The sequence below is a fragment of the Suncus etruscus genome, chromosome 7, assembly GCF_024139225.1.
Source record: "Suncus etruscus isolate mSunEtr1 chromosome 7, mSunEtr1.pri.cur, whole genome shotgun sequence".
Taxonomy (NCBI): Eukaryota; Metazoa; Chordata; class Mammalia; order Eulipotyphla; family Soricidae; genus Suncus; species Suncus etruscus.
Window position 1 is genome coordinate 110800688 of NC_064854.1, and position 123394 is coordinate 110924081.

The 123394-nt window shown below is 39.2% G+C and overlaps 2 protein-coding genes and 1 non-coding gene across 3 annotated transcripts; 2 read left to right on the top strand and 1 right to left on the bottom strand.

Moving 5' to 3' along the window:
- Positions 1–61197: 61197 nt before the first annotated feature.
- Positions 61198–95197, top strand: THOC7 (THO complex subunit 7). The gene is made up of 8 exons (XM_049777120.1): positions 61198–61331; positions 80070–80187; positions 81039–81166; positions 84430–84516; positions 88750–88807; positions 93807–93873; positions 93951–94020; positions 94897–95197. The coding sequence occupies exons 1-8, from the start codon at positions 61313–61315 to the stop codon at positions 94962–94964; spliced, it is 615 nt and encodes a 204-aa protein (XP_049633077.1). The 5' UTR covers positions 61198–61312; the 3' UTR covers positions 94965–95197.
- Positions 79036–79177, top strand: LOC126014879 (small nucleolar RNA U109). The gene has a single exon (XR_007497839.1). It is a non-coding gene; the product is annotated as a small nucleolar RNA U109 (small nucleolar RNA).
- A 1976-nt stretch (positions 95198–97173) lies between the features above and the next one.
- On the bottom strand, positions 97174–112934 carry C7H3orf49 (chromosome 7 C3orf49 homolog). Its single transcript, XM_049777673.1, has 5 exons — positions 112810–112934; positions 107041–107363; positions 101915–102039; positions 97802–97915; positions 97174–97371 (listed from the first exon to the last, which is right to left on the bottom strand). The coding sequence occupies exons 1-5, from the start codon at positions 112932–112934 to the stop codon at positions 97174–97176; spliced, it is 885 nt and encodes a 294-aa protein (XP_049633630.1).
- Positions 112935–123394: the final 10460 nt, after the last annotated feature.

Genomic DNA, 123394 nt, shown 5'->3' on the forward strand with positions numbered 1-123394 from the left:
CCAAAGACAATTGAAATAAAACTGCTGTGCCTGAGATATCAACTGTTGCTTTTTAACTTCTTTACTTGAGAAAACAAAAATGAACATCTTTACAAAGTATTATGTTCTGGGAGCAGCAGTATTAGGACAGTGATCATAGATAGGTAGTTTGTGGCTTGGAATCTAATTTACCAGATATTTCTTATAAAACAAAGGTAATAGAAAATTAAATTATCAAAATGATTAAAGTTTAGGTTAAGGGATATAGCTTGGTAGTAAAACATCCTGCCTTGCATGTGTGAGGTTCCTGGGTTTGATGCCTGGCACCACTGAAATAAAATATACAAGAAAACTACCAACCCCCTAAATTATGACATATTTGTGCCCTAATGATTGCATTCAAGAAAGTGAAAAAAGATAATCAATACAGAAGATTTTTGCAAATTATCTGATAAAACTTTTATCTTGAATGTATAATGAACTATAGCTAGAAAACTGACAAATAATTCCTTTTTTGTTTTGTTTTTGGGTCACACTCAGTGGCACTCGGGATACTCCTCGGTCTGCGCTCAGAAATTTCTCCTAGCAGGCTTGGGGCACCATATGGGATGCCAGGGATCAAACCCAGGTCTCTCCTGCGTTGGCTGTGTGCAAGGTAAATGCTCTACCACTGTGCTATCTCTCCAACCCCAAATAATTCCATTTTTGAAATGGGCAAAGGATATCAACAAATATGTCTCCCAAAAAGGATGACAAAAAGATCCTTAATTATTGCTTGTCACTGGGAAAGTTCAAATAAAAAATCATAATGATTTATCTATATGCCTAGGGCTGTAAGGACAGTACAGTGGGTGGAGCAACTGCTTTGTATGTTCTGGGGAACCAGCATCCTTGCACATGATCAACCCAGGTTTGATCCCCTGCATCCCATATGGTCCCCTGAGCCTGCCAGGAGTAATTTCTGAGTGCAGAGCCAGAAGCAACCCTTAAGCAGGTTTGGCCTGCCCCCCAAACAAAAACCAAACCAAACCAAAAACCAGGGGCTGAAATGAGCATAGCTGGTAGGGCATTTACCTTGTATGCAACTGAACCCCTGGGTTCAATACCAAGCATCTCAGATGGTCCTCTGAGCACTACCAAAAATGATCCCTGAGCTCAGAGCCAGGAGCAAACACTGAGCACCACCAGGTGTGGCCCCAAACCAAAACAAACAAAAAAAAATTCCAACCTAATTATATGACTATATGACTAAACTAGACATATGACTAGTTTAGTTATTAAGTAAAAAAAATACAAAAAAAAACAACAGAAAATGGTAAGTGTTGAAAAGAATGGAGAGAGGCCAGAGTGACAGCACAGTGGTAGGATATTTGCCTTGTACAAGGCTCACCCAGGTTTGATTCACAGCATCCCTTGAGTCTGCCAGGAGTAATTACTAAGCTTGGAGCCTGGAATAACTCCTGAGTGCTGCCAGGTGTGGCCCAGAAACAAACAAACAAACAAACAAAAAAGTAAGAAGAAAAGAAAAGAAAAGGAAGGAAGGAAGGAAGGAAGGAAGGAAGGAAGGAAGGAAGGAAGGAAGGAAGGAAGGAAGGAAGGAAGGGAGGGAGGGAGGGAGGGAGGGAGGGAGGGAGGGAGAGAGGGAGGAAGGAAGGAAGGAAGGAAGGAGGAAGGAAGGAGGAAGGAAGGAAGGAAGGAAGGAAGGAAGGAAGTAAGGAAGGAAGGAAGGAAGGAAGGACGGAAGGAAGGAAGGAAGACAAGGATGTAGAGAAACTGAATCCTTGTAAATTTCCAGAAAAAAAAAAGTGGTAGCCTCTGTGGAAGAGTTTGGTAGTCTCTTCAAAACGTCAAAGATACGGGGCCAGAGAGAGAGAGAGAGAGAGCACAGCAGTAGGGCATTTGCCTTTTATGCCAAAGGACGGTGGTTCAAATCCTGGCATCCCATATGACCCCTCAAGCCTGCTGGGGGTGATTTCTGAGTGTAGAGCCAGGAGTAGCCCCTGAACGCTGCCGGATATGACCCAAAAACAAAAAAACAAACAAACAAAACAAAAAAGAGACTAAGATAGGGGCTGGAGCAATAGCACAATGGTAGTGTGTTTGCCTTGCACACGGCTAACCTGGGACCAACTGGGTTCGATTCTCAGCCTCTGATATGGTCCCCTAAGGATGCCAGGTGTGATTTCTGAGCACAGAGCCAGGAGTAAACCCTGAGCATCTCCAGTGGCCCAGAAACCTAAAAAGAATAAAACATAATCCATTTAAGATAGAACTGTATCATGATCCAGAAATTTCACTTTGAAGTATATATTCAAGTATACTGAAGTTTTCAACTTTGTTGAAATGGCAGAACAGAGGTAGGCAGCAAGATTCCTGCTAAAGCATGACCAGAAATAATTTTGGTATCACATAGAATTGGTCACCTATTTAGTCTGCTTTGTCTCAGAAACACATATATTATCTATTTGAAGATAGTATTGCCACCCCGAAGAGAATTAGAGAAGTATAGACTGAAGAAGAGATTCCCAAGGAGCATAGTATACACCAGCTGCCATAAATGTGGGCAAACTTGTCCCAGCATGAAAAACAGACAAGGAAGAGGGAGAAGTAACTGAGTTACTGCTATTGTTTTCTAGACTACTGGAAGAAATCAAGCTAGTGTTGGGATACTTCCCTATCCTCCCTCATAAAAAAGAAAAAAAAAGAAAGAAAGAAAAGAAAAGAAAAGAAAAGAAAATGGCCAAGGGGGGCAGCTTAGGAATCAGATGTGAATGTCTTACATCCAAAAGGACCTGAATTCAATCCTTGGCACTACATGGTCACCCCAGCATTGCTGGGTCTATCTTTCCCTGGAGGCCTCCTGAACATGGGTATAGTCCTAGTGGTCATTTGAACATCACGGATATGGTTCTGCAAGTTCCTTTAGGCCTAACCTATGCTGCTCATCAGGCCACAGCATTAAACTGTCCAGCCAGTTGGTCACTCAACTACTGATGAGATAGCCCCTGAACCTCATGAGTTTCCCCCATCAAAACCACAAAAACAACAACAAAATACTAAAAAAATATTCAAAGAAAAAAAAAAAAAAAACAGTTCCAGTGTTTTACAATACTAACAGCAGAACATGCTGAGTTCCATATCCACCCAGCCACCTTCCCAGAAGAAAAGTGCAGCCATCAAGCAGCAACTGCTGGCAAGAATAGGTAACCTGATGCCCACAGAAGTTATAGGGCAACACAGAGCTCTCCCTCCAGGCTGTTCTCCAAGCCTCACAAACTATGATCAGTGGATTGGGGTTTTTAATCAGTGTCATCATAACCATTACCCCACTCTGTCCCAGTAAAGCCATAAAGCCAAATGAGAATTCCAACAGCGCCACCTGTAGGAAAAATGAAGCTAACCCAGATGCCAGTTAGTTTTTGTTTAGTTGCGTGGGGAAAATAAACCCATGAAGGCAAGTACTACTGAACCACATTCCTAGCCCACTGACCCAGATGTGTAAGCAGAAATCCGCTACAGGAAACTACTGCAAAATAAGGCAGAATTACTCAAAGAAAACAACATCTCCAGAGGAGATAATGACAGAGACACAGAATTAGGAGAGGTAATTGACAAAGGAAAAAGAGCCATCATAATGAAACCCAATCCTGTTAGAAAACCTCAATGAAAGACAGGGAAGCAAGTCAAAGATATCAAAAAGGAGCTAAATGAGCACAAGGAGATCTTTACTGATGACAGTTAAAGAAAATTCAGGAGCAGGGGGGAGGGGGGGCACTGGAACAATAGCATAGCCGTAGGGCGTTTTTGCCTTGCATGCTACAGATCCAGGACAGACCTGTTTCAGCATTCCATATGGTCCCTCTAGCCAGGAGTGATTTCAGAGTGCATAGCCAGGAGTAATCCGAGTGTCACAGGGTGTGGCCCAAAGGCCAAAGGAAAAAAAGAAAAAAATCATGAGCCATAGCACAGTGGGTAGGGTGTTAGCTTTGCACACCACTGACCCCAGGTTTGATCCCAGCATCCCATTACTCCCCAGAGTCTGCCGGGAGTAATCTCTTCCCACTGCTGGGTGTGGCCCAAAGCCCAAAACTGTTCCCCCCACCAAATAGTGAGCCTGGAATACAGAATAAAAAATGAAAAAAGAAATAGAATAGAGATGCTTTGTAGGAAGAGTACAATAGATGAAATTCATCCTAATATTGAAGGTATAATAAATAGAATTAGTCTCACAGAAGAAAGAATATTAGAAACTGAAAATAAAATCATAGAATAAGTCAAATGTAATAGGAAAAAGAAACAAGACAGGGGAAAGTTAAATAAATTATCTAAGAAATAAAAGATTCTATTAGAAAAATGACATTACTTATAGGAGTAATGAAAGGTAAAGAGAGAAAGAAAAGGAAGCAGAGACCATATTTAAAGAAAAAATAGCTGCTAAGAACTCTCAATTATGAGAAAAGAACCATAGATATCCAGGATATCCGTGAGACGTCCATGTTTTTAAAATTCAAAACAAGGAAATAAGCAACAGTGCAGTGGGTAGGGCATTTACTTTGCACACAGTTGACCCAGGTTTGATCTCCAGCACATATATTCTCTTAAACCTACCATGAGTGACCTCTAAGAACAAAGCCAGAAGTAAGCCCTGAAAATCGCTGGGTGTGGCTCAAAAACAAAGGGGAAAAAGAGAAGAGTTCAAAACAATCCATACCAAACCATAGTACAGTCAAATTATTAAAGGTCAGTGACAGTGGGGGGACAGATGATAATATAGTGGTATACATATATATATATATATATATACATATACATATATATAATATATATATATACTTTGTACATGGCTGACCCAGGTTCAATTCCTAGTACCAACCATACCCCAAGCACAACCAGGAGTGATCCCTAAGCAGAGAGCCCTCCACTGAACACTGTCATATATGACTCAAAAACAAAATAAAACAAAAGTTGATGACAGTGAAAAAAGGCTAATAAGGAAAATAAAAAAGTAACATATAAAGGCACCTTTATTAGGTTTTCCTCAGACTTCTTAGTAGTGGATTAATATTCACATTACTAAAAAATAAAGTCTCCAGCCACGAATGTATTTGCTTTGAAAAATTATTATTCAAATATGAGAAGGAAAAGATTTTATCAGATAGATAAGGCCTAATAGTTTAACACCACCAGAACTGTTGATAGAAACTTCTAAAAGAAAAAGAAAAAGGAAAAGATAATACAGTAATAATAATAATAATTACATAAAGTAATATAGTAACACAAAAAAAACCTAGAACCATGAGACAACAACAAAAAGATAAAAAGGGGGGAAAGGACAGAACCAAAATAGTCAAATGATGATGCACTGATACCATCACACAAAAAATTAGAAGGCCTTTTTTTAGTATGATACAATCTTTATGATAATTGCAAAAGAAAAATCTGGAGGCGAGGCATGCAGAAGAAAAATTAAAGAGATGAAGAACATCATCAGGGAAAACTACCAAGATTTAAAGACAGAAATAGGAGGAAAACAATGTAAGTATAAAAAAAAAAATAGGGTGGGGGACTGGAAAGAGTACATTGGATAAGGTGCCTGCCTTGCATGCAATATGCCCAGGTTTGATCCTCAGAATTCCCAGAGCACCACCAGGAGTAAAACCTGCAGCTGGGAATAACCCCTCAGGATTGCTGGGTGTGAAAGAATGGTGGGGTCAGAGAAATGATTCAAGGGTTTACAGTAGAAGCCATGGGTTTGATTCATTGTCCCCCAAGCATGGAGCCAAGGAGTAGCCCCTAAGCACCACTGAGTTAGGCCTCAAACAAAAAGCAAAAGCACAAAAACAGGGTCAGAATGATGACATAATGGGTAGAGTGTTTGGCTTACACATGGCCCACCCAGGTTCGATCCCTGGCATCCCATATGATCCCCTAAGCCTACCAGGAGTGATTTCTGAATGCAGAGCCAGGAGTAACCCCTGAATGCCACCAGGTGTGACCACCAAACCAAAAAACACACAAACAAAAAAAAAATCTCAAAACCAGAAATGAGTCCCTTATAATACTCTCCCTAAAGATGGTCTGAATTTACCAATCAAAAGAAACAAAGTGCTAGATGTATTTAAAACAAACTACAACAACAACAAAATAGAATCCAACTATATTTTTATTTTTTATTTATTTTTTTTCAAGAGCCTCACACCAACTCTGTCATGCATAGAAGATCAGAGTGAAAGGCTAGGGCCGGTGTGATAGCACAGCATTAGGGCATTTGCCTTACATGCTGGTGATCTGGGACAGATCTGGGTTTGATCCCTGGCATCCCATATGGTCCCCCGAGCCTGCCAGGAGCTTTCTCTGAGCACAGAGCCAGGATAACCCCTGCGCACAGCAAGGTGTGGCCCCAAAACAAAAGCAGAGTGAGAGGCTGCAGTAAGGTGTCCCCAAACAATGGAGAATAAAGCACAGGAAATGAACTTTTCATGTTTGATAATGAGTTTTCCACAAAAAAAAGTAACAAGAGACAAGGAGGGGCAGGACCAACCTGTTCAAAAAGAGTTTGAGCTTACCTCTTCCTACAATTACAGAAAATCTATGCCATAACTGGGATTGATTTACACAATATTGACCTTAAGCCCCATGAACAATGTTTTCACAGGAAGGGGAAAGGGAGAAACTCCCCAAGAGACTGGAGATAGATAACCCCAGCAATATAGTAACCCCAACACAGGCAAACTACTGTGATTGAGAAGAAAAGGGCAAAGTTGTGAAACTTTATCCTGGAGAAGAGAATGGTTCTTTTTTTTTTTTTTTTTTTTTGGTCACACTCAGTGACTCTCAGGGGTTACTCCTGGCTCTGCGCTCAGAAATTGCTCCTGGAGTTCGGGGGACCATATGGGATGCCAGGGATCGAACATGTCAGCAGCATGTAAGGCAAAAGCCCTACTGTTGTGCTATCACTATGGCCCGAGAAGAGGATGGTTCTGCTAAACACTCAGCACACCAATCCTATGATCCTATACTTACAGAACTGAAATGAGAAGCTAGAAACCACACAGTATAAACAGGGATATGAGTCCCTCTATATGAAATACCCCTATCTGTTGATAGAAAACATAGATCCCATGCAGTGGTCCTCAAACTATGGCCCGTGGGCCACATATTGTATTTGTATCTGTTTTGTTTCTTCATTGCAAAATAAGATATATGCAGTGTGCATAAGAATTCGTTCATAAGTTTTGTTTTTACTATAGTCAGACCCTCCAATGGTCTGAAGGACAGTGAACTGGCCCCCTGTTTAAAAAGTTTGAGGACCCCTGCTAGGATCTATTCACCATACCAGCAAAAATAGCTGAGAAAAAATAGCTACCAAATAGCTGAGTTCATAGTGGGGAGAGAGGCAATTATCAATCATACTTACTCTGACAAAACCAACTCCTCCAGTAAACAAGCCTTACCAAAATTACTGTGTGAGGGGATGCTTCAAAGCTGTAAGCTAAGAAGTACCACTGACTGTAACCTCTGTATGGACTCTGCCACCAGTTGGAATCAGGGTTCCAATGCCCTCTGAAACCCACCCATCATGGAGTCTCCATTCATCTTCCAAATTATCCAAGTTATTATCAAGGTAGCCAGTGGATGCTGGTCACTAATGGCCTTGAGTCCCTGCATGCTCCAACTTGTCCCACAGGCATGCTCCAACTAGATTCACAAATGTCTTTGGCCACTTGTTATCTAGAATTCATAGTCATTATTCAAGCCTACTTAAACTTGGAAGCTGCACGTAGAGCCAATTACTTTTAACTACAAATCTCCCACAGTTGTTACTCAAGTCCACTCAGACCCCCAGCACCTGCCCAAAAAAATCTGTAAATCTCATGTAACATCAGATATAATCAGGAAACAGAAACATACTTATAATGATTGATCAAGACAACACCCTATCTTTTTTTTGGTTATTGCTGTTTTGGGCCACATCTAAAACACAGAGGTTACTCCTGGCTCTGCACTCAGAAATTGCCCTTGGCAGGCTCAGGGGACCATATGGGATGCTGGGAATTGAATCTGGGTCCTTCTTGGGTTGTCTGCATGCAAGGCTAATACCCCGATGCTTTGCTCTAGCTCCAGCTCCTAACATCCTATCTTAATGACAGCTACACATATTTCTTTAAGAAGACTTCAATGTGGGGTCAAAGTGATAGCACAGGCTTGCACCAGGCAGACCCAGGACCAATCGGGGTTTGATTCTTGACATCCCAAATGAACCCCTAAGCCTGTCAGGAGCGATTTCTGAGCGTAGAGCCAGGAGCAATTCCTGAGTACATGCAGGTGTGACCACAAAACAAAACTAAACAAACAAAACAAAAGTCAAAACAAACAAACACGTCAGAGCAATAGTCCTAATGATGATCAATGGAAAGAGACTTCGCATTCTGAAATAATATCCATTTATGTGACTCCAACAGGGAGTAAACTCAATTTACCTGGGGGCCGCAGGAGGCAAAGTCGGGGTGATCCTTGAGTGCAAAGTCAGTAGTAAGCCTTGAACATTGGGGGATGTGACCCAAACAACTAAAACAAAACAAAACAAAAAAAGATTCCTCTAGGGCAGGACCACAAAATGTTGTAAGGAGGGCCACAAATGGCCCGAGGGCCATGAGTTTGAGACCCCTGCAAAAAAAGACAAAGTATGTATAAATTCTAACAAAAATCTACACAGAAACCATATAGCTAAAATTACAGAAACTGAATTTTAAAAAAGATAAATGAGTGTGTGTGTTGGGGGGGGGGTCAATGCTAGAAAAAATAAGATGAAAAGTGAATAACTGAGCTTGAAGAAAAAGTAATGGAAATCAAACCTCCAAAAAGACCAAAAAGGTATAGAGCTAAATGGGCTGTGGTAAACCCAGATTCAAGAGACAATAACACATGGCCCCAAGCACAGAACCAGGACACAAGAACTCAAGAGGTAGGAGGCAAACAAGGGGGTGGGATTTAGGCCACATTCAGTGATGCCCAGGAGATATTTCTGGTTTTATGCTTAGTATATGAGCCCCTGTGGTGTTCATAGGTGAGACGCTGGGGATCAAATTAGGATTGGCAACAGTGAAAGGCAGCATTGTAAGGTTAGAACCTTAACCCCTGTACTAGGTCTCTAGCTCCAAGGAGGGAATATTTTTTTATTTGGAGAAATATTAATTAGGGCAGTAGTTCAAAGAGCTAGAATGCATCCTTTGCATGCTAGAAGCTTAGGTTTGATCCCCCAACTGCTCGCATAGTTGGGAGTGAGCCCTGAGCAACGATGTAGGAATTAAAATACAAGTATTAGCTGAGAACTTTCCAAAGCTGAGAATGAAGTAAGAACCCAGATATAAGAAGCTGATAGTTCCAAACAAAATAAACCCAAACAGATGTACACCAAGCCACCTTATAATTACAGTGACAAACATCAAAGAAAAGATTTTTAAAAGCAAGAGAAAAGCAGACTCACTTGAGAAAAATAAAAAACAATGCTAGGAGTCTATATTTGTCAATGGAAACTATATTCTGATAGCAGTGCTATGATTTATACAAAGTGATGAAGAATAAAAGACATCAGGGGCCAGAGTTATAGTACAGCAGATAGGGTGCTTGCCTTGCATGACAGCAACCTGGGTTCAATTCCTGGCATCTCATATTGTCCCCTGAGCTTCCAGGAGTGATTTCTGAGCACAGAGCCAAGAGTAACACCTGAGCACCACCAGGTATGGCCCAAAAACAAAAGGAAAAAAGAAAAAAACACCTTCATAGAATATATTTTACCCATGGGGTTTCACTTGTATTTGAAGAAAAAAAATAAAACAATTTTCAGACAACAGTTAATAAAGTAATTGTCGGGTTGGAGAGATAGCATGGAGGTAATGTGTTTGCCTTTCACGCAGAAGGTCGGTGGTTCAAATCCTGGCATTCCATATGGTCCCCTGAGCCTGCCAGGAGCGATTTCTGAGCATAGAGCCAGGAGTAACCCCTAGCACTGCTGGGTATGACCCAAAAAAACAAAACAAAACAAAAAAAGAAAGTAATTGTCACAGTGCCAGAGCAATAGAAAAGTAGGTAGAGAATTTGCCTTGCATGTAGCTGACCCAAATTTGTTCCCCAGCATCCATCCCATTCGATCCCCCCAAGTTTGCCAAAAATAATTTCTGTACAGATTTAATGCAATTCCTCTAAAGATACCCATGACAGTCTTCAAAGAAGTGGATCAAATACACCTGAACTTCATTTGGAACAATAAATACCCATGAATAGCTAACACAGTCCCTGGGAAAAGAATATGAGAGGCATTACATTTGCAAATTTTAAATTGTATTACAAAGCAATAGTTATTAAAACAGTATAGTATTAGAATAAAGACAGATCCTCAGATCAGTGGAATAGACATGAGCATTCAGAGAATTTTCTCCAGACATACATTCAATTAATTTTTGATAAAGGAGCAAGAAATCCAAAATGGAAAGGCACTTTCAAGGAGGAAACAGCATTCTCCAAACAAGTGGAAGAAGAGATAAACAAATGGGAATATCTTAAGCTGAGAGGCTCCTGCATGTTAAAGGAAATAGTCCTTAGGATACAAAAGCCACCCACACTATTCACCCAATACCCATCAGATAAGGGGCTAATATCGAAAATATACAAGATACTGACAGAAACTTAACAAGAAAAAAAATATAACCCCATCAAAAGAAGGGGAGAAGAAATGAACAATTTCTCAAAAAAGAAATAAAAATGGCCAAAAGACACATGAAAAAATGTTCCACATCACTAATCATCAGGGAGATGCAGAACAAAACAACTATGAGGTACCATCTCATGCCGCAGAGATTGGCACACACCACAAAGAACAAGAACAATCAATGCTGGCAGGATGTGGAGAAAAAGGAAATCTTATTCACTGCTGGTGGGAATGCCATCTAGTCCAGACTTTATGGAAAACAATATGGAAATTCCTCAAAACACTGGAAATTGGGCCCGGAGAGATAGCACAGCGGCGTTTGCCTTGCAAGCAGCCAATCTAGGACCAAAGGTGGTTGGTTCGAATCCCGGTGTCCAATATGGTCCCCCATGCCTGCCAGGAGCTATTTCTGAGCAGACAGCCAGGAGTAACCCCTGAGCACCGCCGGATGTGGCCCACAAATAAAAAAACAAAAAACAAAAAACACTGGAAATTGAGCTTCCATATGATCCAGCTATGCCACTCCTAGGGATATACCCTAGGATATACCCTAGGAACACAAAAAATACAATTCAAAAATCCCTTTCTCACACCTAGTTCATTGCAGCACTATTTACAATAGCGAGACTCTGAAAGCAATCAAGATGCCTTTCAACAGATGAATGACTAAAGAAACTGGTACATATACACAATGGAATATTATGTAGCTATCAGAAGATATGAAGTAATGAAATTTTCCTTTACATGGATGTACATGGAATCTACTATGCTGAGTGAAATAAGTCAGAGGGAGAGAGAGACACAGAACAGTCTCATCTATGGGTTTTAAGAAAAATTAAACATATTATTGTAATAATGTCCAGAGACAATAGAGATGAGGGCCGGAAGGACTGGCTCACAATATGAAGCTCACCCAAGAGTGGTGAGTGCAGTTATGGGAATAATTACATTAACAACTAGTATGACAATATTAATGAGTGAGAGAAGTAGAATGCCTGCCTCAAATACAGGCAGGAGTGGGGGAGGAGGAGAAGCATTGGTGGTGGGAATGTTGCACTGGTGAAGGGGGTTCTATTTATGATTGAAACCCAACTACAATCATGCTGTAATCATTGTGTTTAAATAAAGATTTTATTTTAAAAAAAAGGGAGTGATTTTTGAGCACAGAGTCAAGAGTAACTTGAGTGCTGCCATGTGTGGCCCAAAACAAAACAAAACATTAACAGCAACAAAAAAGAAATTGTCATTAAACTGGCCCTGCAAAAAATATTCAATGGGCTTTTATAAAAGGAAGAGAAATTCCACTTAGAAAAAATAAGATACTGTATTTTCCAGCATATGAGATGACTCTGACTGGGCATATAAGATGACCCCCTACTTTTCCTGTTAAAATATAGGTTTGGGGCTATATTCACTGTATAAGACTACCTCTCTTTTAAGGCACAGCAAATGGAAATTAAAAAATGTAAGATGAATTCAAATGCTTATGTCATGCATATACTTAGCTAGAAAACTGTCACTTATAAACATAAGGCTATTTGTCATCAAACATGTAAACATAAAACAGCGATCTACATTGAGAGCAGGGAGAGGGCTCCGTCAAGAGCTGCAGTGCAGTGATTAATAGGACAGCTAGAGAAAGACAGAACGTCTCCTCTGTCACCCATAAAAGGTGAACAGAGAGGGATGCTGGAGATAAAGAGGGAGGGTGGATCACTCCTCCCTGAAGCTGGAGTAAGTTTCAGAATGCGTATACCAGAGTATAAGACAACCCCCAACTTTTAAGGAGATTTTCATAGGTAAAAAAAGTTGTCTTATATGCTGAAAAATATGATAATTAAACTTTTAAGGAGCTTTTCATAGGTAAAAAAAAGTTGTTTTATATGCTGAAAAATATGATACTTAAAAATTATTTAAATGAGGTAAAGTAATAATGAAACTGTATGTCCCAGTTTACTGATTTGATTTACTGATTCTAAAATTACAATTTTTTTTGTTTTTTTGTTTTTGGGTCCAATCCAGCCGCGCTCAGGGGTTACTCCTGGCTCTATGCTCAGAAATGGCTCCTGGAAGGCTTAAGGGGCCATATGGGATGCCAGGATTCAAACCACAGTCCTTCTGCATTCAAGACAAACACACTGCCTTCCTTCTATCCCTCTGGCCCTAAAATTACAATTATTAAATTACTATTGAATATCTTGTTATCTCACTCCTGTTAAGTTTAGAGAACTTTAAATTCCAGACTTTATATTTCCAATTGTAAAATTTATATTTGGTTCTTTTAAAATTGATCTCATTTTTCTGTTGATAAGTATTTTGTGACTTTTCAGGCTATTATTATTTTGTAGGTAGTTTACGTAGTTTTTGAGGTTTTTTTTTTTTTGTTTTGTTTTTTGTTTTTTTAGTATGGGGGAGTCCCACAATTGACTGTGCTCAGGAGTTACTCATAATAGTGCCCAGGGGACCTTAAGGGATGTCAGGAATCAAACTTGGGTTGGCTGCATGCAAGGCAAGTGCCCTATTTACTGTATTATCTCTTGGGTCCTTTCTTTTTGTTGTTTTGTTTTATTGGAGCACATCTGGAATTACTCAGGGGTTACTCCTGATAATCATTCCTGGTAATGTTCAGGGGACCAAATATGGTGCTGAGATTGAACTGGAGTTGATTACATTCAAAGAAAACACTTTAAACACTGTATTTTTCTCCCACTCCATAATCTGTCTTCAAATGATACTCAGATTAGCCCTTATTATCTATTATATAGGAAGTATAATGAAATGAGATGAAATCTTTCATTTCAATTCTGAGAGTGATAAATTATCATTTTTATTTTTGTTTTGTTCTTTAGATTTTACTAAATGTTCATAAATTTTATTGATCTTTCCCTTCCTTCCTTCTCCCTTCCTTCCTTCTTTCCTTCTTCCTTCCTTCCTTCTTCTTCATTCCTTCCTTCCTTCTTTCCTCCTTCCTACCTCCTTCCTCCCTTCCTTCCTTCCTTCCTTCCTTCCTTCCTTCCTTCCTTCCTTCCTTCCTTCCTTCCTTCCTTCCTTCCTTTCCTTTCCTTTCCTTTCCTTTCCTTTCCTTTCCTTTTCTTTTCTTTTCTTTTCTTTTCTTTTCTTTTCTTTTCTTTTCTTTTCTTTTCTTTTCTTTGGTTTTTGGGTCACACCTGCCAGTGTCAGGGGTAACTCCTGGCTCTACACTCAGGCACAGGGGACCATATGGGACACCGGAATTCGAACCAAGCATCTTAGGTCCTGGATCGGCTGTTTGCAAGGCAAACGCTGCTGAGCTATCTCTCCGGCCCCAATTATCTTGATTTTCTTTTAACATAATGTATTTGCTTACAACTATTATCTCCTTCCATGAAAATATACAATAACATGAATGTTTGTCCCTTTCTGTTACTAACTTATCTCCAGTGCCCCACAGCAAAGACAGTATGTGGACGGGCATTTGATAAAGAAATAGCATGTATATAGGGCACCAGTCAACTGGCACTCAAAAATTAGCTCCTTTTTCAAAATGGTAATAAATTTGATAGCTTATCAGTTCCATCTGGTCCACTTAATCCTACCTGGTTGGTCCCTGAAAACTTGAGTTCCTGACACTTCTTTCCTTCAATCATTAAATTTCAGGTATCATAGTGACCTTTACATTAGAATATCATTTAAAAGAGATTAAGTGCTAACTCTAATCCTGGGGAATCACCTATACATTTCTTTTCCTCATTAAAGACAATTTATATTTCTCCCTGTGTGTATATATATAGTTATGAAATAAAGAAATCTTTTCACATTTCTACAAAATATCTTTCCATCTCCCCACACACTTTCCAATGACAATCAATTGCTGAACCTTGTAGAAAAGTTCTAGAAGTTCTGCTTCTTTCTTCTCTAGCACTTTCTAGACATTTATTTATTTATTTTTTTTTTGGTTTTGGGTCACACCCGGTGGTGCTCAGGGGTTACTCCTGGCTGTCTGCTCAGAAATAGCTCCTGGCAGGCACGGGGGACCATATGGGACACTGGGATTCGAACCAACCACCTTTGGTCCTGGATCGGCTGCTTGCAAGGCAAGCGCCGCTGTGCTATCTCTCCGGGCCCACTTTCTAGACATTTTAAAATTAATGCCATCCTTTGTAATGATGTTGAAGATCACTGTAGGATATCTACAATCCTGGTCTTATCTCTATAGACCAGAAAACTTCAAGGGCCCATTTTGAAGATGGACACTTCACAGTTGCCCACTTCCTTCTTCTTAACCCAAAAACAGAACAGTCACATCCTTCCTGAAGCTCTTATTTCTGTTTGGAAATGGTCAAAATGGTATCTCTGTAGATAAATGTCTGTCAGCTACAACCACACAAAATCTGACTGAGGCATCACATTTGTTCCCTAAGTAAGCTAATTAATTTCAGAGACTGAAAAAATTTTAGTCTTTATTAATTATGTAAGGTCTTTCATTACTGCTGAGGGTAGAAGAAAGGATGCATTTTATTTTAACAAAATCTCTCCAGAAATTTTTCTTTCTTTTTTTACACATGTGAAATTCAGTCACACTCCTCCACAAATAGGAAATGGAAAAATGGAGAACATTTAGTAAAAAACTCAATGAATAGTGGTTACTGTTCTTGAAACTCTGAAGTCTGTTCTTGAACCTCTAACATCTGAACAACTTGTAAAAAAAAAAGGGTCATCTGGCAGACTGGGCAAAGGCACTAGGCCCAGAGAGTGTGTCTGAAGAACTCCTTGCTTCTTTTAAAATTTGTTTAAGATCTTTTCTGCTTTGAGCAGCAATGTCTGTGTAGCATATTGAGAAGACAGGAATCAGGGCCGGGCGGTGGCGCTAGAGGTAAGGTGCCTGCCTTGCCTGCGCTAGCCTTGGATGGACCGCGGTTCGATCCCCTGGTGTCCCATATGGTCCCCCTAGCCAGGAACGACTTCTGAGTGCATAGCCAGGAGTAACCCCTGAGCGTCACCGGGTGTGGCCCAAAAACCAAAAAAAAAAAAAAAAGAAAAGAAAAAGAAAAAAAAAAAGAGAAGACAGGAATCGAGGAAAGTGGAACTTAAAAAAGCATGAGCACATTATTTTATTTGAGACAACTCTCATGGAAAACTGATATAGACTGATGAGGGTGAATTTTTATCCCCCTTATCTTTCTGCAATTTTAATAATTTGGGGATGAACAATAGTGACTAGCAGTTTTCACTCGAATAGGCAATGTCTAAAACACAAAATTCTTAAACATATTCTTAAACTTATCTTATTCTTAAACTTATCTTACTTATTAGTAGGATCATATTCATGCTATGTTTAAAATTTGAAATTTTACTTAATACCTTAAAAACTAAAATGGAGCCAGGAATGTGGTTTCAGTGTGGATTACTGGATTACTTGTCTTGCATGTATGGGGCTCTGGGTTCAATTTAATTCAGGGCTTCCAGGTTTGTTTGTTTGTTTGTTTGTAGGGGAGAAGTTAGGGGAAACACACCTGACTGTGTTCAGGGCTTACTATTGGCTCTACACTCAGGGATCACTCCTAGAATAACCAGGAGATTGAATAGAATGCCAGGGACAGAACCCAGGTAAGCCACATGCAAGGCAAATACCCTACCAGCTATATTATTGCTTTGGCACCTAAGATTCTACTTTTGTTTGTTTTGATTTCTTGGCAATATCTGGTTATACTCAAGGGTTACTCCTCACTCTGCACTGCACTCAGGAATCACTCCTGGCCTTGCTCACAGAACCATATGTGCTGCTGGGGATCAAACCCAGGTCAGAACATGTTCAAGTCAAAGCCTGAATTTCCAGGCTTTTAAAATATTTTTTTCTTAATTAATAAATTTTTTAATTTAATAACTGTGAGATACACATTTACAAAGTTGTTCATGATTGAGTTTCAGTCGTATAATGTTCCAATACTCATTCCTTCAGTCCACATTTCCCACCACCAATGTCCCAGTTTCCCCAACTTCCAGCTTTAAATAAAGGTAAGTAACACATGGTCTTCCACGCACACCAGGAGAACCCCAAAGCACCATCAGGTATAATAAAAAACAAAGCAAATTTAAAACTATTCTCCACTGGTAAACTCAAAATATTATAAGTATAATAATCTGAAGTATTGAATTATTCCAGCTGTTTTAAATTGGAAAAACTATAGTTACCTTTACTTTGGAGGGCAGGCGAAAAATTCTTATTGATTTATCAATGGATCTTCATCTGCTATGATTGCAGAAACTTTTTAAATTTTGTTCAGATCTAAAAAAAAAAAGAAAAGAAAAAGAAAAAATGAGGGAAAGAATATAAGCAATGGCTAAAGCTAACAGAAAATACAATCTCAGGTGCCAAGTGCCCCAAATATTTTATAAGTTCTCTAAAATGTCAAAATATTAAAATTTGAGACCTTCTGTTTGATTGTTTCGTCTGGGACCAAACCCAGAGATGTTTAGGGATTACTCCTGGTTCTGCACTCATGAATTATCCTGGTGGTGCTCAGGGAACCACACAGAATGGTAGGGATTGAACTTGGACTGGCAAAATACAAAGCAAGTGCCCTATCCACTGTACTATTAGTTCTGCCCCAAATTTTGAGACATTTTTATACCAACTTTACAATAAATGCAATTCAGGTCTTTTAATCAGCTTAATTGATCATATTTATAATAAACTAGGTAAAAGAAATCTTGGGGCATGAAATCACTGTTAAAATTTGCCAGTAATGGGGCCGGGCGGTGGCGCTGGAGGTAAGGTGCCTGCCTTACCTGCGCTAGCCTAGGAGACAGACCGCGGTTCGACCCCCCGGCGTCCCATATGGTCCCCCAAGCCAGGAGCGACTTCTGAGCGCATAGCCAGGAGTAACCCCTGAGCGTCACCGGGTGTGGCCCAAAAACCAAAAAAAAAAAAAAAAAATTTGCCAGTAATAGGCTTTCACTTAATCTTTAAAATGGCCATTCAAATAAGCTGCTCCTATGAAATCTGTCATATAATTATAAATTTATAATTATATAATTATAATATATTATATTATATAATTAAAATTATAAATTTAAAAACACTAACAAATGAGATTATTTGGAGAATTGACATTGCCCTTTATTATGCATTATTTACAAAAGTGGTTCTTAATGCTACACACGGGAATCATAACTTTAAACCATTTCGCAAAAAGCACCTGGAAATTAAATATTTCCACTCTACCTAATTTTTGCATGTGTGTACACACAGAATTCAAATACCATGTGGCTACCACTCAAGATTATTTTGGAGAGGAACACTGAGTTGGAGTCAAGGGATTAGAAATTTAACAAACCAGTTATAAACTAAATTAGTTTTCATGTCTAACATGTAACAGAAAAGAAAGCACAGCAAATATGGGCAATGATACTGCTTATGGAACAGATGCTATCCAAGCAGAAAGCAAATTGACCTACTTTACATGAAAAATTCAACAATAATAAACCCTTTCTCTAAGTCTTAGTGACTATAACTCAGGGACAAATGATGGGAGTAATACCCTGTTCAACTTCCATTCATTTTGATATATTCTAAAATGGTATACAGATATGTCATGATATGGAATAAAAAGCAACTTAAAATCAGTAATGAATTCGGACATGTTTTTAATATTGATTCATAATTATCTTTATTGATTTTTAAATTATTCCTAGATCACATCCTTCCTTGTTTCCTTTCTAAAAGTTTCTGTTTAATTCACCCCCTAAAATGTTATTCAGAATGTACTCTTCCATAACCATTTCTACAATCTTTATACGCCAGATGTTTCCCTTACCAGATTTTTAATTCCTTCACAGTCTCCTATATTTTATTTCTTCCTTCTCTGATTTCCATTTTAGTGTTCCTTTTTTTTGTCTTGTTTTTAATAAAAGTTACTATCTTGTTTAACATATCAGTTATGAGCAAAAATTCATTTATTTGCATCCTATATGTTTTGGAGCTATGCAAAATTACTCAAAAAAAGTTACAAATAGCTAGGATAAAGATAGCTAATAAAAATGTTTTGTTAAGGGGCCGGAGTGTTGGCAAAGTGATTGGGTGTTTGCCTTGCACATGGCTGAACCAGGACGGACCTTGGTTCGATCCCCAGGTGTCCCATATGTCCCTCAAGCAAGGAGTGATTTCTGAGCACAGAGTCAGGAGTAACCCCTCAGTGTCACCGGGTGTGGCTCAAAAAGTTAAAAAAAAAAAAAAAAGAAACAAAAAAAAAGTTTTGTTAAGAGCTAACTATTCACTTTGCTGATGGTGATTACTTCAAATCAAGCTGAAGATGAAATTACATCCATATTAGACTAAACTCTGTTTCATCCTATTTTACTACGTCAAGATACTTTTCAGGGCCAGAGAGATAGCACAGTGGGTAATGCCTTGCACATGACCGACCTGGGTTTAATACTAAGCATCTCATACAGTCTCCTTAGCCTTCCAGGAGTGATTTCTGAGTGCAGAGACAGGTGTAACTCCCGAGCACCTCAGGGTGTGGCCCTTGTGTTTTTAATGAAAAACAAAAGGTATTTTTCAATTTGCCATCAGGATATGACAGTTATATCTCCAAAGTACCCAAGAAAAATCTACCTGTGGGGTACTATTAAGTCTCTTCTAAGACTTTCTTTTGCCTCTGAAAGAATTCATAGTTAACTAATCTGCATACTTTTAAACATGCTTAAAGGGAAACCCTAATCTTAGAAAAAGAGTGGTGGCAGTTACTAAAAATAAGCATTTAAAAATAGTAAATTCTCTACTTAAAATAGAAAAAAAGAGATCTTTCTTTAGTAGAAAAAATGGTGTGTTTTGTAGGGAGAAAAATGACAGTCTCATTTTACCTTTGCAATACTATTGCCCTCAAAAGACTGTGATCATAAAATTCAATTCACTAATTAGGGATAAAAGGTAATAATTTTATTTAAGGTAATCCATCCAAAACATAGCCTGAAATTTAACTGCAACAGCGGCTTTCATGCTACTTAGATCCCTTTCTGACTTATCAAACATCCTAAATGATAAATAAATTTTGTTTCGCATAAAGAAATACTAGATAAGAAAAAATGTGGAGATGGAGAGAGCATGGAGGTAGGGTGTTTGCCTTGCATGCAGGACGGTAGTTCAAATCCTGGCATCTCATATGGCCCCCTGAGCTTGCCAGAAGCAATTTCTGAGCATAGAGCCAGGAGTAGTCCCTGAGCGCTGCCAGGTTAGTGATTTTTAGTATTTAGAAAATAAGGGAACCAGAAAGATAGCTCAAAGGATAGGGCACATGTATTGCATGAAGTATCCCCCTCATCACTAGTCAGAGTTTTTGCTTCTACTGAGCTATAGTTACAACAGCTGGCACCATATATTTCCCAAGCAAAAACCAGGAGTGATACCTGAGCTCAGAATGGTAGCCAAACACTGCAAGATGGGGTCCCAAGTCCTCTTTATGCCCCCCAAAACCAAAGAATAGTACCAGAATTTCTTGTAAATTATCTTTCAATATATGCATTGTTTCATAAATATCCTCTCACTAATTTAAAATAAATAGAAAACTACACACTAACAAACAGGCTGTGTTACATTTACCCAAAAAAAAAAGTGACTTATTTTTCTAGAAGTAAATCTCTTATCTTCTTACAAAACTTTGAGAGCCTTGATGCACTCTAAAGCACAATCTGGATTACTTCTTATTAAAAGAAATGTAAAATAGGGGCCAGAAAGACAGCACAGAGGTAGAACTTTTGCTTTGCATGTGGCCAACCCAGGACAAACCTGGGTTTGATTCCTGAGCACAGGGCCAGGAGTAACCCGAGTGCCGCTGGGTGTGACCCAAAAACCGAGTGTATAGAAAAGTGTAAAATAAAGCAGAAACCTACTATGACAGAATAAAGCAAGCTAAACAGAGCCAGTCTTGTTTCAATGCAAGAAGTATGAACTGTATGTTTATTATACTTTCTTAAATTCTAGCCTAACCATATTGTTTTTAATGCTACACTGGTGATATAAGTACTCGGAAATAAAACGTAAGCAGGAAAAAGAGTTAAGAGATGTGGTCTTAACATGAAAGGCAACACACTTTTTTTTTGTCTGTTAATATTTTGAGACCAAAGTCAGTGGTGCTCAGGGGTTACTCCTGGTTCTGCACTTAGAAAGTGCTCCTGGCAGGCTCGGGAGACCATATGGGATGCTGGGAATCAAACCCTGTCCATCCTGGATCAGCTGCATGGAAGGCAAACACCCTACCACTGTGCTATCTCTCTGGCCTGGCAACACACATTTTAACTTGATTTGAAGTAAAAACTGAAGAAAAGGTTCACTTTCTACTCCAGTCTCTATATTCCATAAAGGAAAAGACTGGAAACTTAAAGTCTATCCTACTTGATTAATTTTTTTCAATAAAACATATTAAGGAAGAGAGATGGTTGAGGAGTAAAAGCACTTTCTTTGCATGGGGCTGACCCCAATTCACTCTGTGTAAGCACAGGTCCCCCCAAGCACTATCAAATATAACCTTGGAGGCCCCTGAGCACATCAAGGTGGCCCAGATAATGCCCAGTAGTTCAGGCCTTAGTAATATCACATCCTTGGATCTTTGTATTGAACCACCAGGCTAGTTGGCTGAAAACTGCAGGGCTCCTGAGCACCACCTGCAAGACCACTCCAAAATAATGTGTGAGGGGTTAGAGCGATAGCTCAAAGTGCCAGTTTCCAAGGTTTCATCATTAGTATCACCACATTGTCCCCCAAGCACTCCTGGGAGTGATGCTAAGCATTAAGCAAGGAGTAACCCCTCCCTCACTAACACTGTCAAATATGGCACAATGAAAAAAAATAAAGGGAAATTATTCGCAAAACAAAAACCCTTCATTCATATTTTCTCTGGGTAGACTTAGAGTTTTTGCATCTATTGATCTAAGGAATGCTTAGATCAGGATTGAGCTTGACAATATAACCAAAAGAGTCAGGTGACACCAATTCTTACGAAAGGCTCCCAAGACTCTAGCTCAGGTTTCAGGAATTGAATTTAGTCCCTGTATACGACTGCATTCAGTCGGATAGCTTCCCTAACCTTCCATGAAACTCTTCCCATACACCGTAAACACTCTAAGAGGAGCCTTCATTCTTATTTTCTATATATGTGTATACATTCAGCCCTATTCTCTCTCCAAAAGGTGCAATATAGCCATGTTTCAAAAATAATTATCTGGTCTCCAACCTCTCCCAGGCTTCATTACGGTTAAGTAGAGTCGATCTCCCTTTTTTTCTTGAAGTTTTTTTGTAACTACAGTATAAATTTTTCACCACTGGCTAAGGCGGAACTATTCTGCTTTTCGCCATTGGCATAAGATAGAACTTATTTCAAATAGTTCTCCAATTTGACTAAAAAATCCTCAGTCACTCCAGTAGGTTTGCATATCAACTTACAGAAGCATAGAACAGTAAAAACAGTAGTAGAAGCTGGCATAAACTAAGTACTCACTAACTACGCCCTCAATATTAATACAGAGCAAAGGTTTTGTGCATTCTCTTATGATCTAAGATGTAGGAGCCTTTCATCAAAATCTTTTTTGTTGTTGTTGTTTTGTTTGTTTGTTTGTTTTGGGTCACACCCAGCAGTGCTCAGGGGTTACTCCTGGCTCTATGCTCAGAAATCGCAGCTGGCAGGCTCGGGGACCATATGGGATGCTGAGATTCGAACCACCATCCTTCTGCATACAAGGCAAATGCCCAAACTCCATGCTATCTCTCTGGCCACCCAAAATAGTTTGATAACAGAGAAAACTGAGCATTAGAAAGCCCAAAAGAGGCAGAACTGACAAAGTTGTACTACAACCATCCTTACCTCTATTTTTGACCCCTGCTCTTCTCAATAGGTCAATTTCTTTTCTCCCTACCTTCCAACTCACATCCAGTATTTAAAATATAGCTCAGATGAAACTTCCTTAGGTGTCTTACAAAACACTGTCACGTTATCAAGACAAAACATCTAAGTTTAATAATATCTGGTTGAATTCAGTAGAATTAAATGGAACTACCTGCTGATATTTACCCACCCACTCAAGTTAATATGTATCTAGATGGGATGCTTTTTGCCTTGTAAAGGACTTAGCAATGAGGCATGGGCAATAAATAAGTAGTTATTCTTGTACGGACCCTTTCTCTTACTGGCCAAACTCACCTACAGACTGAAAAGGGGAAAAGAAAAATAAAGGGAAAATTTTTTTAAAAATCCAGTATTTCTACTCTCTAATAGGGGAATAAAAGCTCTATGGACAAAACTGGGAGGTGAGGTGGGAGTTGGGAGACAAAAAGTTTCTTCCACAATACTCTGCCAATAAAGCATTAATCTGTTATTGGCCCAAGTCATAATATTCTAAAAATCATACTTAGCAAAATAATTCTTTGCTGAACATGACTCTTCAGAAAAGATGTCAAGTAAGTAAATGTTAGCAAGCACTTAGTATGAGGCCATAGTTATTAATACTACCCTAAGACTTTTATTCAAACAGATACTGGGTGAAGTTCTTGACATGCACTGTCTTGTTTAGCCTTTACTACAACTATAAGAAGAATATTAAGTTAAAAAATGAAAGTTCCGGGGCCAAAGCGATGGCACAGCGGTAGGGCATTTGCCTTGCACGTGGCTGACCCAGGATGGACCAGGGTTCGATCCCGGTGTCTCATATGATCCCCCAAGCCAGGAGCGATTTTTGAGCACAGATCCAGGAGTAACCCCTGAGCGTCACTGGGTGCGGCCCAAAAATCAAAACAAAAAGAAAGTCCTTAATAGTTAAGTAGCTTGCCCAAGGTTACTACCAAACAACTTATAGTTAAGACTGGCCAGAAGGACAAATATGTAATTCTCCTTCATAATATAGTTTTTTTCCTTTTCCTCTTTAAATAATGCCATCTAAAAGCAGGATGGACAGCCTATAATAAATTTCACTTTCTTCGCTCACAGTACCAGAGACAATTCCCATTCTATTAAGCCATTCTAAATTATTGTTTATAGAAATTGCCTATGTTCACATATTCATTCTTCCTATGCACATTATTCACATTTTCACCTTTTTGGACACACAACTAAGACTAATTTTTCTACTAGTCATTGCAGTAAAGGCTAGTTATGTGATTAAGTTCTAAAATGTGAACAAAATGTTGGGTGCCACTACTAGACTGGGCCCATACCGACCTCCTTAACTTTTTTCAAATAAGGAAAAATGGGGAGCTTTCCACTAATCTGCTCTAGGAGCCACTCCCAGAGATGCCTGGGTAACTAGATGTTTAAAAACTATGTTCTGATCATAAGGCACTGTTCAGGTCGCAGTAGTGATAGTTTACAAAAACCACACCTACCAGTGCTCACAGGACCATGTAGTGACGGGAACTAAATTTGCATCCTTGAGCATGAAGATATGTGTCTCTGACCCCCACCTATCTCCCTGGCCCTTAATGTCCTTGTTTTAGTATTCATTCTCATACTATCTACTTGGTCAAATGGAGAAAGCTACAAATAACTAGAGGTAGACAGTCACAGAACTCTACTCTGAGATCCAGTGAAGCAAAAACCTCCAATCCAACCCAGAAAGAGCTGCTATTTGACTGATAAACATTTATCAAATTATGCTAAAAGGATGTGAGTTAACCACAGCAATTCACCTAATATAGATTATTATTATCACTGTTAGCATAATTTTCATTATTAAAAAGTCAGATATGGGGGCTGGCGAGATAGCATGGAGGTAAGGCATTTGCCTTCCATGCAGAAGGACAGTGGTTCGAATCCCTGTATCCCATAAGGTCCCCCGTGCCTGCCAGGGGCTATTTCTGAGCATAGAGCCAGGTGTAACCCCTGAGCATGCTGGGTGTGACCCAAAAACAAAAAAAAAGTCAGATATGATTTATTGAAGATATATAATTACACTAAATCTTTACCATACATATGTTGTTCATTACTTGTTATGAGGTATGCATTATTTTCTTTTTACAGGTAATAAAGTCAAGGATTAGCTCTCTTTCTTCTCTGAATATTTACAATCTAAAATATTTATTTGATGATTAGTTACAGGTTGCTTTATATGCATGTTGCATTAATATATAAGTAGTTTACCCTCTGTAAATTCAATTTTGTATTTATAACTTGGTTTCCTTCACTACACAGAAAGATGCTAAGAGGAGGGGTATATTTTTATATTTCTATAGTTACTTCACAAATTTCTTTTTTTTGGGGGGGCAGTCACACCCAGCAGCGCTCAGGGGTCACTCCTGGCTCTATGTTCAGAAATCACTCCTGGCAGGCTCGGGGGACCATATGAGATGCTGGGATTTGAACCACCGTCCTTCAGCATGCAAGGCAAATGCCTTACCTCCATGCTATCTCTCCGACCCCCTATTTCAAAAATTTCATCACTAACATATAAAGTATTAACTACAGATCTTTAAATGGTAGGTTTTGAGGCCACACCTGACAGGTGCACAGAGATCACTCTTAAGTAGTGCTTGGAGAACCATAAGTGGTACCAGAGATTAGCTATGGTCAGCCATATACAAGCAAGCACCTTAACCCATGTATCACTCCAAAGGCTTAAGTAAATCTGACCAAGAAAACCAATAAAAAATAAATCTTTATATTTCTGATTTATTAATATTAATTTAAACAACTATTCAATATTATAATCCTTATATGTAGCACTAAGCACAGCACTTCCTTCTTCTATCCTAGCAACAACTTTAAGTAAAATTATATGCTAGCTAAAGAACACACTAAGAGGCTGGTCTGATGGCAGTGGTTTATCAGAACTTATTAACGTTAGCATCACAAAAGTTGGTTTATAACCCCCCCACTGCTCCACTTGACTGGCTTTAAAAAAAAAAAAAAGAACACATTCAGAATACAAAAGTGATCAAAAGGAATTTTGTTAAACTGGGCTAGAGTTATATATAGCTGGTAGGGGTCTTGTATGCAGCTGACCTGATTCAATTCCTGGCACTCCATATGGTCCACCGAGTTATGCCATGAGTGATCCCTGAGTGTAGAACAGGGTATATGCCAAATAACAAAAAAAACTCAGAAAATCTATTAAGCTGGGCTAAGCGAGTACAATGAGTAAGGCATTTGCCTTGCACAAGGCAAAACCCAGGTTCAATTCCCAACACTTGATACAGTTCCCCCTCCCCAGTAGGAGTAATCCTTGAGTAAAGTCAAGAAAAAAAAAACCTGAGCACCACTGGGTGTGTCTTAAAGGAAAAGTGGGGATTTTGGGGGGGGATGAAGGGGTTGGGTCACACCCGATAACGCTAGGGGTTGCTCCCGGCTCTGCACTCAGAAATCGCTCCTGGCAGGCTCAGGGGACCATTTGGGATGTCAGGGATCGAACCCAGGTCCGTCTTAGGTCAGCTGTGTGCAAGGCAAATGCCCTACCACTGTGCTATTGCTCTGGCCCCGAAATGTGATTAATTTTAATTACGAAAGAAAAATTACAAATGTCTTTATTTGAGTGGAAGTTTCACTAAAATGTTAGCAAATAGCAGTAAAATAATCAATTGCCAGTTACAAGATTATGCCATTCATAAGAATTTGTCCTGAAATGACCTCTTCAGGAACACGAATACTGGGACACCAGTGTTTATCATACACTACTTATTAACTACAAAATGGTGCTGTGGGACTATCTTTTATTTGTTCATATTAGAAACACTGGATTCCCTAGAGCCACCATACATTTACTTGCAGCCTAATATTAATGTGCCTTTCTATAATAACTAGAATTTTGACATCTCAGGAAGATTTGTGTTCAGAGGCCTTAGTCTTCATCCACTCACAGGACTCCATTTCTAATCAAGAGAAAGGATTTTATTAACACGATAGTGAATTTCATATGGTGACATTTCACATATATGTATGTAGGTAGGAAGGGAGAGAACTGAGGAGGTGTCTACACCTTTTGTATTCAGGGTTTATTCCTGGCTCTGTGCTCAGGAAAAACTCCTGAAAGTGATCAGAGGACCATTATGTGGTGCTGGGGAGCAAACTAGGATTGCACAAGTGTAATGCAAGCACCTTACCCAATGTACTATCTCTTCAGCCCTTGAAGAGTTCTTAAAGATGAAGTAGAACACAAACCTATAGTTACTTTATATGTTACTTTATAATAAAAATGTGTATATCTTAATCCAGCTAGTCAACGAATGGTAGTATCTACTCTGTTCATAAGATATGCTTCCCTGGAGTAATTTTCCTTTGAACTTCATGGTATGATTCTTAATAATAGGCAATGCAATTAATACTATAATCAGCTATTATGTTGGCACATATAACTTAGGCTGTCATTATAAAATTAATGAACCAAACATCAACTTTGAAATAAAATTATTTTAAATGTTCTCTCTCTCTCTTTCTACATATACACACACAAACACACACAGATACACACACATGTATTTTACTCTAACATCTGGATGTGTGGGCTTACTCCTGACCCTGCAGTAAGAGATCATTCCTGAAGGTGCTCAAGGGGTTATTTGGGGGTGCAGATGATCAAACCAAGGTTGGTTGCATGTCTTTCATGTGCCTTACCTACTGGACTATCTTTCTGGCCCTGCAGTGCTAAGGATGGCTCTTGGTAATGAATGCTCAGGAGGCCATGTAGGGCTGGAGCTGGGGAATAACACGATTTCTCAAATCAAAGTATCCCTTATGCATAGCATGCACTCAGCCCATAAATAATTTTTCCAGCCCTGGAAACTTACCAGATTTTTTATACCATAAGAAGCACTTTCACCCCCCGCAAAAATGGGGAAAATATCTGTGCGTTTTATGGAGCAAATGCTGATGAAGAGTTCGAAATTTAAACTCTCTCCATTTGTTAATGACAGTCATGATTCTTAATGTCACACTGACTGCTGTTCACTTAACATGGTTGAAATATTATTCTGTTATAATGTATTAAATATTTTAGTACACCATTTGCTATAGAATATATTTTTCTTGTTTTCATCATCTAAAAACTATGTGTGCCTTATGGTCAGGTGTGTTGTATACAGTGAAAAATACAGTACTTTAAAACATCAATGAAAAACAAATGGACCAATCTCAATTTCACATTTATGTTACAGTTCCAAAATGATAAAAGTATAAAGTTTGATGAGTGGCTGTCAATAGTATGGAACTGTGAGAGTAAGTGGAAAGACTGTGACTATAAACTTAAAGTACTGGACAAAGGGATATTTTTGTAAGGGTGATGTAATTCTTGATTACGGCAGTTGATGTAAGAAATTAGGTGATAAGGACCAGAGTGACAGCACAGTGGTAGGGCCTTTGGCTTGCTTACTGCCTACCAGGGAAAGACCCAGTAGGGTTTGATCTCAGTAGACCATATGGTCCCCCAAGCCTGCCAGAAGGGATTTCTGAGCGCAGAGCTAGGAGTAACCCAAGTGCTGCTGGGCATGCCCCCAAAACAAACAAATAGATTAGGTGATAAGACTCCTAGCTGACAAAACCTTCAGCTGGTTTTGTGCCCCCAAAACAAACAAATAGATTAGGTGATGAGACTCCTAGCTGACAAAACCTTCAGCTGGTTTTGTGGCTGAATTTTCTCCAGAGACAGTTTGAAACCAGGCTAGGCCCCTTCCCTTCTACCCCCTAAGTCCTACCCCCATGATCAAGAGCCTTCCACCTGCCAATACAAGTAGTCAATGCCACAAAACACAATTAACTCTTTAAAGAGGCACAACTAGCAGCAAAAACTCATGGACATGTCTGCCTGGCAGCTGATTGTGCTGGGGCCCTTCAGAAGGCTCTCATAAACCACCATTGTCACCATATGAGCTCATGACCTCAGTTCCACATATTCTCAAAGTTGTGGATTGTGCAATACCCGTATAATTTTACTACTGATTTCCCAGTAGGACTAGACCAAATTAGATGTAAAATTGTCATAGAAACTACATAAGATCAACAAATAAAACCAGGGGCCAGAGTGGTGGCACAGCAGTAAGGCGTCTGCCTTGCCCATGCTAGCCTAGGACAGTCCTTGGTTCAATCCCCAGGTGTCCGATATGGTCCTCCAAGCCAGGAGCAATTTCTGAGCACATAGTCAGGAGGAGCATCACCAGGTGTGACCCAAAAACAAAAAACAAAAAACAAACAAACAAAAAAAAACTAGTAACAGAATGCTCAGTAATATACAGTTCAGTAGACCTTCAGTCAATGACATTACAAACCCATTTTGATATGATAATTCCAGTTTTTTTTCAAGAAGTATTTTTTCCCGATTAACTCCATTATTATTTAATTGTACCAAGCAATATCAATAAATTATTCATACATGCTAAGGGGCAGGCATAAGGGAGATTGGGAAACTGATGACAAGAGTGGATGGAATGTTACACAGGTGCTGGGATTGGTGTTGGAATATTAAATGCCAGAAATAACTATATGATGAACAACTCTGTAAACCCCGGTGTCTAAAATAAAGAAATTTAATCAATAAAAAAAGAAATTAGGTGAACAGTAAAACCAGGATCTCTCTTAGCAACTTCCTGTGAACCTATAATTATTTCAAAATAAAGTATGTTGAATTATAAACAAATTTGAATTATAATTCAAAGAATTAATTCATCTGTTAAGATTAAATAATATCCAAGTCTGCTTAAATATGTTTTACCATCTTTCTGTTTTGTATACAAATGAACTACTATATTGACAGAGGGGTGGAGAAAGTGGAAATGAAGATTTTAGAACTAGTTTTGCTATTAGGATGCTTTCTGTTCATAATATTAATAACATGACTACTTCAACAGTCAATATCTAAATGCCTTATAAGTGCTGGTAACATATAATACTTAAAAACTAAAAATGGGTATTAAACACTTTGTTAAGTTATGTTATATGGTATTATGTTATGTTAGTAAAAGTTTAGCATTAAAAAAGAGGCTGGAGAGATAGCATGGAAGTAAGGTGTTTCCCTTTCATGCATAAGGTCATTGGTTCGAATCCCAGCATCCCATATGGTCCCCTGAGCCTGCCAGGAGTGATTACTGAGTGTGGAGCCAGGAGTAACCCCTGAGCACTACCAGGTGTGACCCAAAAAACAAAAACAAAAACAAAAAAAATAGCATATTTAAACACATATTAAAGCTAAAAGAGACATTCTGTAATTTCTGTATGTTAATCAATATCCTATTGTGATCATGATTATTTGCAAAATATTATTTGCAAAATACAGAATTAGGATTATGTGATTACCTAGAAGGATTTGCTACTATACATAAATACATGGCAATAGTTTCTATAATTCAAATATCTCTGGCTTAATTAATATAAGATGCTACAATACACCAATAATAAAATGCAACAAATAGAATTCCACAAGCTGAGAGATGCAAATTAAACAAAGCCAGTGTAAATTATTTTCACAAGGACTTACACAGAAACCATTCTGATTATAATGTAAAATTCTGGGACTACATAAAATACATGACTCCCTGGTTCCTTGTATCTTAAACTTAAGCTAGCTCTATACTGGTTCATCATGACTCTGAATCTAAAGGAAGGTTAGCAGCACTTCAGAAATACCTTCCTGTTCACTCCTTTCTACAGTGATGCAATTTGACCTACATTTCCTGGGCACATTGAAACTTTGTAGGAGGGGGTAAGAGGAGAGTTTTTCATTTCTCTTACCCTCTGATTAACTAGGACAGCAAATGCTACACAAGGAATTGCTACTGGGCACAGGCAAAGGGGGGAGGGAGTTATGCCAGTAGGAAATTCCACAGAAGAACACTTAGAAATGCTGCATTTTCTGATTCCGCAAATATAGTTATGGCTTTCCAACGCAAGAGAAAAGAAGAGCTGCCTCACTTTATACCATAATCAGTCCAGAACACCAAAGGCTATTTTATTTACTTCAAGATCCCAGCATGAAAAAAAAATTAAACTAAAGATTTTTGTCCTTGCCAAAGTCTTTTTAAAAAAACAAGTTTTAATTTTTAGAACAGTATTAAGCTTACAAAGAAGCTGCAAATTATACAGGATTCCTATATATTCTACAGCTGGTTTCCCTAGGCTCTTAGGTTAGTATGCAATATTATCACAATACTAACATGTCATTATTAAAGTCTATACTTATTCATATTTCCTCAGTTTTAGCTTCATGTCTAATTTCTGTTCCAGAATCTTATCTAAAATATCACCTTGTAATCAGGTGTGTCGTGTCTTTATTCTTTTTTTTTTTTTTCCCTTTCCTGTTTTTTGGGTCATACCTGCAGTGCTCAGGAGATTATGCAGTGCTGTGGATAAAAACTGGGACTTCTTCATACAAAGTATATGCTCAAGTCTTTTCCATGATCCTCCCACCAAGAATTACCTTTTATTTTCTTTCTGTTTTTGTTTTTGGACCACACCAGTGATGCTTAGGGGTTACTCCTGACTCTGCTCAAGAATCAATTTTGGAAGGCTCTGGGGACCATACTTTATGGTATGCTGGGGATCGAATTCAGGTCAGCTGCATGCAAGGCAAATGACCTACATGTTGTAATATCCCAACTTTTCTTTTTTTTTAATGACCCCAACTGTCATTTTACCCCTGTGGTCCAGGACTGTTTTAGTTTTCATGACCTCAGACATGCATGACATGTATACTACTACTGAGCCATCCCCATATAATCAAATTGTTTGGTGATAGGATTAAACTCAAGTCCCCATTCATGTGAAGCAACTGTTTTAAGACTTAACTCAATAGCAGTTTTAAGGCTTATTGGCAAATTATATTGAAGAAAGTCTTCAATTATTGTCAAATGAAGACTTTTTTTTCCCTACAAATCTAATGGGACTTTGGAATTTGGGAGGAAAACCAGAAATAATGAGTCATTCTCATTACATAATGCTAAAACTTTTTTTGGGGGGGAGGGCACACAGGGCTCAAGAATCACTCCTGGTGGGCTCAGGGGGCTATACAGGGATCTGCAGATCAAACCTAGGTCAGCAATATGCAAAGCCTTTATCCCTGTACTATCACACTAACCCCCACATTGCATATTAAATTGATTATTTAACTAGCAATATTTGCCAGGTTTCTCCACTGTAAAGTTATTTCCCCACTTTCTATATTATATTCTTCAAAAGGAAATCACTATGCACAGTCCACATTAATAGTATGGGTTTTAAGTTGAACTTAAATCCCTTTGTTTAACTCCTGTTAAGGGATGATTAAATCATTTAGCATTCTTTTACATGGCAACTTGATCTATTAACTCCCATTTTACCTACTTTATCAATTTTATATCAGAATATACGGAGGACATATTGGTTTTATATAAGTTATATTAAAACTATATTATTTACTAATTCATATCCATTATATAGATACTTTACTGAAGCATATCTATATTGTATATTGATTATAATATACTACTCAATTATTTAAAATGTGGCATCTTCAACCACTGAGAGCTCTTTCAGTTATTTTCTTTTTAGTTTTATTGTGGTCAAAGTGAATTACAAATCTTTCACAGTAACATTTAAGGCACAAAATGATGATAAATGAGGGACATTCCCACCACCAGTGTTGCTCTCCCTCCACCCCTGTTCCTAGCATGCATCCCACATCTTCCTCTTTTAATCCCAATAATGCTAGTGCATCAGTTATTTTTCTTTTTAAGGGAGTAGCTTGAGTCACACTCCAAAACACAGGGCTTACTCCTCACTTTGCACTCAGGAATCATTCCTGGAGGGCTCAGGAGACCATATTCGGTGCAAGGAATCCAACCAGTCAGCCATGTGCAAGGCAATGCTACACTGTCTCTCTATAACCTCTCAGTTATCTTTTGTGTTCCTTTAAGAGAACTAAGGATGAGGAGTAAATACATTTTCTTTTCTTCTTTTTTGTTTTTGTTTTTGTTTTTGGGTCACACCCAGCAGCGCTCAAGGGTTACTCCTGGCTTCACTCAGAAATTGTCCCTGGCAGGCATGGGGGACTATATAGGATGCCGGGATTTGAACCACCGTCCTTTTGCATGAAAGGCAAACGCCCTACCTCCATGCTATCTCTCCGGCCCCAAGTAAATACATTTCCTAGTTTTCTGCCTTGAGTATTTTCGTGGCTCATTTTGTTAATTTCCTTCTCCAGCAAAAATTAAGTCATGTTTAGTTACTTTCATTGGAGTATAGTATTAGAAACCAAGGGCTGGAGATATAGCATAGCGGTAGGGCATTTGCCTTGCACACTCAATTCAGGTAGTTCGAATCCTGGCATCCCATATGGTTCCCTGAACATGCCAGGAGCGATTTCTGAGCACATAGCCAGGAGTAACCCCTGAGTGTCACCAGGTGTTGCCCCAAAACCAAAAAGAAAAAAAAAAGAAAAGAAACCAAGATCTGGGGCTATTGAATCTTATAGTCTTGTTTTTATTTGGGGATTTTTTTTTGGAGGGGGGCAAACCCAGTGGTGTCAGGACTTATTCCTGGTTCTGATCTCAAAAGTAAATTCTAGCAGTGCTCAGGGGTCATAGAGGGCCATAAGCAGGGCAAGTACCTTAAATTTTTGGCCCCTTATTTTATAGTACTTTCATGTTACACCCTTTCAAATTTCAACACAAACTACTTTTGTAGTACGTAAACGTATTTTTCTCTTTTTGTATGGAACTTTATTCTATAATATGTAGCTATAATATTTAATTATGAAAGAAGATGTTTTTAAGTAGCAAATTACTATTTTAATAGTTACCTTTCAGGTTTGGGAGGGCTACTAAATTCCGTATCACTAGGAACTTCTTTGAATAAAAAGAAAAATATTTTTGATTCTCCTGATGGAGACAGAAGGAGAAAATTTAGAATAAAATGCAGCAAGCCTGTTGTGTTATGCAGGACCCTTTTTATTACCTCTATTAAGGACTTTCTCCTTAACAGGTTTTATTCCCAGGTCAATCACACAAAGGGAGGAAAAAACACAATCTAGTCTGTTTAATTTTTGGAATTAAACAGACCAGGACTTAAACCACTGCTATAGTTAAATGGTATTTATTTTATGTTAACTCTTTTTTTTGGGGGGGGGCCACACCCAGCGGTGCTCAGGGGTTACTCCTGGCTGTCTGCTCAGAAATAGCTCCTGGCAGGCACGGGGGACCATATGGGACACCGGGATTCGAACCAACCACCTTTGGTCCTGGATCGACTGCTTGCAAGGCAAGCGCCGTTGTTATGTTAACTCTTAATTACCTAAATAAAAATGTAAAAAGAAATATCAGTAAGACCTAAATTTTAAATAAATTAATTGAAGCTATGGCAGCAGCTACACCATCTTATGTAAAGTTTGTAAAATTTAATGTTACACAATGTTCCTTCTGAGAAGTTAGTCTTCCTACTGAGACTAATTAGTCCAGCACAAGGACAGACAGAAGCTTCTAGAGCAATGGGGACACCTAATGGGAAGCAAAAATATTTCAGTTGTAGCAAAATTGCACAAAGCAGAGTTAATCCCAGTAAGAGAAAAAAAAAATCTTTACCTCAAACCTCAACATGGCTGTGTAAATAACTTTAGTGACCGCTAACATTCTTTAAAACAGGTGCCGAATACTGTATTTATCTGTCATCTTTTTCTCAATCTAATTAAGATTTAAATATAGTCAGCAAACATTCCTTAAGCCTCCATTATGCACTGAGCAGCATACTATGGCTCGTGCTTCTAACTAATAGGACAGATTAAAAAAAACATTAGGAGCACTGTTTCCACTTTTCTTCCTAGTAGAGCTGCTGAAGATGACATAAAACAGTTTAGAGACACATAAGATTTAATGTCAACTGCAACAATGGTCTGATAACTATCTAGAAAGAAAAGACAGAACCTCTTTCTCTATACAATAAATACAATCACACTTCTCAGAAATGTATGGAAAGCACATCCCTAGTGCACACATGGGCTTTAGCTCATGCTCACAGTTTGCCTTTCATCTAGGAAATACTAGGAGTGCCCCACTAGGCGGCTTCCTGTCTTTTCCCCCTTGCCAATTTTATTCCCTTTGTAAGCCCTAAAATCATGGCCTTTAAAAGAAAGTTATTTCCTATCCCAGTCAACCTTTGATAAACAGTGCACATTAATTCAAGAGACACGAGCCAGAACAGTTAGGAACTACTAACAATAATGGTTAATATTGCCTGAAAGCTTATTTTGTGCCAGAGACTTCTGTAGATATTATACGAACTAGTCAGTGAGACTTTTAAAATTAGTACAAAGTTGAACAATATTTGCTATTTCTAATTTCCAAATAAGAAACAGGCTAGAGAGGGAGGGCAAGTAACTTATGCAAGACCAACTCTATTTTGCTAAGAAAACTACTTTTACAAAAAATTAACAAACAACAGGATTATATCAAACAACTGGACACATAAATCGTTTACCTTACACTGTCTTTAAAAAAAAAAACAGTATTGCATTGGGTACTAAAGCAAAATCAAAAAGAATCAACTAACATGCTTTCCTGTGCTACAGATTTGCAAATTGGGAGAAGAACTTTGGACATGATCCAAAGACTTCAAATTGTTACTTCCTGCCACCAAAATAATTTCAAAGAAGAAAACACACCAAAGTCTCTACACAATTGAACAGAAGCAGCAAAGCAGCAATTCCCAGGTTCAGTCCTTAACAGGCTGACACCAGCATGTACCTCTAATGACTAACATTTGGGAAAATTTTAATAACATAAGTTGCTCGAGTCAACATGTTAAGAATCCTCATTCTCACAATCCAGTATTGCCTCAATGCATTTGCACAAAGGCTGCTTTGGTATTCCTAAACTACTTAAGATTCAGCCACTTTGCTTTTCATCTAAGTGAGCGGATTCCCTAAAACTGATTTTTAAGAGATCTCCAGCCAGCTTCTTCATTTATGTCAAAAAGGTTCTGGCATAATTTCTCAGTATCCCAAGCAGGGGCATCCACATTACCTTACATCCGGGGCTTTGTCTATGACAGATTCTAGCCTAACAATAACCTAACAACTAGAGAATCACAATCAAGTTTTTAGAATTAAACTGACCAGAATTTATATCCCATTTTCTATTTATAACAATGTCATCTCAAGCAAGTAATTTTAGTTCTCTGCTGAAGTTAAGGAGATAACACCACACATAAAACTACAATTCCTGACTCATGCTAAGTACATTGTCATCATTATCCTCATTCTGTCTATAAAGTTGAGACTCAAGAGAAAGAAGTATCATAGTTCACAGAGCTGGAGTAGGAGCTCAGAGCTTGAAACCAGTTCTTTCCCATTTTACAGTATTAATTAAACACCATCATTAAGTACCATATGTGGCCGTGAGGACACACTGTGTAACAAATAAAACATGTACCTTGCTCATTTTAATTTTTTTGTTTGCTTTTTAGTTGTTGTTGTTTTGGGCCACACTCAGTGACACTCAGGGGTTACTCCTGGCTATGTGCTCAGAAATCGCTCCTGGCTTGGGGGATCATATGGGACACAGGGGAATCAAACTACAGTCTATCCTAGGTCAGCATGTACAAGGCAAACGCCCTACCATTTGTACCACCGCTCCGACCCCTGTACCTTGCTTGCTCTTATGGTACTTCCATTCTGGTATGGAAGGCAGCCTCAAGCATTTACACAAATTGAAAGGGGTCTGAGAAATACTTGAATACATCAAAGATATGAGACCAAATAACAAAATTATTGGGTTTTATTTTATTTCATTTTATTTTGCAGTCCTCGGTACTGAATTTAGGGCCTGATTGTGGGATTTTATCTTGAAGGTCAGGGAAAGCTTCTGTGAAGCAATGCCATTTAAATTGAGACCAGGCAGTAAGGTAAAATGTTTGAAAATAAGGGTGACAGCAGGCACTCCTACCAAAGGGACTCTCAAGAAAAAAGCTTCTGAGGAAAGAAAATTCTAGTAAGTCTGAAAAACTAAAGAGGATAGAGACTGGTGGGGTCAAATCAGAGACCATCCTAAGTTTTAGTATTTAAGATATCATTTATCCAGGAAGTAAACAGGAAGTGACCAAATATCTGAATCTTAGCAATATGAGCTTTTAAGCCCAATTCCTGAGGTCAGAACCATTTGTTATCTTTTTTATCATCTATACTTCTACAATATGGCAATAGTAGACTTTTGATGAAGAACTAAGGGCAACATGAAAGAAACTCTCTTAAAGAGAAACTAAATCATTTTCCCTTTTTTTTATAATTTCATAGCTGATGTTTCTGTTAAACTAGCTATGGTGATTGTAATAGTTGGGTGTTACCTCTTTTCATTGCTTGACAATACTGCCTGAAAAGTACAGTAAATATCTCAATCTCTCAAAATCAAATGCTCAATAATTCTTAATCCTCTCTTAATAGTTAAAAAATTATTTATAGGCTGGTTACCTAAGAATCTTCTTTCTAATTCAACCTGCCTTATTTAAATCTGAAGAAATTAGATGAAAGAGTTCTTAAGTTTAAATTCTACTTTTCTTTTGCAAATGGTTTTATTGGGAGGACCCTATTTCACCAACATTCCATTATAATTTTTATCTGTTAAGAATTTTTAAATCTTCAATTTTAACCCCAAACAAAATACCCCAACAGAAACCCTTGTGGTATTTTTCCTATTCTTCCGAAATTATTCTCCTTGAATGTTTAATCATAGGATAATATTTAGACTATTTATATTAAAAGACAGACTGAGTCATAATCAATAGTTCACATACTTATTTTTGGATTTCAGGAAATGAAAGCAAAATAATGTTGAAATTTCAATTATGAATGCTAATGGGGTATACTAGTAATATTCTATTTGAACCTATGGGCATCCCCAGGCTAAATTTCTTCCATCCTAGCTCATTTCTAAAAAGCTGACCTCTAAAGAGAAGAACTACTAGCTCCTTTTAGGAGATGATCTAGCCAGTGTTAACCAATAAGAGGCATTCTAAAGACACTTAAAAGGGAGCAAGTAGGGAAGGAGAATATTATTCTATCCCAGCCATGGTATTTTCTGTCTCTAGCCCAATTTCTCCAGGACGAGAGCTATTATGAGATAGCCCCACATCTCCCCTATTACAGCTCTCCACTGGACTCCAGGAACATGACTTCAAACTTTTTCTTCCTTGGACCTACTAGCAATAAAAACTTTCCATTGTTATGGATCTCCGTTTGTCCAGTGACAATGACAAAGACTATTATTACTAGGTCCGCTGAAAATAAGCCTTTCCTTAGAAGCTCTGGAAGCATTTAACTTGAACTTTGTTACCTGTCAGATCAAAGGATTCAAATCATAAACTTGTAAAATTAGTGATCTACCTCATTTGCATGTGAGCATTATCACAACAGCAATTAATTTCCTGACATATTTCCTTCACCAAAGCCTGCAGAAATGATGACTTTAAACTGGTCAATGCAGGAGAAGCCAGAAGGGCACACTTGAGAGATGAGGCAGATACTCACAGGGGTCTGGTAGAAGAGAAGAATCAAACACTTACAAAGACATGCCACTTCTTCCTACTGTTCCCTGGGTTTCTTCTCTCAGAGAGGCTCAGAATCAAAATCAGCACTGCATTTTCACACTGAACAACAAAAGATTGTATCACTGTCTGGGAAGTTGCTAGTTACTTAGACCCAAGGATTTGTTAAAAACTAGCCATGGCACACAGAAATAAAGTCAGCCATCTTGGTATTTCCAACCACTTGTCCAAAGATATTTCTTTTTTTTTTTTCTCTCTCTTTCATTCCAGAATAAATCTTTCTTCTATACTAAGACCAAAAAGAATAAAAAAAGAGTAATATGAAAAATAACTGCTTTGCTTAACTCTGCCTATCTCTTTAACAGATCTAATCAGAATAGCACTTTTCTTTTTTCCACAGGAGAGAACTATATATAATTATATCATAATCTGCTCTGAGCTCCTTTGGATTTTTATTTACCAAGATGACTGAATTTAAAGTTAGATATTCATTGAAATCATCTAGTTATCTCTAGTAACACTCTGCTTTGCTTTCATTTAGCACAAAAAAATCTGATGTACTATTTCTGAATATTGTTCATTCTTTCTAACAACTGATTAAAAAAATCCTTCAGGGGTGGGGTTGTAAGAATAGATGGGGCAAATGTCAACAGGCCTCTCCAACAACTACTCCAAATAACTCCCCTGCAACCAGCAATTAACAGAAAGATTTGCTAAGATAAAGACATATGCAGACTGCAATATGCAGTTTAATCAACACTGGAAAAGGACAAAAGAGCTCTCTTCTTGTCTTGGAGAGAAAAGTCCCTCTCTTTAGACCAGGGGTCTCAAACTCAATTTACCTGGGGGCCACAGGAGGCAAAGTCAGGGTGATCCTTGAGTGCAAAGTCAGTAGTAAGCCTTGAACATTGGGGGGTGTGACCCAAACAACTAAAACAAAACAAAACAAAACAAGATTCCTCTAGGGCAGGGCCACAAAATGTTGTAAGGAGGCCATGGGTTTGAGACCCCTGCTTTAGACTAAAGACAACACCTGAGTTGGCCTTTAGGCAGTTAAGGCCATCGAAACTTGGTTCATACTGTGTCCAATACTATCACTCTTAATTTTGTTTTGATGCCACACATGATGCCCTTGGGTTATTCCATGTTCTGTACTCAGAAATTACTCCTGTCAGAGCATAGGGGACCATACAGGATTGAGGAAAGAACCTAGGTTGGCTGTGTGCCAAATAAGCATCTTAACTGTTGAACTACTCACTTAAACATTTATAATTTATTGGACATTTTTTATAAGCAGTTAAATAGAAATACATCAAAGGTAATAGTGGTATCTAAGATAATTAGGATTACAAGTAATTTTTATATCCCTTTACACAATATGAATTTTTCCAAAATTTCCAACAATATATGAGTTGTATAGCCTGGAAAAATTATTGAGCAAAAATACCATAAGCATTCAGTTTTCTATAAGAATCAAATTTATACTTAAAACTCAAATATCTAAACCATATTTCTTAAGATTTTTTTTCTTTTTTTTTTTTTTTGTTTTTGTTTTGGGTTTTGGATCACACCCAGCATTGCTCAGGGGTTACTCGTGGCTCTATGCTCAGAAATCGCTCCTGGCAGGCTCGGGGGACCATATGGGATGCCAGGATTCAAACCAATGACCTTCTGCATGAAAGACAAATGCTTTACCTCCATGCTATCTCTCTGGCCCCAAGATTTTTTTTCAATAAGTAGAATCATTTATAAACTTTATAAACACTGTTTTGGGGGGGTAACATCTGGAGGTGTTCAGGGGCTCCTCCAGTTCACTCCTCAGGTCATTCCCATTAGTTGCTTAGGGACCATGTTATAACAAATCTAGGTCTGGTTTTTGAGCTTCTTATGAACCTGCATTTTATTTTATAAACTCAAGATGTAAAAAATCAAGAATGTGGGGCTGGCGAGATAGCATGGAGGTAAGGCATTTGCCTTGTATGCAGAAGGTCAGTGAATCAAATCCCAGCATCCCATATGGTCTCCTGAGCCTGCCAGGAGCAATTTCTGAGTGTAGAGCCAGGAGTAACCCCTGAGCGCTGCCAGGTGTGACCCAAAAACAAAAACAAAAACAAAAAAAAAAAAAAAAAGGAAAGGAAAAAGAAAAAACAAAAATGTTTTATTGGATTTAATGAGTAATTTTTGGGGGGTACACATTACAATCCTAACTGAGATAATTTAGATAACAGTCTATAGACATCTGTTGGATTCTTGGCAGAATATGGCTGCAAAATCACAGATTTAGATACTTGAGAGTCCAATTTCACTATTTTTACACTCTGAAGCATGCCTAATACAAATAAAAACATTACACTTCTTCTCTGTAAGAACACCACATAGATACTTATCAGACCTATGACAAGTAAACCACACATATAAAGCAAATTAGTGTCTTCTACTATAAATGTTAATAAAAACTTTCCAGTGATTCTTAATACCAGATATGAAAGCAGAAAGCTAAATCACTGCTGCTTGTAGTTAGCTAAAGGAACATACATTAAGAAAACTACTTTTTATTTTTAGTTTAGTACCCTTTATAGTCCTAAACAGAAGCTGAAATATTATTTTTTTCTAGGAGTTACTATCTTCATAATTTATTATAGGTGAACATGAATTTTTTTAAGTCTTAGAGTGCTAAAATATACTATCTGAAAATTTTAGAAACCCATAAGCATCTTTACTAGCTTCAGCAAGCTAGTAAATCTGAACAAGTGATTCCTTTTAAACTGTCTTAATGCAATGGCAAATGGTCTCTAACTTCAATTTCTAAATGATTTCTAATTATAACTTCCATAATAAAATAATTAACATTGAAGGGGAATGAAGAAAGCAGAGAAAAAGTCTGAAATACCCTCTCTCAATGGGGCAAAAAGGAGCTATGTGCCAGAACACTAAAAATGTCTTTCTGTTAGTATGCTAAAACTTAAAAGAGAAGACCAGAAACACAGCTCAGTGGTAGAGAACATATTTTGCATATGTGAGGCACTGGGAATGATCTCTGGCATTGCAAAACAAGGGTGGAGGTGTGGGCATAGAAATAGTACAATGGGTAGAGCAGTCAGTGACCCAAGTTTGATCCCCTGCATCCCATATTGTCCCCAAACATTACCCCTAGTAATTCCTGTGTGGAGAACCAGGAGTAACACCTGAGTGGCCTCCCACATCCAAAAAAAGGATAAATTTTGGACCAAAAACATAGGTCAAGGAGCTGGACTCCTGGTACCCTCTGGTCCCTCTAGCACTGGCTCATGTAACCCAAGTTACCCCAGCACCATTGGGGAGACTAAAACAACAACAAAAAGAGCAACGCAACAGCAAAACTTAAAAGACACAGGCAAATAAATAAAAGAACACTTTAAAAAAAAGCAAATGGAAGGGTGCCGGAGCGATTGCACAGTGGCAGGGTGTTTGCCTTGCACACAACGGACCCTGGACGGACCCGGGTTCAGTTCCCGGCACCCCATATAGTCACCCAGCCTGCCAGAAGCAATTTCTGACTTCTGAGCCAGAAGTAACCTCTGAGCACCACTGCGTGTGACCCAAAAACCAAACAATCAAGTTTAAAAAAAGTATAAATGTTAGAACAATATTCTACAAGTTACAAAACAGTCTCAGAATATATGTATTTAGAAAAAGTCTGCCCAAATAAGAACCACTTTCTAATCACTAAGGTCAAATGGATGGTCCAGACTAGAAGTCAAACTTAAACTGCAAGCTGCAAGGAGAAAGGGGCCTAATAAACAACTCTATTACTACATAGCAGGGGTCTCAAACTCATGGCCTGCTGCTGCAAACGGCCCTCTGTACAACATTTTGTGGCCCTGCCCTAGAGGAATCTTTTTTTTGTTGTTTTGTTTTGTTTTACTTGTTTGGGTCACACCCCCCAATGTTCAAGGCTTACTACTGACTTTGCACTAAAGCATCACCCCGACTTTGCCTCCTGTGGCCACCAGGTAAATTGAGTTTGAGACCCCTGCTATACAGAACACTGTCTGCAGACTCAAATTAAACAAGTGTCAAGTCCTCTAAAATTCTCTTGTAGTGGTGAATTTAAAGAGTAGAAAACAGGGACAACAATTTAAAAGAAGAGTTTTGAGGTTGGAGGAAAAGTTAATATTCCACAAGGTGGTATAATTACACGGTGGCGAAGTTAAGGCTAGACTGAAGGACTCCAAGAGGGACTTCAAAACCAGCTAATCAAGACAAGAAAGTGAAAAGTAAATCAGCTCAACTGACCTTTCATGGGAAAATAAAAAGGTGCTGTTTGTTCATCTATGCCACTTATTCACCAAAAGCATAAACAAACAAAATGGCTACCAATACTCCAAACAACTAGTAGAAATCTCCCTGACTCATCAATGTCCCGTAGTAACAAATATAATAGTTATATTCACCTATCCCAACTCAACCCAGAACCTTGGAAATCAGAATAAGCCATTTATTTTGTTGTTGTTGTTTTGTTTTGTTTTTTTGAATTTTTTTTGTGGTCGTTTTTTTTTTTTTAGGGGGATCACACCTGCAGAGCTCAGGAGTTACTCCAGGCCCTATACTCAGAAATCGCTCCTGGCAGGCTCGGGACCATATGAGATGCCAGGATTCGAACCACCATCCTTCTGCATGCAAGGCAAACATCTTACCTCTATGCTATCTCTCCGGCCCCAGAAAAAGCCATGTCTAATTGGCCAACCATTTTTTTTCTAGCACAGCCTTCAGCAAAAGTGTGAGTAGTCAGAACACCTTGGTTCTCCGGCCTACAGTTCTGTTGTCAAAAAACTGCCTCCCTTTTTCTAAGTCACAGATCCAGCTGAAATATTGGGAAAGATCTAATCAGCTCTGTCTTCAAAAGATTAGAATATAAAAGAAAACAAAAGAACATTCGTGGAAATGCTCTAAATAAAATAACACTCTAGGGCTATAGCACAGATATATATAGCATTACCTTTCATGTGTCAGTACCTATGCAATCTCTCATACTGGCCCCCAAAAAACAACCAAACAAACAAAAAACAATGCAGAAATGTTATCTGAACTCTATGTTCATTGCAACACTATTCACACCACCAAATCTGGAAGCAACCCAAATGCCTGAGAACAGATAAGTTGATTTAAAAATAAATAAATAAAAATAGTGGTTAAAGGGCTGGAGAGATAGTACAGCAGTAGGGAATTTGCCTTGCATGCAGCCGACCCAGGAGGGACCCGGTTCAATTTCCAGCATCCCATATGGTCCCCCACCCTGTCAGGGGTGGTTTCTGAGTGCAGAGCCAGGAGTAACCCCTGAGCACCCCTGGGTCTGGGCCCCCAAACCAATCGATCAATCAATAAAGTTAAAAAAATGGTGGTACACTTATACAATGGATTACTATGCAGCCATATAAATAAATGAAATCATGAAATCTGAACAAGGGGAGTATCATGTTGAGTTGAAGTAATTCATAGGAAGAAAGGCAGACACAGAGTGAATGCACTCATTTGTGGGATATAAAGAAATATAGTATGAGAATAATATCCAAAGACAATATAAAAGAAGGCCAGGAGGACTAGTCCATAACTGGAAGCTTCCGATATATTGGAGTCAGGAGAAGGAGTTTGGTTAAGACAAAGAAAGGAGGACTATGACAATGGTAGTAGAAAATGAACATTCTGGACAAGAACAGGTGCTGAAAGGAGGTAATTGTGACTTAGACCCTTTCTATAACAAACCACAATGCCTAAAAGTTAAAAAGGGAAGAGAGAGTGAGAGGATATGAGTGAGAAAGAGGGAGAAGTGAGAGATATCTGACATAGATATCTGCCTGGAGTGAAGGGAGGGAGGAGCCTGAGACACTGATGGTGACAAATGACACTGGTAAAGGGTATTGAAATAGTGTATAACTGAGTCAATAAACTCATAAGCTCAATCATAAACAACTTTGTAATTGTGTACCTTATAGTGACCAATTAAAAAAAAATAATTTTAAACAATATTTTACTGTTTGTAACATGATTTGACTTATGCTATTAAGGGTATTAAATCATTCTATTATGGCATTCTACTAAAGGTATAGGTCAGGGGTCCTCAAACTTTTTAAACAGGGGGCCAGTTCACTGTCCCTCAGACCATAGGAGGGTCTGACTATAGTAAAAACAAAACTTATGAACGAATTCTTATGCACACTGCATATATCTTATTTTGCAATGAAGAAACAAAACAGATTCAAATACAATATGTGGCCCGCAGGCCATAGTTTGAGGACCACTGGTAGGTTATCTTTTTATCTTTTGTGCTTTAAGGTCTAAAAATGCTTATTTTTAGTGGTTCTGGGCATTATATCAAACACACCTGGAGGGCTATCACAGAGTTTACAAATCCAAAATACTTAATTTAAAATATTAACAAGGTTATAATAAAAGTAATTAGACACTAGGCTCTAGGAAAAATATTCAGGATAGTTTGGGAACATTAACTGCAAAGGTCAATGACTATATTTATCTCATTGTGTCTCAATAGCATCCCAATGTGCTATGTAAAATGTTTTTAGCAGGGAAACTGTCATCAATAAATTGTTAAGAAACAAGTCACTTACTTTGTTTTAATAATGAGGGAAATACATAAAATGCTTAAAAAAACACATGTAAAAAAAGGATAGGTATTTACACTGTTAAATACAATAAATGATTAGTTGAAATGGAAACAGATGGCACAGAATTCTTAAATGTTCTTCAGGGGGGTTAGAGAGAGAGAGAGTACAGCAGAGAGAGCTCTTGCCTTGCATATGGTCAATCTGAGTTCAATCTCTGGCATCCCATACAGTTCCCTGAGCACTGCCAGCAATGATTCCTGAGTGCAAAGTCAGGAGTTAGCCTGAGCACTGCTGGGTGTAACCACCCCCAACAATAAATAAATAAATGTTCCTGGGGCAGAAGATAGAACAACAGGTAAAATACTTGCCTTGCATGTGGCCAATCTGGGTTCAATCCTAGCATCTCATATGGTCTCCCAAGCCCACTAACAGGAATGATTCCTCTGTACAGAGCCAGGAGTAACCTCTAAGCACTGCTGGATGTGGCCTAAAAGAAAAACAAGACAAAATAGAAAGAGATTAAAGGTTTCTACCAATGGCATTTAACAAATCATAGAGGTACAGGTGGCCATGTTACACGACATCTAGGGAATCGTTATCGGGTATTACAAATATTTAGTGTGGAGTGTGATATACAAAGCTACGGGCAGCTACAAGTAATAATATGAAAAATGGATAACCATTGTTTTTTTGTTTGAGGTTTTTTGTAGTTTTTTTTTGTTTTTGTTTTTGTTTTTCTTGGCCACAGACAATATGCTCAGGGGTTACTACTGGCTCTGTGTTCAGGAATTATTCCTGGTGAGGTTCAGGAGACCATATGGATACCAGGGATGTGGGTCAGCTGCATGCAAGGCCATACACACTGTACTCTCATTCAGATTCGTCAATGTATTGTTTTTCTTTTAAACCAGACTGGTACCTCTCTCCCTGCCGGGCGTGACAAGTCATTCAGTAGGTACTTTCTTGATGAAGCAAGAACCAAGGCATCTGTCAGAATATGTCCTGCCCAAGAGATTCATTCTCACTCAGTAAAGAGGGTTGGTTTTAGAAAAAGATGAAGCGGTTAATAATTAGTCCAGCACCCTGAAAATCTGTCTATTGAGGCCTGTTATCTGGATCTATAAAGCAGTGCTCTAGATCTGATCCATTCTTAGGTCTGGTGTTTCAGTTTTACTGTCAGTTCTGGGAGCTATACAAATCCTTCCAATAACCTCTTCCCACCCAAAGCAGCAAGACTGCATTTCTATTGCTTACAATCAATAAGCAGATCATATAATATATATGATCAAATAACATATGATCATATAACCATATGGCCATATAATATGCCCGATATGATCATATAATATGATCATATAATCATAATAATATATGATCAAATAATATATATTATTATTAATATAATAAATATTTATATAATTTTGAGAATAGAAAAATGTATATTTTCTTTTCTTTCTAATTCTAAAACTGATAGTCTCTTTTTTTTCTCATTTTTAAAATTTAATTACCATGTTTGCAAAAATTTTTCATACTGGGATTTCAGTCATAGAATGTACACCACCCTTCACCAGTGTGATCTTCCCACCACCAATGTCCCCCCATTTCCCTCCCCAAGAATCTATTTTCTTAAGAGGATAAAATGCAATCTTCTTGGAAAGTAACTTGAGCTATTTTATTAAAAAGAAAAAAAAAAGCATTTATCATAGATAATTGGTGAGAAGGGGGTCTTGGGCCACACCCACTGGTATTCAGGGCTTATTCTTGGCTATATAGTCAGAGATGACTCCTATTCAATGCTGGGGATCAAATCACAGTTGGCTACGTGTAAAACAAATAACTTTTAATTCTTCTTTTTGTTTGTTTTTTTTTACCACATCCTATGACACTCAGGGGTTACTCCTGACTATGTGCTCAGAAATCACTCCTGGCTTGGGGGATCATATGGGACACCTGGAATCGAACCACGGTCCGTCCTAGGCTAGTGCCAGCAAGGCAGACACCTTACTGCTTCGCACTATCACTCCGGCTCCTACCTTTTAACTCTTGTACTATTCTCTTCAGTCCCTCTACCCCCAACCCCCTGAAAATTTCTTAGGTCAGAGTTTAAGAAGCACAAGTACAGGGATAAACTTTCCTTAACTTTTAAGATTTATCTCCAACTTGGTAAAAGATCTAGTGTTAGTTACTTACTTTAAAAGACTTACTTTTAAAATGGGGATAACAAGGGCCAGAGCGGTGGCACAAGCAGCAGGGTGTTTGTCTTGCACATGCTAACTTAGGACGAACTGAGGTTCAATCCCCCGATGTCCCATATTGTTCCCCAAGCCAGGAGTGAGTTCTGAGTAACCCCTGAGTATCACCGGGTGTGGCCCAAAAACCAAAATAAAAATAAAAATAAAATAAAATGGGAACAACAACAGCTAATAAAGATAACACAGAGAAGCATTTAGCACAGCTACTAACAACAGAATTTGTAAGTCACAGTACACACAAAAAAGATTTGGTTAATGGAGCAAAAACTATGGTGCAAAACTTAAAAACAAAGTGAGGCTAGAGTAGTACAGCAGGTAGGGGGTGCTTGCCTTGAGTGAAGTCAATCCAGGTTCAACCCCTGGCACCACATAAAGTCCTTGTGAGCCTGCCAGATGTGATTCTCTGAGCACTAAGCCAGGAGTAAGCCCTGTGTACCACCAGGTATGGTCCATAAACCAATAAAAAAAATTAGGTCAGATATCTATGTAATTTTGGGAGAAATTGATCTAAAGTAAGTTTAAACCTAAACATATGGTAATTATTAATAGTTTTCAGACATCACAAAATCTTACCAATATATTTCTGTTATATTTTATGATACTCTGTAATGTTTGTTTGTTTTTTTTAATTTGGTTTTTGGGCCACACCCGGCGGCGCTCAGGGGTTACTCCTGGCTATCTGCTCAGAAATAGCTCCTGGCAGGCACGGGGGACCATATAGGAGGCTGGGATTCAAACCAACCACCTTAGGTCCTGGGTCGGCTGCTTGCAAGGCAAATGCTGCTGTGCTATCTCTCTGGCCCCAATACTCTGTAATGTTATATTTCAATTTATAGTTTAAGAACTTTGTCTCATGGGGGGCTGGAGTGATAGCACAGCAGTAGGGAATTTGCCTTGCATATGGCACACCATATGGTCCCCTGTGCCTGCAAGGAATGATTTCTAAGAGCAGAGCAAGGAGTAACCTTGAGCCCTGCCAGGTGTGACCCAAAAACCAAATTAAAACAAACAAACAAACCCCTTTGCTCTCCAAACGTTAAGGATAACTTTATTTCAGTGATTCAAACCATATGTCTAAATTATTTATCAGGTAAATTCCCTCCATATAGCTACAATTAAATAACAGAATTACTAAAAGCAAAACAAAACAAAAACAAAAGAAAACAACTCTAGGGGGCATTGTTTGCAAAGTTGCTGCCCTGCCCTGACATCACTGAATGCTCATCCTTCCCTTGTAGATAACTCTACCTAGCACTCCCATTTAAATATATGCATTATATATTTCCAAAACGTTTTAAATCAAGGCTAGTCTTGTAGCATGACTCAATAGGATGACTTTGTGTGACTTCCAAACTTCTCAAGAAGTCTTGCAGTTCTCAGCTTCTTTGAACATAATACATCCATGTGAAGATATTTGGCCTAACTTATCAGATGTGAAAGATGAGATCAAGTGGAACTCAAATGAGCTGTCCCAGCCAAAGGTTCAGCAGAGTCAAGCTATAGCAGGAACCTTCTGATGACAACAGCCACATTAGTGACCTCACACCAGCCAAGACAAACAGAAATATCCTAGCCCAATTGTGAGAGAATGAATGCCTTCTATCTTTTTTGTTTGTTTGTTTTTGGGTCACACTCGACAGCACTCAGGTGTTACTCCAGGCTCTATGCTCAGGAGCCTGCTACTGGCAGGCTCGGGGACCATATGGAATGCCGGGTTTCGAACCACCGTCCTTCTGCATGCAAGGAAAATGCCTTACCTCCATTCTATCTCTCCAGCCCCATGTCTTCTATCTTAAGCCACAAAGTTTTAGAATGGGTTGTTGTAACTCTCAGGAGTTACTCCTAGCTTTGTGCTCAGAAATTGCTCCTGGCAGGCTTGGGGGACCATATTGGATGCCGGGGATTGAATATGGTCATCTGCATGCAAGGCAAACACCCTACAGCTGTGCTATCACTCCAGCCGTGTTGTTCTAAGCAACAAATGTGCTTTCTGATTTATTATATATTTAATCCAGGAATTTCCTAAAACTTCCTATGAATTAACTCAGTGGCCCAATGTTGGCAAGTAATTGTACCACAACAGATTGTGGTTATTCTTATTCTTCGTGGATTGGTTAATATTTATAATCCCACAACAGCACTGGCATATGCCTGTCAGAATTTGAGGCTTTAAGTGGTAAAGAGTAGAACATACCCAAAGCCAAATAACATAAGTGAAAATCTTCTAAAATTACTGTATTTGTACAAGATGCAAGTACAAATGAGATGAAATGAATGATAATTGGTAAGAAAAGAAAAATGAAGGCTGGAGTAATAGTGCAGTGAGTAGAACATTTGCCTTGCACATGGCACAGCAGTGTTTAATCTCTGGCACCTCATATGTTCCCGAAGCACCTCTCGGAGTAATTCCTGAGTGCATAACCAGGAGTAACCTTTGAGCATCATCAGGTATGACCCAAAATCAAACAAACAAACAAACAAACAAACAAAAGAAATAAAATGGCTTTGCTTTGTTCCCAAAATAAGTCAAGGCAAACTCTCCCATTCAGTTTTTGTGCTAGGCATTACCTTCCATATGCTTTAAAAATAACCAAACTCCTCTTCTAAAAGATTATCACAAGCTGTCAAGTTGCTTTGGGTCATCATTCCACAAATATTTACAAAGCATCAACTCTGTGTTAATAAATTGGTAGACAATAAGTAATCTTTGTATTCATTTATAGAATAGGTACACATGTACTTAATGTTTTATAGGATAAAATTGGTATAGAAAGGGAACTAATGTATTATACCAGCATAAAGGAAGCAGTGTTTCTTAATCAAGGGCTATATGGTCTCCTATGAGTACTTCAGATATGCCAAAGGGACACAGGTAAAAACTGGTTAGGGGTCATGGCTTGGGATCAGGTGGTCAGCTACTGGGGTTGGGGAAAATGCACAAGAAGGATACAGAGTCGTAAGGGGGCTATGGTCCAAAAAAGGTTGACAAACATTAAACATACCGGTCTTGGTTAAAGTAGCTAGTGTAGTAAAAGGAGTTTAGCTAATAAATGGGGCAAATAAGATTCTCATGTAAGATCATGTAAATCATGACTTAGAAGGGGAAAAATATTAGCAGCTACCATTACAGTCATCACTATGTTATCACTGTTAAGCACTGTTATATCTCCTTATCCTTACCACCATATCGTCATTACTGCCAAGTAGCTGAAACTCTGCTAAATGCTGACCTCATTACATTTTTATTTTTTACGCTCAGGGGTTACTCTCTGTGCTCAGAAATCACTCCTGGAGGGCTTGAGGGACCATTTTTTTTTTTAATTTAATTTGGATGGGGGATTTGGGCCAAACCAGGTGATGGTCAGAGGTTAGTCCTGGTTCTGTGCTCAGGAGTGACCCCTGGTGGTGATGAGAGAGCCCTGCGGTGCCAGAAATGCACCAGGTGGGTTGTACTCCAAGTGAAAGCACCTCAGCACCTCTCTCAAGCCCAATCGAGGGTCATCTAATATCTTCACAAGTCAGAAAAATATTACCTACATTTTACAAATTAGAGACTTAGGATCCTAACTAAAAAAAAAGGAGTAACAGATAGTAAGTCATGGAGCTTATGCTTTTAACTATTTCCTTATAGCTCCTCCATATATGTGAATTCCTTATAATATCAAAGAAACATCTACAGAGAAAATTTCCCTCACAGAAAAAAAATGGATCATAACACATTAACGTATAAATGTAAATATATACAAATATATATTTTTATCATGCTATTCTTAAATATTTGGGGATAAGAAGTTCATACTCTTTGAATTATTTTAGATGCTCTTAGGGTTCATGATACAGGACTTTACCCACCTTAAAAGACATACCATGTATATAGTAATAAAGCTACCCTCCCTTTTCTAAGTTTCCATGTCAAGAAATATCAACCTTGGGGCTGAAGTGATAGCACAGCGGAAGGGTGTTTGCCTTGCATGCAGCTGACCCAGGATGGACCTGGGTTCGATCTCCAGCATCCCATATGGTCCCCTAAGCCTGCCAGGAGCAATTTCTGAGTGCAGAGCCAGGAGTAACCCAGGAGCACCTCCGGGTTCATGCGGCCCTCTGTGTATGTCCCCCCCCCCAAAAAAAAAAAGAAATATCAACCAGCATTAACAATCTTAGTTAAATGTTTGAGTTTTGGTATCACATTAGGCCCTTGTCAGAAGCAGCTCTCTAACCCACTGAGACATCTCCAGCCTTGTACTAACTTGTTTTCCCCCATTTTTTTTTTTCATTCTTTTGAGTCACATCAGTCTATGCTCAGGGCAGAGTACTGGCTCTATGCTCAGTGGTCTATTCCTGGTCATGTTGGGGGACATGTCTGTTTTTAGGGATGGAATGGGGATTAGGCATATGCAAGGAAACTGTATTCTCTCCAGCCCTAGCATTATCCTTTGAAATTTATCTTGAATTTCAGACAATGCTCAGTTATGATCAGAGTGTACTCAAGGATCACTCATGATGGTATTCAGGGTCCGAATGTGGTGTTGGGCATCAACATCAGGTCATCAGTGTGCAAAGCAAGTGTCCTACTAGCTGTACTGTCTCTGAACAGCATTATCCTTTTTAAAATCTGCACAGTATTTCACCTGTTTAAAAGGTCTTTATTTAATTATGTATTAAAAGACATATATTCATTAATATAGACATACAGATTACTTTCTGTTTGTTATTCTATTAAAAATAAAACAGGAGGGGGTTTGGAGAGCTAGCATGAAGGTAGGGTGTTTGTCTTGCATGCTGAAGGACGGTGCTTCAAATCCAGGCATTCCTTATGGTCCCTCGAGCCTGCCAGGAGCAATTTCTGAGCATAGAGCCAAGAGTAAGTCCTGAGCGCTGCCGGGTGTAACCCAAAAACCAAAATAAATAAATAAATAAATAAATAAATAAATAAATAAATAAATAAATAAAACAGGAGGGCCTGAGTGTTAGCACAGTGGTAGGGCATTTACCTTGCATGCAACTGACCCAGGACGGACCTGGGTTCGATCCAAGGAGTCCCATATGGTCCCCCGAACCAAGAGTGATTTCTGAGAGTATAACCAGGAATAACCCCTGAGCTTTACCGGGTGTAGCCCAAAACACCAAAAAAAATAAATAAATAAATAAATAATAAATAAAACAGGGCAATAGTAGTCTAGAATAATCTATGCACACATGATCCATTGTTTCCTGTGATTCATTCCTAGATTTTATTTCATCTTTGGACTTGTATGACCCAGAACCTTTTTATTTATTTTTAAATTTGGGGGCAGTATTTTGAGCCATACCCAGTGATGCTCTGAGGTGACTCCAGTTTTGCACTCAGGAATTACTCCTGGCTCCGCTTAGGGGAATATATTAGATATTGGCGATAGGGGATCAAACCCAGGTCAGTGCAAGGCAAGCGTACTAACCGCTGTACTATCTCCAGCCCCAGGTTTAATTTTTTAAAAAGAATAAACATTACATTTATGAGTAATAACATATTTTACATTCTTATAGTATTTACTGTAAAATGGCAGCATTAAACTGCATTTTACTTCTAAACATCTAAAAACAGAAACTCATGCGATGAGACCAAACACCACACACACACATACACACACACACACACACACACACACACACACACACACACACACACAATCAGTTACAGAAAATGACTAGGTCAACAAATATGCATTCTATACATTGGCCAAGATAGAAGGGCCGAGAAGAGAAAAAAAAATGAAGCTAGGAGTGGCCCAGAGAGATAGCACAGCAGTAGGGCATTTGCCAGGAGTGATTTGTGAGCAGATAGCCAGGAGTAACTCCTGAGTGCAGCAGGTGTGGCCCAAAAAACAAAACAAAACAAAACAAAACAAAAAATGAAGCTAGGACTGGAGAGATAGAGGAGTTAAGATGCTTATTTTGCATGTAGCCAATCCCCTTTGATTCCTGGTACCACATGGTCCCCCCATCATCACTGGCACCACAAGATCCCAGTGTACTCCATCTTTGGAACCTGACTCTGAACAGAATGCCCAGTTGGTCAAGAGATGCCAAAGGACACTCCCTTCTACCCTGCTATCAAAGCAAAGATGCAGCAACTCTCAAAGTTTCAGTAATGACCAGATGAAATTACACTCAGACATATTCATCAACATGCATTGTACACACCAACCCTGGAGCTAATTTCCAGGGTTTAAAACACAGGAGGAATCATTGTGTGCTTTATTTAACCGAACACCATGCAGTAAAGGGGTGAGGGAGGCTCAAATACAGATTTCCTGAAGGCGAGTGTCTAGTTAGATGCCTGAAACCTATTATCAATCTTCCCTTGTAGGGCACAGAAAAAAATTGTAGCATCCTAAAGCCCATGACAGTTCTAAAGCAATGATTTCAAAACCATCACACTTGACAAGGTGCAATTATCAAGCTCTGTGGAAAAACTAGGTAAGGTGAGAACATTTTTAACAATAAAGTGATTGGTGAAATAGCATATGCATGTGTTAATAAGGAAAACCACATACTATAACTAAAAAAATCAGCATGGTGTATCCTAGTGGGGGGGAAAATCATACCTAAAAGCAATGGCAGGGGCTGAAGAGATTGTACAGTGGGCAGGGCACTTGTTTTGCATGGGCTTGACCTGGGTATAATCCCTGACATAGCATATTATATCACTGAGTCCAACCAGAGTGGTCCCTGGGTGAAAAGCCAGGAGTAAGCCCTGTACAGCTGGGTACAGCCAAAAATTGTTTGTTAAATGGGGTAAGAGAGGAGGAGGAAGGAAAGGGTTGGTGATGCCACAAACATACAGAACTTAAGGGTCTATCATAATTTTAGAAAAGGGAACAGCAACCAAGCCTTACATGGATAAGCTGCTGTCAGTGCCTGTCCCTATTGAGCTTAGAAATTTTGTATTTTTAATAAGTAGATATTTTAAAAGTTATTTGATATAAAGATTGCTTGAAATAAAAACATCATAGTTTTACTAGAACACTATCATGTCCATGCAATTAAAAAGTCTGTGGCAGTTTTCTAGATTTTAGCAGAGCTGAGTGACAGAAACCTGGAAACTGAGAAAGAAACATTTGTGATCTGGTCTTTTACCAAATAGTTGTTGACTAGTGTTTTTCTTGTTCTTGTTTGTTTGTTTGTTTGTTTGTTTGTTTTTGGGCCATACCCGGCAGCACTCAGGGGTTACTCCTGGCTATGCGCTCTGAAATCGCTCCTGGCAGGCTCTGGAGACCATATGGGATGCTGGGATTCCAACAACCATCTTTCTGCATGCAAGGCAAATGCACTACCTCCATGCCATCTCTCCCTGGCCCCTGTTTTTCATTTTTATATCATTTGCTTGGAAACCACACCTAAAGGTGCTTGGGTCTTATTCCTGGTTCTGAGCTCAAGAATAACTCTGGGAATTGTATGTGGTGCTAAGGATCTAATGAGATCAGCTCTGTGTGAGGCAAATACCTTATATCTCTGGCCCCTCATCAATTTTTTTTAAGTTCAAAGCTCCAAACTTGTGCATGTTCATTGGCCCTTGATATTTCTAGTATTTAGACATAACCATACCTGTTAAACATAGAATGCAACTCAACAGTTCCAAACACCATATAGGTTTTAGGACCTTTTAGAGGTTGTGATATTTTAACATGGTAACTATAAAGATGTGAAAGGATTTTTCAGGATGGTTGCAGGTTTATGTGGGAAGGAGTAATATAATAAAAGGTTTTCTCCTTGAGTACATAATAGGCCCAGAGAGATAGCACTTAACAGACTAAGTGAATGCAGAAAGCCTGGGTTTGATCTCTAGTACCATCTGGTACTCTGAGTACTGCCAACATTGAGCACAGAAATAGAGCAAGAAGTAGCCATCAGTAGCACTGGGTGCTGTCCCAAAATAATAGTAAATAATAATAATAATAATAAAATAATAATAACAACCAAAATAGTATCTCCTTTTAAAAATAAGAATGAAACTATCTAAGACAGTACATCCTTTGAGCATTCTATAGAGGTATAATCAAATTTAATGATCATTTTCCCCAGCAGCTCCGTATTTTGAAGCAGTTTACCCAGCTCAACTGACTCAAGTTCAGTACAATTACAAAGCTCAAACAGATTTGACTGTAAGCCCATGTTCATAACTGTTATCCCACTGAAAAGCAGAAGGCTCCGATGCTCATTATGAGTAAATGAGAGGAAAAGGAAATGCCCAAAGAAACAATGGAAACCAGTTTATTTTTAGGGTCATGAACATTTTATAAATGTATACATATATATATTTCACTTTTTAAAACTCATTAATACTTAACATTTAAATCCTGACCCAACAGGGATAAAATTAAATAGCTAAAGTTAAAGTTTTAATTATGACTTTTTTTTGGGGGGGGGGCCACACCCCGTGACATTCAGGGTTACTCCTGGCTATACACTCAGAAATCGCTCCTCGAGGGGCCGGTGAGGTGGCACTAGAGGTAAGGTGTCTGCCTTGCAAGCGCTAGCCAAGGAAGGACCGCGGTTCGATCCACCAGTGTCCCATATGGTGCCCCCCAAGCCAGGGGCAATTTCTGAGCGCTTGGCCAGGAGTAACCCCTGAGCATCAACTGGGTGTGGCCCGAAAAACAAACAAACAAAAATCCTCTTGAACTTTGGGGTCAGAGAGGTGGCGCTAGAGGTAAGGTGTCTGCCTTGCAAGCGCTACCATAGGACGGACTGTGGTTCGATCCTCCGGTGTCTCATATGGTCCCCCCAAGCCAGGAGCAATTTCTGAGTGCATAATCAGGAGTAATCCCTGAGCGTCAAACAGGTGTGGCCCAAAAACCAAAAAAAAAAAAAAAAAAAAAAGAAAGAAATCGCTCCTGGCTTGCAGGACCATATGGGGCACCAGGGATTGAACCAAGGTCCATCCAGAGTCAGCCACATGCAAGGCAAACGCCTTACCGGTGTGCTATCACTCCAGCCCCAATATAGTTATAACTTCTTATCATGAAATACATGGCTTGTGTGTGATGGTCCCAAAAAGGAGTTGTTCAAACATCTCTAGAGGAAAGGTCAGTCCTAAGTAAGTATTTGCAAGAGGTGGGTTAAGTAGCTAGACTGGACAAAAGCTTTAGTCTGTTTTGACTTGGAAATTATATTTTCCCCTATATTGTGCTGTGTTGTCAAGATATACACTTTCTTAGAATGGTTACCTCCTAATCAGATTGTGGATTTTCTGGGAAACAGTAAAAGAGTTGGGCCAAATGAACCATTTACTCCAAGGATTGGTTGTCAAACTAAAGTATCTGCTTATTGATCTTCATTCCGATGTAAAATTTCAGATATAACTTATAAAAAACAACAATGCATCCAGTTCTAGCCTGCACAGCCTTTCATGTGTGTGCATGTTTTATAACCTGAGATGGAGCCAGAAAGATAGCACATGGGTAGGGCATTTGCCTTGCACATTGTTGACCCGGGACATACCTGGGTTCAATCCCTGGTATCCCATATGGTCCTCTGAGCCTGCTAGGAGTGATTTCTGAGTGCAGAGCCAGGAGTAACCCGAGCGAGCACTAGGTGTGGCTCAAAAACCAAAAGCCAAAAAAACAACAACAAAAAAACTTAACAGAAAACACTGCTGTGGTAATAAAATTGAAGTGCTTTACACCTCTAAGCCCACATGACTTGGCTAAAGACAACTCTAAATGGAAAATCTGGAGATATTTACAAATATCTACTTTTTGTTATAGGTTTCCCTTAAGAGTCATCTTAGTTTCTATTTTATTTTATTTTATTAAGAAAACACACATCTGAGGCTGGAGCAGTGGCGCAAGTGGTAAAGATGCTTGCATGCACTAACCTAGGATAGACCTTGGTTTGATACTCAGGTGTCCCATATGGACCCCCAAGCCAGGAGCAGTTTCTGAGTGGATAGCCAAGAGTAATCCCTGAGCGTCACTGGGTTTGGTCCAAAAATGAAACAAGAAAACATGCAAACACGCAAACACACACACACACACACACACACACACACCTCAGACTATGGGGGAGATTCTAAATTTTTTTGTTTGATTGCTTTGTTTTGTTTTTTTTGGGTTACGCCTGGCAATGCTCAGGGGCTATTCCTCGCTCTATGTTCAGAAACCACTCCTGGCAGGCTCAAGGGTCCATATGGGATGCTGGGGTTCTAACCACTGTCCTTCTGCATGCAAGGCAAATGCCCTACCTCCATGCTATCTCTCTGGCCCCGAGATCCTAAATTTTATTTATAAAACTAAAGACAATCTTCTCAGAAAAATACCCAAAATGTTTGGGTCACAGTAGGTTTCTGGAATCTCTGGAAGCTGGTTTATAAATCCATTAGGGTCCACAAACTCTAATAAACATATTATAGAAGACCCACATCAATTTACTAGTCCAGGGTAAAAACCATATAGTTAGAACTATCATGATCCTTCACAGTTTCACAAAAATAATAATAAACTTCCTTAATTAAACTCAACCCATACACTCAAAGAAACTAAGACTATAATGAAAAAGTTACAAATCTATAATCACTGGTATGTTTAAAGTTCTGATCAGCTTTGTTATAACTTAAATAAGAAATATGATCAGAGCTTAAAATGTGTTACTTCTTTCTGCTCAGAAAATTTCCTGAAAAAGAAATGCTACTAAAGCAGAGAACTTGAGTCCTTCAACTGTAACGTTCATAGATATGCTACTATAACTGATTATATGCAAAGAACAATTCAAAAATGAACTAAAGTATTTTAATGTACATGATACAAAATATAAGGTAAAATAATTTTTAGCACATAGATCTGTGTCAATGCAGTTGTGAACTAATTTACATGGCTCACAAAGCAGATTTCTTTAAAGGTCATAAAGGCTCAAATTTTTGTTTCCAGCACTTCAATAAAAAAACTTTCAGGAATAGTCACTTACAGGCATACCTCAACTTTCAAGTCTTTCCAATTTCTCTTGCTCTTATTATTTTTTGAAAATGTCCACTACAATCCAACAAAATTATATGTTACAATGCTTTAAGCAACTGATGGAATATCTCATAAAAATTTAACAGGACCTGGAAAGATAGTAAGATGATAAGGTATTTCCTGCACGAAGCCTATGTGTGTTCAATGCCTCTGCACTCTATGTGGTCCCTAGTGCCTGCCAGTAGTGATCTCTAAGTGCAGAGGCAGTAGTCAGTCCTGAGCACAGCCAGGTGTGCCTCCTCCCTGTAGAAAAGAAGTAACAGGACCAGAGAAATAACACAATAAAGTAGAACACATGCTTTACAGGCAGGAAACATGTTTCAACCCCCAGCACTGCATTGTCCTCAGTACTCCAGGTGCCACCCAGAGCACTAGGAAGAGAGCAACTGCTGAGTAACCTAGGGTGTGCCCCCTCCAAACAACAGTATAAATCAAAGCAGCAAATAAAAAGATTTAGCAGTCATACTGTCCCTGGCACTTCAAGCTTCTCTTAAATCACTGCTGTTTTAAAATCAGTATTGTGACAAGGCAAAGTATCATAGAACTTAAGAGGAGCAATTCGGTATTAAGAAGCTTGTCTTGCATGCAGGCAACCGAGGTTCCATGAGGTGTACCTCAGAGGATTCTCCCCATCCTCACCCCTAACCTACTCCTGCTAGGAATGATTCTGAGCACATCTAGAGTGGCCCACCCCAAACCCAAATGAAAATAAAAGGAAGTAAAAGGAAAGTTCACCTCCTGATAATTACCTTCTAAACAATAATTACCCCTACCAAAATGACACCTGGCATAGACAAATGACTCTGGCAGTGTAGTTTGTAGTACGTGAATTTTAAACAATTCCTAGGGGAAGAGCGATAGCACAAGGATAAGGAACTTGTTTTGCATGCCCATACCTGGTTAGACAACCCCCTTCCATCATGCCTTGTATTTCTGATCCCCCTAAACTGGCTACAAATGATCCCTCCCCTGAGCTCAGAGCCAGAAGTAAGCCCTGAATATTGCCAGTTATGGCTTCAAAATCAAAAATGGGTAAGAGAGCTTGTGTAGTGGGATTGATTGCTATAACAGTGTCAGAATGTTTGCCGCTGACCTTGAGACCCCATATGGTCCCAGGAGACACAGAGCCAGGAGTAAACCCTAGACATTTGCAGGGGTAGCCCAAAAATCTGAAAAAGATTAAAAAAAAACTTGTTTTTTAACATGGTCAAGTGCTCTACTCGATGTACTATCTCTCGGGCCACCTAAAATAATTCTTGTGTTAGCATGTCTTCTTTTCCCTCAATAGCTAAGAAAAATGAGCAGTCTGAACTTCCATTCACAGGCACTTGTTTGGGGGTAGTATCATTCCAAAGCAAGAGGAGGTTTGGCATCCAAGGGTCGGGGATCACCCACAGTCCTCCCAAACTTGTGTGCCCAAAGTCAAAGGCACTAAGTCTTGTGAGCACTCTTAAAGAGCACTAACTGAGCAGTCAGCCTCAGGTGAATGAAAGCATTTCTACATACTTTTTTTTCCCCCAGAGAAGTGAAACACCCCACTCTACCATATATTTGTTTTTACAAACTCTTCCTCTTGGGCAAACTTTGAGAGAAAATCCTGCGAATAAAAACCAACCTTCGTATGGAAACTGAAAACAACTGAACCCAACGCACAGAATAGATCCATGGCAGCTCTGAAGAGGCAGACTATTTGGAGGGGAGTACGGAGAGCACCAAGAAAAGTGGCCAACCATTTTGTGCTTGCAATCATCAACCATCAAAGCCGGGTCTGCAAATTCCAACAGGCTGACCTTCCAGCTGGAGAGCCAAGGAACGAACCTGCTTCCTCTGCCTTTGGGTGAATGTGGCCATTTGCGAGAAACTCCTCAAAGTTGAATAAATCCAAGTGACTTGGGGGAAAGGGATGCCAGTAGGATTTGCCGGGTGCTCCTGAAATATGCGTGGAGGAGATGACTTTTCTCCTAGAAATCCCCCAGCCCCCTTCACTTTCAACTTCCCTTTCAGTCAGTCAGTGTGAGTCAGTCATTCGTCAGTCAGTCAGTCAGTCAGTCAGTCAATCAGCCAGCCAGTCAGTCCTCAGTCAGCCAGCCAAACAGTCCTCAATCAGTCATCCAACTAGTCAGTCATCCAGCCAGCCAGTCAATCAGTCATCAGTCAGTCTCCAGTCAGTCATCAGTCAGTTCTCAGTCAGTAAGCCAGTCAATCATCAGTCAGCCAGTCTTCAGTCAGTCGTCAGTCAGGCAGCCAGCGAATCAGTCTCCAGTCAGCCAGCCAGCCAGTCAGTCGACAGTCAGTCAGTAAGCCAGTCAATCATCAGTCAGCCAGTCGTCAGTCAGTCAGGCAGCCAGTCAGTCTCCAGTCAGCCAGCCAGTCAGTCAAACTCAGTCAGCCAGCCAGTCTGTCAGTCCTCAGTCAGCCAGCCAGCCAGCCATTCAGTCAGTCACCCTTTCAGTCCTCAGCCAGCCAGCCAGCCAGTCAGTCAGTCAGTCAGCCAGCCAGTCTGTCAGTCCTCAGTCAGCCAGTCAGTCCCAGAGACAATTTCTGTTAAAACCAAAAAAAAAAAAAACACACCCAGAAATGAATACACCCATCCAGCTAAGCGAGGACACTCCTGGCACCTTGGAGGCAGCATGTTCTGCGGGGCACAGGGAGGGGGGGCTCCCCATTCGCTGCGAACGAACTAACTTAACTCCTCGGAGGTCGCCAAGTTTTCCCTCAGCCCTTTAATCCCCCCCCCCCCCCACACACACACAGTCTCCCAGAGCCTGGGAGTTGAAAGAGGGGGATCCAACCAACCACCAGGCAGGAACCTGGGGCCATGCCGGGCGTGAGGGGACGACCCACAGCACAGGGGGGGGGGCGTCCCCAGACCCTCTAGTCCCGAGATTGGGGTCCCCAGGATCCCCCCCCCATCCACCTACTTACCTGTCTCCCTACCTACACCCCGCTCAGTTACCCCTCGACTCCTCACAGTCACACGGAACCGGTGGAGGCCGGAGGCGCCAGGGCCCGGAAGTCAGTCGGCCGGCCGGCCTGTCAGTCGGTCGCTGTCAGTCAGTCTGTCAGTCAGTGGGGCGGCAAGGCGAGCTCACCTGGCGACAGGCGTGGGCCGGGTCGAGGGTGGCGAGGGGGGAGCCCGCCGGCCTCGCCCCCCGCGCCCCCACACCCACCCTGCGGCCCCCTCGGCGGGGGGAGCTGGAGCGCGCGCGTGCGGCTCAGGCGGCGGCGCGGGCGGCCCTAGGCGTCGCCGCCGCCGCCTCCGCCTCCATGGCTGTTTACCCGGCTGCATTGTGGGAGTTTGACCTCCGCCGCCGCCTGGGCCGCGCGCGCCATGGGAGCCGTGACGGACGGTGAGCGGTCCCCCGCCAAGGCCCGCCCGCCCAGGCGCCCCCCGACGCGCCTCGGGGACCCCCGGACACTTCCAGGAGTGTCTGGCCCGGCCTCGCGCCCCCCCTCCCCGGGCTTTCGCGGGCCCCGTTTAGCTCCGCACAGCCTGGGATCCGGGCTAGGCCTCTCCTCGGAGCCCCGAGACACTTTGGGGGAGCCCACTCCCCCCCTGCGAGTGGGGAAGGGGATCTGTCTGGGAAGGGCTCTTCCCGGAGCCTCGAAATGGAGGAGATCGTTTCGGGGAGCCCCCTGTGTTGGGAGGAGAGGGGTTCTATCTGGGCCGGGCCCTGGAGTGAGCGCGAGCGAGGAGCGGAGAAAAGGGAGTATGTTGGGGTGTCTCTCCCCGGAGTCCCAGCCAACCCTTCCACCCCACCATGGAGGAGGGCTTGGATGTCCGGTTGCGGGGCTTTTGGGGATTCGGGGTGATTGGTGGAGATGGGGAGCCATCCAGACGCGACTCCTCTGGGGCTGGGACCCCAGTAGGGGGCTTTTGGGGTTCGGGTTGATGGATGGAGAAGGGGGGTCACTCAGAGCGATCCAGAGGCGACTCCTCTGGGGCTGGTTCCGACTAGGAACCTGCAGGGCTGGGACGCCCGTAGGGGGCTTTTGGGGTTCGGGTTGATGGATGGAGAAGGGGGGTCACTTAGAGTCATCCAGATGCAACTCCTCTGGGGCTGGTTCCGACCACGAACCTGGAGGGCTGGGACCCCCGTAGGGGGCTTTTGGGGTTCGGGTTGATGGATGGAGAAGGGGGTCATCAGAGCAATCCAAACGCGACTCCTCTGGGGCTGGTTCCGACCAGGAACCTGCAGGGCTGGGACCCCAGTAGGGGGCTTTTGGGGTTCGGGTTGATGGATGGAGAAGGGGGTCATCAGAGCCATCCAGATGCAGACGCGACTCCTCTGGGGCTGGTCTCTGCGACCCGGGGATTGGGGTGAGGGGCTGGATCACAAAGGTCTCTATGAGATTCTGGTAACTGTTGGGGAGACGCTGCAGGGGTTATTTCGAAAAAGGTGCTGGTCTAGGGATTGATGGGGTTCTCCCCCACCCCACCCCCAAGGCTCGTTGGCCTAGGGCTGGAGAGATCAGCATCCGGGGAAGGATGCTTTTGGGGAGCCTCTCCAGGGAGATCGAAGGAGTCGAGGGTAAGAGTGTGGATCGTGGTGATTGCAAAGAGTCCAGCCCAGGATCGCTGAGTGTGTTTCAAGAAAGTTTCGGGGCGGGGTCTGAAACTGCGGGGTGCCCTTGGAGGGAACCACGTTTGAAACTGCAAAGCAGAACAAAACTTTTCCTACGGGAACGGGCGAGCAGTGGCCACCAGAGTCATCTATAGGCTCGATTTTGTGCGGATCATTAGTGGAGCGGAGGTAAAGGCAGGGGAGCTTTCTTTGTAGGTGTGTAGGGTGGGGTGCAAGGAGTGGTGTTGGATCTTAACTGTCCTTCATTCAAGGAATCTTGTTTGGGCTAAACCTGGGATTACAGCCCGGAAACAATTTGCCAGATCTTTTCCCCCCTCCGAGGTTACAGGCTGGTGGGAAAACACTGTGGATGATTATCTTGCAGGGTGGCAGCTATTAGCTCAGGGATCTAAGCTTTTGAGAACTGGAGAAGCTTGCTCTCCATTCTCTTAAGAAGCCTGCCTGCAGTTACTCCTTTAAAAAAATATTTTTTAGAACAATTTCTTTTTTTCACATATACATTTTTATTTTTATTTCTCAAAAACTGATCGTTTATTTTTATTTATTTTATCATATCTTTTTAAGCATCATGATTACAAACATGTTTGTCGTTGGGTTTCAGTTATCAATTTTTTTTTTATTTAAGCACCGTAGTTACAAAAATGTTCCTAGTTAGGTTTCAGTCATCAAATGGGCACCACTCTTCACCAGAGTAACTTTTCAGCCACCATGGCCCCTATTTTCCTCCTCCCCAACCCCTGCCTGACTTCGAGACAGGCGTTTTTTTTCCTCTCTCACTATCATCAGGTTAGTTGTGGTAAGTTTCATATCATGGGTTGGTCCTTCCAGCCATTATTTCTATTGTCTCTGGATATTATCGCTATATTGTCTTTTATTTTTCTTATAATCCCACATATGAGTGAGATTATTCTGTATATCTGTCACAGAATTATTTCTTCTGCATAATAGACTCCATGTCCATCTATGTATAGGCAAATTTTATGACTTCTTTTTTTCCTAACAGCTGCATAGTACTTCATTGTGTAGCTGTACCATAGTTTCTTTAGCCATTCATCTGTTGTCCTGCTCCTGGGTTGTTTCCAGATTTTGGCAATTGTTGTCTTTTGGGGGTGGGGGGTTACTCCTGGCTCTACGCTCAGAAATCGCTCCAAGCAGGCTCAGAAGATGATATGGAATGCCGGGATTTGAACCACCATCCTTCTGCATGCAAGGCAAATGCCCTACCTCTCTGTGCTATCTTTCCGGTTCCCAGATTCTGGCAACTATAAATAGCACCCTTCAGTTACTTCTAATCCAGTTCTTGAAGGATAATGATATTTAGATTTGGCAGTACTGGTGTTCCAGTTGAGTAACCACTGTGCAAAGGCCCCAAAATGTTGATTGAGCTCAAAGATGACATAGTGGCTAAATTGTGAAAGTTAGGAGCCATTCTATCTTTTTAGAATTCTAACGAAATTTGTTTGTTTTTGATTTGGGGCCACACCTGGCAATATTGCTCCTAGTGCAGCATTCAGGAATCACTCCTGGTAGGCTCAGGAGGCAATATGGGATGTCAGGAATCAAACTCCTGCCACTTTCATTCAAAGCAAGCATGTCCTACCTGTTGTACCATCTCTCTTTCCCCCAAAGCTAGAGATTTATCTCTCTCTCTCTTTTTTTTTTTTTTTTTTTTTTGTGGTTTTAGGGTCAACACCCGGCAGTGCTCAGGGGTTATTCTTGGCTCCAGGCTCAGAAATTGCTCCTGGCAGGCACGGGGGGGACCATATGGTGCACTGGGATTCGAACCAATGACCTCCTGCATGAAAGGCAAACGCGTTACCTCCATGCTATTTCTCTGGCCCCAAAAGCTAGAGATTTCTAAGGGAAAAGAATCACTAAAGTATTTATTTTGTGTTAATAAAATTTGTGTTTAAAAACAATCATTACTGTTACTTGAAAAATGTAAAATAAGTAAAGTTCCCCCATTTTATTATTTACATGGAATTTATGTTGTTGATGTTCTAAACATTGCTCTTTTGAGGATTAGATGCGATAGTTATAAATGATTTACACTCCTGTATAATATTTTAATATATAATATATAATATAACATATTTTATTATTATAAGCAAATAGCAATGTTAATTAAGTAGACTAATGTTAAGAGTTGATTTGTCTCCTCCACCTTCCTCTGATTCTTTTCCCTTTATCTGCATTCCATACCCTTCCTGGTGTCTCTGCATTTATTCTTTTCTTTTTTATTTTCCTTTTTTGTTTTTGTTTTGTTTTTGGGCCATACCTGGCAGCACTCAGGGATTACTCCTGGCTCTGAGTTCAGAAGTTGCTCCTGGGAGGCTCAGGGGGCCACCTGGGAATCGAACTCAGGTTGTCCTTGTGCAAGGCAAGCTCCCTACTGCTGTGCTATCACTCCGGCCCTGCATTTATTTTTAATGACCCACCTCAGCTTTGCCCCTCCTCTTGCTTGGACCCTTAGGTCTTTCAGCTTTCAGCCATATTATTTTATGCATGTTGCTGCTGTAGACTTTATTTATATGGCATATTCCAGAAATAATTTAATTATATGGCATATTCTAGAAATTTACTCAATGCAGTTTACCATAATGAGGAATCAGAAATAAAAAGTGAAGAAATGGGGCGAAAGCATATTGCGCTAGGAAAGATAAATGTACAAGTGAGAAGTGGGGGAAAACTGCAAGGTATTCTTGTTGCTGCATTGGTCTATCTTGAAAAATGAGCCATGGTCTCTGTCTCCTTTGTCTCTTCCATGATCCAGTGTTCATGAAAGAGACTAACATAAGATACATAGTACCACTTGTTTCTTCTGATTTAAATACTAAAAGGGGAAAAACATCTCTAGAGTTCTCATAAATGAAAAATACTTACCTTTATGTTCTTCTCAGCATTGAATATCATACTTAATAGTTGTTTATATATCTTCCTAGGTCAAATAAAGCTAAATCTATTTAGAAAGCTTTCTAAAGCCAGTAGTCTCTATAGTTAAAATCAAGCAAAAGTGAATGGTAAGTGTGATAAGTTAATATGCACATCATTTCTAGGCACTGAACAAGGTGTTGCTTTCACAGTAAATTATACAGCTGTGTGTATGGTTTCTGCTCGAAAAGGGAAGTGGTATTATATAACAAAATAAGTGAATATAATTTCTGCAAATGAATATAAAATCTTTAGTTATGGTTAAACTAGATTGATCAAAACAATGGGAAAGGGCTACTATAGTTAGCTTAAAATAGCGTGATAAGTGATATTTCAAGTGAGATGTGAAGCAGGTAATTGTGTGAAGAGACCAAGAAGCATTGCAGATGAAAACAAGCACTGAGCCCTTTAGGGAAGATTGGAAAGTCTTTGGAGTTGCATCCAGGTGGGCCAAGAGGGATGTGATGCAAAAGATCAGTTGGGAGCTAATTATGAGTCCTGTTGGCCATGGAAAAATGAGACAGTTTTCTGCTGGCACTTGGGAATGATTGAGGATTTTAAGCAGAAAAATCAGTGGCTCAGTACATCTTTTGGATGATTGTGATTTGCTATGTATAATGAATTTTAGAAAAGCAATTGTAAAGGAAGGAGGCAAAGGAGAATTATTCCAAGAAAAAGGTGAAGTGGGCTTGGATAAGAGTAATGACTGGAAAAGAAGTGGATGGATGGCTTCCATGTCTCTATTACTTTGAAAAGCTTTTGGAGTACCCGCGTCTGGTATCTGTACCAATTAGGTCCTCTTACAAATTTGAGGTGCCTAGGAAAATACTCTGCCCTCATGTAGTCTTTGTATGTGTGTCTGCCTATCAGATTGGATTGGGAGCTCTTGTAAGAGAAGCTCATTATTTGCAACCAGTGAAAGGACACATTGGTTAATTTGAGGAACTGCTTTGCCTCAGACAGAGGAAGAAAGGCATTGTTATAAATACGGAACAATAGAAGCTAAAAGTAAAGCTATTACTTTGCAGATGAAAATAATGGAGGTCATGGAAGTTAGTAATTTACTGTTACCTAGCTAGTTATTGGTCACATCATTTCCTTTCCCAAAACAGTTTAGATGCCACTGTTAAAATTTAGACTATGTTCACAGTTTGTATTTTGTATGTACTAATTGAAAGAGTGTTAAATGGGGCCGGAGAGATAGCATGGAGGTAGGGCGTTTGCCTTTCATGCAGAAGGTCATCAGTTCGAATCCCGGCGTCCCCCATGCCTGCCAGGAGCAATTTCTGAGCATGGAGCCAGGAGTAACTCCTGAGCACTGCCGGGTGTGACCCAAAAAGCCACAAAAAAGAAAAAAGAAAAAAGAAAGAGTGTTAAATGGTGTTCATACCCCAATAGGAAATCTTTTTTTGTTGTTGTTTTTGTTTTTGTTTTTGGTGTTTGGGTCACACCAGCAGCACTCAGGGGTTACTCCTGGCTCTACGCTCAGAAATCGCTCCTGGCAGGCTCGGGGGACCACATGGGATGGCGGGATTCGAACCAATGACGACCTGCATGAAAGGCAAATGCCTTACCTCCATGCTATCTCGCTGGCCCCAATAGGAAATCTTTTTAGAAACACGTTTTGTTTGCTTCTTTTGTATTTAAGGGTTACATGTGATGGTATTCAGAGACATGTGGTACCAAGGATCAAACCCAGAATCCCCATGTGCAAAGAATGCATGCAGCCTCTTAAACTATCCAGTGCCTTTTTAAAAACACTTCTGTGCAGTATGGGAATATTGGGTAGATTCAGTGATAGGATCAAAGCCAGAGAGAGGATGAAAAGGGTTATTGGAGAGAAGGATGTGCTTATATATTCCATTTCATGGAACTTACTGGTTTAACATTTTTATCCCAGCATAGTCCATGAGTTTGTCCTTTTTTGTTTGTGGTACTGGGGGTAAAACCTGAAGTCTGGCAAAATGCAAGTCAAGAGTTCTACATCTGGGCCCGGAGAGATAGCACAGTGGTGTTTGCCTTGCAAGCAGCCGATCCAGGACCAAAGGTGGTTGGTTCGAATCCCGGTGTCCCATATGGTCCCCCGTGCCTGCCAGGAGCTATTTCTGAGCAGAGAGCCAGGAGTAACCCCTGAGCACAGCCGGGTGTGACCCAAAAACCAAAAAAAAAAAAAAAAAAAAAAAAAAGAGTTCTACATCTGAGTTGCATTCCTGTCTCAAAAATAAAGCTTGAAGTAATGGCTTCTACTATACCTGTGCACAGTGTGACAGTATTGTCATGGAACAGTCTTTGATTTTCTAGTAATGAGATGGAATATTTTTGTTATGAATAAGAGGTGAGAATGCTCTTCTATAAAAGAAGATAATATACACTTAATAGGACTGTTTGTTCCAAGGATGAAGTGTGATAATTGATATAAAGCACTTGGAATATTAAATGACCATTGTCAGTAAACTGTAGAGTAAAAGAAAATTAGCAGGTCATCAGATAGGAGGTATAAATACTGTATAAATATTGTCTGCTGTTATTTCTGTTTAAACTGTCTTTTGATGAACTCATCCAGTGTAATTTAGACATAACATTTTTAGGCATAGGGTTTGCTTTGATTTTTTTTTTTTTGGTAACTAATGCAAACGGATTTAGGCATATTGTTTCCTTGTAAGTGACCCCAGCAGAGGGACTGCTGATGCAGTTCAATTACTAAGTAATGTTATTGTAACCAATAACATTTTGCAAAGTAAGGTATAGATAGTTTCAGCTTTTATTAACACTTATACTCTAAACTTCAAATCTCAAGAAAAACAAGGGACCTGGATGCTGTTTATTTTTCTTTTATAATTTATAAATTTATTTTGGTTTGATTTATTTTGGCATTTATAAATTTATTTACACTGGGGCCGGAGAGACAGCATGGAGGTAAAGCGTTTGCCTTTCATGCAAAAGGTCATTGGTTTGAATCCCGGCATTCCATATGGTCCCCCGAGTCTGCCAGGAGCGATTTCTGGAGCCAGGAGTAACCCTTGAGCGCTGCCAGGTGTGATCCAAAAACCAATAAATTTATTTACACTGTTCTAGAATTTCACAAGAAACCTTTATTAAAGGAATCAAACCATTGGGTTTTTTCACTTACTTTTTATATGTCTTAATATAAACATTTTATTGATTCAAAACTTGAGTTTTATTTTAGCTTTGAGTTTGGGGCCACACATGACAGTACTCAGGGCTTATTCCTGGCTCTGTGCTTTGGGTTCATTTTTAAGTGTTTAGGGGATTATATTGTGATGCCAAGGATTAAACCTGGATGTGATGCATGCAAGGCAAACTTATTATCCACTGTCCTATCTGACCTGTTGTTTTTTTTTTTTTTTTTCCATTTTGTTTTTGGCTTTTAGACCACACCTGGCAGTGGTTAGGGCTTGCACTTGGCTTTTTAATCAGGTATCACTCCTAGTAGTGCTTGGGGACCATTTGGGAAATCAAAGATTGAACCCCCATAAACCACCTGAAAGTGCCCACTGGCTGTATTCTACCAGCTCCTTGTTTTTCTTGAGGGGGCTCCACCTGACTATACGCAGGGAGCAGTGGCACAAGCAGTAGGGCGTTTACCTCGCACGCTCTAACCTAGGTCGGACCGCGATTCAATCCCCAGCGTCCCATATGGTCCCAAGCCAGGAGCGATTTCTGAATGCATAGCCAGGAGTCAAGGCTTATCCCCGACTCTGGACACAGATATCATTTTGATGGGGCATTAGAGACCATATGTGATGTTGGGGATTGAACCTGAGGAGGCTGCTTTTCCTTGCCTTCTGTATGATTTTAAATTTGTAAAGAAGCAGCTAGATGTTATTTCACCAAAAGGCATCCTAACACAAGGGGGTGTAAAAATTATGTAATTCTCTTTAATAACTTATGAGCAGTGATAGTCTGAGAATCTGCATGCATACCTTGTCTATCTGACCTTTTTCTCACTTCATAGATCAAGTTAGGCCAAGTTGTTCATAATACAGTTGTTTCAGGCATTAAATATTCAAACACCAATCCCACCATTAGTGTGTCCTTCTTCACCAGTGTCTCCAATTTTCCACCCACCAACATAGCCTGCCTTCATTGTATTCACAAATTTACCTCATATTGCTTGTTACAATACAAAGGCAACTAGAATTATAAAAACAGATCAACACAGGTCAATTTGAAATGATTGTTATCTCCCTCCACGTTGTTACTAAAGTCAGTGTCTAAGGATTTCTGGGCTATGATTGGAGCTATTTGAGCCTTCTGTGTTACTCTTTAGGCCACTGAGGTTGTTAGATTACTGTGTCACTTTCCCATCAGATTTTCTATGACACTACAGGGCTGAAACTACTATCAGTATGCCAGGTAGTCCAAGATTTACAGATTTGAAACAAATTTGGTGCCTTGGAAATTTAATAAAATTAAGTTGCAGAGCCAAGCCGTTTCTGTTGGAGGGCACAGGGCTGCTATAGTTCATACAGAAAGGAGACTCTGACTCTTACTCCTCTCCCCTTTTTTCTGAGAATGCCACTTTCCACCTGGGAAGTATGGCCAATTTTCTCTTAACTTATTCTCTAATAATTTTTTTTTGGCTTGTTGGGCCACACCCAGTGACACTCAAGGGGTTACTCCTGGCTATGCACTCAGAAATCGCTTCTGGCTTGGGACCACATGGGATGCTAGTGATCCAACTGCTGTCTGACCTAGGTTAGCGTGTGCAAGGCAAACGCCCCACCATTTGTGCCACTGCTCCGGCCCCTCTAATAAATTTATTAAAGAACATTGACCACAATTTTTAATACTGGGAAAAGATGAAAAATATCTTAAAGCAACCTATAAACTCATCCAGATAATCACTGTTTTTCTAAAGAGATACATGTCAGAAAATTCAAGAGCTGTTCAAAATAACAACTGAAAACCACCTCTTTACCTGCTACTAGTAATCCCTTTCCCCACATATAATTATTAACTGTGCTTTTGTTATACTCCCAAAATGACTTCTAAATGCCTACAAAAGGTAAAAAGCACCTTTGCTACCATTTCTACTCCTTATTTTCTGTGATACTTAATTTTGGACAAGTAACTATTAGTTCCTCCACTGGTAGAATATGGATACTATCTAATATGTAGCATATTGCAAGCTCAATTGATTGGTATGCCAGTATTTATATAATACTTTATGATTTTTATATACCCTTAATCATACTTATGAAACTAATGCTGTGCTTTGGAACCTTTTCTAGTGCATCTTTGAATTCTATCATTTTTTTTTAAATCAATGCTGTTTGTAAAACATTACAATGAAGAATTATATATATATCTTTGTACTTTTGTGGGAATAATTTCTAAAAAAAAGTGCTAAAAGGTATTTAAATTTTGAATTTTTACACATGATTGTAGCATGTGTAAAACTAAACTGCTTTTTCCTATTGTAGTCCAGTTCTGAATTGTAAAACCTGTATGTGCTTTTCCCATCCAAGTACTAACCAGGCCCGACCCTGCTCAGCTTTTGAGATCAGATGAGATTGGGCATGTATAGAGTAGTATGGTATCCAGTGGTCGGCAACCTGCGGCTTGCGAGCCACATGTGACTCTTAACACTTTTAATGTGGCTCTTCTGTGTGCCAGGTGGCCGCTCCAGGAGTCAGGACTCTGTTCCTAGCCTCTGTCAGTGCGCGCCCTGTGTGGCTCTCAAAATAAATTTCAACCGTGGTTTTGGCAAGTTTTGGCTCAGTTGAAAAAAAGGTTGCCTACCACTGGTATAGGTCTTTATTGTGCTCATCGATTTGGATTTAAAATATTTAGAAATATCAAGAAAAAGCTACTGATAGATTTGAGAAACAACAGAATTTCTTGCTAACCTGTTGTTAAAAAGAAAATGCAAATCCTTTTTGGTGTAACACCGGATTCCTGTTTCCTTAAAGCAGAGGAGATCACAGTGCTGTAAGGTCAAACAGTTGAGGAGGCTCATGTGAAGTAACTCAGCCCTAGGAAAAAGTTACGTAACAGCTAGGCTCTTGCTGCTAATTGTCAAGTCTTGACCTGTCCCTAAAGTGTTGTAGAAGTTGGTGCGCAGTTATCTTCCAAATTACTTTCCTCTTTCCTTTTTTTTGAATACTTGTTCAAGATGTTCTGAATACTTGTTTTGTAATCAGAGTTTTAATAGCTATTGTGGGGAATAACAATTAATGGGTTTTGAAGTGAATGTTCATCTGGGTTTATGAGAAATTGTTCTTTCCATGCTAAAATAAGAACAGCAAAAATGACTGTGCCATCTGACAAGCTGCTCTAAAACTGAGTTAGTCTAGTAACTAGAAAAGAGTCATTTTCTTCTTACCTTGGAACTTTCTGTACTTATGGAAAATTAGGTATTAAAACTGAACTCCTTGAGAAGCCGGAAAGATAAGTGGTAGAGCATACACCTGAGCATGTATGAGGTCCTGATGCTTGGCATAGCATGAGCCCATAATGCTGTCAGGCCAAACACTGCCATCCCATTGGTCTTTCCCACTTAAAACAGAAGCAGGGGACAGAGATATAATCAGAGTTAACATACTTTGCATTTTACAAATAAATTCCAGTTTGATCCCTGGGACTGCATGTGGTGCTCTGAGCACTACCAGGAGAGATCTCTGAGCAGAGATGGGTGTGATCTCGAAAACTAAGATATAGAATCTAATTCTTTGAAATAATTTTTAGAAACAGTGTCTAATGTCACTTTTACATTTCTTTCAGGTACATATAAGAGAAAAGGGATATCTATACATGCTTACTAGTTTTGCAAATAAATATTAGTTTATCAGTGTAAATAGACCATAATTGATACTAAAGAGATTTTGAATGGCAGTTTTGAATTTTGAATAGGTGCAATTATGTTATGACATATAATTGAAACCTATAAGCATAATTCTAGGTAGAAAACCACCATCTTTAACTCGGGCCTAAATGTTTAAGTTTGGTAAAAAAAAAAAAAAAAAAAAAATTCCCTGATAAGGTTTTTGCTTTGCTTGTAGCAAACCTGAGTTTGCTCCTTCGAGCTCCTCAAGGACCAAGCCCTGAGCACCGCCAGGTGTGACCCCAAAACAAACGTAACAGATTTTTCATTTATAGAGAGCTAGCCCATTGAACTGGCATGCTTGCTTTGCATCCTTGAGTGCCTGGTTCATGCGTTGGCACTGCATAGACCCCTGCGTACTTCTGGAAGCTTCCCCAAGGACTGAGCCAGGAGAAGCCACTGAGCACTGTGAGGTGTTACCCAGCAGTGCTCAGGGCTTACTCTTGGCTCTGTGCTCAAGAATCACTTCTGGCAGGTTCAATGAACCATATTGGGGTACTAGGTATTGAAGCTAGGTCAGCTGCATGCAAGGCAAGTGCCATCCTACCTAATGTATCATTGCTCCAGCTCTGTCTTTATTATTCTTTTTAAAAGTAGATCTGGCCCACTAGAATTTTAATATGAGCATTCATTTTGCCTACAGGAATCTTCAAGTATGGTTATAATTTATATGTATATATTAAGCAAAAAAATTGTTGGTTGCAACCTAGAGCCAACTGATAAAATGCCATTAAAAACAATAATCCTATGTCTGACATGTCAGAACTGTCAGCAGATGGCCACCTTAAGCTTAAAAAGAGTGAAAATTGTTTCAAACCGGCAGTTTACCCTTTATTTTATTGCTATTAGATCTATGCTCTGTACTTTATACTTGTTATTTCAGTAATTCTCAACCCTAGTATTTTCTAGGTAGCAGCTCCTATTTAAGCTAGAAATATAATGACATTGAAATGTGAGCTTGAGACAGAAAATTTGAAAAATATCCTAGCTGGGCAAAAAACATATATAAGTAAGTGATAAGTATTTACATAGACTTTTTAGCTATAATCATAGGCATGGCTTCAGAATTCACTCTTTAACAGTTTTTGGGTTGTATATTAAATTAAGCAGAGAAATTAATATAGTTTCCTTTTTTTTCTATTCAGCTATGAATTGGCATTGTGTTCCTTTGAATACTTTTATTTCCCTAAAGTTTCATGGCAGTCTTACAAGTGGATAGTTTTATAGCTAAATGTTGCTCATACAAATATAAACATAAACACTGCAAGAAGCAACCAGAAAGTTGGCTCTAGTTCTATATTTCTTCACTTTGCTTGTAGGTCTTATCTGTGAAGAAATGTTTCTTCAGAGTGGGAGATGGACCTGCGACTGACTGACAGGGAATTCCCTGGCAACCAGAACTTGCCAGACCACACTGTTACATGTGCCACCCAGTGTTGGCATTGACCTCTGCCTTCTCTATTCAGCCCTAACATGCTTTCTAGGACACTGAGTCTTATCTCTTTTTTTCAGTTCTATTTTACTCCTACTGATCTACTACAAAATTTCCTAACTATCCTCCCTGCCTTTGCATTCTGTCTTTGTTCACTGCTCTCAGCTTATTCCTCCTAAATAGTAGTGCCCACGAATTCTTAGTAATTCCCAGTAACTTGCCAATAAGATCCAGTTCTACTAGTATCACAATCATTAAAGCAGACTTCCACAGTCTTTGTCTTTGTCTTTGTCTTTGCTCATCCAACCTCTTGGTTTACAAATGTTCTCATGTCCCAGACCCCTTCTTTCATTCCTCATGTTTATTGCTGCCCACAACTTTCTTCCTACCTGGGTTCAGAGACAAGTAAAAAACTTTAGCATTTTTTTTTCATTTCTTTTTTCAGAAGTATTTTATTGAAGTATTTATTGAAGTATTATTTAAGTATTTATTGAAGTATAATTTGTTAATAAAAAACTGAACATATTTGGGGCCGGCGAGGTGGCGCTAGAGGTAAGGTGTCTGCCTTGCAAGCTCTAGCCAAGGAAGGACCGCGGTTCGATCCCCGGTGTCCCATATGGTTCCCCCAAGCCAGGGGCAATTTCTGAGCACTTAGCCAGGAGTAACCCCTGAGCATCAAGTGGGTGTGGCCCCCCCAAAAAAATAAATAAAAATTGAACATATTTAATGTGTGTAATTTTAAGTTCCATTATGCAAACGCCTGTGATACTATCATTGAAAATATACCTTTCTTTCCTATTCAATTAACAGCAAATAGATTATTATTTAAAAAATGAAATGGTGTTTTAAAAATTTCTCTAACTTCCAATCTGTTCCCATCTACCTCACTTATAGTGCCTTCACCCTTGGCAACCTTTTTGTTGTTTTACATATATATATATATATACACACACACACATATGCTATATACATGTTATATATATTATATGCATGTATATCATTCATATGTTTATAGCATAATATGTGTACATTTAAAGGAATCTGAATATAAACACATGAATATATTGGCCTTATTCCCACTACTTTAATATTTCATATGAAATGTAGCATACCATACATGCTATTGTTCCTTTTGCTCTTTTATTTTTTTTTTTTTTGGGTCACACCCGGCAGTGCTCAGGGGTTACTCCTGGCTGTTTGCTCAGAAATAGCTCCTGGCAGGCACAGGGGACCATATGGGACACCAGGATTCGAACCAACCACCTTTGGTTCTGGATCGGCTGCTTGCAAGGCAAACACCGCTGTGCTATCTCTCTGGGCCCTCCTTTTGCTCTTTTAACAAATTATCTTAACTGATTTCTATATCAATATATAATATTTTTTCTTTTTCTTTTTTTTTTTTTTTTGGTTTTTGGGCCACACCTGTTTGACGCTAAGGGGTTACTCCTGACTATGCGCTCAAAAATCGCCCCCTGGCTTGGTGGGACCATATGGGACGCCTGAGGATCGAACCTCGGTCCGTCCTACGCTAGTGCTTGCAAGGCAGACACCTTACCTCTTGCGCCACGTTCCCGGCCCCAATATTTCTTCTTTTTAATAGCTTGTATTTTATTATATTCTTGTGCCATAATTTATTTTAACAAATTTCTTGTTGATAGATAACTTAGGGTTTTTCCAGTCTTTCATTATAAAAGACTAATAAATAACCTAACATAATAATACATATGTACAAGTATATGTAGAAATACTGAATCAAAAGCTATGTTATTGAAATTTGATATGTTAATATGTTTCTTTTGTTAAGTTGGTAATAGTAAAGTATCAGAAGAGCTCAAATTTCACTTTCCCTGGTCCCACCAGGGACCAGTGAAAGGGAACTCTCCTAAACTCTGTGTGTATGTGTGTGCATGTGTGTGAGAACGAGATGAACAAATGCTATCTACTCTATGTATTCATATGTTTTATTTCATCTGAAGTAGAATAGCTCGTATCTATAACTTATTTCTCTAATACCTTTCTCTTTTTTTGGGGGGGGGTTGGGTTTTGGGTCACACCACCCAGCAGTGCTCAGGGGTTACTCCTGGCTCTACACTCCGAAATTGCTCCTGGCAGGCTCAGGGGACCATATTGAGTGCCGGGATTCAAAGCACCATCCTTCTGCTTGCAAGGCAAATGCCTTACCTCATTGCTATCTCTCTGACCCTCTCTAATACCTTTCTAACACATCTGTTATTGATCTAATGTACATATGTTTTATATAAATATAAACATCACTGCTTTTTGTAGGGGGAATGCAGACCTGGTAGTACTCAAATGTTACTCCTGGCCAACTCAGGGGAACCATATTGGATGCCAGCGATTGAAACCAGGACAGCTGCATGTAAGGCAAGCAAGTAACTGCTGTACTCCGGTCCCAACATTACTACTCTTGACCTAAAAGCAAGACAGCTTTTTGCCTTCTAATGCTTATTAGGTTTTACTGAAACAAAGCTCTTAAAGGCAGATAAATCTGGGTAAACACTGCAGATCCAATTTAAAATACTCATTGGGCATCAGAAATATAAAGACCTGATGTGAGAGTTGAAAGGAAATAAAATGAAGACAAAATAGGGCTGGCTTTCCTGATCCTTTCCTTTCAAATTTTTGGACCTGTATGCCATTTAAAAAGCACTTAAAAAAGACATGTAATTGGAATATTGTGTACATTTTGTATAAGAGTACACAGATCTTGGATTGGAGAGAGATGGTACAGCAGGTAGAGTGCTTGCCTTACACATGGACAACCTTGATTTGATCCCTAGCACTCTAAATGGTCCTGCAAGTCTCACCAGGAGTTACTCCTGAAACATCGAGGGGCATGAACCTAACAAAAGAACATGAATCTTACATGTATAGCTAGATGGATTCATAAAATGTGTTTGAAACATTTTAACTCAGTCATCAAACTTTTTTTTTCAATATTTTTGAAAAACAATCACTGGTAATAGCTTTAACCTTACTTAGGAATTGACTCTTTAGTTTCTTTAGGATTTGTCTGCGTATTCTATACTTTTATATTCAAAATCTCTTGTCTTCCAAAACATAGGAGGGCCAGGTATGTGGGAGCTTTGGGTGGTTCTGTGAGGTCTGTAAAAACAAAGACTAAAAACAGTAAAAGAATGTTGAACATTATACTTACTACCAAACATCATACTTACTACCATATTACTTAAGCATTTAATGTTTTTTTTCTCTTTGGTTTGGTTCTTGGAGGCTAGACCCTACTTAAGGATAACTGAAGAGGTTCGAGGGGACCATATGGGCTGCCAGAAATTGAACCTGGATTGACTATATGCAAGGCAAAGACCCTTCCTGCTGTACTATCTCTGGCCTTTAGATATTTACTTTTAACAAAGTTAAAACAAGTTTATAAATTTTTAAATGTTATTTTCTGTATTTTAAAATATTTTTATATTTTCATTTGCTTTTTGTCTACTCAGACAACATCAGTTGTTTTAAACTAACATTTGTTTGAATTTTAAAAGTATAAAATGAAAATATCTGATGAATCTGTAGTTTCAGTAGCCTGTCAAAGCCATGACTCCAACTACATAACCAAGTTCTAAAAATGCTTCTTTGATGTCACAGAATGAATTTGATAACTGGAGCCATCTGCCTTCCAAAGTTTATCTCCGCTGCACCTGCACTCAAATTCTTCTGCCTACACACAGGAACTATTGTTTAAGATTTCGTTGTTGATTCATCATGCAGGCTCTCCAGGAATTATTCACACTTTAGAATTTATTTAAAAAAAAAAAACAGGCTGAGGAATTAGCTCAGTGATAGGGTTGGTTGCATACTTTACATTTAACTATGTCCTAAATTCTATCTCCAGCACCACTTGTCCCTGACTTTTGACCCTAGAAGCCCCTGAGCATTGGCTGGGTTGACCCTAGTCATTCAAGGCACCATAGGCAGGGCCCAAGCAACTCCATTTTCTTGAACCCTATGACCAGAAACCGTCATCATTACAAATCATCTGGGTATCTTTCCAAGTATGTTTGTGAGCACACAAATATACATACATGATGTGTTTGCCTATACATATACTCACAAAAGCACAGTCTTGGGGGCTGGAGTGATGGCACAGCAGGTAGATCATTTGCCTTGCACGCAGCTGACCCAGATTTAATCCCTGATATCCCATATGGTCTCCTAACCCTGCCAGGAATAACCTGAGTGCCATGTGTGGCCCAAAACTAGAGGAAAACAAAACAAAATACAGTCATATACAAATGATTAAAACTTTGTTTTTCTGTACATATTTTGTTTTACTTAATATATTTAAGAAAATGGGGAGTCAATAGTATATACAGCACTAATCTTTTAGCTTTAGAAAGGTTATATTATTACATTGATGTTTCATAACGTAAGCTGTCTCTTACTGGTGAGTGTCTAGGTTTGCAATCTTGTTGCCACAGAGCACCCTTATAAGTGTCCCCTTAATTTGTCCTTATTATGGAGTATGTATGTATGTATATATATATATATATATACATATATATATACATATATATTACGGAGTATAGATATATACATACACATTGGGTAAGTTTCTAGAATTATAGGATTTGAAACTTAAGTGCATTTTTGGGGAGGTTTTTTTTGGCCACACCCATTTGATGATCAGGGGTTACTCCTGGCTACGTGCTCAGAAATTGCCCCTGGCTTGGGGGGACCATATGGGATGCCAGGGGATCGAACCACGGTCCTTCCTTGGCTAGCGCTTGCAAGGCAGACACCTTACCTCTAGCGCCACCTCACCGGCCCCAATTAAGTGCATTTTTTATTTTTTATTTTTATTTTTTTTTTTTTTTTGGTTTTTGGGCCACACCCGGTGATGCTCAGGGGTAACTCCTGGCTATGCGCTCAGAAGTCGCTCCTGGCTTGGGGGACCATATGGGACGCCAGGGGATCGAACCGCGGTTCATCAAAGGCTAGCGCAGGCAAGGCAGGCACCTTACCTCCAGCGCCACCGCCGGGCCCCTAAGTGCATTTTTTAAATATTTTTTTGCATTTTAAATTTTATTTGCGTTTGCCCAGTTGCCAATCAGTGTGGCAGTTTACATTTTGTTAGCATATGTAAGTACAGTGCCTGTCAGTCCATTTAACCTCAGATCTTTAGATATTTGCCAGTTTAATAATTATTTTATATGATTTATTTTGCCTCTTCTTTTACAATACAGCATTATTTTGTCTATCAAAACCGCCATCTTAATTTGCATGTAGAAATACCTGTTCCTCATTTCTTTAGGGGCAGGAATACTTCTATAGCACGCTACATGAAAAAAAGAAAAAGGAGTTCTTAGGGCTACCAGCCTTACAGTAGAGGCTGAGTAGTAGTATGTTTCTCCTACACACACACACACACACACACACACACACACACAGCTTTACAGTAGAGGCTGAGTAGTAGTATGTTTCTCCTACACACAACACACACACACATACATGCACACACACACACACAGCTTTAGGTGCCAGGCAAGCAGGTGACTGCTTGTGACTATTGTCTGCAGTTCTTTTCTGTGCCTTTTTCTCCTTTCCCTTAAAGCAAATATTAAATAAGAGTTGGCATTTTAAAATTCTCAGCGGGACATAATAAAAGTATGATGAACTATTAAAACATGACATTCTCTTAAATTTGATCTCTCCACCTTTTACCCCAATCCCACCACCCCCCCACTGCCTAGTATTCTAATCATACCCAGGGCTTTTTTATTTACATGCCAAGTGTGAGTTTTACCACTAAGCTACATCTCCAGCCATATCTTTTTTTCCATATTGTTCTATATAGATTCTGAATTTTTCTTCCTTTTTTATTCTTTCTGCTACTCTCTCACACTGTCTAGAGATATGAACACTTTAGATTCTTTTTCAGATATTATAATAAAAAACTAACCTCAGAATTAATGTCTTATTTCATTAGTAGTCCCTAAAATCAATTTCTATTAAATAACCCTCTGCTCTGAAGGCAGCGCTTTTTAAAAATGTGACCTCAGCCTCTTTGAATGGTGCTGGACACACAATAGAGACTCAACTTTATATGTATACATATAAATCATGAGGATTTATACTATAAAAATCTATATAACAAAATTAATTTTAACCATTTCTAAGTGAGAGGTAGCATTAAAATATTTATACTTCAATGATTTCTTTGGATGAATGAATGGATATTGGTTATTTTTCCCTGAGCTAGTTACCAAGAACTAGATAGTCATTTTAATGAGCATTTTCTTCTTTCCTCCAGACGAAGTCATACGAAAGCGTCTCCTGATTGATGGAGATGGTGCCGGAGATGATCGGAGAATTAATCTACTAGTGAAAAGTTTCATTAAGTGGTGCAATTCTGGATCCCAGGAAGAAGGGTATTTTATTTATTTCACTTTTGTTCTATGCCGATGTTCAGCTGTGATTTTTTTGTTATATTTTACAGCTTTTTTAATATTTCAAGATTTTATTTGCCTTAAATATTCAGTGGAGGGGCAAGAGTGACATAGTAGTGTGGGTAAAACACTCTTTGCACACAACATTCCAAATGGTTCCCTGAGCACTGCCAGGACTGATTCCTGAGTGCAGAGCCAGGCATCACTGAGTGTGGCTACAAAACAAAGCAAAAATGTTCAATGGATCAACCTTTGTTAAGGAAGAGTAGATATTTTTTCCTTACCAAAGGCCTGAACGTTTAGTAAAATGTTCAGAAAGCAGAGTACAAAGCAGGCTCATAATTTGGTCACTTTTTAATAGCCAGACAAAAAAATGTCTAAACAAAATTTTCTTATTTTTTTTGGAATGAGTAAATGAAATGCTGCTACAAGAATTATGCAATTCTATAATTTTTAAATGTAGACAGTTTCCCTTATTTGATTTAGCTTAGAATAGAATAGAGTGAGGTAATAGTGAGAAAAGAATTGGAGATAAAAACAGTCTAAATCAAAACATTTGAAAAGTATTTTGAAATTAAAATAGTTGTTTGAATTGAGTTCACATTAATAAGGAAAAGAGTTCCTTTTTACATGATGCCACCTATAAATTGAACTTCATACATGGAAAAAGAAAACATAAGGGATATATATTTAGAATTATTTTAAGTAATGCAAATGATTTTCTTAGAACTTGTTATAATTGGTATTGTTTAATTAACAAATCTTTGTTTGACCTGTAATTCAATTTTTCCAGTTCACAAAATTTTTATTCTGTTTCTGCTTGTTTTCATTAGATATAGCCAGTACCAACGTATGCTGAGTACATTGTCCCAATGTGAATTTTCAATGGGCAAAACACTGCTGGTATATGATATGAATCTCAGAGAAATGGAAAATTATGAAAAAATATACAAGGAAATAGGTAAAGCACTAATTATGGTTTCTATTCACATTTTTTTTTATTTTTAAGGTCAGAGGAATCTATTTGCTAATGTTTGGTGGTAAAATCATGACAATAATATTGATAGAAAGAATACAATAAATACTAATTATAAAAATGCATTCTAGAGGGGGCTGGAGAGATAGCATGGAGGTAGGATGTTTGCCTTGCATGCAGAAGGACGGTGGTTTGAGTTCTGGCATCTTGACAGGAGTAATCTCTGAGCACTGCTGGGTGTGACCCAAAAACCCAACCCCCCCCCCAAAAAAAAAGCATTCTAGAGGTTGGGATGATAGTACAGTAGCTTTGCCTTCACATAGTCAGCCAAGATTAGCCTTCGCATCCTATATGATCCCATGAACCCTGCTAACAGTGAATGCAGTTAGTATGCAGTTAGTAATAAGTCCTTTAGCAACACCAGGTTTGCCCCCCCACTAAAAAATAAAAGTATTTTAAGGGCCAGAGAGAGAGAGTACAGAAGGTGAGGTACTTGCATTTACACCCAGAAGAACCAGTTCAGTTCTCTCTACCACATTAGTCCCCTGACCACAGAACCAGGAGAGAAAACTGAGCCAGTAGATATGTCCTAAAAACAATTTTTTGTTTTTTTTTAAATAATATTTTGGATTATAGCTATTTTTTCCTTTTATTTAAACACTATAGATACAAAGTTGTTCATGATTTAGTTTCAGTATTACAGTGTACACCACTCTACCATTCTTCATCTGTGACTCTCCACTAATGTTCCCTCCCACCCTACCCTCTAGGGCAGGTACTTTACTATTCTCTCTCTCTCTCTCTCTCTCTCTCTCTCTCTCTCTCTCCTCTCTCTCTCTCTCTCTCTCTCTCTCTTTCTCTCTTCTCTCTCTTTCTTCTCTCTCTCTCCCCCCCCGAATTTATTTTCCTTTTAGACACTGGTTTGTGCTATTGTTAATGAAGGAGTACTGTGTTTATCATTTTATCTCTGTTCATCTCTGTTCAGTACCCAATTCTTGTCTAGCATGATCAGTTCCAACTACCATTGTCTTAGTGGTACCTTCTTTACCCTAACTGCACTACTCCACTACTTGTGGTAACTTCCTATCCTGGACTGGTCCTCCTGAGCCTCATCTCTATTGTCTCTAGATATTAGTACCATGCTATGTTTTGTTTTTTTTTTTTCTTTTTAATACCCCACAAATAAGTGAGATTATTCTGTCTATTCCTGTCCCTTTGACTCATTTTTTGCAGTATAGTAATCTCCATATCCATCGATGTATATGCAAATTTCATGGCTTCTTTTTTTTTCTTCATAGCTGCATAGAATTCCACTGTGTAGATGTATCACTATTTCTTTAGCCAATCATCTGTTCTCGGACACTTGGGTTGTTTCCAGATTCTGGCTATTGTAAAGGGTGCTGCAATGAACATAGGAATGCAGAGGGCATTCATGCATGGCATTTTGGGGTTCCTAGTGTATATATCTGGGAGTAGTATTGCTGGATCATACAGAAACTCAATTTCTAGTTTTTTAAAGATTATCCATATTGCTTTCCTGAAAGGCTGGGTCAGTCTAGATTCCCACCAGCAATGAATGAGAGTCCCTTTCTCCCTGCATCCATGGCAGCACTGGCTGTTCTTATTCTTTGTGATGTATACCAATCTCTATTGTTTTTTTTGTTTTTTTTTTTTTTTTTGGGGGGGGGGTCACACCCAGCAGTGCTCAGGACTTACTCCCAGCTTTGTGCTCAGAAATTGCTTCCAGCATGCTCAGGGGACCATATTGGATGACGAGATTCAAACCACCCTCTATCCTGGGTTGGCTGCATGCAAGGGTAACACCCTATTGCTATGCTATCTTTCCGGCCCTTGCTGTTTTGATTGACATCCTTATGTATTTTTTTCATGTGCCTTTGGCCATTTGTATTTCTTTTTTGAGGAAATGTCTGTTTATTTCTTCTCCCCAGTTTTGAATGGTGTTAGATTTTTTTTTTGTTAGTGTTTTTGGGGCCACACCCGTTTGACACTCAGGGGTTACTCCTGGCTATGTGCTCAGAAATCGCCCCTGCTTGGGGAACCATATGGGATGCTGGGGTATCAAACTGCGGTCTGTCTTAGACTAGCACTTGCAAGGCAGACAGACACCTTATCTCTAGCACCACCTCTCCAGCCCCTAGATTTTTTTTTCTTTGCTGAATTCTACCAGTGCCTTGATTATCTTATCAAATGGTATTGGGTGAATAGTTTCTCTTATTCCATAAATAGTTTTTTAATCCTAGTCACCATTTCCTTTACAGTTTAATGTGTTTCATTTGTTTATCTTTGCTTCTACTTGCTTGGTCAGTGGTGTTTCATCCTTGAAAGTGTCTTTCGCTTCAATGTCTTGGAGCAGGGGGTCCTCAAACTTTTTAAGCAGGGGGCCAGTTCACTGTCCTTCAGACTATTGGAGGGCCAGATTATAGTAAAAACAAAAATTATGAACAAATTTCTATGCACACTGCATATATCTTATTTAGAAGTGAAGAAACAAAATGGGAATAAATACAATATGTGGGCCGTAGTTTGAAGACCCCTGTCTTGGAGTGTTCTACATTTCCTATATGTACCTTATGATTTCATGTCTGATATCAAGGTCTTTAATCCATTTGATTTGACTTTTGTGCGCGGTGTTAGAGGTCTCAGCTTGCTTTTTTGCATATGGTTGACCACTTTTCCCAATACCACTGTTGAAGAGGCTTTCCTTGCCCAACTTTTTATTTCTGGTCCCGTTGTCTAAAATTAATGGATCGTATACCTGGGGGTCATTCTTGTTTTTATTTATTTATTTATTTATTTATTTATTTATTTGTTTTTTGGTTTTTGGTTTTTGGGTCACATGTGGCAGTGTTTGGGGTTACTCCTGGCTCTATGCTCAGAAATCGTTCCTGGCAGGATCGGGGCACCATATGGGATGCCAGAATTCAAACCATTGACCTTATGCATGCAAGGCAAACGCCTTACCTCCATGCTATTTTTCCGGCCTCCTGGGGCCATTCTTAGATATTGCAAGTCTATTCCATAGATCTGAGGACCTATTTTTATGCCAGTAACATGCTGTTTTAATAACTACTGCTTTATAGTACAGTTTAAGGTACTAAATACCATATAGTTTATAGTACAGTTTAAGAACCTATTTTTATCAGAATTGTGACTTAATTTTAAACCTTTTTAATGATTGAAAATGTATGGAGATTATATAAATTTTAACTATCTTCATTTTTATGTAGAATGTAGCATTGCTGGAGCACATGAAAAAATTGCTGAGTGCAAAAAGCAAATTCTTCAAGCAAAACGAATACGAAAAAATCGTCAAGGTAAGAATTTTATGGAAGTTAGTGTGCAAATGCTTTAAATAGATATTTCTTATTCAGTCTTTATTAATGTGAAGAAAAATCTGCTGTTGGAATCATCCTGAATTATAAAAAAGAATTAAGAACTAAACAAATTTTTAAAATCTGTGTTATTCTTTTTTTTCCTTTTTTATTTATTGGGGTTACTCTTTAAAGTTCTACACAAAAATTACTGATTTTCTTGAGTATGAAGTATTTTTAATTTTTCAGTCTTAGTATTCTTATTTCTTATTTTTTACTGTACCCAGATCTATGTATTTAAACAGTTTTTTTTTTTTTTTTTTTTTTTGGTTTTTGGGCCACACCCGGGATTGCTCAGGGGTTACTCCTGGCTGTCTGCTCAGAAATAGCTCCTGGCAGGCACGGGGGACCATATGGGACACCGGGGTTTGAACCAATCACCTTTGGTCCTGGATCGGCTGCTTGCAAGGCAAACGCAGCTGTGCTATCTCTCCGGGCCCTAAACAGTTTTATTGTTAAGCAGATATGATGATTAATTACATTAACTAGATTTAATTTATTTTAATCAATCTGATTTCAAGAAAATTTAAAGATAAATTCAGTGGTTTTATTTGTTTCTTTTGGTTTTGGGTTTTTTTTTTGAATTTTTTGGATTTTTGGGCTACACCCCGTGATGCTCAGGAGTTACTCCTGGCTATGCCCTCAGAAATCGATCCTGGGTTGAACCACATGGGATGCCCGGGGATCTAACCACGGTCTGTTCTAGGTTAGCCACGTGCAAGGCAAACACTCTACTGCTGCGCCATCACTCTGGTCCCTCAGTGGGTTTTTTTTTAAGTCCAAAGCAAGGTATCCAAATATTTAATCAGTGGGAAAGTTAAATGCTAGTCTTATTTGAGCTTTTTTTTTTTAATCCCCTTTGGGATACAAAGCAGGATTATTGGGGAAAGACTATTGAACAGATATAGAGCAGAACAAATGCTTGTATTTGTCTTGATGCTAGGTATATATTTGTGTGTATATATATATATATATAAATTTGTATATATTTATATGTATATACATATATATGTATTTGTATATATACAAATATACAAATTTTGTATATACACAAAATGTATATATTTGTATATATATTTATTTTTTTATTTTTTAGTTTTGCTTTATTTTTTTTTGGCCACACCCGTTTGATGTTCAGGGGTTACTCCTGGCTAAGTGCTCAGAAATTGCCCCTGACTTGGGCGGACCATATGGGACACTGGGGGATCGAATCGCAGTCCTTCCTTGGCTAGTGCTTGCAAGGCGGACACCTTACCTCTAGCGCCACCTCTCCGGCCCCTGTATATATATTTATATGTATATACATATTTGTACATATATTTGTGTGTGTGTGTATATGTTGTGTATGTAAATATTTTGGGGAATTACTATGCTACTCACCCTAAACTGATTGGTGATTGTGCCCTACCCTAGGGTGTGACCTGGCATTCTGCCCCCACCCTAGGATAGTACCTGATTCTGCTTCCACCATTGGTTGGTATCTGATCCCACCATTGGGTGGTACCTGACTCTGGGGGATAAAAACAAGGGTCTGTGGAAGGCCGAGGCTTTTTGGCTGGAACTGAAGCTGAGTCTTTGGACTTCAGTCTTGTCCACCGAATAAAGCGAATATTTCCACGAGCCTGACTGTCTGCGAGCTGTTTACCTGCTGTTTCACCTCAGAACCGTCAGCTAGACAAGGTAGCAGACGCGTGCTCCGAGCTGGAAGAGAAAGGCCTCATCCTCCATCCCACCATCAGTCAACCTCTTCAGGGGCTGACTTGCTACATAGATAGATGATAGATAGATAGATAGATAGATAGATAGATAGATAGATAGATAGATAGATAGATAGATAGATAGATAGATATAGATATAGATATAGATATAGATATAGATATAGATATAGATATAGATATAGGTATATATTTGACTCTCAACTATCTGGTATAAACTGCTTTATAACTACCTTGTGTTCAGACTCATTCAAATTAAATTTTGGTAAAGCCTCATTTCAAGATGTGTATCTTCTGCTGACTAGAGAGTTTATATTTGGTTCAGTGTAGAGTATCAATCATATGCACTTTATTCTGTGATATGGAGCAGATGGACATGATGACTTGGCCATTGTAAATTGCTGGTCACCATGTTTTACGGCTTTAGGAACTTCACATACCTGTTAGGAGCCTAAGTTTGGGAACAGCATAAGAGAGATATATGAATGTCTACCATGAAGAACTCTTTCCAAATTCCCTGAAGGAATCTTATGTTAAGCAAAAGGCAGGGTATATTATCAAGAATGGGGCAATCCTGTGGGTTACCCAGGCAGTGCTCTGGAACCATGTAGTACCAGACATCAAAACTAGTATCTCATGTGCTGATATCACTGGTATCACACACAAAGTATGTGCTTTAACCCTCCCGTAACCTGTCTGGCCCCAAGTTTTGTTTTGTTTTGCTTTTTGCATATATTTATTGTAGCTCATAGATATCATTTTAAAATAATTTTTAATGATAGCGATATTGAAATAAAATGTAAACACAAAATTATGATCTTGAATATAAATTAGAAAGATCTTCTAGAGCATGTTTAGTGATTATTTGGGGGGGGTTGGGTTTTTATGGCTTAGGTTCTTTCAACAATGATTTTCTTTGTTGTTGTTGTTGTTTGTTTTATTGGTTTGAGACCATACTGACTGTGGTTAGGCCTTACTTCTGGCTCATTTCAGGGATCCTCTATGTGCTAGGGAATAAACCTGAGTCAGCCACATGCAAAGCAAGCCCCTCAACCCCTGTACTTTCTCTACCCTCTCTCTGTCTTAAGCTTCTTTTTTTTTTTTTTTTTTGGTTTTTGGTTTTTTGGATAACACCCAGCAGTGCTTAGAGGTTACTCCTGGCTCTACACTCAGTCAGTCCTGGCAGGCTCAGGGGACCCATGGGATGCCGGGATTTGAACCACCATCCTTCTGCATGTGAGGCAAATGCCCTGACTTCATGCTAACTCTTTGGCCCAGCTTCTATTATTTTTATTCAAAATCTTTAAATTAAAATCACACTGAATTTTAATAGGCTTATTTCAAAAATAATAGTAAATTTCCCTTTTAGTGAATTAACTAGGCTGCAACATTTTTTTAATTTTTAAGTTGGTTTTTAAATTCAATCTAAAATTCTAGTGTTTAGGTTTTGGTTTCCTATTTACAACTAATTAATTATACAGAGGCCGGAGCAGTTGCATAGCGGTAGGGCATTTGCCTTGCACTCGGCTAACCTAGAATGGACAGCAATTCAATCTCCCGGCATCCCATATGGTCCCCTAAGCGAGGAGTGATTTCTGAGCGCATAACCAGGAGTAACTCCTGAGCTATCACCAGTTGTGGCCCCCAAAAAAACCAACAAAAATACCCCACCAAAATAACAACTAATTAGACAAACTTATTTAATAACATAAGTCTTAAACTCATTGTAAGCATATTTTAATATTTCTATTATTAATGAGGCTTAAATAAATGTTGACATTAGTCATTTCATAAGAAAAATCAATAGGAGATACGTCTTAGAGGGCATAGTCAAACAGAAACAAGGTTAGGTTTCTACATCTTAAGTCATTTTTAAATTCTCTGAAATATTTACCATAAAAATGCAAAATATAATTTTCTGTTGCCCAGGATCTTATATGTTATGAGATATTTTATAACATATAGAAATTTTTCTATGCAAATAGGTCTTCATCATACTCAATCCTCTTGATTATTAATAATAATTTAAGTTCATTTATGCTAATTCTGGCTTTTATTCTGAAAAGTGACTTGTAAGTGGTGAAAACAAAACAGTAGGTTCTTTGGGACACATTCTTTATGGTTTTGGAACCATCCAGGTGATGGTAGGGCTACTCTTAGCTTGTTGCTCGGGATGAGGTTGGTGTATGAAATCATGGAGATGGCAATGACTAAATCTGGGAGAGTTACAAAATATGCTCACTAGCCTTTTGAGCTATGTTCTGTGTTCCCCTGTTTGGGGTACTTTTGAAGTCATACATCATTACATTTGGAGTGAGGTTAATGAAACTGACTTATCTTCTTTTAATGGTTTAATTTATGTCTAGAAAGATGTTTAGGTGACATTTGTAACACTTTGGCTTCATAATTCAAGCATAGAAAAAACACTGCTTTGAATTTATCAAATATTTTTGTCTTTCAGAATATGATGCTTTGGCAAAAGTGATCCAGCATCATCCAGACAGACACGAAACATTGAAGTAAGTTTGATGGAGACATACTAGAAGAATGAATTTGCTTGCCTTGCTTCTGGCTGACCTCTCAATTCCTAACTCTGCAGATGGTCCCCCAGGACTGCCAGAGTGACCCCTGAGCACAGAACTAGTAGAAGTTCCTAAAAATGTTGTGGTCCCCCAAAATAAATAAAAAAGCTTTTGTATTTTGGTTTGGGTTTTGGACTATACCCAACTATGCTCAGGACTTAATCCTGGCTCTGCACTCAGAAATCACTCCTAGTGATTTCTCCCAACAACTTGCTAGGCATCCTTCTTCTACATGTCCATATTCTACATGTCTACTTGTTTCTAACATTTTTCATATAGATTATTCTTATAGGTATGAAATGTTATCTTATTGCTGTTTTTGTTTTTCTTTTCTGTTTGCTTTTGGGTCATACCCAGCAGTGCTCAGGGGCTACTCCTGCTTGGCACTCAGGAATTATACCTTTCAGTGCTCCAGGAGCCAAGTGGGATGCTGAGGATCAAACCTGGGTCAATCGAGTGCAAAACAAACACTACCCGCTATACTATCACTCTGACCTGTAGCCTTGGGCTCACTCCCTGTGATTCTCATCCAGGAGATGCCTCACAGTTCGTTGCTCAGACCTAGCAGTGTAAGGCTGCTCAGGTCCAATGGTTCTCACTCAGAGACCACCAAGACATACCTGGCCGTACTCAGGTGCTAGCACAGCTATAAACCTACTGGTGCTTGGGGGGCCACTCAGGATCTCACAAGGTGTTCCTGCCCTCATGGGCTTGTCTTTGAAATTTTTATTCAGGGACCCATAATTTTTTGGGGGGTTTGAGTCATAGGTGACACTCAGTGGTTACTCCAGGTCATGAACTCAGAAATCGCTCCTGGCTTAGGGGACCATATGGGTCGCTGGGAATCGAACTGCTCGGTCAATCCTGAATCAGCTGTGTGAAAGGCAAATGCCCTACCCACTGTGCTATCGCTCTGACCCCAAGGGCCCAATTTTTTTAAAGCATGCTTTTGGCCACTGAGCCAGGTCCCAGCCATATATTTAAGTACATTTGGTTTTCCTTAAGTGATTTTGAGCTTAATTTTTTATTATGGTTATGGATCATTTCTATGTCTTTGGAAAAATGTCTTTTTGTACTTTTCTTTCTTTTTGTTTTTTTGGTCACACTCAGGGGCACTCCGGGGCTGTACAGCTCCTGGCTGTATGCTTAGAAATTGTTCCTGGCAGGCTCTAGGGACTATATGGGATTCCGGGATTCAAACCACCATCCTTCTGCATGCAAGGCAATGCCTTGCCTCCATGCTATCTCTCCGGCCCCTGTACTTTTCTTTTTAAAATGAATATTGAATTTTGTGACTATATGTTGTATCTAAATCCTATGTAGGATATGAGTCTTTTTCAGATAGTCATGTTGTCTTTTTGTTTCTGTGGTGGATTCTTTTGCTTTATAAAAGCTTATTAATTTGGGCCGGAGAGGTAGGGCAGCAGTAGGGCACTTGCCTTGCACGTGGCTGACCCAGGACGGACCTCAGTTTAATCCCCGGTGTCCCAGATGGTCCCCCAAGCCAGGAGCAATCTTTCTGAGCGTATAGCCAGGAGTAACCCCTGATCGTCATTGGGTGTGGCCCAGAAACCAAAAAAAAAAAAAAAAAACCCCTTAATAATTTGATGTAGTTCCATTTGTTTGTTTTTTCTCTTACCAGTGAAGTCTTTAAATAATATAGCACTGATGTGAAGGTTCTGTAGTCTCACCTGTTTTCTTTCAAGTATCTTAAGGTTGAGGTCTGATATATAAGTCTTTAAAGTCAATTTTGAGTTAATTTGTTAAATTGTCTTCAAGTCAGTTTTGTCTATAGTGTTAAATAGTAAACAAGTCCCCCACCTTTTTTTTTTTTTTTTTTTTTTTTTTTTTTGGTTTTTGGGCCACACTCGGCGATGCTCAGGGTCACTCCTGGCTGTCTGCTCAGAAATAGCTCCTGGCAGGGGGACCATATGGGACACTGGGATTCAAACCAACCACCTTAGGTCCTGGATTGGCTGCTTGCAAGGCAAACACCGCTGTGCTATCTCTCTGGGCCCGCCCCACTTTTTTTTTTTACTTTATGTGTCGGTCCATTTTTTCAACATTATTTGTCCTTTTTTTTCTTTTCTCCACTTTGTGGATATGGCTCCTTTATATGGTATCTCTATGTGTAGGTTCATTTTTGAGTTCTCTGTTCTATTAGTTTACGTAGTTTGCTTCAGCATCATCCTGTTTCAGTCACTATTGATTTATAATTTAGTTTGAAGTCAAGGGAGCATAACACCTTAAATTTTCTTTTTTTTTATAATTGCTTTTAATATTTGGCATTTTGGAATGATTTGTTCTATGACTTGGGACATTGGTGATGGGAATGTTGCACTGGTGATGGGTGGTGTTCTTTACATGACTGAAACCCAAACACAATCATGTATGTAATTAAGGTGTTTAAATAAAATTAAAATAAATAAATAAAAAAAAAGAAAGAAAGGAAGAAGGGGGGCCCGGAGAGATAGCACAGCGGCGTTTGCCTTGCAAGCAGCCGATCCAGGACCTAAGGTGGTTGGTTCGAATCCCGGTGTGCCATATGGTACCCCGTGCCTGCCAGGAGCTATTTCTGAGCAGACAGCCAGGAGTAATCCCTGAGCACCGCCGGGTGTGGCCCAAAAACCAAAAAAAAAAAAAGGAAGAAGGAAGGAAGAAAGGAATGAAGGAAGGAGAGAAAAAAAAATCCATTTATATTTTGATATAAATTGTATTGAATTTGTAGGTTGCAGATAAGATGACCATTTAAATAATATTTCCTCTTGCAGCCCATGAATATAGAAGGCTTTTTAATTTCAACTTAAAAATATAAGAGACATGGGGGTGAGAGAGATAGTATGGAGCTAGGATGTTTGCCTTGCATGCAGAAGGACAGTGGTTCGAATCCCAGCATCCCATATGGTCCCCCAAGCCTGCCAGGAGCAATTTCTGAGCATAACGTCGAGAGTAACCCCTGACCACTGCCAGGTGTGACCCACCAAAAATATTAAGAGATAAAGGCAGATATTGATATTGATCAAGAGGAAAATCTAATAAGATACAATGGTCAATAATATGAAAAACACAGTTAGACTGTATAGCCTCTTAGAAATTCTATTTTTGCCAATAGGACTCTGTTAGCCTCGTAATCATTGAGTTGAATTTTAGTGGCCAAACTATTCTTGAAAAGGGAAATCAGCAGGTACAACTCTTCTTAGCTTAAAATACCAAGATTGTGTTTTGTTTTTTCTTAATAATACTTTAAGCACCTTGATTACATTTCTGTTTTATGGAGTGTAATTTCCCCCCCATCCTTTATTTTTTGCATGATCGGGTGTCATATTCATTGATTATGGTACTTGCTGGAGATTGCATTCTTTTGTTATGATTAAGAATTAAGTACACATACTATAGTGCTTAACTGGGTTTGCTATTATACTCACATATATACTTGTCTAGGATTGCACTCCTAGCCAGGGTGCTTCCACATCTTTTAGTGGTGCTTGCCATGGTTTACACACTGTAGTTGCTGTACTTCCACACACTCAGCAGAGATTGCATATTCAGCTGGATCTGGTTCACAAATTGTATCATCACCAGGACCACAGTACATGAGGGTGACACTGAGGATTAAACTAAAGACTTCTATCTGCAGAGTAGCATTTTGCCACTAAACTATATACTTTTGTGCCTCCAACATGGTGATTTATTTTTCCTTCCAAGCACTTGGACTGTGCCAACAACATATCTTTTTCCTGACTGAATGCCAAGCTGTCATTTCTATAATCTTGCTCTTTTTTTCTGCCAAATCAGATCTGTCCATAGTAAAGGTAATCAGTGTGTATCTTGGCATTCAGGGATCATTTCGTTGATTAGTTCTGCCCATTCAGATTCAGCACTTTCAGATAATTTGGATACATATGTCTCAGGTAAAGCAGACTTTATTTAAGTGGAGGTAGCTTTTTCCTATAACGAGAAATTGGCTTTTGGTTCTGCTGTAGCAGGGAACTTTGGTTGTCACTGTCTACTCTGCCATTTTGCCAGAAGTTCTTCCCCATTATTTCTATTTTGTTTAAAAATGAAATGCCAGGGCCAGAGCCATAGTGCAGCGGTAGGCTGTTTGCCTTGGCATGGCTGATCCAGGACAGGTCTAAGTTTGATCCCCGGCATCCCATATGGTCCTCAAGCCAGGAGTGATTTCTGAGCACATAGCCAGAAGTATTCCTTGAGCATCACCAGGTGTGGCCCAAAAATAAAATAATGTTAAAAAGGCAAGGCTTTGCTTTTAACAGAATATTAATCAATTTTGGGTTTTGTTACTCTGTTGTCTATCTTTCCTTTTACTTTAAAATTATTTAGGAAGGGGCCAGAGAGATAGAACAGCAGTAGAGTGTTTGCCTTGAATGCTGCAGATCCAGATTGATGGTAGTTCGAATCCCGGCATCCCATATGGTCCCCCATGCCTGCCAGGAGTGATTTCTGAGCACAGAGACAGGAGTAATATATATATATAAAGGCCAGATTGATAGTATAGTGAGATGGCACTTGCCTTGTACACAGTCAACCTGGGTTCAATCCCTGACTGCCCATATGGTCCCTCTAGCACAGCCAGGAATAAGTCCTGAGTACTGTTGGATATAGCCCCAAAACAAACAAAAATAAGCAAAACAAAATTATCTAGGCTCACTCTTACTAGGAGTGTTTCCTGGGTCCCTTGAGCACTGTTGGGGATAGTCCCTATTTAAATATCATACCTTTAATTTTAATGAAAGTATCTTTTGAAATTACAAAGAAATTTTTAGCTTTAAGACTCACTATATTGAAGGTTATAATCTCTTGTACTTTTTACTTTTAAAATACCAGTTAGTGATTAAAAATTTAAACATGAATTTTGAATTTTGTCCCTTTTCCCCTCCCTAAATTTAAAATATAACATTGCGCTTTTTTTTTTAAGGGAACTTGAAGCCCTGGGAAAAGAATTAGAGCATCTATCACACATTAAAGAAAGTGTTGAAGATAAGGTAGTACCTTTATGTTAGCCTTTGTATTTTTTATGCTTATAGATTAGTATATATTAATTTTAGTTTTTTGTTAACAGCTGGAATTGAGACGGAAACAATTTCATGTTCTTCTTAGTACCATTCATGAATTACAGCAAACACTGGAGAGTAAGTAATAGTATTTATAATGAACCTTCATGAAAATTTTTAAAAAAGGATCTTGCCTTCTATAATATATATCTTAAAGAGAGACTTCCAATTTCAGAACAGGCATATCACTGGATGATATTAGAAAGGATTTATTTTCAACTTAGAGCTTTGAGTTTATAGTAATATGTCTAATGGTTTAAATTAAGATACATTCAAGAATGACAGGTCTGGAATTTTTCAGTGATAATTATGGCTTATTGCTACAAATAGTTCAGAATTCAAGTGATGAGCTTAAAGTAATCAGTACATAAACATATTTACATATTTCTAATGATGGTTGATTCTTTGGGAAACTGGAGTTTCTTTGTTCTGTTTAGACAGTTGAAAATTTGTGTTATCTCATCTGATTATGTTCAAGCAAACCTTAAGATACAGATCTTTTGGGCCTGAAGAGATAGCACAGCGGCGTTTGCCTTGCAAGCAGCCGATCCAAGGACCAAAGGTGGTTGGTTCGAATCCCAGTGTCCCATATGGTCCCCCGAGCTGCTAGGAGCTATTTCTGAGCAGACAGCCAGGAGTAACCCCTGAGCACTGCCAGGTGTGGCCCCAAAACAAACAAACAAACAACAACAACAACAACAAAAAGATACAGATCTTTTAATGAAATCTATCACATAAAACTTACATTTTGATTCAAATGATGAACAAAAATCAAAGTAAGATATTTAAAACCAATTTTTAAATCATATTTAAAATGAAGTATTTATATGGACTGAATATACTTATAAGTTGCCAAATTGCTATCTTTGTTTTGAATATACTAGCTAATGAAAAACTATTTTTTAAAACAATTTAAGCCAATTTGAGTTTCAAAGTTTTGTTTCTTCATTGCAGATGATGAGAAGCTCTCAGAGGTAGAAGAAGCTCAAGAAACAAGCATGGAAACAAATTCTAAATCATAATCATTCACCATTCCCACAAATACTGAAGTAGTGATAGTAAATAAGAATTTGTTGTGCTCTTCAGATAGTTTTGGTCGTGAGCTACTTCATTTTAATTCTTAATGCACAATTTATATTTCTCTACATAAAAATATGAATTCAGTATAGATTTTTGTTAATAAATTGACTTTTTAAATTAAATGTTAAAAGTTAGAACCACATTCAAATGTTTAATAAAATATTATTCAGCCAAATATTGTGCTTTTTAATATTTAAGGTAATTTGGTTTTTTGTTTTGATTTGATTTGTTTTTTGGGGGCCATACCAGGTGGGACTCAGTAATTCTTGTCTCTGTGCTCAGGAATTACTCCTGGCAGGTTGGGGGATCGTATGGGATGCTGGGGATGGCCACAAGAAGGCAGATACCTACTATACTATCTCTCCAGTTTATTAAGGTAGTTTTTAATGGATAAAATAGGTTGAAGGTTGAAGGTTGTGTTTCAAGATAAACATAGGAAAATGAGTTCATTTCTGGAAATGGTTACAACCTTTGAAAATAACGGGCTTCAGGAGAGCAAAGAATTAGAAAATTATGTGGAAAATATTTGTGATATATACTCGTGGAAGAGAGTGCATGGAAAGAGTAATAAAAGATAATAATATAAAGATATAAAATAAATCAATATGCATTACTTTCTAGGTCTTCCCTTAATACTTGAGCTGTTAAATGTAAAAGATCTATAAAAACACTGAATCACATAATTATTTTGTTTTTGTTTTATGGGGGCCAGCCCAGTGGCACTCATGGGTTACTCCTGACTTTTCTCTCAGAAATTACTCCTGGCAGGCTTGAGGGACCATATAGGATGCGAATATCAAACCTGGGTTGTCTGCATCAAGATAATTGCCCTATGCGCTGTGCTATTGTTCCAACCTCTGAATCACATAAAATTTATAAGCATTTAATAGCTTGTTGAAAACTTACTAGATTTCTCTCTATACGTTTACTTAAGTTTAGAAAAATAATACTTTGTAAAAATCCTTTATGCTGTTACATTTTCATAATTTTAGTAAGAATTCTTATCTTGGGGGCCAATCTGGTCCCCTGAACACAACCAGGAGTCATTCCTGAATGCAGAGCCAGGAGTAAACCCTGAGTATTGCTGGGTGTGGCCCATAAACAAACAAAATGAATTCTTTAAAGCTTAAAATTCTCTCAAGAGTAATCATATTAAGTGATCTATACCTTCTGGCAAGTCACTAAAGAAATATTTTTGCAGGATTGCTGTACCCTGATCAGCATTTGTTTTCTCTTATTAATAAGAATCATAAAGCAAAATGTTGTTTATATTGACTCAATTAAAAATAAAAATTTTAGGGGCCGGAGAGATAGCATGGAGGTAAGACATTTGCTTTGCATGCAGAAGGTTGGTGGTTCAAATCTCTGCATCCCATATGGTCCCCCAAGCCTGCCTATTTCTGAGGGTAGAGCCAGGAATAACCCCTGAGCGTTCTGGTGTGACCCCCCCCAAAAAAAAAAAAAACCAAAAATTTTTTTAGAGGTTATTTTTCTTCCCTGACCAAAGACCTTAGCTAAACTAAGGGCTGATCAGGATCACCTCAGGTATGTATGTTTATCGCTGGGGATTATAAATTTAGGATGTGTTCCCTTTACCTTCTGCACTTTCTAAGCTACTGAACCATCTTCCAAGCCCTTTATTGCTGGAGATCCCTAACAGTAGGGCTGCTGAACTGCCTCTATGCCTGCAGGTCACAGGAGTTTGAAATTCCAATCTTTGAGCCTTCATTCAGGTTCCTTAAAAAACTTTTTAAGGAAAAAAAAACTTTTTAAGAACTATTGGGCAGAATATTCTAAAAATTGCCCCCCCCATTAGTACAATAAAGTAATTTATTCTTTAGTCTAATGGTCTCTCATCTGAGCTATTTCGGCCATGCTCAAGAAATTCTTTTTTTTTTTTTTTGGGGGGGGGGGCAGTCACACCCGGCAGTGCTCATGGGTTACTCCTGGCTTTACACTCAGAAATCGCTCCTGGCAGGCTCGGGGTACCATATGGGATTCTGGGATTCGAACCACCATCCTTCTGCATGCAAGGTAAATGCCTTACCTCCATGCTATCTCTCTGGCCCCAAGAAATTTATTCTTATTTATTTGTGCCTACCCCCAAAAAGAATCCTTTTAAAGGCAACTTTCATGCATTCAGGAACAAAATCAGAAGCAGCAGCAAGTACATGGGAAGCACACATTTTTCAATTTATACTTCCTCATAGTTCTCTTGGAGATCCTCTGAAACTGTTTAGAAGACTGAAGAATTTCATCCCCTAGAAACTCACACTGTTGAAGCTCAGCATGTCTTTGGGCCAGTAACTTCATGGACTTATCAGCCACTGTTTCTATGAGGTCATCTACCTAAAACAGATAAAAAAGAAAATGAAAAACATTGTCAAAAGCTAAAGTGATGGCTATTTTACTGAAGAGTTGAGTTCAGGAATTGCTAGACATTTTGCAAGTCCCAAAGTATTTTAATTCAAGTCATAGCAAACAGAGCTTGAAAACATACATTTACCACCTAGTGGTAAAGACCATCTCATTTCTTCTTAAAAGAATCCTGTGTGCTTGCCTTCATTTTAATTGAGTTCACTTAATATTTATTAGGCACACAGCATTATCCTAGATGCCTTTAGCAATTATTTACCCACGCACAGAATACCCCCCACTAACACTATTTCTTAAAGCTGACTGTTAATTTTGTCTCACATACATGCTGTTTAGTGTCCGTACATTCAGTAAAGCATGGCTGTTTGCTTCTGAAACAGAAGTGAAAGCCTTGATCCAGTACCTGCATTTGAAGCTTTCCTACATTCAAATCTGATTTTCGGAGAATCTTTTCCATGTTACGCTTCTTTTTTTTAAGTGCTGGAAAGTGTGATCTCTTTTTTGATGAATATGGAACCTACCATAATTGCAAAAACATCCAGTTAGCAAGGATCAATGTTATTTTTGTGATGGAACATCAATAACGGTTCTCATTGGGACATGATTCTTATAAACTAAACATTTGCCATGTAACATTGGGTTGGATAGAGTACATATGCATTCTATTCTCCATGCTGCATCTATCTCCTCTTTTGTGCTCCGAGAGATCTATAGGGTGCAGAGAAATGAGATTATCTAGTTCTGAAGAAGAAGAAAAAAAAACCAGTTTTAGGGCTGGAGGAAGCAGATCATTTGCAAGCTGAGGAAGAAATTGCTTCTGTGGCTACTAAGCGCAGTGAGAGAAGGCTGCTGTGGACCAGTGCCCCCAAAAGCTCATTATCAGCTTTCCTTATTTTCATGGTAGGCATGTTTTGAAGCATTAAAAGAAAGCTCTGGGTCCTTTTCACCCCATGCCTGATGCTTTTCCTGTCATCCCTGGATTGCTAGTTACAAGAACTTATTCTAATAGTGCTGCTATTGGAAATCATTCCTAGGTCAGATGGCTCCTGGCTAATGTGCCTTTTAAGTCTGATTGGGTTTACTCTTCCTTTCCTTTGCACTTAATAATTAGCATGAGGACTGTAGTAAACTACACAAAGTAGGGTCTGTGACCACATCTACATGGGACCTCCAACCCTTTCTTTGCCTGATGAAATCAATAAATGAATCCGTAAAACCACTGTTGTGCCTACCTCCCCAGAAAGCACTCACTGAATCACCCCAAATCTACTTGAAGTTGGACTTCTATCATAAACCCAGGGAAGTTTTCCTACTGAACAGTTGCCACACTCTAATTACTAAGTGGTGTCTATGTTTGTTAAACAATTATAGTTAAGTGCCTAAAGAGCCAGGCAGGTTGTGTAAAATAGGACAGGTGAGACTACTTGCAAGTGAGAAGGAGAATGTGTCTTCTAAAAGGTAGCATATTCTGGGGCCAGAGAGATAGCACGGAGGTGTAGCGTTTGCCTTGCGTGCAGAAGGATGGTGGTTCGAATCCTGTCAGCCCATATGGTCTCCCCAAGCCTGCCAGGAGCGATTTCTTTGAGCATAGTCTGGAGGAACCCCTGAGTGCTACCTGGTGTGACCCCAAAAATCAAAAAAAAAAAAAAAAGGCATATTCTGCAGTTCCAACTGTGCTTGGGCATTATATATAGTCTTAGTGTTTCCAAAGTTTATTTTTAATTTAATTTCTTTTGGGGTTTGGGGCCATACCCTGCAGTGCTCAGGGTTTACTTCTGGCTCTATGCTCAGAAATTACTCCTGGCAGGCTCAGGAATTATATGGGATACTAGGGATTAAACTGAGCCTCGCCATGTGCCAGACAAGTGTCCCAAATGGAATACTATTTCTCAGCCCTTGAAATATTCTGTTTTTAAAATAAGCACAATTCAAATAAATTTTGGAGAAAATTCTGATAGACAATATTCTATAGTCAAAAGCCTTTAATCTTCTGATAAATGTATTATTTTTGTGGGTATTCATTCCCTAACCAGGGCTTACTCCTGGCTTTGGCTCAGGATTCACTCTGACAGAGCTAGAAGGACCTATTTGGGTTACCAGAGATTAAACCTGGGTTGCAACTTGAAAAATCAAATTCCTTACCTGCGGTAGCATCTCTCTGCCTCCTGATAAAAGAAATGTTATTACTGCTGGGGCCACACCCAGCAGTGCACAGGGTCTGTGGGCCACTCCCAGTTGTCTGGGTGGTTCAGTGCTTGTTTCTAGACTACAGTGGTCAGGGATCAGAGATTTGAGGGGCTATTAGGATTATAGCTGTGCTGGGAGGAGCATGCTGTGACATGAATTGAATTCAAGTACATAGAAGACATGCTCGTACCACATTCCCAGGCCTGATAAACTAAATTTACTAAATTAAAATTAAACTAAAATTACTAAATTTTAATATAGTGAAATGTATCTTTCCTGACTTACAAGGTATTTTATATTTGTATCCTATGAAGAGTTAATATTTATTGAAGTCATGCAGGTATTTTTATACCCTCCCAAAGTTTTAAAATCTATCAGGAATTAGCCTTTACATTTGCCACGAGAGATCAAATTTCAGCTTCTCCCATATGGGTTTCTGCTTGTTTTAGCACAAAAGATTATCCTTATCCCCTGCTTTGTACTGCCCTGTTTTTATGTCTACTCTCATTTTAAGTTTCACAAAGCATGTCCATTAAGTTACCTTCATAGACACAAAACTAGAAATTTCAAAGCACAGAACAGATATATGAACCTAACACATGAGAGGCAAGGTCCAAAATATTGGTTTCCTCTGGTATCAAAACATTTTGGAAACTATAATGATGCATGGATTTTAATTTTGTTTTTTTGGTTTGGGGGCCACACTTGTCAATGCTTAGGGCTTACTCCTGGCTCTGCACTCAAGAATCATTCTGGACAGGCTCAGGTACTATATAGGATGCCAGGGATCGAACCTAGGTCAAAGTAGTGTAAGGCAAGCATCCTACCTGCTGTACTTTGAGTACTCGAAGAACACATAGACTTTGAGTATTTAAAGCATTAGTTGTGCAACAGAGGAACTAAATTTTGGTGGGGGGAGGGAAGGTTCTGGGCCAAACCCATTGATGCTCAGAGTTTACTCCTCTTGGCTCTGCACTCAGAAATTATGCTCGGTGATACCCAGGGACCACATGGGGTACTGAAGATCCAACCAGGGTCAGTTGTGTGCAAGGCAAGCACCCTACCCACTGTAGTATCTTTCTGGCTTAGAGAAGCTAACTTGTAATCACCTCAAATAGTCACATGTGACTATTGACTACCATGTAGACCAGTGGTCCTCAAACTATCGCCCGCGGGCCACATATTGTATTTGTATCTGTTTTGTTTCTTCATTGCAAAATAAGATATATGCAGTGTGCATAAGAACTCATTCATAAGTTTTGTTTTTACTAGAGTCAGACCCTCCAATGGTCTGAGGGACAGTGAACTGGCCCCCTGTTTAAAAAGTTTGAGGACCCCTGATGTAGACAATACGTTAGCAACTAGTTAAGTCAGTAAGAATATTTCTAGAGTCAGGAAGCCTAGCTCTGTCACTTGTCTGGACAAATTACCTAATCTCTCAATGCCATCCCTGAAATAATGATAGCAGTAAGAATTAACTGAGTTGAGATTTATAAAGCACATAGAGGGCCTACAACATAATCAGCTTTAGATAAATACTGTTATATTTAATAATAATAGCTTAGGGCTTTTTCGAAATAAAATCTGGACAATATAGCCTCGTATAACTACAGATCAGTGCAAGCTCTGATTTATACAGTTCTACATCATCTAGTTGTACTTCCAGATGACATAGATGATTATAAATATAAATTTATAGTATTATACTATATAAATAGTATATTAAATGGTATATAAAATGTTAATTAAGATAAAATAAAATTAATTTCTTGGCCACATTGGCCATATTTCAGTCTCAAAGCAATTCAGAACTACTGTATCAAGCGATATATGTTTGCATACTCTGAGAGTTCTATGGGGCTGTCTAATGAATTCTCCATAAAACATACATGACGGGCGAGAAGCTACTATATACCAACTTGACCTTTGAACAATGGACAGTCTTTCTAATGCTTGCAACACTGCTGCCCAGATTATAATTGTAAATAACAGTAGTTAGAAGTAATTGGGTAGATTACTGACTAGATAAGTTCAAATGTAATAACAAAAATCTTGAGTTCAGATATAGAGAAATCAGACCTTAGAAGTAATTGGGTAGATTACTGACTAGATTAGTTCAAATGTAGTAACAAAAATCTTGACTTCAGATATAGAGAAATCAGACCTGTAAACCCTACCTTCTGTGCCCTAACCTCTCAGCAGAGACACAAACAGCAAATTTAATGGTCTTATTAAGAGGGCCTTGTAGAAGTGAAAGTGTTTTTGACAACATGTCCAAACACTGACTTTTTGTGTACATTTTTGTGAGCGAGTTTGTTTAGCCTCATACCTTTTGCAGTCCTGAAGGCAGAGATGTCACAGACAGTCGCTTGGTGGTTCTCCTGGCTCGGAGAAGTGTATTTTCTTGGGTTATCTCCTCTGTCTCTGCTTCCACAACATCAAGTTGTATAGTCGCTTAGAAAGGAGTAAAGTGGGGAGAACGTGATGATGAGCATGATGATAGAAACATTTTTCTAGTAGAAAGCATTAAAAAAAACTGCATCTCATGCTCCCTCAGTAGCTAAATCCCTAGGATTTAGAAATGTAAGATGGGGTTGGGCTGAAACTATTGTATAGTGGGGAAGCCATTTGCCTTGCACATGACCACCTCAGGTGCTACCCCCAGCATCCCATATGTTCCTCTAAGCACTGTGAGGAGTTATTCCTGAGTTAAGACTCAGGAGTAACTCCTATGCATCGCCAGTTGTGCCCCCTCTGCTTAAAAAAGACATACAAGATGGTTTTACTTCCTCAAACCACACTATATATTCTTGTGAGTCCGACCTCCAAAATTGGGGCCAGTCTTGACAAGGTAGTCACTTTCTGTTTTTGGTACTTCATTTCTCGCCCTCCATTGCTTCTCCTTTTATCTGCTGGACAATCTGGAAAAGTGTATCTAATGTCTAAGATGGTCCTTAAACCATTTTTTGATGGAAACCAAGTTTACTCTCAAGTCATACAACTCCTGGGTTATTCATTCATAAACCATCTTCCATTTTTTTTTTCTCAAGATATTCTCAACCTGTGTGGACCTGGACTCACTACTTTTCTTTTTCCAATTCAGTTCTTAATGCAATCAAAATATCTGTAAAAGAAACTTGAAAATGCTATAATAAATAAGAAAAAAATCAGTATCATAAACAGAAGCTAAAATCAATACAAGAGAAAACAAAACCATGTTGTTGATAACCTCAAGTGCTCAGCTCTCTTTTTAAATAAAAACAAGAGAGGAGGTGGGATTGGGGGAGAAAAGGAGACTTTCTTTGACTCATTCATAAGGATTGAAAGGCTTTGGGGTAATGGTGTATTCAATTCTTGTTTCATCATTTCCACACTGGGTATAAAAATCTTGTGTTGCTGGTCTGAGAGGAACTTTTCTAGGAATAACACTCCTCAGTGAAGTAGGACAGGGGTGCAGAGGGCCTTCTTCTGTGATGTAGCTGCTCAATCCAAGGACTCTTTCTTCTCTACCACTCTCCACTGTTCAGCTTTATGCAAATTTTATAACTTCTCACCTCCAAGCTAATATCATTTTTTGCCTGAATAATGTAGAAACCTATTTAGTTTATTGACTAACATGCCTCTCTTCTCCTCTCACCTTTTTTTTTGGGGGGGGCACTTCTATTTTGTTTTGCTGTGTGTGTAGGTTGTGTTTTTTTTTTTTTTTAGGGCAAACCTGGGTATGCTCTGGACTTACACCTGGGTATGAGCTCAGGGATCATTCCTAGCAGAACTCAGGGAATTTTATGGGGGTGCTGGGGATTGACTTTGGGTCAGGAAAATACCCTGAAACTCTTAAAATTGCAAGTCAGATGAGATGTGACACAGGGGTATGGATGGGACTTCATGGACATGTTTATGAGATGAGCTCTGGTAATTGTACACCAAGATCATAAATGTCAACACCATTGTTGCCACATTCATACTTTAAGTATAATATTTTTTTTTAATGAAGGAAGGTGCTTGAAAAACGTTGTTAGTCAGAGCTGGAGCAATAAAGCAGCAGAAAGGGCATTTGACTTGTATAAGGCTGATCGAGATTAGATCCCTGGCATTCCATATGGTCCCATTGAGCCTTGCCAGGAGTGATTCCTGAGTGCAGAGGCAGAAGTAAGTCCTGAATACTGCTGGGTGTACAAGAACAAACAAAAGTTGCTACTCAGATTGCATAAACCCTCAGTTTGAGTATTCAATAGTTTTTTATTATAAAAGAAAGTTAAAAATGTTTTTTTCTTTAATAATAATGATTGGGTCAGAAACATAGCATGGAGGTAGGGAGTTTGCTTTGCATGCAGAAGGACGGTGGTTCGAATCCTGGCATCCCATATGGCCCCCGAACCTGCCAGGAGTGATTTCTGAGTGTAGTAGAGCCAGGAGTAACCCCTGAGCACTGCCAGGCATGACCCCCCAAAAAAAAATTATTGGAGACTGACATCAACTAACTACTTAGCAATACTTGTTTTAAAGTGTCAAATGGATTAAGAAGGATAAGGAGTGCCTATGCTTGGACCACAGCTGAAACAGAATCATGCTGTTTGAGCTGTAGTCTGAGGGATGGGAACAGCTGCTGGAAAAATACTACATAGCATAGAAATTTGCAGTTCTAACCAAAATGAAAAAAAAAAAAAAAACCACCACAGATTAGGAAGAATTTAGTTCTGTATCTTGCTGCAATATTCAAGGCTAGACTGATGAGCTGTCCTTTCAGTTATTTTCACAGAAATAGGTCAAGCCATGCCAGGTAATTCTTAAGTTAGTGACTGCTTCCCACCTGCAAAACAGAGTTTTTGTTAGAAAGGACAAATCTGGAAGCTATCAGTTTTAGTAGTTTTTTTCCCTTCTGAAAAACAACTCCCAACAGCTTTGCAGCCCTATCATCCTGTGAAATAGGTGATTATGCATGTGTTCCTTATCTATACATGAGAACTGCACATGTATGTTTTTAGTATTGTGTTGTCAAAGGCCATTAAAGTGGATATTAAGGGCAGTGAAGTCATTATCTATCCAGGGGTCCTCAAACTTTTTAAACAGGGGGCCAGTTCACTGTCCCTCAGATCATTGGAGGGTCTGACTATAGTAAAAACAAAACTTATGAACAAATTCTTATGCACTCTGCATATATCTTATTTTGCAATGAAGAAACAAAACAGATACAAATACAATATGTGGCCCACGGGCCATAGTTTGAGGACCACTGAATGCTACTGTAATGGTGATTACATAATATGAGAGGCTGTAGTTTTCAAACCTATAGACCTATAGGCAAAGAGAAAATCTGGGTGAAAACGATAAAGTTTATTTTATTTTTATTTTGGGTTTTGGGGCTACAACCAATGGTGTTCAGGGTTTGCTCCAGGCTCTACTCTCAGGGATCACTCCTGGAAGGCTTAAAAACCATAGGGAGTGCCAGGAATTGAACCTGGACTGTTGATGGACTACTAAGTGTAATACAAGCACACTACCTGCTGTAGTAACACTCCAGCCCCTAAACTATGGACTTTTAACAAGTAACAAGTATAATAATATAATAACATGTAATATTATACAGTATATCATAATATACTATATACCATATTACAATATATGATTATATTTTACTTATATATAATTAATTACATATAATTATATATAATAGCATAATAATAACAATAGTTGATCAACAATTATAATATGCTACATTAAGAAAGACCTTGGAGATATTGTGGATCAACTAGACAATGTGAGTCTCTTGAGTTCTTGGTTTCCCACTGCTTAAAGTTTCGTTATACCTCACTGCAGTCTATTAAGTGGCAATAGCATTGTATCCCCAGAAGCAATGCAAGTACTTAGCTCAATGTGGGCACAAGTCACTGGGAAAATGGCACCAATAGATCTGGATGGCACTTGGTAGCCAAGAATTTCCATTTGTTAGAAAATAAAATTTAAAAAGCAATTACCCTGTTCATGATACTAAAACAAAACAAAGTTAAAGGAAAAATATCTACTGAAGAATCTCAATAAGGGAATGTAGAGTCGAGTAAGGATATGAATTCTATGGATTTTCTGTTCAATTTTCCCAGCAAACTTAAAAGTACTCTGAAAACTAAGGCTTGTTAATTGTGTGGTGAGTGTGGTGGTGTTGGCCCACACCCAGTAGCAGCGCGCAGGGGTTACTCCCAGTTCTGTGCACAGAAATTACTTCTGTCAGGCTCGAAGGATCATATGGAATGCCAGGATTCAAACCTGGGTCAGCTACGTGCAAAGCAGAGGCCCCACCCGCTGTGCTTTGGCTCCAGCCCTGAAGCCTGTTAATTTTTAAAAGCTACAGGGCCTGGAGCAATAGTACAGTGGGTGGGGCGCTTGCTTTGAATGCAGCAAACTTAAGTCCTAAGCAGCATCCCCTATTGTCCCTTGAGCACCATCAAGAGTGCAGAGCCAGGAGTAACCCCTGAGGAGATATAGCTCAAAAAAACAAACAAACTAGAAGTAAAATAGCAGAGAAAAATAATACAAACATTTGTAATAGTATTAATCATAACTTAAAGGACCCTCCTTAAATATAGCACAGACATTTTAAATTAATAAGTCAAATTTACCACTAATAAACATTTGGGAGGGGAAGGAGAGGCATGGGGGTTTTGAGCTCCTGCAGAGCTCAGGATCTATTACTGACTCTGGACAGAGGTGTCCCTATCATTGCTCAGTGGATCATTTGCACTTTTGGTGTCAAAACAGGAATTGGCCACGTATACATGCCAATGTCTGCATAATAATTACATTTTTGGGGGAGGAGGGTCACACTCGGCAGCGCTCAGGGGTTACTCCTAGCTCTATGCTCAGAAATCGCTTTTGGCAGGCTCAGGGAACCATATGGGGTGCTGGGATTCGAACCACCGTCCTTCTGCATCTAAGGCAAATGCCTTACCGCTGTGCTCTCTCTCCAGCCCCATAATAATTAAATTAAAAGGGGCTTGAGATTGATGGCACTGGATTGGACCGAATATTTCAAAGACAATTCAGAACTTTTCAAAATAGATATACCTATAAATCACCTAGGGGGCCTTGCTGGGTTGTTTTGGGGGGATTAGTTTTTTGGGCCACACCTGGAGGTGCTCAGAGGTTACTCCTGGCTCTGCTCTAAGAAATCGCTCCTGCCTTGGGAGACCATGGGATGCAGAGGATTAAACCCACGTCAGTCCTGGGTCAGCCATGTACAAGGCAAACACCCTACTGCTATGCTACTACTCCAGCCCCTGGAGGGAGGGGGCTTTCTGGAATGTGGATTCTGTCTCACTAGATCTGATGAGACCTGGGGAATCTGCATTTCAGACAAGCTCCCAGTAAATCCTGCATTCTGGACAGAAAGGTTATTTGTTTTAAAACAAGCTCACTTTTCCTCTTAAATTCAGACCTTCAACATAAATTTACCTTGATTACCATTCTCTGAGTGCTTTCTTATTTTGGTTTTGTTAAATAATTTAGGAGATGGAAGCTCTTTGACAATTCTGGGAAAAAGGCTCTGTGAATTTGACAAGATGGTCTTTTTATGGTCTTCGGAGCTCTTTCCATGGACACTTGCAGGTCTGCTTCGATTCTTGCAGGAGAGCATCTTCCTCAATACAGTCTTCACTTTTCTCGTCAAGCTTTTCTTCTCATTTTGCTGACTTTCATGGAATCCTTTGTTGCTCTCATTAGATGATTCATCATTGGGAAATAATACATCTTGAGTTGCCAAATTTGTAGATACAGCTCTATGCCACCTAAACAAAAACATATGTTAGGAAAATGAAAAGTTAGCAAAGAATAATTTTAAACAAGTGGGGAATATTGAGTATTTTGTCACTAAATTGTAGTGAATTCATGGTGGTCAATGTTTTATTTATCTTTATGGCGCCATTATAGGTTATATTGTCTTATTTATTTATTTATTTTGTTTTTTTTTTGTGTCACAGCCAGCAGCACTCAGGGGTTACTCCTGGCTCTATGCTCAGAAATTGCTCCTGGCAGGCTCAGGGAACCATATGGGATGCCGGGATTTGAACCACCGACTTTCTGCATGCAAGGCAAACACCTTACCTCCATGTTATCTCTCTGGCCCCTATATTGTCTTTTTTATAAACTTTATTGATTGATTGATTGATTAGTTTTGGGGCCACATCCAGCAGCGTTCAGGGGCCACTCCTGGCTCTGTTTTCAGAAATCACCCCAGGCCAGAGAAATACCACTGTGGTAGGGCCTTTACCTTGCATGTGTGTGACCCAGGACGAACCTTGGTTTGATCCCTGGCATCCCATTCGGTCCCCCAAGCCAGGAGCAATTTCTGAGTGCCTAGTCAGGAGTAACCCCTGAGCATTAATGGGTGTGGCCCAAAACCAAAAACAAAACAAAAAATAACAAATCATCCCCTGGCAGGCTAGGGACCATATGGGATGCCAGGAATCAAACCAGGTTTCTCCTAGGTAGGCCACATGCAAGGCAAATGCCCTACCACTGTGCTACCTCTCAGGTCCCATTATATTGTCTTTATTTTACTAATAACTAAACAGATCTAGAAAAGTCAAAATAATTGACCAAAAGTAGAATGCAAATTTTAGTCTAGGCATGAGTCTATTAAAAAAGTAGCTTATATTGTCAAATTAGCCATTCTCTCCATTTTTCAGGTAGATTTAGGTACATTTTTTTTTTTTTTTGGTTTTTGAGTCACACCTGGCAACACTCAGGGATTACTCCTGGCTCTATATTCAGAAACTGCTCCTGGCAGGCTCAGGGGACCATATGGGATCTCAGGATTCTAACCACCATCCTGCATGCAAGGCTAACATCTTACCTCCATGCTATCTCTCCAGCCCAAGATTCAGGCAATTTTTGCTGGATTTGTTAGTCTCAAAGTTACAGTAATGAGAGCTCTCATTACAGTAATGAATGAAAATCTACTAGGGTAGTTGGTACAGAATGTTCTTTTTGGGAGGTAAGGGATTAACCATACTTTATAGAGCTCATGGTTCTGTACTCAAAGCACTTGTGGCAGTGCTTTGGGGAGGTGAGGGACATATATTGTGTCAGAAGTCAAACTGGGGAACTGGAGAGATAGCATGAAGGTAAGACATTTGCTTTGCATGCAAAAGGACGGTGGTTCAAATCCTGGCATCCCATATGATCCTCTGAGCCTGCCAGGAGCTATTTCTGAGCGTAGAGCCAGGAGTAACCCCTGATCCCTGCCAGGTGTAACCCAAAAACCAAAAATAGAAAAGTCAAACTGGATACTGCCAAAATCAAGGCAAAAATCCCATCTTATCAGCACAGGAATATTTTCATAAAGGTTTCATAACACCATATTTTTATTGAATATTTTAGACCAAACAACCAGAAGCATTATTTCCAAAGTTACCACTTGTATTATTTTTAGTATTAGAAAGATTATGTTTCTTTTTTTTTTTTTTTTTTTGGGCCACACCCGTTTGACGCTCAGGGGTTACTCCTGGCTATGCGCTCAGAAATCGCCCCTGGCTTGGGGGGACCATATGGGACACCGGGGGATCGAACCGAGGTCCTTCCTTGGCTAGCGCTTGCAAGGCAGACACCTTACCTCCAGCGCCACCTACCCGGCCCCTGTTTCTTAAAAATCCTTCTATGAACTGATAATTCTAAGTTCTTTTATGTGTAAAATTTTTAACTTTTAAACCGTCATTTCTATTTTACAAGTAAGGAAATAAAATCTTGGAAAGAGCAAATTATTTATGACTAGATGATCTAATCACAATGTTAATCTCTATAATAGAGTGAACATAACCTATGTCAACATTCCTCAGCCACAGGCTTTATAATCTGCAAGATAGCTCAAGAAGGCCACAGATGAAAAGTCTATAAGCAGGTCTCACTATATGAAAATAAAAGGCAACGGATAGGACAGGGAACCTTAGGAAGGAAACAATGTTGAAATGGAAGCCATGATTGGAAAAAGGCGAAAAGCACTGATATATACATACATACATACATACATACATATATATATATATATATATATATATATATATATATATATATATATATACTATGTAAGCACTGTTTACATAGTATTTTCTTTATTTGGGTTGTGTCTAGATTTGACTATGGTGAATAGTGCCATACAATGAATATAGGAGTGCAAGTGTTTTTTCTCTTTTTTTTCTGCCTTCCTTTAAAAAAAAAATGTTTATTTGTTTGGGGGCTACACCCAGAAGTTTCATGGATGTCTCCTGGCTCAGAATCAAATCCAATTCGCTGTTGCAAGGCAGGTGCCCTTCCTGCTGTACTTTCTCTCTGGCCTGGCAAATAGCTTTTCTTAATTGAGTTTGGGCAACTTGGGATAGATGCCAAGAAGTAGAATTTCTGGAGATCACTTCCTAGTTTTCACGGAAGTGTCTGTATTGTTTTCAAAATAGACTGAATCAGTGTACATCCGCACCAGCAATGAATGAGGATCTCTTTTTTCCACATCAAGACAACACTGGTTGTTTTTGTTCTTTATGACATGTGTACCCGTCCCACTCATGTGAGATGATATCTTTGTTGTTTTGATCTACACTTCCTTGATGATAAGTGATGTCAAGTATTTTTCCCACATATCTTTGGGCCATCTGTATGTCTTCTATGAGGAAGTTTCTGTTCTCACTTTTTTATTGTGGGGTTGATGTTTTTTTATTTAAAGCTCTAAAATATATATATATATATATATATATATATATATATTCATCTTTTACCAGATGAATGGTGGATAAATTCTCTCTCCCAGCCTGTGAGGTGTCTTTCCTTATTCTGTTCATCATTTCTTTTATGTACAACAGCCACCACAACCAACTAGAGTTCTTCCCTGAAGAACAATGATGATTTAATATTGCAAGTCAATCAATCAGATTGATTGACATCAGATCAATAAATGGAAAAAAATAAAAACCATAGGATAATATCCATAGATGTAGAAAAAACATTTGACAAGATCCAATACCCATTCAAGATAAAAACTCTCAATAAGGGGCTAGAGTGGTGGCACAGCAGTATGGCGTTTGTCTTGCATGCAGCTGATGTAGCACAAACCGAGGTTTAATCCCTCAGCATCCCATATGGTCTCCCAAGCCAGGAGTGATTTCTGAGTGCATAGCCAGGAGTAACCCCTGAGCATCACCAGGTGTGACCTCAAAACAAAAACAAAACAAAACAAAACATAAAAAAACTTTCAGTAAAATGGGTGTTGCAGAAACATTCCTCCATATAGTTAAAATTATTCACCTGAAGCCCACAGCAAACATCATTACTGAATAGTGAAAAAATGAAATGAAAGCCTTGCATCTGACTGGCAACACTCAGGGTTTACTCCTGGATCTACACTCAGAAATTGCTCCTTGGCAGGCTCAGGGGACCATATGGGGTGCTAGGATTCGAACCACCGTCCTTCTGCATGCAAGGCAAATGTCCTACCTCTATGTTATATCTCCGGCCCCATGACTACTATTCTTCATAGTACCAAGAGTGCTGGCCACAACCAGTATTTTGCCCCAGAGATTATGAATATAACCTCTGTAATTACTGTTCTTAAAAAGTAATAGCAGCAAAAAACAAACAACAAACAAAAACAATCAACAACAAAAACTTTTCATCCTGTTTTTTAAAATACTGTTCATAAGTTACTTGGTTAAATTGCTTTCCCTTCACCTCAATTTCATATTGGCATCAGAAATCTCTATAAAATTTAATTTTCCTCATGGAAACTTAGAAGTGTGGTCTTTGATGCCTCAGGCCTCATGAAAACACTTGACTTTAGTGTCAAGTTGAAGTAAATGCTTATGAATATGGTGAGAAAGAAGCTCAAAGAAAATTGAGGATAAATCACCACGCTGCACTTCAAAATTTAAATATATATTTGGTGTATTTCATTCATATATATATATATATATATATATATATATATATATATTTTTTTTTTTTTTGGCCACACCCGGCGATGCTCAGGGGTTTCTCCTGACTATCTGCTCAGAAATAGCCCCTGGCAGGCATGGGACTCCGGGATTCAAACCAACCACCTTAGGTCCTGGATCGGCTGCTTCAAGGCAAACACCGCTTTGCTATCTTTCTGGCCCCTCATATTTCTATATATCATGTCACTGACCAAAAAATCAGGTATGGGGCTGGAGAGATAGCCTGGAGGTAAGGCGTTTGCCTTTCATGCAGAAGGTCATTGGTTCAAATCCCTGCACCCCATATGATCCCCCGAGCCTGCCAGGAGCAATTTCTGAGCATAAAGCCAGGAGTAACCCCTGAGTGCTGCCCGGTGTGACCCAAAAACCAAAAAAAAAAAAGAAAGAATCAGGTATGGTAGTTTTAACATTACATGAAAAAATCTGCACAAAGGTGAATTATGATTTTAATATATTTTAATAGCCAGTATTACTGCCAAAAGGAAAACTGTAGACTTACCTGACATAATATACTTACACGAAAGAATGTATGACTGAATTTTCAAAAATGGGATGAAAAATTAAATATTGAGACTAAAAGACTAAATTAATATCACTATTTCAGTAGCATACCACATTAAAATAAAAGTTTAAAAAATGTTGGAAAGGAGCCAGAGTGATAGCATAGGGGTAGGTCATTTGCCTTGCAACCCTGGATAGACTCTGGTTCCATTTTGGCATCCTATATATTCCCCTGAGCCTGCCAGGAGCGACTTCTGAACACAGAGCCAACCAGAGTAACCTCTGAGTCTCACTGGGTGTTACTCAAAACAAAACAAAACAAGATAAAAACCCAAAAAACAAAACAAAACAAAACGTTGGGAAGAAGAGATTTTCCCCTATACAATTACATTTTCTTCTGATCTGGGTGGGTGAGAAGTAAACGGGCGATCACTGATGGTGGGAAGGGGACACTAGGGAAGAGTTATGCTGCAACATTATATTCCTAAAACCCAGTCATGAGTAACTTTGCAATTCATGATGGATTAATAAAAATAAATTAAAAACCATACATACACATTCGTCCGATCATCACATGAGCCTTTATTGGAGCACTAGGCTTCCTGACCCAATGTATAAATACAACATCCCTGTCCTAGCCCATAGAACTTGCATTTCTAAATGCACAATGAATATTCATCACAAAGAATATTGTTTACTGCAAACCTCAAGGATTCTTATTCAACGTAGAATAAAACAAAGTCCAGGTACCTACCTTTCAATCCCCTTCCTTTTAAATGAGCCATTTTTCTTTCTGGGTTGCTGGAATCTTCTGTACTGGCCAACTTTTCTATAAGTAACCTTAAAAGTTTCTGGTAGACAGAACTGAGGATAATCCATTTTTGTCTATTTGTAATATCAGTTTCGGAATGGACGAATAGGTGGACTTGTTTTAGCTCTTAAAAGCACAAACCTCTCTGTTCAGGAGAAAACCAGAGAAAAGATTTGGGATCTCATCTTTATTTCTTTCCAGGTGTTAGAGACATCATGTGTGGGTCTGACCCTGTTTACCTTTTTACTTAAGCTGCCAATGATGCATTTGATTCGATGGTGGGAAATTCCATGGTGCCATGTGAAACAAGTTTGGAGGGTACCAGGCTTGCTTGCCTAACCACTGCCATCTGGGATGATAGGAAAATAATCGCACAACAATTGATCATCACATTTAGATGTGAAGTTTTGAGTTTCAAAAAAGAAAAAATAATTATAGCAATATCAAGTTTTATTAGCTATCTCTAGCAGAGTTAGTAAAGTCTCTCTGCCCTGTTGCCATTCACACACACAAAAATATCGATTGTTAGTTGGAAATATCAAAGTATTCCCTGTGGATATTCTATTATAGATTGAAATTTTGTACAGGTGTTTCAAACGCTAGGGGTGCCAATGTTGAATACCTGATTTGCCAATTTTAACATTTCCCCTTTTTTATTTCAACAACAAATTTTGCTTGAGTTGAAACTTCTCGCCACAAGATGGCAGCAAACACTAGGATTTACTTCTTTCATGCTCATTGGTAGGTTTTCAACGTGTAGTAACTGACAAGAAAGAAGCTGTTTGCTTTTGTTTTGTTTTGTTTTGTTTTGTTGGTAAGGGTGCATATCTTACGTTGTTGAGAGATCACTCCTGGCTCTTCGATCAGAGATTAGGGGTCATTCACAAATGGCAGAATCAAGACTGATAAAGTAGGATTAAGTGCCTTTAGAGAGTCTTGAAGGGAGAGAAAGAAGAAATGTATTCAAGAGAGAATACGTGTTTCTCCAGAGTAAAACAAACAAACAAAAATCAGACAAAACTGAAAGGAAAGAAACACTAAAAAAGGAAGAGAGGTCTGGGCTTGAAGAGCAACAAGTCCCAAATGGCCTGTTAGAGGAAGGAGAAGTTTTATAGAATTCTTTCAAATGCTCTCCCTCAAATTCTTTGCATACACAGGAGTTAATCTGGGCATTGTCACAGGAAAATCCTAGCACTGATGATAGTCTTTTTATGATCTCATAGATTTTTTTAGTACTTTTTCTTGAGGATGTAAATCCTCCTTTGGGTGGGGCTTCTGATTTCTGCCTGCAGGTGGTGCAGGCAGGTTTCTTCTTTCTGAAAAGCTCTGAATTTGCTTGTCTTGTCAAAGGGATGTACCTATGCAGTGTAGCTTTACTCAGACCCAGAAACCTGAGGCCTCCCTCAGAAGAGGTGATTGTGAATGTTTGAGACTATAAAGGAAGCATCAACAGGTCTGGATTATCAACTGTGCAAGGCTTTCCTATGACAACATCCAGATAAAAAATTTTTTTTTCTTTTTGGGCCACACCCGTGAAGCTCAGGGATTACTCCTGGCTTGGGAGATCATATGGGACACATGAGGATCGAACCATAGTCCATCTTAGGTTAGTGAGTACAAGGAAAAAGCCCTACTGCTTGCGCCACCACTTAGCGCCCCCCCCCCAGATTAATTTTTATGTATGCAAAACTCAAGGAAAAAAAGAAAACATTTGGAAGAACTGTAGAAAGCTCATCCCAGAAGTCATTCAGAGCTTGCTCTGCAAATTGCTTTTCCTTCAGCAAGTATTCAGCTTGCTTGTCTTAGTTTCTGTGCTCGCATATTTTGACTCTAGAGAAGCCTTTGTTCTCTTTCAAATATGTTCTTCTCTCCTTTCTCTCAATAAAATAAATCTCAATAAAAATGATGTTGCTTGTGGCTGAAGCAATAAGTAGCACATCGAGCCAGGTGTTTGCCTTGTACACAGTAGGCCCAGGTTTGGCCTCTGGCAACCCATGTGATTCCCTGAGCATCTGTCACTTCAGGAGTACAGAGCCAGAGGTAACTCTTGAGCACTACTAGGTGTAGCCCCCAAAACAAACAAACAAGAGCATATCCCAACTATCCTGCTTCATCATTTTGCCTCCTCCAGAAATTCTTTTCTGTGAGGAAAAGGCCAAAACCCCACAATGCCTAAACCAAGGTTAGGATTGACCTAGTCTAGGCCAGGCATTTTTCTAAGTACTGGTGGCCCATGGTGCAGAGTAGAGAGGTAGATGCACTCTTTCCTCAAGTCATCCTCCCTTGCTCCCCACTTTACTGAGCTACTGGCAACAACATTCATGTGGGGGAGACAGACATCAAATATGTTAACAAATAGATGAAAAATTTCAGGCACTGATAAAGAATATTATATAAAAACAAAAAGACTGTGTGATAGCATAGTGGTGTGGCATTTGACTTGCATGCAGCTGACCTACGACAGATGCGGGTTCGATCCCTGGCATCTCCTATGGTCCCCAGAGCCAGCTAGGAGTGATTTTTGAGCAAAGAGCCAGTAGTAAACCCTGAGCACAGCTGGGTGTAGCCCAAAAAGCAAAAAAAAAAAAAAAAATACCAAAACAAACAAACAATCAAAAAAAAAAACCCAAGGGGAGGGTGGAGATTAAATTACTGTGATGATAGTGGAAGAAGATGTTGTACATGCTTGAGGCTAAAAGTTTAATTCTTGGCACTACATAGCTGGGACCAAACATGATTGTGAGTGGTCCTCATGGCATCTGAGCACTAATTAGGAATGCCCCAGCCTCCCTGTCCTGCTCCCTGCCAAAAGAAACTTAGAAAGATTGGTGAAAGTTATTATCTCCATAGTGAGATCATGAAAGAACCTGGAAGAATAACTAAACAGCTTAGAGCTGGACTTCTTCATGTTGCCTTTTTTTTCTTTCACCAAACCCATTTTCCCTGAGAAATTCAACATGGGAAAACACTGCTAGAAAAACACTGCTTGGATTCATTTCACAGTTGATTTTAATTAATTTTGTTCTTTTTTTTTATTTCTGGGCTACACCCAGTGACACTCAGGGGTCCCTGCTGGCTATGCACTCAGAAATTGCTTCTGCCTTGGGAGGCTATATGGGATGCTATGGGGATTGAACCGAGGTCCATCCTAGGCTAGTGCCAGCAAGGCCACAAGCCTTACTGCTTGTGCAACCGCTCTGGCCCCTCTTTTATTCTTTTTGGTTTTGGGGCTACACCTGGTGGTGCTCAGGGATTTGTACTCCAGGCTCTTCACTCAGAAATCGCTCCTGGTAGGCTCAAAGGACCATATGGGAGGTCGGGAATCAAATAGCAGTCCTTCCTGAGTTGGCTTCATGAAAGGCAAACCCCTACTGCTATGCTATCACACTGGCCCCTTAATTATTTTGTGCATTGAATATTCAAAATTATCATGTTTCACAACCCCTTCCGAAGGAGTCATGACCCATACGTTAAGATAGGAGCCAAGAGTTAGTCCAAGTGGCCAACTTGGATTTGGTCTCTGGCACTGAGTCTTGGGGAATCACTCAGTACAACCAGGTGTGATTCCCTAAGATCCCAAGCTCTATAGCACTGGGTATGGTATTAAAACAAACAAAATAATAATAGGAAATAGTGTGCCCAGTTTGCTAGCATATGGACATGAGTCTAAACCCTAGTGCCATCACATGCACTCAGTGAGATCCTGGCAGTACGGCTCCTATCTGTGATTCCTAGGTCTGCAAGTGATTTCTAGTTGCAGTACTAGTCAACTAGTTGACTCATAGTCAGGTATGTGTGAGTATCACATACCTCTAGCCAGCACTATAACCCGAATGTGTGTATTTAGGCCTCCACTAAACAAAGAGACCTCTAGTGAGCTTGTGTATGAGCAACATAAATAAAGGAGTATATGTTATGGCTGAGTGTAAGATCCCAGCAATCTGACTGGTGATCCCTAAAGATTATTACAACCAAATGTGTTAGCACCTCAGTCAGGCATGTGTGTGACCCCCCTAGTCATTGGAACAACAACAACAACAACAGACAAAAGGAAATGGAAATAAAGAGAGAGGTACGCAGAATGAGTTCACATTTGTAGTTGAGACATTTCAGGTTGAAAGTAAATAAACTATGAAAAGAGCTGAGAAAAAAATATTCCAAAGAGAAAATGTACACTAAAGGTGGAAAATTAGGCCCTACTTAAGACAGAAAGACTGATTTAGTGGGAAACTAGATGATAAGATAATGCAAAATGTGTTTTAAAAATATTGCCAAAAACTCACCTATTTTCTCTTAGGCTCCAGGTCAGGTATGAAGCAAATCCCCTGTCTGGCTGAAGCCCTGACCACTGCAGACACACAGATTCACCCTACAATTTCTGCCTCATCAATGGACCAGCTTCATTGCATTTTCACTAATCTCTGTAGAAACTACTAGCAGCCCATACATACATACTGCATATATGCCAGTTTTGTGGCTGACATCTCCGGGGACAGCTTGGAGTCAGATCTGGATGCCACCCAACACCTCTGTACTTCCAGAAGTTTGAATAGCCATGAACCAATACTGTTGCCATATGAGCTTATGGGCCCAGTTCCATATATCCTCAAAGTCCTGGACTAGGGGCCAGAGTGATGGCGCAAGCAGTAGGGTGTTTGCCTTGCACGTGCTGACCTAGGACAGACCGTGGTTTGATCCCTGGGCATCCCATTTGGTCCCTCAAGCCAGGAGTGATTTCTGAGTGCATAACCAGGAGTAACCCTTGAGTGTCACCAGGTGTGTTCCAAAAACAAACAAAAGTCCTGGACTAAGAGGCTGCTTTCACTTACAGAGCCTTGCAGCACCATCATAATTTTAGTACTCACTTCCCAGTAAGAAGCAACAAATTAGGTATAAAATTATCATAGAAGTCACATGAGCTAAACAAACAAAACCAACAACAGAATGCTCAACTAGCAGTCAACAGTTAAATAAACTTGCAGATAGTGACATAATACACATATTTTTCACAAATTTTCTTTCAATAGAGTTTTTTGATAATTCCATTATGATTTAATTCTACCAAGCAATATTAAATGAATTAATTTATACCAGCCAAGAGGCAGTCTTATGGAAGGTTGGAAAACTGGTAACAAGGATAGAGGGAATGTTACACTGGTGGTAGGATTGCTTTTGGAATATTGAATGCCAGAAATAACTATATTGTGAGTACTCTGTCAACCATAGTGTCTAAAATAAATAAATTTAATTAAAAAATAAGATTGCTGTGTGTAGTTTGGAAAAGTGCATGGGGTAAGGGAAATGCACACTTAATAAAAAGTCATTGGGAAGTTTCATTTAAGCTCTAGTGGGGTAAATTCTTCTGAAAATTGACATTAAGTCTTTTCCAAATTTGGGGAGAAATGTTAAATAGTAGGCAAAAACCCATAGTCATTGAGCAAAACAAAACTGTTTGTTTTTTAATTAATTAAAACTTGTAACATAGTTTCTTGAAATTTGGAGCCATTCCCTTGTGATCATTCCCTGGCCATTTATAAACATCCTTCTGAAAAGTTGAAAAGTATAAACAGGACAAAGTCGGGTCAAAACACAATATCTTTTGTGCTCAACATTATCCTGTTGGACATATCTGAGATAGCATAATTCTGTTAAAGTAGCCATAACAACAGTTGACTCCTATTGAGATAATCAATGGACTGAAAACCACTTTGTTAGGGACTGTGAATAGGAATGCTGGCTGGGACCCAGACTGGTAAATTTGAGACGCTATGTGGTATAAGAGGGAAGGGTAGAGCTGTGGTAAACTGTTTAGTATTGGACCTTTTTTTAAAAACATTTTTTTTGTTTTGTTTTGTTTTTGGGCCACACCTCATGTTGCTCAGGGGTTACTCTTGGCTATGCGCTCAGAAATCGCTCCTGGCTCCAAGCCTCTACCAGAGAAGACCTACCACTGCTTTGGCATTGACTGACTCCAAAGAGTACTCCCAACACCCAGGTGACTCAGCAACAGATCGCTCTGCATTTAATGATATGCTGAAACTAGAGGATGCTTCACATCAGCCTGACATCAACGAAAGAAATGCACAGAATCCAGAGTCTTTAAATATAAAAGTCTGATACCAACTATAGATAAAGTGAGAAAAAGTTTCACCGGGACCTTGAGAATGACTGGAGTTGCATAGACTGGTATGCCTGGAACCCAGAATCTGTCTTATGCCAATAAACTTCTGGGGTGAGGCCTTTTTGTAATCAGGTCAAGGATTTTTTCCCCCATTTTCTCCATTTTTCTGGACCTATGCAAACATTGGCGATTGCCACTATCACACCTTTACTATATTTTTTACTCTAATCCTTTAAGGAAAAAAATACAACTTACTGAACTTAAAAACAAATTATTGTAGTAGAATGCCTGTCTTGAAAACAGGCAGGGGATGGGAAGGGGGGAGGGGGTAATGTTGCACTGGTGAAGGAGGGTGTTCTGGTTATGACTGTAACCCAAATATGATCATATTACTTAAAGAAAAAATATATTTAAAAAAAAAGAAATCGCTCCTGGCTTGGGGGCCATATGGGATCATGGAATTGAACCTACCTGTTCTAGGCTAGTGTGGGCAAGGCAGAGGCCTAACTGCTTACACCACCTCTCTGGCCCCAAGACCTTTCATTTTATTTTATTTTGTTTTATTTTATGTTTTGGGGGGCCACACCCGGTGACGCTCTGGGGTTTCTCCTGGCTTGGGAATTATATGGGAAGCCAGGAAATTGAACTGCAGTCAGTCCTAGGCTAGCACATGCAAGGCACCTTAGGGCTTGTGCCACCGCTCTGGTCCTGTACTGGACCTTTTAGGTGCTATTGAATTTCACATTTTTAAAGAAGCCTCAAGCACTTAATGTGATACATGAAAAATGCAGGTCATATTTAACTTATTGGTCTCCAATTTACTATTCCTGCATCTTTTATATAAACTCTCCATGCAACAGCCAGTGATACTACAGCTGATTTTGTCCCATCTCCCAAGCTTTATCTTAAGCTTACTAAATTGCATTCCAGTGCTCAGATATTAAACTGCCTTTAAAAAATAATCATTTTATTTAAGGAATATGTATTACATAGTTGTAGATATATCTATTTGTTCCAAGACCAATCTCGCCACTAATGTAAAATAACCTCCACAATTGTCTCTGGATTCCCACACAATTCCAAGCCTAACCCATTACTAGGCATAAAATAATATATTTTGTATTGCTTGCTTATAAGTAAGAGAAAATAAAACATTTTTTAAAGTACAGTAATAAGAGACTGTGAAAATTATGGTATCTCTCAATGAGAACATTAAGTCATTATCAGATGGTTTGTTAAGCAATCTGTTGCTATTTGATTTTCTGTCATTTTCTTTCATCTTTGAACATTATGTGGCTTTGAATTCACATTGATGTCTACATTGGTGTGTTTTATTGTGAGATGGCAACAGTGAATAAAATTTGGTGAATCAAGCAGATCTAGGAATTTCAAGCTCTGTGATTGAGAGTGTGGCTTTTGTGGGGGATAGTTTTGGTTTCCAGGACTTCTGGAAGTATGAGAAGGTGGGAGATGGATGCCTGCACTCACTTCAAAAAACTTCCAGAGATTTCAGCCTAAATACAGGCATAACTGGAGTTTTGATTGGTTTGGGACGCTGTAGAACTCTATGGTTGAGTGTTGAAGCTGCCATTGGCAAAGTGGCAGTTGGGGTAGTGGGAGCAACTGGCATGGCTTCTGCAGGGCAGAGACTAGGCCTGCCCTCTCCTCCCAAGAGTACTGTTAATGCGGAGCTGGTTAATGGGTGACCATGGTTTTTTATGGCTTGGTTATGCATCTCTTTTGAGAACAGAGTGAGTCTAGGAAGCTGGACAAATACAGATATGGCAACTGTAAACTGTTTTTAAAACATATTATCTCATTTGCTGTATGGTGACCTCACCTAGCAATCTGTAAGTCCTTTGTAAATTTAGTATGTAAAGATTCTAAGTATTATTCCAAGTTTGATAATGATTAACACATTAGCAAAGGCTTGATAACCTGGAGTTATTTTAAAACACTGCTTTTGAAAATGATTGTCTAGTGGGCTGACTGATTCCTATGGTGTTCCCACTAATTCTGATCACCCTAACTTTTGCTAGCTTTTGCTAGCTTTTGATGAATTGAAAATTTTTTTTCTCCTTGCTCAAGAAAATCTTTTAACTGAAGCTTTGGCCCTTCTGAGAGAAGACAGTGTCATTTTACAGATCATTTAGTGTGAGCTGTGTCATGAGGAAGTGCGTACAAAGCGCCTGGAGACAAAATGTTTCTCCAGAGACTTGTTACTAAGAGAAGGTTATTCCCTAGAAGGGAGCAAAGGAAGAAAAGGAAGAAAGAATATCTGAAGTGGCAAGAGAGTTCAAGTAAATGATGCTTTTATTCCATTTACTTTTTGTGGGGGTTGCTCTTCCAGGTTGGTATCTGTAATTTTGGACACATATAGTAGACCATTGAAGTTGTCACTTCATTTTAATTTCTTTAGTAACTTTTCAGAATTGATCTGAATAAATGGTGAAGTGCATCACTTTGGAAATCCTACATTTTAATCTAAAGTTCTCAGATGCAGGTGCTATGAGTGTGAATTGGCCTAAGCTTTATGGAAAGTAATTTGGAATAGTTACTTGTATGAGAAATCTATGTAACATCCATATTAGTGTTCTGCCTCTAGAAACCTAGTAACAGTCAAACCACATTATAAAGGTATTTTAAGGTTTATTTATTTATTTATTTAATTATTTTTTTTTGTTTTGTTTTTTGGGCCATACCCGGCGTTGCTCAGGGGTTACTCCTGGTTGTCTGCTCAGAAATAGCTCCTGGCAGGCATGGGGGACCATATGGGACACCGGGATTCGAAACAATCACCTTTGGTCCTGGATCGGCTGCTTGCAAGGCAAACGCCACTGTGCTATCTCTCCGGGCCCTTAAGGTTTATTTGTAATAGCAAATCTAGAGTCATAGTGCATATTCAGATATAATGATTCCACAGACCTATGGACACTGAAGTCACTAAAGTGGAGGCAGATCCGTATGTTCTATTATACAGATGAAAAGGCAATCTGTAAGTATCTTCATCGATGCACAAATGTGTCTATTATGCAGCAGAGAGAAAGTGTCATATCATGAATGTAAAAAGATGTTACAAAATTAATATTTATATGTAAAGTCATAGAAATGTGTTCCAGGGATTTAAAAGTGGGTGTTTTTGGTAATGAAAAGTTAAAAATAAATGTTTCACAGAAGAGATAGGGAAAAATAAGTAGGTGATTTATTAAAAAGGAAATATTTATTTTATAAGTAGTACTTCATATTTAAAAAAGAGTTTACGTACCAGAGAGATAGTTCATGAGTTTAGGTGCTTATTTTAGGGGGATAGATATATAGAGGTATACAGCCTACCTGGGCTTGATCCCTGGCATCCCATATAGTCTCTTGAGCCCCTCGGCACGAATGTTCCTTGAGCATAGAGCCTGGAGTGAGCCTTGAGCACTGAGAGGTGTGGCCCCCAAACAAACAAACAAATGAAAGGCTCTTGTCTAGCAAAGAACTTGCCCCAGTTAGATTAAGGGCACTGCATATAGTTCCCCATATACTGTTGATGAGTGATGCCTTATCACAAAACCAGGAGTAAGTAAACTCTATATACCTCTTGGTTTACCTTTGACCCTCAAAGAGTTTAAATTACATTTTTTCTAAAATTTAATAATTAGTAACTTAATTATTTTTTTGTGTTATTGTAATAGCAATACTCAGGGACTACTATCTTGTTGCTTGAGGTCACTCCCTGTGGTACTCCTAGCTTGCATTCAGGAATTACTCTTGTTAGCATTTGAGGAACCAGATGAGATGCTGGGGAATGGAACCTAGGCTGGATGCATACAAGGCAAGCACCCTTCCTATTGTACTGTTGCTCCAGTAAGTTCTTTTATTTTGCTTTTCTTCTTGTTGGAATCCAGTCTCCCTGCATGCAAAGTGTGCTTTAACCCATCGAGTTAACTCCCTAATCCAAAAGACTAACTTTAGAATGCATAATAATAAGATATGGGTTTTACTGATATCACAGAGATATCAGTGTAGACAGCTATCTATCAAATAGATTGATTGATAACATAACTTAATTGATAAACTTAGCTATTTATTTTAGAATCATCTACTTCAACAATGTAAAAACAAAACTGTAGTGTATTATTAAAGAAGCCACCTTAATATATTTTATAATTATTATAAAAATAAATTATGGTTTTAATAAATTTCACTTATGGACTGGAACAATATTATTTTCCTTGCATATAGCCACGCTTTGGGTACCACAGATGATCCCCTGAGGAGTGATCTATAAGCAAAAAAATCAGGATTAAGTCCTGATCACCCTTTGGTGTGCCTCCCCAAATAAATTTTGGGTCTAATAGTACTGTGGTAAAGGCACTTGCATAGCATGTGGCTAACCTAAGTTTGGACCCCAACATCCTATGC

Bases quoted from the DNA above. Each gene is read 5' to 3' on its own strand.
- THOC7 (XM_049777120.1), top strand. The intron at 84,517-88,749 runs GTAAGAATTTTA...TTTGTCTTTCAG, and splicing joins AATACGAAAAAATCGTCAAG to AATATGATGCTTTGGCAAAA. The intron at 94,021-94,896 runs GTAAGTAATAGT...TCTTCATTGCAG, and splicing joins ATTACAGCAAACACTGGAGA to ATGATGAGAAGCTCTCAGAG.
- C7H3orf49 (XM_049777673.1), bottom strand. From the start codon at position 112,934: ATGGATTATCCTCAGTTCTGTCTACCAGAAACTTTTAAGGTTACTTAT. The intron at 97,916-101,914 runs GTATGAGGCTAA...CAATTATGGTAG, and splicing joins TGCCTTCAGGACTGCAAAAG to GTTCCATATTCATCAAAAAA. The intron at 97,372-97,801 runs GTACTGGATCAA...TATCTGTTTTAG, and splicing joins TAGGAAAGCTTCAAATGCAG to GTAGATGACCTCATAGAAAC.